Raw genomic sequence first — 144179 nt, forward strand, 5'->3', positions numbered from 1 at the left:
TAAGGAATGACTGAACTCCATGCTCACGTGACGGCACGTCCACGGCCTTGACCTGATAAAGTCTGTTGAGAATATCCCACCTACCTATATTCCGAAGCCTGATCAACCATCTTTTTACTATATACGTTTATAAGATTGAATAACATGGAAATTAACATCAAATTGTGCATATACCGCAATCACAAGTGTCTTTCTTGGTGGAAATGGGTAAAAGGTTGGCCAGAGGCTGACTGCTTTACAGCTATAGCCCAGCCAACGCTTCACATCTAGAATACCACAGAAGTGGTGATCGAGTTATCTGCCCGGGCTTATTTGTGATCCAGGCATGGTTATCTCCCTTGTTTCGCAATGTTCTTAATCATTATGGCCACAGACCCCCATTAATTTTCCATAAGAGACAATGTTAACGTTTAGCGCTGTAGCTCAGTCCCAAACATTCCGTGGCCAATAAGCTTTGGTGTATACCTGGCCCTGCCTATGCGAAAGAAGCCATAAAAATCTTGAGATAGGTTGACCGTCAAAATTTGGACCTTTCTGTGGCGGCATCTGGGAGGGGTGCCCAGCAACGCCAAGGGGGCGTCACTCTCAGCCTCATCAGCACCTGTCTCCTTGTGTCCTCACGCCCAGAATTTCAAACTTTCATCAGTAAAACTCATACCTGCCCAAAGCTTAAACAATTTCCATCATTTTGATACCAAGCATGCACCTGTACACCAAAAACTGTAGACTGGCCGCAAAAAAAGACTTTACACCCTAAAATATACAGAATTACATTCGTCCTCCCGAAAAACGGAAGTTGTAATGGGGGTCTATGTCCATATGTGAAGAAAGAAGACGATGACATTTGAAATCATCTAATGTCAGATTTTATATGTGTTAAAGCGATGTTCTGTAAACTATGTGTTTTTATTTGCTTTTTAGAGTGCTATTTATTGCATCATTATTGTTTGTAGATCGATTGTAGGTATCCCAGGAAGAAAAATGATGTGACATTAGAGTTCCTAGATACCGTTAGTATGGCTCATAAAGCCCATCATAGTATTCAAATATTTGAACGTCTTTCAACACTGTTAAAAAAATGTTAAAAAATAATGAAAGTATTTTTACGCATAGTTTTCAATTGTCTGTATGATGAACCTTACGTCATATTTTTAGCTTTCTTTTACTTTAAACAGTTGAATGCAGCTCTTATTTGACTCATTACAGTATGTCAGTGGGTTCATCGATAGTTTCCTCTTTGTTCTGCCCCATTATCTTGGCCATAAACCGTACTTGTATCATGCGACTGAAGTATTTGTAAGTGTGGCGTATTAAAGCATCAACCAATCAATCGATAAATCAATCAATCAGTTACAGGTAATAAATTTATAGTAAGTATATATATATATATATATATATATATATATATATATATATATATATATATATATATATATATTTCGCATAAAGCTGCATGTGTAATCCATATCTCACCATACTGACTACTTACTTAGTACTGTGGCACTATTGATCAATCAAACAATCAGACACAGCAATGCTTCACTGTAATACTTAACCTGTACACAATGACAACAGTTATCCTCTTCATGTCTTGCACAACAGTACAGATCTACGTGTACATCGTCAATGTACATTTACTATCACAAAATAAGCTGTTTTTGGTTTTCCTGATAAGTACTTAGGCCTATTCTGATAGGCTGGGCACGCCCACACTGTAACTTGACGATGTTGCACCTGCCAAATATTTAATACTCGCTTTTACGTGGGATATATGTATATATATATATCCCACGTAAAAGCGAGTGACAACCAAATTTCTAATATTTGGCAGGTGCAACATCGTCAAGTTATAGTGTGGGCGTGCCCAGCCTATCAGAATAGGCCTAAGTACTTATCAGGAAAACCAAAAATAATAATTTGCCAGGTCTTCATATAAATATGCACAACTCTGTTTATAGGCCATCGATTTTTAATGTCTGTTTTGTGACCTGATTTATGTTTGTCAATATTTATTTCTTTACAGTTGGTGTTCAAGTACTGTACATATCAGACCTACACATTATGAGTTAGTTTGTGCGCACGTGTCTCTGCGCCTTGTAAATATCAACTTGTACGTTTTCGTGTCATCTAAATGTAACTTGTGAATTGAAATAAAACGTCTCAGATGTGAAAGTGAAGCTCCGTTGATTAGTCCTCGCTTATTGTCATGTAAATAACTTTGTGAAAACTGCGACCACTACACGCCAACCGTCATAGTGACTGATATTCTTCAACATTGGTTGTAACATCAGTGGTAAATCTGTTATATTGGAGCTACTCTATAGAAACGACTGTATATGTTAACCGGCATCTGTTCCTGGGAAGATATAGAGAGCAACGAAATGAATTTGGTGCGAAAATCATCACGCAATATCATCACGTATCACGCGCCATGTTTAGTCATTGAACAATGTCATTGCGTCATATTACAATATCAGCTAACATGGGCCTATTCACTACGGTATAATCTATGATGTCACATGACTTACAGACAATACAATGTCTCTTCGCAGTAGTTCTTGCATGGTCATGCCTTTCCTATTTCAATAACAAGAAAAATTAACATATTAACTCGAACTTGAACATCTTAAAGTGAAATGTGACAGTGCTAAGGACACAGGATAACAGTAGAATCTGCCTACACATGTATTTAACACATCCTTCATTAAAACACTATAACACAAAATCAAATTAAAAAAACAACGAAGATTTGTACTCTCGACTAGCCCAGCCACTGTGTGCAAATTAGAACTGATACTTATGACTGTAACAATAGCCCCCAGTACTGAATGTGCACTATTCATGTTTCGCATAAAGCAGCATGTGTAACCCATATCTCACCATACTGACTACTTACTTAGTACTGTGGCACTATTGATCAATCAAACAATCAGACACAGCAATGCTTCACTGTAATACTTAACATGTACACAATGACAACAGTTATCCTCTTCATGTCTTGCACAACAGTACAGATCTACGTGTACATCGTCAATGTACATTTACTGTCACTATCACAACATAAGCTGTTTCAATTAGCCTGAGCACATCATGGGTCTAAAGGTCTAAAAATAGCATTCTTCCATTTCATCTGAATTACGTCTAAATTACAGCATCAATCCACTATAACACTCTCAATATCCAATGTGCTTTATCTTTACACAGCATTCCAATGTCTACCAACATACTCACTCAAACATGTGGGATTAAATCGCATGACAAACTTCAGACGATCACTCAAACATGTGGGATTAAATCGCATGACAAACTTCAGACGATCACTCAAGCATGTGGGATTAAATCGCATGACAAACTTCAGACGATCACTCAAACATGTGGGATTAAATCGCATGACAAACTTCAGACGATCACGAAAAAAAATAATATTAGGTCATCAATCAATCGAAAATTACTTCGACTCAGCAAGGCATATAAATTTGCAAAATAAGTAATTATACTACCATTTTACAATGATATCGCGTAACACGCGTTTTAAAAACATGCTTATGAATTGTGAAACACACAATTACATTACATCTTACTTCGGGAGGTATAGAAAACAACGAAATGAATTTGGTGTGAAGATCATCACGCAAACAGCGCCATGTTTAGTCGGTGAACAGGGTCATGGCGTCATACACCTGAGGAGAGTTGTCGCCCCTATCTCTGTCTACCGTCAAAGTGCAATAAATGACGTATATAGCGTTATAAATAGCTTATATAAAACTATCACAAATTTTATGGTACCCACTGTAAACATGCGATGTTATATTCCACATATACAAATCTGCACATCCACAATGATATGTGTATCAGTGGTACATCATTTGCGGCACAGTTCTAATATATGCCGTGTAATTCACCAAATGCCCCAGAAGTTACAAATAGATTTATATATAGCTCTCCGAAAATGGCGTTGATTCAAATTGTCAAGACATGGATCTTGTTGCACAGTAGGCCTACCTGGAGGTTGATCTACAGATCTGGATCCTCTGGTACCGAACGAGCACAGTGCACGTAGGTTGTTCTCCGGGTGAGCACGGTGCGCGTAGGTTGTTCTCACCTGATGCCGGGTGAGCACATTGCATGGGGTTTGTTCTCCTCTGGTACCGAGTGAGCATTTCACATGGGGATTGTTCTCCTTTAGTACCATGTGAGCACAGCGCATGGAGGTTGTTCTCCTCTGGTGTCGGGTGAGCACAGTGCACGGAGGTTGTTCTCCTTTGGTACCGGGTGAGCACAGTGCTCGGAGGTAGTTCTCCTTTGGTACCGGGTGAGCACTTTACATGGGAATTGTTCTACTCTGGTACCGGGTGAGCACAGTGCATAAGGCGTTGTTCTGTTCTGGTACCGGGTGAGCACTTTACATGGGAATTGTTCTCCTCTGGTACCGGGTGAGCACAGTGCATGAGGATTGTTCTATTCTGGTACCTTGTGAGCACAGTGCACAAAGGTTGTTTTCCTTTGGTACCTTGTGAGCACAGTGCATGAAGGTAGTTCTCCTCTAGTACCATGTAAGCACAGTGCATGGAGGTTGTTCTCCTTTTGTTCCGGGTGAGCACTTTACATGGGAATTGTTCTCCTTTGGTACCAGGTGAGCACAGTACACGAAGGTTTTTCTCCTCCGGTACCGGTTGCACAGAGTTAGTTCTCCTTGAAACCACGTGAGCACAGTGCATGGGGATTGTTCTCCTCTGGTACCGGGTGAACACAGTGCATGGAGATAGTTCTCCTCTGGTACCGGCTGAGCACTTTACATGGGAATTGTTCTCCTCTGGTACCGGGTGAGCACAGTACAAGGGGATTGTTCTGTTCTTGTACTGGGTGAGCAAGAGCACGTAGGTTGTTTTCCTTTGGTACCATGTGAGCACAGTGCACAACGGTAGTTCTCCTCTGTTGCCGGGTGAGCAAAGTGCATGAAGGTAGTTCTGCTCTGGTACCGGGTAAGCACAGGGTGGAGTTGTTGGTTTACACATGACGGTTTACACATGACAAGGTGAAGTTGTTGTTTTAATCGTGACGGTTTACACATGACAGGGTGAAAATGATGGTTTTCACAGGACAGGATGAAGTTGACAGTTTACACAAGACAGGGTGAAGTTGACAGTTTACATATGACAGGGTGAAATTGTTGTTTTAACCATGACGGTTTACACATGACAAGGTAAAGCTGATGGCTTTCACATGACAGGATGAAGTTGACAGTTTACACATCACAGGGTGAAGTTGGTGGTTTACACATGACAGAGGCAAGTTGATGGTGTATACATGACAAAGTGAAGATGATGGTTTACACATGACGGTTTACACACGTTGGTTTACCCATAACAGTTTACACTCGACAGCATGAAGTTGATAGTTTATACATAACACAAAAAAGTTGGTTGACACATGGCAGAGTGAAGCTGTTTGTTTACAGATCAAAGTATGAAGTTTTTGGTTTACACATGAGAGGGTAAAAGTTGATGGTTTACGCTTGGTAGGTTGAATGTGACGGTTTACACATGACAGGGAGAAGTTGTTGGCTACACATGGCTGAGTTAAGTTGTTGGTTTACACATGTCAGGTTAAAGTTTACTTTTTACATATGAGTGAAGCTGTTTGTTACTCATGTCAGTTTGAAGCCTACGGTTTACACATGACTGTCACGACCCAAACTGCCTGTATTATAAAGAGATGGCTTGTTCGAATTACACGACAGTTTAGCCGCACAAAAAAGTAACCAAAACCAGCAGATTTATTTTACAGCAATTTATTTGGTTTAACAAGAACAGATAACAGACTTTTATAAATACTAAAGTACTTAAGTTTAACAAGAAAAGAATAGCAGTATCCATACAAATACTAAAGTACTTACATGTACAACGGTGTCAAGTCCAAACGGACGCATATATTCCACAATGTTGAAAACCATACAGGCATAAATGCACAAATAAGAGGGAACATCCACAGTATAACTGAGTGTATGACGAAATATACACAAAATTCCACCGACAGGGTCCGTGTACTAATAAGCACTGTGTACACAAGAGCACAAATTAAATATGTTCAGACCTGAACAAGTGCTTGGTGGAGGTATGATATAACAAAGCCAGAGGCTATAAAGACACCAAATATCAGCACAAAAGGCCTACTAAAGTAATACACAGCGAAAGCATCCAAAACTCTCAATAATTCTCCGTTCTCCTACTTTGACCTGCTTTCATAGGTCTTATATAGACTGGTGGAATTTTCTAGAATAAGAAAATTCTTGAACATTTGTTATAAACAAACAGGCCCCGAACTGAGCGTATTCTGGAACATTCTAAGGCAGAGGCAGACAGCAGCCCTGAACTCAGCATATGTAAACAGTGGCAAGCTAAAATTAGAAGCTGACGGCAGTTTCACATAACAATGATGGTGTGAAGTTGTTGGTTTACCCATGATTGTTTACACATGACAATATGATTTCGTATTTATCTCATGAAAATAGACAGTTATACCAATCACAGCTGAGATTACACCAGTGACACTATGTGACACGAATGGGTTCTGCTTGGCTTTTAACATCTAGTGATATCTTGTTTGGGTTGAAAAATGAAATCTGAAATCTAAACATCTGAGTAGAGGAACAAACAAATCAAACATTTGAATACCGCCATATTTTAAAATGTGTTTCCAAATCCAGTTCTTAAGTGTTACTCCTGCAACGAAAGTGTATACTGGGACAAAAGATGAACAAACTATGAAAAATATACCCTGGATCATCGGATAATCTGAACAAAAAACGTATATATAGCTGATACCTATATATGAGATATGCTTACATCTCCTGTGTCATCCAGCATCGTCTGTTGACCCCTAAATGGCTCACCCAGTAACAGCATACATAACATCCACTTGTGTGTGTATAGTTATATGATCACGGATAGAGCAAAGGCCAGCAGACAGGCAATTTTCGCTCATCCAAGGAGCATGTCCAGTTTTATGAGTGGGATACACCAAAGTGCCCCATAGTAAACCCCAGACGTTTGGTGAGTTACCGGTAAATTACCCCATGTATGACATGTTGGGTGCCGTGCTCGTTGGAAAGCAAGTGGTATCCACGGGACTTACAAGGCCATAGGCCTACAAGAAGGCACCAACCACCAAGGCCCCGAGAACATTGAAACCAAAGGAATCTACATAAAAATCCCTGTCCCAGAATTGGATTAAGATCCACGTCCTGTGTGACTTCATGACACTTCACTATTATGTCACTGATGTGGCAGCATGTCACTGGAGTTATACGCCTAAAGCCGCATGTTATACAGCAGCGAAAGTTTGGTTTGAATGGAAGGGGAGTACGAAGTAGCAATAATCACCGTTACAACAGTGACACCGAGTAAATCTTCCTGGGTCCCATCGAGTAAAATATCAGCATGAGTTGTGAACACAGTGCTAAGGTCATCAATCAGCATGAGTTGTGAACAAAGTGCTAAGGTCATCACACATATCAAACATTGGTAGAGCGTCCGCTTCGGGAGCGGTAGATCCAGGTTCAATCCTGGGTCGAGTCACACCTAAGACTTTAAAAGAGGAAGTTGTAACTTCCTCGCTTGGCGTTCAGCAGGAAGGGGGTAGTGCAACGATTGATTGACCCGTATCAGTATAATGACTCGGACGGGGCGACTTACTTGCCTGCGGTAAGTCGTCTCAGTAAAGCAGCACTAAATAAAAAAGCGGTGGAAACCCGTCCTGCAACAAGGAGGCACATTACATACACTCAAAGGACTCCTTCATCGTCATATGACTGAAAAATTGTTAAGTGCGACGTTAAAGCCCAAGCACTCACTCACTCATATCAAACAAGGATAAACGCAAGGACTGTGGTGATTGTGAAGGGGAATAACTCCTGCGCTTGTTTCTAAGTAGTCATTTCTGTAAATGTAACATCAGCGACATAAATTCTTAAGACAGTTACATTATACACGGAGTTTCTAATATTAAATTCACAAGAAATGAGTTATATGACAAAAACAATGCACACTTGTGCTAAGTAATGATTGAAATATTTCTGGCACGTATTTACTTCATTTTGCATAATATATCATCATACAGACAGAAACAGGCCACAGCAGTGACATTTGGTATCTTTATTGTGAAACACACAAAAACTTTGTTGATTTTTAAAACTCAAAAGAGAGGACTTTATAGCCCATGTCAACGGCTAAAAATACACACTAGAGTAGCCTACATCCTGCAATATTCACGTGGAAAGGAAAGATATCTATTTTTAGAATGACTAATATACAGATCGCATTATTTATCCATGTCTACACTTCTACCTTAAGGCAGTGCGAGAGCTCTGTTGAAAGGGCTTGAAAGTTTACATTTCAGTTGTGTGTCTGAAGGTACATGTATACGTTATAGTACGTCATTTTACGGCAGCCTTGTAAAACATTGCAACAAATAAACAGAAACAGATATGTCTGAAGGTACATGTATACATAGTATGTCATTTTACGGCAGCCCAGTAAAATATTGCAACAAATAAACAGAAACAGATATTTCTCAAGGACAGCTTTAAATTCAATCCATTTAACTGAGCAAGGCAACTTGGTATTACAAATGCGTCACCAATCAGGCGTGACAATCTCTGCACTCCAGCCTTATAAAGCGCCGTCACTGTAAAGCTCGCTGACATATATTCTCAAATCGCACGTCACAAATAATATGAAATCCCCAGCGTACAGCTATCAATAGGTGATGTGCCAGCACAGAGACTAGAGCAGGTGTGGAACACTGGCTACCGTATAGCGGCATCTGGGCACCATTCCTAGCCTCCGGCAAGATTGTATCACAGAGACTGGCACTGGTTTATGCTGTTGTGGTCTATCGATTCCAGAATAGACCGGCAGTAGAGATAGCTGAACACGAAGGATGACAGTCACCATGTCCGGGTTGATCACACGAGCCGCTCTCTTCCTCTATATCTTCATCCTACACGGTGAGTACAGCGATCTTTCACTCAGCTAATTGCCACTGTTTTCTTGTACACAATTCGTGAATCTTTCGCTTTCATATTGGTCCAGTATGTATGTCCGCATGCCCCAATATCACAACCATACACTTCCTGGAACTGAGATAACGTCTTGCTGGATTAAAATAGTTCTAAAAATAGTTTCTCGACCCACATTATGCATTACATTACAAGTGGCGCTGGTTTTACTATTGCACATCGGAGTATAGAATATTATATTGTGTGTGCTGACGGTGACAGGTGTGTGTTGTGTGTGCAGCTGCAGAACGTACGTGTAGCCTCAGTCTTCGTCATTCTCCTGTGCAGGAGGCACATCACCAAAGAAACCAATGCTATCCCCAGGCATATACATGGATATATATGTACAACAGTATCTCTGCCTAGTTTAAATATGCAATACCCTCTGTGCACAGGTTGTCTGCGTTCTGTGGCCGTGTGCGCCTATTACTGTATACTATGCCCAATCTGATGAGATGATTTGGTCGGAGGTTTGGCTGTCTCTTACAGTATCGTCACATTTTATTATGGCCTGAAGCCGGACACTGACCAACACAGCGTCAGTTAAATAACATTGATTTTACCAATAGCCAGTGTAAGCCGTCAGTCACTGCTGGTGCTGACCTGGCCTAGTATGGTGAGCAGGGAGTTCAGCACATAGGGACAGACACAGTTCCTTCGCAATTTGGACAAACGTTAAAGAAAAAGACAACTAAATTTATTATTATGATAGGCCTATAGTTTGCTTTTGAAAAATCAGTTCTTTTATAATAAGGCCATGTATACAAGCGAGCTCTGTGTACACGGTTATGTCTCAGTTGATGTATTATTTTTGGCCAATCATATTATCTCAATTTTTAGTCTTCTGGACGACTGCTCGTGTCAGCTGCTTCCCCTTGTCAACATTTGAGCCCAGCCTCTTTGATTTACATTGATCATTAGGGAGCACTGTTCCATCGGCGATAACACACTGACATAGAGGCTGTTTAAACCACACGCATGTAATAAGACTACCTACACCACACGCATGTAATAAGACTACCTACACCACACGTATGTAATAAGTCTACTTACACCACACCCATGTAATAAGCCTACCTACACCACATGTATGTAATATGTCATGCACTACATGTAAGGGGTCTCCATGGCTAAGAGGGTTAGCGGCGCAATGACCCAGGAGCCTCTCACCAATGCGGTCGTTGTGAGTTGAAGTCCAGCTCATGCTGGATCCCTCTCCGGCTGTACATGGGAAGATGTGCCAGCATCCTGCTGATGGCCGTGGGTTTCCATCCACAATAATGCTGGCCGCCGTCGAATAAGTGAAATATTCTTGAGTATGGCGTAAAGCACCAGTCAAATAAATAAAATAAATAAATACACCACATGTATGTAATAGGCCTACCTGTACCACATGTATTTAATAGGCCTACCTACACCACATGTGTGTAATAGGCCTGTATACACCACGCGCCTGTAATAGGCCTATACTTACACCACATTATGTAATAGGCCTACATAGCAAGAAGGGAGTAATTAATAGTTATATTACTGACCATGTATCGTGCACCAGTATATACTGTGTGAGTTGCATGTCTAAGATAAGACAGGGAGGCTGGAGAAGAAGAGAACTACAGTGCTGTGTGTTTTACCTCTGATAAGACTTTCATAAAGCCTTGAGAGAGAAATGATAGTGAATATAACGTAAATATCAAATTACTTCAATTACTTTTAATGAAACCGTAGAATGGCGTAATGGATTCCTCTCTAGAATAATAATCTATGTGCGTTGTTCTAGTATGTGAAGAGTAATAACAAGCAGTTATTGCTCATATTTTCTGGAACTACATGAAGTCTGAACTCTAGTCAGAGGCTGGACAGCAGAAAACGATGAACCCAACGTTTACTCAGACCCACTGGTCAGATTTAAGGTGGTGGGAAGAGGGAGGGGAGGAGGCATTGCCAGTATAGAAGAGTGAGCTGTCACCATTCCAGTGAGAGGATATTTGAGAGTCTGGCCAAATGTTATCAATGTGGTGAATATGGTAATGCTGGCTTGAGGGATCGATACGAAGATCTGACACAGGGGCAGCTGGGTGATAATGAAACCGAAATCCTGTTAGCTGTCTGTGTGATCATTATGCCTCTCTGTTCCCTAGATTCTGTAGTAATGGGAGCCGTGATAGTGAGTGCCCCATCCCCCCTGGTAGGACGTGTCCACAAGGATAGCATCCCCCTGGAGTGTACATTCTGGAGCACGGACGGTACAGAAGTTGTGGCGACGATGACGTGGACAAAACAGACCGTCCATGGACGCAAGTTCCGACAACTTTTGGAGGTACGTCCATCTGCAACTCAAGCTTAAGCTGTTTGTGGAAAGTGTCATACGTTAGATATGTCATTCGCCGTTTTCATTGTCATACTACATTTTACAAAGATTTTAAGCCCGTTCGACGTTTTTCTGTAGTTGATCCGTAACGTGTCTGCACTGCTGTGAAATTAAGTTACATGTCCCTGCAGCAGTCTTTCTGACGCATTGCCTTCTTAATACGAGCTACCGTGTATTCTCACGACTAACACAGTTTTTATATCAGGTTGATGACTTCGTAGAGATGGCCGCCTCGAGGTATACTAAAACCCTGAAGTGTAGGCTTGTTTGCATATACATGTACATGACAAGATGAGGTGAAATAAAAATGCAACATTCTTATGAAGTAATGTCAGACTTGAACACGTCACCGTGTAATGACACCACTTTCAGATCAGTTTGAACTACAATTACCACAACGTGGTTTTCGCTGCAAGTGCGTGTTAATCTACAAAGCCAATTTCATGCATGCTTGCCCATAATTATATCGACCCTAGCCTCAATGTCACCAGTGTTTTCTGCCCACCGTGTGGTGACTATACTGCCTGTTGTTTTCGGAATTGTCTTACACAGGTACAAATTCCCATGTCAGATGATGCAGATGTCCGCTATAGAGACTCGTCTCTCATTCAGCGCTCCAATTTGTCTATGACGACCGGAATTGATGGAAAGACAACAGTTCGTCTGATGATAATCCCCACCTGTACGGATGAGGGATTATACAGATGTTCCGTTACAGTGCCAGGTGTGACCAACCCACCCACAGCACTGGTCAATGTCACGCTGCTAGGTAAGTTATAGACAGAACTGTACAGAAAATATACAGGTGGTCCGTTACAGTGCCAGGTGTGACCGACCCACCCACAGCACTGGTCAATGTCACGCTGCTAGGTAAGTTATAGACAGAACTGTACAGAAAATATACAGATGTTCCGTTACAGTGCCAGGTGTGACCGACCCACCCACAGCACTGGTCAATGTCACGCTGTTAGGTAAGTTATAGACAGAACTGTACAGAAAATATACAGGTGGTCCGTTACAGTGCGAGGTGTGACCCACCCACGACTTAGGTCAGTGTCACGCACCTAGATAAGTTATAGACAGAACTGTACAGGGTGCCAGGTGTGACGGAACCATCCAGGTCACATGTCATTGCCACGCTACTAGGAAACTATTACACATAGACTCACCACTCAATACGTCCATCGACATTGAAAATCACAAAGATCTGAATAAATAACAGAATTTGCATTTCATTTTCTGATTTTTGTTACAAAAGTTAGCCACACACAAAAAGAAGCAATCAACGGTTTCGAATATCTTGGATTTAAATTTCTAATTTGCCATAAATGATTTGAAAGCTGTAATAAACTGTAAATAAACAAATACATGATAATAATAATAACTATAACTGGTGTAAATAACAACATCTGGTTTAAACGCGAAAGATATACATGTACAAGCTAAACAGTATACACGCTTTGGTAAATCATCATTTGACTTGTTTTAATGTATTTATATTAAGATGAGAGCTCACTTCATTTGTGGATAGAAATGACGAATATGCCCACAGGGCAAATGTAGTTACGTTGTTTAAATTTTTAATTAAAATGCTCACATGGGTTATGTCGGTCGCACTGTTACTGGAGGGTTAAAAAAACAGATTAAAAGTATGAGCCATTTCATGTTTGTCAGCTCTGTAAGGTGTTCCATTTGATGTAATGCAGATACCTGGAGAGTACACTTAAAAAATCATCATTAATTTTAACATGAAATCTGTTGTCTGAGTGATGCTAGAATGTATTCTGTTATAATATTCAACATAATGTCCTGTTAGCGTAATAGAATATTTGTGTTGAATTAATAGAAAATGTGTATGATATTTAACAGAATAAACTGCTGCAATACCAGAATACATTGAAGCATCACTTAGAAAACTGTCTTTTTGAGTGTAGTCCATTGTAAATTGCCATCTGTAGGTGGATGATGTCAGCACACGTGACTAGTGCTTTGCCTGCATAGTATAGGTCATTAACCCATTGCTCGAAATAGACGATAGTCGTTTGTCTGCGACATTCAGTGTTGTAGCTATACATATACAAAATATCTAGCTTGCAGACACCTGGATGGCTTGTAAATACATGCATGTGTTAGCTCAATAATACGCATTTGCTTCAGTCACTCAAGGCTAGGACAATTCACGAAGCCTTTATTTGGTTAATGCGTAACTGGATTCGTAATTTCACGTAGTACGCGTGTTAGTTGAAAATTAAACATCAGCCGCTATTATTAAACGATAGAAAAATAATGTGTTTATCTGGTGGTTGTGTACGACTAGATTTGTGATTACCGTATGTGTATGGCACGATGGACATTGTGTGAGACCCGTAATTCACTGACATATGGATGCAGGGGTCGAGGACAGTACATATTTATAACTCTAAGCCTAGTGATCTATTCAGTCGAAATCAGAGCTACGTTAATATGTATATATTGGGCCTCAGCCAACAGTAATGTATTCTGTCCCCAATAACACCAGTAACAACGAGAACAAAACATTTAGGACTTCAGTAAGATTCCCAAAGAAGCCGTCAGAGCTATTTCCAAAATGGAATAGTGTAGACAAGTTATTTATATTATAATTTCCACGTTTGCTAATCATTCTTGTGACGTTTGCAGAAAACCCGGAAGTATTTTCCTTGACACAGCTTGGCGAGTTCCGCTGCATGGCAGCTCTGGGGAACCCTGCTGGACGTCTCCAATGGGTGATGGTCAGACGCAAAGGAAACAGACTAAGAAACATCACCATGGGGGGCATGACATCACAGCAGGAGAGTAGTAACTACTGCTACCCTGTCAGCAAGAGCATCCTTCATGTTGACGTCACAGGCAATGACGAAAAAATCATTTGCAAGGTTACCAGGGGAACGACAACATCGTCCCGCGAGTTGGCCATTTCGGTGCCATGTAGGTATAAACAGAGGCATATAACACTGATATCGACAAACCAAACATTAGGGATAGTAATAAAGTAATAAAAACATTGGCTAACAAACACAATCAGTTTTCCTAAGAATTTATATTTGGTTTTCCCATCGTAATGAATATATGTGGAGCATACACCGTAGTTCTTAATTATGTCATTCTGTACATCATATCATAGATATAAATGTACATATTAGATAGCGTATTGTTATACTAACTATCTACCAGAAATTTAATTTAATTTGCCACAAAACTGCTTATAAAGGCCATGTAATAATTTGGTTTATTACAGTCCCTGTCAGGAACGTCAAAATTTTCAGCAACATTGGAGGCAAAGAAATGGCATATTGGGTAAAAGACATGGCTGCGTACAGTGGAGATGCTGTAATTCTGAATTGCTCCGCCAAGGGGCGCCCCGCACCAGACTATACATGGCGCCTATGGCGGGAAAATGCGTGGGTCACGATGAACACATCCGGGCGGTCAGCGCTTGTCATTGATGGCATCTCGAAAAACACATCGGGAAAATACAGCTGTACCGCAGAAAACAGGGTGGGCGGAGCAGTCCACAGCCATTCAAAAGAAATATATTTATCTGTAAAAGGTAATATAAATATTGATTTCAAAACCAGGGTAAAAGTTGTGTCAAACTTACTTTTCTCTAAATAACTTCAATCCAGAAGGAAACTATAATTTAAAGCATGATATATAGTATATTCCACAGTTTTGATTATATTTCTCCTGTTTATTTGCCACTAATGTCTCTTCATATATGACATAGAGGGTAGTGAATTATCGTAGAATATCGGTAATAAAACCTGCTAATATAACACTTAAAAGTGTGTGTGCGTGTCTGCATGTGTGTGATGAGCTGGTGGAGTTGGAGGTAAGTTTATCTTACGATATCGCTCTCAGATCTTATGGGCATATCACAAGTATGGTACGTATCTCAAGGCCTCAGCAATGGGACTTGTTGCTGCTCCAAGCTCTAGTATGGTACGTATCTTAAGGCTTAAGCAATGGGACTTGTTGCTGCTCTATCTCAAGTATGGTACGTATCTCAAGGCGCCAGCAATGGGACTTTTTGATGCTTCACCTCTAGTATGGAACGTATCTCCAGGCGTCAGCAATCGGGCTTTTTGCCGCTCCAAGCTCTAGTCAGGAACGTGTCCCAAGGCATCCGTAATATCACTTTTGCTGCTCCAAGCTCTAGTATGGTGCCTATCTTAAGGCATCAGCAATGGGACTTTTTGCTGCTCCAAACTCTAGTATGGTAGGTATTTTAAATCCTAAGGTGTCCCTCGGGGCACATCTTTATATACCAGATACTGGTCTCGGATTATTGCCTATGTTATACACGTGAAGGCACAGAGTAAAGTTAATTAGGTCCTGTATATAACGTCATTACATTTTGGTTTTGATCTTCAGGAAGACTAGAAGATGTGACACATGCCACGCCTAAGACCAAGACATCTCCACGTAAGTATGGGGTATTCTACGGTGTGCAAATGTACATATTAAATAGAGGTGACCTTTCAAACAACATCGCGTGTGTCAAGCACGTTTACCTCCCCGAATAATATTATTTCATGCCATCATTTCTACAAATTGAAATTGGTGAACTATCGGAATTTCCTTCAGTGATAAATCTGTTCTTTCGCACTGTTTATAGATATCACTTTTTTTATTTACATTTTTGTTATTTTACACTCAGATACCATGACGTGGAAAAAGAAACATTTATTTCATGACATTCCAAGCTGAGCTTGGCAGTATGAGGTCATAATTCATGTACAGTATACTTTTACATTCCTACGTCAGGCAACGAGACAAGACGTCACACATACGTAGACTTGAAATGTCTAGGTCAACTGCAATGGCCTAGGCTTGTCCTTGATTACTGCAAAATGCATGACCTCTGCGGAGGGAGTGAAAGAGAATGGCAGCATGACATATGCCATTTTTACTTCTTTTTCTTACTTTCATAGGGGTAGAATAGATTTAACCATCTTCGTCTTGGTGTTAGTTGTGTAACCCGATACCGGTGATCTCTTCTGCTCATTCTCGAGATTTGACTCTACTAAACAAGAGTCACCGGTATCGGGTTACACAACAAATACCGCTACGGCGTTGTTAAACTCTAAACATGACTTAGATAGACACATCCTAGTTGTAGCCTTTATAGGCCTGTGTAATTGTCATGATGAAGAATTGTGCATTATGCAGTGCTATATATTTAGTATTTACTTTAAGTGATAATGTTTATGTTGGGTTTTACAAAGGCCAACAGTTGTATCAGCATCACGTGGAGTTTCTGTGATATGGCGATGGAATGATATCTGCTGTTCTTGGAAGAACGAACCTATAAGCAATTCATAAATCCTTCCTCGACCTTAGTTGTGAATACTACTATCTTACGTTTTGCGGAATATACATTAACTTTCTATCGACTGATTTTGTTTATTTATTTATTTATTTCATTGGTGTTTTACACCGTAATCAAGAATATTTCACGTATACGACGTGAATTACGACAACCAACATTATGGTGAGAGGAAACTGGGCGGAGCGTGGGGGAAACCCACGGCCATCCGGAGGTTGGTTGGAAACCCTCCCACATACGGCCATGGGCTGGACTTGAACTCACAGCGTTTGCATTAGTGAGAGGCTCCTGGGCCATTGTGCCGGGCGAGCACTCTAACCACTTCGGCCCCTCCAACGATGGAAGTAAGTACTATGTCATTGTGTCAATCAAGCACAGTGTCAACATCGTCCCTATTATGAATCAAAGAGCCCTGTTCAGATAAAATACTTAATACCCGCTTTTCATGTTCAGTACGTGTTTTTCAGCATTGTTGATACCATCCTATTATAATTATCTCTGTTGTTTTGCAGATACCATCCTTATGATAATTATCTTTGTTATCTTGCACATACCATCCTTATGGGCATTGTCTTTATTGTCTTGCAGATACCGTCATTTTGAGCATTATATTTATGTTTTGCAGATGCCATCAGTATTATCATTGTCTTGGTAGTCTTGCAGAAACCATCCTTATGATCATTATATTTCCTGTCTTGCAGATGCCATCCTTATGATCGTTATTTTTCCTGTCTTGCAGATGCCATGCTGGCTATCATTATCCCTCTTGTCTTGCAGATGCTAATATTATGATCGTTATCTTTGTTGCCTTGCAGATACCATCATCATGATCATTATCTTTATTGTCTTGCAGATACCATCATTATGATCATTATATTTGTTGGGGTTGTCGTTGTTGTCACCACTGTCGGCGTCTGTGTATTAATATACTGCACCATGATCAAGCGGAGGGGTAAGTTGACGTCCATCGGAACTCCCTACCAGCTGCTAAGTTTTACCAAACAAAACTTCTTATATATTAATTGTACTTATAATTTGCGGATGTTTTAAATGTAAGATTTTCATGCACTGACTTCCAAGGCATTTATTTTTTATATTCTCTGGATTAGTCATAAATCTATAAAACTCCCATACACGTCGTCGCTTGATTGTTAGCACTTGACGTTCGGTTTAAAATTCTGTGTTTCAGCGAAAAGAAGACGAAAACCAATCAGCAGTGTAGAACTAGAGTAAGTATCATTTAAACAAATCTGTGCTGGTACCTGTTTAGTTGTTGTTGTTGTTGGTGGTGGTGAAGACACATACTCGTGCAAGGCTAAAGTGTAAAACATAGAAGAAAGTGTCTTTGATTAAAGCTATGCCGTTTTCCCTACCACATCGCAGGCCAACTTTCATGAATTACTACAAATTGGTTTCTTCATGAAGATGTTATTGTTATGAACTGTAAGTGATACATTAGGAGTGATGTGATCTTAACCAGATCTTTACCAGATCACATCAACAGCTTCGGGCTTTCCCTGTCACATAGTGTTAGTTCCACAAGATAGTGTGTTCCGTTCTCTGACTCACTCATTCTATTAATCACCGTAAGGTTTTCCTGCCCATGACTCACTGGCTCATATTTTACTGATTGTAATGTGTTTCAAGCTCTGACTTAATACTGTGGTGTGTTTCTTGCTCTGACAATACAGCGGTGTGTTTCTTGCTCTGACAATACTGTAGTGTGTTTCTTGCTCTGACAATATTGTAGTGTGTTTCTTGCTCTAAGTTACTGTAGTATGTTCCTTTCTCTGAGTCACTGTAGTGTGTTTCTGTCTCTGACTTACTGTGGTTTGTTCCTTTCTCTGACTTACTGTGGTGTGTTTCTTTCTCTGACTTACTGTCGTGTGTTTCTTGCTCTGAATTACTGCAGTGTGTTTTTGCACTGACTTAACATAATGTATTCCTTGCTCTGATTCACTATAGTGTGTTTGTTGCTCTGATTCACTGTAGTGTGTTTGTTGCTCTGATTCATTGTAGTGTGTTTGTTGCTCTGATTTATTATAGTGTATTTGTTGCTCTGATTCACTATAGTGTGTTTGTTGCTCTGATTCACTATAGTGTGTTTGTTGCTCTGATTCACTATAGTGTGTTTATCTGATTCACTGTAGTGTGTTTGTTGCTCTGAATCACTGTAGTGTGTTTGTTGCTCTGATTCACTGTAGTGTGTTTGTTGCTCCGATTCACTGTAGTGGGTCTCCATTCTGGCCCACTGTAGTGTGTTTCCGTTCTGACTCATTTGCTTTTCTCAACTTTTTTTTTGTTCCATTATTTCTTAACATTCAAAATATTACTATAATACCGACTTTATCTATTCTGCATCTATGGTAAGTTTAGAACATAGATATGTACTGGTGGTAACATAAGGCCACACATTCGTTGTAGCAAACATGGTGGAGGGAGTACTGTTACAATAATGCCTTACTGTTGTCTTACTCACCAGCTTGCCGTCATTTCTTTTTCTCACAGATATCAGCCTGTCGTCAGAAGACCTTCTCGTCGCTTCTCCAGCGATCTCGTGCCCCCAAGGGCTCGAGATGATTTTAGAATATGATCTGTGGGACAGTTAGCAGTACAAGCTGCTTCGTGTTGTCAGTGGAACCGTCTTTGACCACCGGCTGTGCTGAAACTTTAAACATTCCCATGAGATGAGATCCCATTCAGATAACATTACGTGTGACACGTGGCGAACGTTAACGACATGGAACATGCATGTATTTTCGTTGGAAACTATGTGATAGAAGTTTGTTCGTTAGTTTGATGTTGTTTTTTTTTTATCATATTTGCATGGATAAGTGTGATATATTGTTATCCTCCTAAACTTGGCCTTTGTTATAGTGACGTATAATTACGAGACAATGTATACAGTTGGGACTGTGTTAAAGTGACGTATAATTACGAGACAATGTATACAGTTGGGACTGTGTTAAAGTGACGTATAATTACGAGACAATGTATACAGTTGGGACTGTGTTAAAGTGACGTATAATTACGAGACAGGTTATACAGTTGGGACTTTCTTAAAGTGACGTATAAATACGAGACAATGTATACAGCTTGGACTTTGTTAAAGTGACGTATAAATACGAGACAATGTATACAGCTTGGACTTTGTTAAAGTGACGTATAATTACGAGACATTGTATGCAGTTGGGACTTTGTTGAAGTGACATATGCTATCGCCGGCTAATGTGACGCATATATTACTGTCAGGGTATGCAATAGCAGACAATCATTGACGTTAGGCACATTTGCTATGTTAATTTAACCATGATTTATTGTACTAACGCTGTCAGATTTTGTAGAGTCTGAGGGACATTTTTAGAAATATGTTTTTTGTACTTTGTTCACGAACAGCTTAATGGAGCACGATGAAAATCTTCCTCTGTTGCTTGTCTTCCACTTCTGCATGCTGAAAGCAAATACTTTCAAATTACATACAGCATATTTGTACATTGATAACTCTTTAGGCAAGTTCCTAATATTGATTGCTAGCTGGCTAGATTCATGCCCATTATATAGAAGTTTGCATCACTCACCAAGCCTCACATTTTCATCAGTCCATACACATGCGTACTAGACGAGTTTTGTGATTGTGCGATCTATATGTGTAAAAGTTTTCCGTATTACTGGTGGGTTTCAAGTAAGAATGGCTCTGGAATCGAGATTGTATCCATTCAAGCCCATGAAGAATATTTATTACAAATTTATTATCAACACCCATGTTAATTTTGCCATATCACATGCACGTCCAGGAGAACATTTGTGCGCGCGGACGCTACATTCACGCATTCACATATATTCACACAGAACATTGCTTTCACTCACTCACGCGGAACGCTACATTCACACAGGACATTAACCTCACGCATTTACACATTCACATTACATTCATACCAGGACGCTACATTCACACAAGAACGAAACATTCACACATTCACACAACAATAATACATTCACACACTCACGCTGTTACTAATTCATGCCAGGTCACTACTCTCGGACTGAGGTGTTCTTCATACTGATTGTTTTCTTCTATTGTAGTTACGACATTAACCAACGAATTTCCTCTCAACTGTCTTTTTAATTTGTAGCCCGGGGAAATTAGTGCAAACATCATCAAACAATTACAGTTGCAATGAAGTCACCACCCTTCAGGTAACATGATTCCGTGCTTGAAAGTGACTGTGTGAGTTGTCATCTAAAATGAACTGGGTATTGGTTCGTGCTGCCTGCACAAAGCCCTCCATCAAAGGATGTCACATGTGTCTTACCATCTTTACTGTGTGAAATCCATTATCTGTGCGCTTCTGTAACTTGACGTGGAGCTCATGCTGGCTTCCTCTCCGGCCGTACGTGAGAATGTCTCAGCAACCTGCGGATGGTCCAGGGTTTCCCATGGGCTCTGCCCGGTTTCCACCCATCATAATGTTTGCCGCCGTCGTATAAGTGAAATATTGAGTACGGCGTAAAACACCAATCAAATAAATAAATAAATAAATAAATAACTTGACGTGGAAGTCTTCAAGGGAGCTAACTCTCAAAGACATCCATCCTCATGTTTGACATTTTATTGTACTTCGAGAGAAAGATGTGGTGGGCAGTGCAGTTCAACATTGTCTCTCAAAAGCAATCCATTGTAAAGTGAATACTTATAAACGTTTGGTATATTTCTTCATTGTTTATATTGTATTAACTACGAATAAAGAAGTCGTTAGGCTAAATGACTGCTAATTCTCTTAATTATTTCTAGTCACTTAGAAGACAACCCGCTTACGGCCATGGGGTGGAGGGTTCAAACCCGCTTGTTTGGATGTGGCTTAATGTGAAGAGGTTTATGAGTTGGCCAGCGATGTGAGGTGGTTTTATCCGCGCTTTCTCCGTTCTCATTCTCTCAAAAACCTGTCCACCGTTCCATACGATAAATATACTTGAATACTACATAAAGACAATCAAATAAATAAATGTTATTGCCCATTGACTTATTGCCATATCCAGTGCATCTTTCCAGTCAAATTGTCCGCGCTGGTTTTTCGCCCAGGCAATGATTTGCATAACCTACTGTTTTGGCGTGTTTTTTGAACTTGTTTCCCCCCGGGATCTGTCCGGTTTCCCCCACAATATAACTGGCCGTCGTCGTATAAGTGAAATATTCTTGAGTACTGCATAAAACATCAATCAAACAAATAAATAAATTCATGAACATGACCAGGATGACTTTCTTCTGGGAGGGGGTCGTCACATACCATGAGCCTTGTCTGACAGACTTTATCGTGGGAGGGAATCGGTCACAAGTCATGAGCATTGGCAGGATGGCCTCGTGGGAGGGAGTTCGTCACATGTCATGAACATTGCTATACTGTATCGTGGGAGGGAATCAGTCACACATGACGTGAACACTGGCAGACTGACTTTTTCGTGGGAGAGAATCCGTCACATGTCATGAACATTGCTATACTGTATCGTGAGAGGGAATCAGTCACACATGACGTGAACACTGGCAGACTGACTTTTTCGTGGGAGGGAATCCGTCACATACCATGAAGATTGCTATACTGACTTTATCGTGAGAGGGAGTCAGTCACACATGATGTGAACACAGCCAGACTGGCCTGTGAGGGAGTCAGCCACATGACGTGGACATAGCAAGACTGACCTTTTCGTGGGAGGAGGGAATCCGTCACATGTCATGAACATTAGCGGGCAAATGTTACCTTTGAGGGGAGGGGGGGGGGGTTTTAAAGTCGTACTCAACAATTTTTCAGTCATATGACGGCGAAGGAATCCTTAGGGTGCATGTGCCATGTAATGTGCCTCCTTGTAGCACGACGGATTTCCACCGCTCTTTTATCTAGTGCTGCTTCACTGAGACGACTTACCGAAGGCAAGTAAGCCGGCCCGCCCGGGCCATTATACTGATACGGGCCAACCAGTCGTTGCACTATCCCCTTCATGCTGAGCGCCAAAGTCTTAGGTGTGACCCGATCAAGGATTGATCCTGGATCTACCCGTCCAGAAGCGGACGCTCTACGAACTGTGCTATCCGAGCCGGTCCACCTTGGGTGAGATCCCCATTTGTATTGAGCATTATCAGATAGACCTTACCGTGGGAGCGTGTCCTATCGAGGAAGGAAATCCACCTTAAACGGATGCATATTAAACACTCACTCACTGGCTGACAGTGGAGATAAACCCTGGAGCCACGTTTGAAGAAAGTTGTCATTCGCCTGGACGCCTATCTCCCACACCAGCCAATCAGAAACTATTCTGTATTCTGTACTCATCATCGTGTTGTAACATGAGCGTTGCTCCACAGTCCTATCACAGGAGAGTGTCCAACCTGTAACTAATATGATGCAGGTACACAATAGCTCATCGCCAGACTAATTAAGTACATACCATTTCGAGGTCAAAATCATGTTTTCTTTTATAAGAAAACGGATTTGAGCACAATTATTTCTCGATGACGTACTTCGGCGCATTAATACATTCGCCATTATATTCATAATGAATGCACCCTAACTTGCATCACGGGCACCAAACCTCATATGGAAATGGAAAGACATGTGACCTGTCTGGCTATACCATCCAGCGTTTGAAAATAAAAAAATCCAGGAACAACAAGTATATATAGGTCCTATGTTACACACATACAACTACACCACCATAACAGGTGTATACATGTATATTCTACTCTAAAGCCTAAAGAAACGATTACCAGATTGGACACTTTTGGAAAAGTAGATGTTTCTGGGTCGGTTGTTTTCGATACACGTCCATGCCGAGCGTGCAGCATATATTTTGACATTTTCAAGTAACAGATAGATAATGTTTAAAATGTCACACTGGAATATTTTAGACAGTTGTGACATGAATACTCCCAGCAGAGCTGCGCAATAGGCACGTTAACGCTACGTTACATTTGTGTAAACATGAATAATTAATGCAACTTATCGTCATATTCACGCTAAATGCTGCTGCGAGTATTGGCTTGTTTTTCCAATTTGTTGTTCTCTCTCTTTATTAATTTTCTTCAAATTCACACACCGCCGATCTTGTCAAAACGATTATGTCAGTTTTACAATTTTGTAAATTACATTTTTTTTCTATTCAGGACAATTGCCGATAGATGTACGTTCAATCTCAGATGAGTTTACATGCTTATAATATACTCTCCCCTAGAATAACACAATCTGCGGAGCTCCTGGGTCTGTCCCCTACCCTCATGACGCACATTCAGCGCGCACCTGTCACTTAGGCCACTCACCCAGAAAAACGTCCCCACATATATCAACTTGGACTGTTCATTAGCTGAGGGCATCTCTATTTTGTCGTCCCCAGCATAGATAAAAATGACACTCCTTATTCACTCCTGATTTTAAGTAAGTTTTAATTACTTTTAAGAATTACTTCTCCGGGATATTGTGAAATCGGGTGAATATGTTGTCAGCGCCTGGCAGTGAATGGTTAATCATGTCCACAGATCTCGAATTGACCCGAATACCTCTGGAGGACGGCTATTCCCTTCAGCCATAGTATTAGCCGTGTGTATACACATAGCAGTATCATAAAAGAGTAAACCTGTTCCAAGCTTCACCATGTTCACACCAGCGTGAACATCATGCACAGATACGCCTACATTTCAGAATAAGATCCACTTTATAGCGACTGTTGTTTGCACATCGTTTCATGTTTGTGCAGATATCTTTCTGGGGGCAATATGTTGCTGCTATCCTTGGCTTATCTGTCGAGGCAAAGGAAATGAGTGACACGCGCATGATATAATTTATAATTTCTTTATATGATCGGTATTTTACGCCGTACTCTACATTACGTTGCATGGTCAGGGACATACCGTTTCATTTCAGACCTACCTGAAGTGACATGGTCTCTACGAATGCTTTTGGGGACGTCAGTGGCATTTTTCGATCTAAGCTGATGTCCTCGTTTGTTCATTTCCCCCTATCGATACTTTTCTGTATATAACTTTTACTTTTAAAGTATTGGTTGATATGGCCGTTTCCCTTTCAAATCTAACAAATTAATCAGACGATAATTCCAGAAGCGTGCTCGAGCTTGAAATATTTGCTAAGGAAAGCATGATTCTGGGCGAAACTGTTAATGCTCCTAACTGAAGGGTCCTCGGTAAATTATCTTTAATTAGGAGACAACTAAACAGTTAATACCATCAAAATATGTGACAATATGTGATGTGTTTTTTAGATTTTTTTACCGAGAAAACTGCATGTTAATCCATGAAAATGTAATATGGGCTTTATCGACATTATGATTAGTTGTATTCAATTTTGTTTTCGTTATATCATGTCCCCCCCCCCACCTCTCCCACAGTAATCTGTGTATAATGTCAGATAAACCGTTTCCAAGGTATAAAATTACAAGACTAGAATTCCAAACAATACAGCTTAGGGTGAAAGGCCATTCCACATCATTAAAAAAATGGCCAACACATACAACCATAGTATCTGAATCTGACAATGGTCTAACAGATAGTAAACATAGTATTCATAGTGCGAGATGCAGTTTTCATTGGTGCTTTTGAATACCTATTCTCTTTTTGTTTGTTTATTTATTTTTATGTTCGTTTTGTTTTGTTTTCAGCCTGCGTTATATTTTAATGACTCTTCATTAAACATGTATTGGTCAGTATTTGATAATGTCGAGTTTTCAAAGGGGCAAACAAGTTTTTTTTTCAACTTCATATTTGACGGATATTTTTGGTTATATTATCAGTTTATAGTATTGAACTACGTGACTTTAATAGTGCACACAAATCACGTACATAATTTTAACTAATTTTCCACCTTTAGCGCTACTACTAACTGGCATAAAATGTCATCTCCATCACGAAATGGATACACATATTGCGGTCGTCTTAAATCTATACATCTTTGCTCTACGTTTTAGAAATCGTTGCAATTTTATCTTTAGTTTCACAGTGAAAGCTTGAACATCAAGTCTGGCTTCCAAAATCTAATTAAAAGACAAAAAGTGAAAATCTAGCGATATGTTCTGTTACAAAATGACAACAAGCTGTGAAATAATCCATTTCACTGCCGACTGTCACTTCAGAAATGTGCAACGATCAACCTTATGTTTAATTTTCAAAAGCCTGCTGACATGTCTATCTTAAAAAGGTTAGATGTTGCCTTATTTACAGGACATGGTTATTATATCAAGGAAAACCTGTCGCCTGACACAGGTGACATGCTGTCATTGAGATGACAGTTAATAACAAAAGGCAAAGTCTCAGTAGCTATTTGAACTGACTTAATGCTCTGGAATGAAATTAAGCAGTGGCAACGACATTGGTGTGTATTTCACTTACAGATGTGCGTGGATTTTAAGTGTACATAGGCCTATCCGTGAAACCTCATCAAAACAGGCATTGGTAAAATATCGCTGTCATTAGACAATGCAATTAACATGTCAGATGAAAGGCCGAAGATGTGCTCTTTATAACCTCGTCAACCAATATGAGTTCATGAGAGGAGTCAGAAAGAATAAATCCGTTATATTTTTCTGTTTTGTTTGGGGCCTGGAAGCGAAACGATCCAATGAGGTAATGAGGTAATGAGGTCATTCTTGAGTTGGTGAAAATTGTCAACGATTTACCGATGTAGCTCCAGTTTTACAGTGTATTAATTGCGGCAGTGGGTTTTGGCACCCCGTCAGGTTTTCTTCTATTTGGGTGTGTAAACCCGCCTAGAATATCGCTATGGTGAAGCACAATACTTAGTTCATAAAATGTTGGTCGAATTATGTCTTTTTTAAGATAACATTTTAGTGTTGTCTGATCGCACTCTTTAGTTGTATGCATGATACAAAATAGTCACCTTTCCAATGATTCGACCAGGCCAAGATTAAAAAAAAAATGTTTTTTGCGGGTAAGGTGGCTTGAGTCGCTATATTCAGGCCGACTTTTCCTCCATTGCAAACATTGCTTAACACGAACCACTGCACTGCTCTGATTTATAGAAATTAGGTTCAGTATTATAGGTTTGCTCTCACTGGAGTCTGAAGGCAATTCATTTTATCCACTACGTTACAGCACATTCTTCTTCACACCATGAATGTAGGTCCCAAAAACCTAATGGCATCGTTTAAAACCTAATGTTTGGCAGCCGATGGACATAGATCCGTGGAACCTACCGTTTAATATCCCTAGTCAGTGTGGCTCAGAAGTGTTCGGTACTTCAGCGCATGGTTAGATCAGCTGACACACATTCGTGCGGCTGATACCTTATAACCGTGCAATTGCACTGTACAATAATCAGACCCCTTTCAAACCCACACGTTCTAGGTTTTTTAAGGTGTCTTTCGGAAACCAAACTTCAAATCAACACGCCTTATAAATGTAAGGCACTTAAATATCACCACTCTTGAACGGTAATATATGCAAAAAAGGTTGATATTTTAGATGCAAGGTAATTATTTGGGCTACCAGTATTCTGTTCGAAAGTTATAATTCAATAAGATTTTCGCTGATTGATTTTTCCGAAAAGTTTATGTGTAGTGTGAATTCAGTATACAGTGTTATATATAGGCCTACATATATCTTCGTACGCAGCAACATGTTTGTGTGCGTTTGTGTTGGCCTGTCTTAACAGAGGAGCTATAATGTAACAGTAGTTGTCATCTCCGTCACGCAAAAATGTGACGTAAATGACCGTGACGCATATGGCAGAAATATGTTACTGGTTTGTGTGAGTCTGATTGATGCCGTAGCAGACTACTGTTACGTGTTACTATAGAGCTCCACCTATAGGCCCCTATTGTCACTTAGCAGTCAAGATTTTGGAATCAGCATTTAATAATTACATGCCTTTGGACGTTCGTGGATGACAAAGAATGTGAAAAAAACCTACATACGTGCAGAGAAGTGGAAATTCTTGCAACAAATTACGGAGAACCTTTAACTTTCCACTTGGTTACAAAAATATAGAGCTACTGTCAAGTGATGAGAACCACGTGGTCAGTCACGTGCCTTTCCTGAACCGCCATCCGTGACGGAGATGACCGAAAATTTAGGGACATCAAATTTAAATAAAAAGTATACATATAACCGGTATTTTTCCGTGTAGAAATAAAGTTATTGTCATAGTTCAATCCTACAAGTACATGTTTTGTAATGAAATGAGCACAATCAGAATTATATCAGTGCCCAAGCTTTTCGGTGTATATGCTGAGGCATCCTATTTTGACATGCACGAGTGACTTTCGAGGCATAAAACAAAATTATTACAGTGATATTCCAACGTGTAAATATGTATTGAGTCTTATAAATGTATAAGCCGGCTAATCAAGGAAAAAAATTGTCCAGATCCGCCAAAGTCAAAATAAAGGTGATATTAAAACTGAAGGACATGAATGCGCAACATTATCAAATTGACCCGTGTACGGGATTAATGAACGTGCAGAACGTGCTGTAGCCGTCATATCGCTACCCTAACTGTCCGTTTGCCCCCTGCTGCATTCCTAACACAATGGTTGTATCACAAGCCGTTATTCATTTCTCTTATGATCAACTCGAAACAAAGGCATTATCAAGACTGACCTACTTTATCCTTTGCTCCACAATAATAAATGTAGGCCTATTATAGGAGATTTAGGGACCAAGCCTCTGTTTGTACAAATCTGCTTACATACATGTTCAGTATACTGACAGAATATACAGACTCTGACATAATTGGGTGTGTTATATCAATAGTGCCTGAGATCACTCCAACTGTGGACCACGAGTCGCCAACAAAAGGGGGTTTCCCCGTGGGCGGACATGCGTCCGTTTATCAGAGTGAGTCAGTGCGCAGGACTGAGGACCGAGCGTCGAACATCTGTACAGAACAGACGGGCTGTGTCTAACTGACCGGAGGTACCACAGCTCACAGGAAGCCCCGGGCTGGTGTTCACCCTCACACAAGGAGGATATGTGTTAGTGTGACTTCACACGGGAGCTACTGTACAGGACACATCCGAGGCTTCACGTGTTAAGGAGACCAGAACTCTGGTCACAATAAAGCGGACGACATCGTACACAGCCGTTCAGCTACAAGAACCGTTGTTCGCTTACGGGCACAGTGACGATCCGGTCTGCCTGTGTGATGGCTTCATGCGGCCAGCGCATGTAACAAAAGCCCGGCCGTATACCGTAGTGGAGTGCGCGCTTCTAAGAAGGGGAGATCGCGTGTGTTGTAGGGTTAAGTGTTGATCAATGCAGCTACAGGAGCTTGTAAAGACAAAGACGGTGCCCACGATCAGGGAACTGAGTGCTTAAGGCCTGGAGAACAGCCTGGGTAACAGGCGGAAGTACTCAGCCAGGCTGTCTTACTCCATAATCGGACATGTGGACATCCAAGGAGCCCTCAGTTGCCGGGTTGGTCCAGATCCTAGGCTTGACCATCCTCAGTGGTAAGTACGTGTGCAGTTTGACAGATGTGTGCTATGTGCTTGCATGTATAGTTTGCGCGTATATTTTCTGTTTGCGTATGCTAGAGTGTGTGGATAGGATCGGCGCAAGTGAAAAGTCACCGTGGCAGTCCTAATTGATGCGATATAATATAATATATATGTGCATATAAGCTTATTAGCTTATGAAATATTAAAATTGGTTTGATTTATGTTCGAGTTATTTTTTTAGGTATCATTAGGTTCACAGTATTCATATCTTAGCTTAGATACACTGAATAACCTGCACCCAGAAAGCTCCTACTCCCATTCTGTCGTGCGTAATAAACTCTGGCTGAAAATGACACACGCCACCTGTATATCGTATATAAGCCCTCATGTTCAGTCTCATAGATAAGAGTAATATGTACATGTTATATATTTACATGTTAAGCTATATGTATCTGTATGGAATACATCTTGACATCCATTAATTTTCACGAGCACCTGACGCTCTGGGGGCGCATGTCTGTGGATAGGTACGTGTAGGGCCTGTTGTGCATCCTCGGGAAAGGGAGGGGCACGTTTGGGCATTTGGTGTTACCAGACATGTAGAATGCCCCTGAGATGGAACCGAGCGTGTGAGCTGGCATTGGAGAACGTGGTGTTTGAGTCTGGTCAACTGTGTCGCTTTCTCCCCGGGGTTGGCATGTCCTGACCAATGCACATACCGTGTCGATACCAGCTGGTCATCCAGTGCTGACAATGTCGACTTTACCAACTGGACCTTGGATCAGCCTATAGGATCCCGCTACACCCGTTAACTGTCTGTATAACATAGGCTATAAGCTCTTCAGGTAGCCGATCCCTCACGGGGACACCTGCCGCGAATGTACTACATGTAAATCCAATAATACCTCTAATAAATATAAACAAGGTCAATCAGCCGTGGTGTAAAGTAAGCCACGGTCAGTATTTCTTGTAAGTTAGCTTTTGTTCTATTCATTTTTAATGAACAGGTGTGTAACTTGTATTCACGCACATGACTGTGCAACAACCACTGTTTGTATATTTGAATATTTAATTTCCCTTCGTAAATATAGCCAGACATGTAGCGCGCAATAAAAACTGTGCATGTACCACCGTCTGTTATCTTACCGCCTGTAACTCTATACACATCACGTGTCCAAATAGTATTTTGTTTATATCCAAGTGGTTCCTAATAGGCTGGAGCTTGGGATTGACATGGATTCCCCTTGTGTTACGTAATTAATCATGGATTCCCCTTGTGTTACGTAATTAATCATGGATTCCCCTTGTGTTACGTAATTAATCCGCACCCACCATTAAGTACATGTACATATGTAGGCATGGTATAACCACTCATGCACTTTGGACTGCCCTTTGAAAACCTGTTGACTGTAGGCCTTATACTTCCAAGAAAAGCTGCCCACGTTTACCTTGAATATACATCACTGAAATCTGAAATAAAAATGATATCATGTTAAATTGGGTTATGTGAACCCGCTCTCCCGTACCTGTCCCACAAACACGTGAAGTACTCTTCAATAAAAAGTTTGGCGACCAGCCAGCCATGCGCCTGTACAGACCGTGACATTTCCTGACACTCAGCCGCTCATTTTGTGACACTTACAGCGCACGCGTGTTGACATAGCGTAATGCAGGAGTGGGTAATAACGTAAAGTGATGAGACCTCCATACGTAATACATACGCTCCCACACCCAGGTGTGTTTAAACCTTAAACTGCTATAACAAAAACATAAACGAGGCCTTTATGTATACGTGAAGTTGCCACTGGAGACTCCATGACTTGTTTGTAGATATTTGTTGGACAGAAACAATACGAGACGTTATTAAAGCATTTCCAGAGTCGTTGCTTCTGTATTGAGTTCATTTTTGAATGTTTGTTTCTTCGGTAAAGCGTGTGGTAATCTCGAGATGAACAAAATTAGACTTGTGATGCTGTGCGTGGGTGTAGCGTGAGTGCCGAACTCGTGGACCCAGTGGGAATGCGTGTAAGGTGCGCAGTGTGTTTTGTTGACCTACGGGTCTCATTGTTTGGGGACCACCATTTTAAGTTAAAAATGGCTTCACACATACACCTGATTCAACAGGATGCAGGTTTTGTGTATAATTTAATCTGGGCGACTAAACATTGCACAATACTTCGACGATGTGTTTGTCAGTCTTTACTGTATAGTATTTAAGTCAAGGGTAAGTGGTGAAACCGTCTTGTAGACACGAAGAGCTCTTTCTCCAAAGAACAGCTACCAGACCGTTTATGGAAGTCCAGGTGTAACCAGAACAAACAAGATGGAAATGAAATTGTGTTTTCTGAGGCATCCATACAGAACGGAAGTTATCAAGTTCTCGGCGAGCCCAGACGTCTTGCGTCACACGGAATGGATCGTAACAGCAGAGATTACGGCTATAGCTGGGGACGACTTTGGCACGTCTTAACACATCTTACTGCGTGCAGAGGATCCGTGGTTATTTGGTGTAGAGTATCCGTCCGTGTGATCATGTTCTCATAGCCCAAACTCATACTGCCCTGCGGGCATGTTAATCGATGGCTATTGTCCAGTCTCCTTCTCAGACTCATCCACTTCGTCTGGCCGCTGTCGGGATTCAGAAGAATTGATACGACTAAAATCTCATTTAGTACCTCAACTCTGCCTTGTGATGCACCGTTATGCCTGATTTGGGATGGCGAGAGCAGGAGTGCGGAAGGGGTGGAGGGGGACTAGATTAAGGGGCTCAGCTGGTACAGAATTTCCATAATTAAACATCAAGATACAATTGTTGCTTGAAAACTTCGTGTTAGTCTGGCCCATTAATTGACATCTGCATGACGACAAAGGAAAGTCACTGGGTCGGCAGGTTCTTGCTAACGGTTCTCGCCAGATTGTACTGAATGGCTACAAAAGCCAAGTCCTTGGGATTTTGATGCATCGCCTGACCGGCATGTTGGGGAAATTGTCCTTCAGGGTACAGATAGGGTTAATGCACGTAAGCCTTATACGGGTATCTCCTAACATCGTTAGTGTTTATAATGTATGTAATGTATTGCGACAAACACACAAGCTGGCTGTTTCTCTGATGGATTGTTTACACTCTGACAGTTGCCAGCCTTTCATTTTCACACCAAAACAATCAATGTATGATAGCTTAGAGCCCCCCCCCCCCACACACACACACATACACGCCTCCTCCACCGTACCCGCACTTATCATCAGGACTGCGTTGAGTGATGATGACAACAAAGACTGTAATTTGTGCTAATATCAGGAAGATAAAGCGTCTGGGTCAGTGCTTGTGTTCTATAGTCCATTAATTCATCGTCATTTATGAAGATGGAATCCCTAATGCTGCCTAGACTGAAAACTAGTTAGAAGCCCTAAGACTGACTAGATTAAAATTTAGTTAGAATCCCTAATGTTGCCTAGACTGAAAAATAGATAGAATCCCTAATGTTGCCTAGACTGAAAACCAGTTAGAATCCCTAAGACTGACTACATTGAAATTATTTAGAATCCCTAAAGTTGCCTAGACTGAAAAATAAATAGAATCCCTAATGTTGCCTAGAGTGAAAACCAATTAGAATCCCTAATGTTGCCTAGACTGAAAACCAGTTAGAATCCCTAATGTTGCCTAGACTGAAAACCAGTTAGAATCCCTAATGCTGCACAGAGTGAAAATTTCACCTTGCACGTCCATTCGATGTCTTGGACGCCTAACAAGTGCGAAATGTATTTTTCACTGCTGTCACTTTTTTGTCATCGTTTCCAAACTGCTATCATTGCATGTCTGATATATCTTGTTTCTCAATTTATCTGAATCCTCGTCGTCATATGACTGAAAAATTGCTAAGCACGGCGTAAAAATCCAAGCATTCGCTCTCAATTTATCGGAGTTGTACCAAGATACGTATGTGTACTTTCAGTGGCTTGTCACAGTTATATTGTAAACATTTCCTGTTGATAAAATAAACCTCTCACATGGAGTAAGGCATTACTAATAATTTTGACTTAGCCTCCCTAAACGTGTATATCATCACGCGATACGCGGTTAACCCTTTACCGACGACTTGTTCTCCACATTCTACAGTTAACCATTCTGCTCTGCCAAATATTTGTTAAAATGATTCAGCTTGTCGAAGATAAGTTCTTCAGTAACTGATCCGATGCTCCTGCACGTCTAGCAGATGTGTTCCAGCTATGATTCTGTTTAGTGTGCCGCGTGGACTGCGGCCTGGTTTCAAAGTGGTGGCAAGGGTGTTGAGAAGAGGAGATGGGACCTTGAGGGTTGTGGATAGAACGGCGAGAATCTTGTGATGGGGCAGGAGCGGGAGCAAGTTACCCATAACAGCTGGAGTCACACGATTAACTTCTGGTCCCCGAGGGATTGACATAATCACCGGGGGTCAGCTCATCACAACTGTAGAAACAAATTGTCCGCATCCCCGGAATGCACTAAGCTGTAGGCCAGCTGTGAATAACTGGCCAACATTCTCATGTGTTCTCCAGATGACAACATCTCATTTAAATTAGCTTACCTAAGACCGCAAGATTGACATTTTTACGGAGATAACACAGCTGGTATTTATGGTCCACTATAGTAAGTTTATGCAGCTCCGTAGCATTAAGTCTCAAGGCTGTACAAGCCGTTAGTGAGTGTATGCAGAAAATTTTCATGTGTAACAGATGATTTTTACACGGCTTGTTAACCGGCATTTTGATTGTTTTAAGGTCAGTTTAATAGGGCTTGTCAACCACCATTGCGATTGTTCTAGGGTCAGTTTAATACGGCCTGTCGACCAGCATTGCGATTGTTCAAGGGTCAGTTTAATACGGCTTGCTAACCAGTGTTACTAGTGTTGTAAGGTCAGTTTAATAGGGCTTGTCAACCTACACATATAGTTTGCACTTTGTTAAATGGTATTTTGGCGTAACGGAATCAGAGGAGAAAGTCTTTGTAATATATATATATATATATATATATATATATATATATATATATATATATATATATATATATATATATATATATATATTCACATCATACGTGCCTACGTGGGGCATCCAGATGCCACTGCACTTTATTACAGTCCACACGATAGAGACATGTAGGTCAAGGTCAGCTGAGGACTTAGACATTCAATCCAAGCAAAGCCTTTTGCCAGACATGTCACAACTGAAACACAACGATCTTAATGGATGAGGTAATAGGATAATGGTTGCCTAGCCTGTTTAACTTTGAGTGAAAATGTGTCTTAAAACTGTAGAGTGATGGAGGATACATCTAACACATGGATGGCATCCGGCACCGATGCCAGTCTGAACAGACAACCATTCAGTCCCAAACAACCAGTCTCACAATACTGTACCATATCATACACATAAAATTGAAGATGAAGCGGTTATGTGTGAGAACTTATTCATGATGTCTGTTAACAAGTTACTTATTGTCTCTTGATGGCGATGTTGAAAATGTTGGTAGGCATATATTACAATATATCGCCACAAAGCACAATTATCTGTTATACAGACTAAATAATAGCTCTGACTGATGCTTCTCTTCCAGCAGATTAGTGCCTATATTCCGAACGCTGATTAGAGACAAGCATATTGTTGTTCTGACCACTGCGCCGTGTCAACAGAAAGAAAATTAGCTTTTACCGTTAGTACATCTTCAGCTTACATCGCCGTAGGCGCATTCTTGAGAAGCATGTAGATTATTTAGTAAAAGTAAGCGTATTGCTGCCCGCACACTTTAGACATACTTGTTTAGGTACCCGTGGGTCAACGCGTGTGCTTAGTGTTTGCACATCTTTGCTGGACTCATTGTTATCGAAGTAAAATGCTAATTCAAATGAATATTCAACACATGTAATCTACATGCATCTGGATAACTGTACCTGTGATCTTACCGAGAGCTTTCCTGATGTTATCAGCTAGCAGGGAGGATAATTGTCAAGGAGACCGTTATCCTCTTGCGGCTGTTCTGAGAGTTGCCCGACACTAACACAGATTCTGAGGACTTTTCTGTTACCAGACTCTATAACAGTTTCTGAAGACTTTCCTGTTACCAGACACTGTAATAGTTTCTGATAGCTTTCCTGTTACCAGACACTATAACTGTTTCTGAGGATTTTCCTGTTACCAGACACTATAACAGTTCCTGGTGACTTTCCTGTTACCAGACACAGCAGTTTCTGAGGACTGTCGTGTTACCAGACACTATAACAGTTTCTGAGGACTTTTCCTGTTACCAGACACAACAGTTTCTGAGGACTTTCGTGTTACCAGACACTATAACAGTTTCTGCGGACTTTCCTGTTACCAGACACTATAACAGTTTCTGAGGACTTTCCTGTTACCAGACACTATAACAGTTCCTGATGACTTTCCTGTTACCAGACACTATAACAGTTTCTGATGACTTTCCTGTTACCAGACACAGCAGTTTCTGAGGACTTTCATGTTACCAAACACTATAACAGTTTCTGATGACTTTCCTGTTACCAGACACAACAGTTTCTGGTGACTTTCCTGTTACCAGACACAACAGATTCTGAGGACTTTCGTGTTACCAGACACTATAACAGTTTCTGATGACTTTCCTGTTACCAGACACAACAGTTTCTGGTGACTTTCCTGTTACCAGACACAACAGATTCTGATGACTTTCCTGTTGCCAGACACTGCAACAATTTCTGATGACTTTCCTGTTACCAGACACAACCAATTCTGATGACTTTCCTGTTGCCAGACACTGCAACAATTTCTGATGACTTTCCTGTTACCAGACACAACAGATTCTGATGACTTTCCTGTTACCAGACACTATAACAGTTTCTGATGACTTTCGTGTTACCAGACACAACAGATTCTGATGACTTTCCTGTTACCAGATACAACAGTTTCTGATGACTTTCCTGTTACCAGACACAACAGATTCTGATGACTTTCCTGTTACCAGATACAACAGTTTCTGATGACTTTCCTGTTACCAGACACTATAACAGTTTCTGAGGACTTTCGTGTTACCAGACACTATAACAGTTCCTGATGACTTTCCTGTTACCAGACACAACAGTTTCTGATGACTTTCCTGTTATCAGACACTGTTGCAGTTTCTGAGATCAAAAGGTCTATTCCATCCTTGATTCTGTGTGTACATATTAAGTATAGTAAATAGCTGAATTCCTGACTTCGTGTATTATGTATTAGAATCAATGTTAAACAAAATGTTAGGGGTGGCGTCTCAAAAAGTACTGCATGTATTAAGCTCAGGGTCTGCTAACATGTAGAGCACAATGCCAGTAAGGGGATATTCCATCGTTGATTGGGTGTGTACATATCAAATACTGTAAATTACTGAATGAATGACCTAGTGTATTGTGTATAAGAATCATTGTTAAACACAATGTTTTGGTTGCTATCTTAAAAAAGTATTGTATGTGTTGACATGAAGATTTACATTTTAAAAGCACGATGATGGGGGGGGGGGGGGATGTTCCATTGCTGATGCTCTGTGAGCATATTAATTACAGTAAATTATTAAGTTCAAGATTTCATTTCTTTTTGCATTGAGCTGAAGTTTTGCATTCCTGTCTTGCATTCATAGCCTTGCTATCAGTTCTAAGTTTTAGTTGGATTGGATTTGATGTATCAGATTAGTTATTTATTTTATTTTTGGTTTCGACGGCTAAATATTGCTACGCAGATATACGGTCACGTTGGTGTGGTGACCAGCTATAGGAACATTAGACAGCTATAGCCTTGTATATAGGCTTGTATGGAACCTTATAGCATATGCCTTACAGACACAGTCGGCTCGTGGCTAGCAATTCCGCTACGAACGATGAAACATGGGCTCCAGAGTTTTTTGTTGAACGATAAACACTGCCCCGGATCGGTCTAGCCTACCCTCGTGTGTTCCTACTTAGCGGACCAAATCTTAGCAAACACGCGGCTTATCATCTAAGGCCATGGTCGGTGAGCACGACGCGCACTGATTTTAATCTGGAACCAACAGTGGGGTCTGACCAGACGCCTGTGGATAAATCCATAACCAGGCCTTCCATAAATCCATAACCAGGCCTTCCATAAATCCATAACCAGGCCTTCCATCATGCAGGCTTTTGACCACGCCTTCTTTCGCCCAATCTGGGCCTCTCGGGCCAGCTATGAACCAGTCAGCTGTCTGCAAGAGAGAAAGTTATTTTCTAAGCCATTAAGGGACCCCTGGGCATATTGTTTGACCCTGATGAAGTGAATGGCTAAGCTCGATGGGTTATCCAGATGTCCAGCTGTTGGTTAATTAATGTAATCATTATAGACCGGATGTTGGATGGAGTCATGCTATGGGCTAGTGGTATACGTCCTGCAAACATAAGTTATGTATGGCCGTGACCTTGCTGACCAGTTGCCGACTAGCTGTGAACAACACGACCTGGCGTTCAGTGCTGACTCCTTACTCAAACCCCCAACCATTCTCTGTAAGTCTGAGCCTAACTCTTCCAGCCACGATGCATATCGCCTGTCGTGACTTGCATGAGCGTAGAGCCAATATCCTTGCGATGCACATCCAATGCTGTTACCATCATAGCCTTTATTTTACTTAGGTGCGCACTTACATTTGCTGTAATCTTTTAGACACCCTCGTCTGATGTTTGAATTCAATGGCGAGACATTTTTAATGTCTTTCAGGTGATTGAGAGAGCCTCACACAGTTTGTTTCGATAATCCCCTGGCCATATTTTACCGTGTTCGCCATAATCTACTATGTATTGCATGTAGGAACTTTCAATATTGCAAGTGGCCTGTCCGGGAGCGTGTAGACGTCTGACGTTTACATCTACATGACTATGTTAGTATGTGCAGACTCCGTTGAGCTGTATGTGAATGATAGTGTTTACATGCAGTGTAGTCATGTTCTCTGTGAGCACGCCTAATTGGTTTTGCACAGACCTTGTTATCGATCATTCTGAGCTTAAGCTACCTCTGCCACCGACCTTGTCACCGTGTGCTGCCCAGATCGGGTGTTTCTATCCCGCAACCATCGAGTTGCCGCGCCTATTGGGCTAATACATCTTAATAGGTCTTATCAATCATCAAGACATTGAGACGCAGTCTCCTCTCAGTGCCCTACAAACTCGGCTGCGTTGACTGCCATAGCTCTACAGCAGTCTTGGACCATTGGCTGTGTGGAGTAGAGTTTAGTCCAGTGTTTGGCTGGGCTCTTGTTACCTCCCATGTTCCAACATCATGTGGAATCCAACACCGTTTACCTCAATTACCCACTGTTTCAGTTGCTTCATCAGACAATTTTCACTCTGATGCCATATATTGTCATTTTGTGATCTGCAAAACAGAACCCTTTCAGAAGCATTTCAATACTGATACTTGGATGGTGCTTGTCTTTCGCAGGGAGATAACCGCTCTGTTTGGTTAGACATTCCACGTTTTTTGCTTTACCGGTGGACGACTGACCATTCTTTAGTTTGAAATGCACAGTTTATGTCGAAGGACGGATGTATTTGATAGTATGATGCTTTTGCACGACAACCAAAGTACATTGCGGAATTCGCTACAGACTTCATCTTTTGAACAGCATATCTGTGTGCAAATAGGAGCCTCTGATGATTTAAAGATAGATGAATGACAGCCAATGAGAAAACCAGCTGAGCAGAATGTTAGTTATGAGGGAGTTAACCCAATATGGTAATTCGGGTCAAGCGCCTGGACTAATAAGGACTGCTTCCCTCGTTGTTGAGGCAGCTTTCACAATTTGTGGAGGAAAACTTTGCTACTTTGTTGTTTGATTAACATTGTTTATACAAGTACGCTGGTTTTGTGCTTGTCGTCGGTGTGTGGATGTTTGGATGGTTGAGAACAGAGTGGGGGTGGGTCCTTCTGTAGGTTTTTGGACTGTTGTCTCACCCAGAACTATCCTTACTAGGGAAGGTGTGTGACCTCAAATCAATGAATGGTCAATTCTTCAAGGATTGAGGAGTGAATGTTCCGTGTGTATACGTGCATATATCAAGCAATCTAAGAAGACCAGTGCTGTGATACCTATGTAAGACAGGACGGCGCTTTGTCCTATCTCAGACATGTGATAGCGCATAATACCACGAAACCTTGGCTGCTTGAAGTCACATCAAATTGATCGAAATATTGGCATTGTGCATTATATATACTGTACAGAAGACTATAACCACTCCGTGAACACATTTTATACAAACATCTGCTTCTATAAAATAAGGAATATATAACATAATATGCCATCCAGGTAGTGTACATCCCATTTGTAACCACGGAAGATGTGTTTCATGTTGTTTCACGTAGCACCATGACCTGGACTGTCTGCAATTCATGTGTGTGTATTGCGGCACCTGTGGAGTCTAAATTGTCTAAATACGCCTGACATTTAAAACTTTGTTTCCCGTTCTTCTGGGCTCTATAAAACAAAGCTAGGCGTGTCAAAATGCACACTGACGTCAGCAGTTGCACTTTGAGGCAAACCGGCGTGGATAGTGTCCTGGACCAGCATATATTATCTGTGACACATGCACTGCTGAAAGGCTGGGCGTGCGCATGTGGTAAGGACTAGCACTCTCTACCTGTGTTGTCACCATGCGCCCGTGCAGTATCCGGGTGAAGAGTTAGCTCATTGGTGAAAACTGATGTCGTCTGACCCAGTGCGACCACTCAGGTTAATGGCAGACGTCATGTGTGTTGGCGTGTGATACGACTTATTGGTCAGTACTACCGTCGAAGTAAAAGGAAAATAGAGTGGCAGGAATGTTAAGTAACGGAATAGTCCGTCTAACATAAACAAAACGAGTCAGGACATAAGAGGCGCGTTGTGCGGGACTGACCAGTTGTCTCTTTATATCATCACAGTTATTAGATCTGCGCCTTGCCGCCAAGCGCAAGTGAACACTTTGGGTCGATAATCGCGAACATTTATTGAAATAACGCTTAACACAACTTCACAAGGAAGTGAGAAAGTAAACAGGACTTTTTTCTTCGCAAGACAGAGTGTAATGTGAGGCTGTGAAATATCTCAATAAAGCGGTATAAAGTTGTTACGTGACAATCCTGGCGGGTCAAGTGTAGTCGAGTCGAGCATTCAGTCCAATGAGTCTCTGATGACACGGCGACACGACGTGATCTACAGATTGACGGACTGTATGCTAGGCTGCACTGACACGGCTTATGTCGGTCTGACACAATTAGTTTCACAGCAACTGGGAGCGACACCGCCTCGGGACAGAGGTCAGCGCGTGCGGTAGTAACGGTTTTTGTCAACTGGATAAAACCTCTTGCTGAATTTGTTAAAATAAAATAAATTTGATAAAAACCCTTCTGCGTGAAGAAAGAACCCTGCGTGTTCCATAATCCATATCTGAATCGTATGATATAAGCCCTTTGTATTTCTGGAATTAGTCATGTATTCTGTGTTAATGCATAGACCGTGGGAAATTAATTATCCTCAGTGTATGCCGAGAAGGTAATTCATGTAAATGTATAGCCGTATTAGTTAACATTGTTAGTTAATACCAATTAAAGGTTGTCTGAGTATGTCAAGCTTCATGCATGTCTGTGCCGTTAGCACCCGGAATTATTCTTCCAGCCGTGCCTCGATAGTAGGCGAATCAAAAGGGACATGACAGACTGTGTAAAATACAACGATATTATCACATCGCATATTTAGTTTAAACGTTAATCTTTCGTATTAACACGCTGTTCGTGGGTTTCCCCCGCCGTAGACTAGGGCTGGCCGCCGTGCTATAGGTGAAATATTCTTGAGTACTGCGCGCGAAAAAAAACCCAATCAAGTAAATAAATCAACAAATAAATAAATAGTGCAGCTCCCTAAGATACCTTCTTGTCGAATGTGCGCCTAAATGCACGCCAGGGATATTCTATGATATGAAGTTACATTTTCGCCATTAATGCTGCACACCGTTTCATTTCTTGGTCGACTGGTTACGTATTGGTGGAATTCCAAGTGCATTAAGTGGCGCACTGCAAGGTTGGCGCCCTGACCCTGTGTTATTTAAATAGTACACACCAGGATGATATTTACTGGTATTTACTGCTGAGCCAGATCTTGATTTTGTTTGCGTGGCAAAAGTCAGAAGTGACGTGTGTTTTAAGTCAAAAGTAATGTTATTTCAATGTTGAATGAGTGTGCAGCAGTGGGTGATTCTCCCAGTTAACTGAATTGACAACTGCAATATGTCATATCTGTTCGTTATCGGATTTATTGCCGTAAACATTGCTGATGCTTGCACCCAAGACATGCCAGAAATGGGCTTGTATATTATTGCCCCCCACTCCCCCCCGGATACAGTAGATTACATAACTGTAGCCGCCTAACCATCATGGCATTGTGCGATGTTATTTTGTCACTCGGTTTATCGATGGCCCGACGCCAGTGTACGAACCTGTTGCACTTCGACACAAAATCTCGCATCTGACTCATGATACAGGCTGTCCATTTCTCGTTGCATTGTCGACCCACTTACATCGACTGAACTGTAAACTCCCATTTCTGGATTGTTAACCTGTTGCGATACGATGTGCGGAATACTGCAGAAAACGATCTACTGCTTAAAGTATCCCGCACTACTTAGTTCGTATGTTATAGGCTAAACGTAGCTCATGCGTCAGCTCTTACAAATATCAACAGTGAGTAAACAGAACAGAACTCCAAACATATTTTTGCATAATTGAAAAACGGCATGCAATTGTCTAGCATGCAATAGGCTAGCATGCAATTGTCTAGCATGCAATTGTCTAGCATGCAATAGTCTAGCACGTAGCTGTCTAGCATGCAATTGTCTAGCTCCATTAGGTTCAATGATGACCAGAACTATAGGCAATATTGCATATGTTCCACCGATAGCTGTCTAGTGTATGACTTCGTGGAACGAAAGAGACCGTTACTTTGTGGAACGAAAGAAACAGTAAAGAGCAGATGTTCCCAAAAATGATCAGCATGTACATGCCGGTTGTAAATAAACGTGTATTAGTTGTGTATATATGCTTAGTTCACAAGGAAATATTCAGACAGAAAGCGGAACTGTTTGATAAGTGAGGCGCATTTTTAATGGCACATGCGATGTTCGGTAACGGAACTGAAGCTCTGGTTATAAAGAGATTAGAATCCGAAGCTTCTCAGCACTGTCTAGTACCCCTTCCGTTTTCACAACCTCGTCAGATCTGCTGAAGTGTCATATGAACGAACTGTCAGAACTATCGCCTATGCCGCGCATGTACGTGTGTGCACCTCTTGGGAGCTAATCATACTTTAATAATTGCTAATTGCACTCCCCAGCCGCGTGCCTGATGGTCGATATGACAAATATGGTTTTATAAACAGTACACTATACAGCAGATCTGGCCAACCAACCGCTCATGTGGTTATCATGTAGAAAAAAGAAGTGCATTCAGAGGGTTATAAAATTGCAAAACGAGTTGGCAGCCAGTTATGCACTATGTAGAGGAAAAATAGAGGAAATGTCATAAATAGTGGTGACTGAGTATACAAACTCTACATTAAAACTGCGGATACATGTATATACCGTCGATGTTTTCAGACGGGTAACAAATAGCCTACTTGTCTAACTGAATGTTGATTTATATGCTATCTGTACCAGGGATCGATGCACGCTTGTGCGATTAAGTTCTGAATTGCGTATATCTTTGCGAATATTATGCCGTGCATGTCATACGATTCTCCTTATTCCCAAAATTACAACGCGGTCACTGTGTTTACCAGTGAGGGTACTTGTCAGAAACAGGCAACTTCGTATCTCATGAATCTGACCTCCATGTTGCCTAGCGTCTGGTGCATTCCTACATCTACATGTGCATATTCGTGTTCAAGTGGTACTTAGACCTTTGTACTGTAACAGCTTGCAGTCGACCCATTGCTAGCTGGCTGAGTTACCATCGTTACCGTGTTCAGACACCAGACACCTGACAAGCAACAGCTGCCACCATTTTGTCTGACAAATTCTGGCGGAAAATGTGATGAGATAAATGAGGCGGATAAAGGCCATCACTGATTTGGTCAATATTATCAGTGTTGGATTAAGTATATGGCCTTGTGGTCGTGTGATGAAGCCTGTAGAGTTGTATACGGGAAATCGGACCGACTTAACACTGGGCCAGCTATGTGTATGAAAGCCTTCAAGCGTTTGTGCGTGAAGAGCAGTAGTAAAAAGGCATCTCTGAAAATGTTACCCTGGACAAGCGCAGAAATTATGTGTCGTTTTGGAAGACAGATTTTCGTGTTATATGTGTAACAACAGCATAGTTGTCATTGACCCTGGAATTATGGGGTCTGAATGATTAATGAAGTGTTGGCCACGCCGTAGCAATTCTAATTTACGTGTTGTAAATATCATACATCACTATTAATCACTGTCCACTTTTAGGTGTTTGTAGCGAGTGTGGACATGTTGATGGACAGTTTAGAAACAATTAACAGATTATGATCGTCTGAATGTTTCGGGGAACGCCCAGGGTATACATGTAGGTTGATGAATCCACGTCGCAAATCAGTCGGTGAGGGTTAGAATTTCCGTTGGTGACATTGTTGTAGATCAGTGACATGCACTTAGTGGTCCGTTATATGCATGGGCGTCCAAATGCGATCAATAAACAGTACTCTCTTTAATGAAGGCTCACCACAAAATGAGACTCGTAAAACAAGAATTACACAAGATCGGCCCAAGTATAGAACAGATGTTGAATTAAAACGCACAATAGAAACATGACCCTTCTCAATCATTGCTCAAGAACCGTAACGCGCATGAGTTTTTCACTAAGTATAAACAGAAGTGAATGGCAGTGTGATGGACTTGTACAGACACCAATCCGATTGGCTTCTGACCGGTGGGTCCTCAAGTTCGAATCTAGCTCTCACCGTTATATTATTACAGTAACTTTTGTACTATGGACGAAAACTTTATTTCTGCGTATCACATTTAAAAGTTGGAGAACATGCAGTGTCAGATCTGCATTTGATCTCTAGCTTTTTATATCCCCTGCCTTTTATATCATCTCCAGACATATATCTCGACTGTGGCTTTATGTCAGGAAATTCGAGCTCACGCCGATGTCCTTCGTCCATAAACATGACCATTATGACAGAAGTGAAATTTTCCTCTGAATGAAAGTCTGAATGACGAACATAGGCAGTTTACTATGTCATATGAAGACACCTACCGTGCCCTAGGTGAAACCCGCCCTTGATCAAATTTCTGGTGGAGGCGAAGTAACATGTATTTGGAAGACTTTAATGAATTGTCACAAATAATTGTATCCGCTTTACGAATCTACTTTTGGAGTTACCACTGACCAACGATAATGGATGGTTTGGTTTGGGAGGCTCTCCTCCCCTTTGGAACCTGACATCCTGTAGCGTTGTTTGTTTAATTTGCAGTGCTGGTGAAAATTTTGTCTCAAAAAGTGAACCAAGACTTTGATTCGGTCACACTGAGTTGCTTGAACTTTAACACTGCCTTATCGAGTCAGAATAGCAGTTTGAATGGGGTTTAATACCTGTGTCAAATGGTTCTATATTTTAGTGATTATTTTTACACGACCAGGTGTCTAATATGCCGCTGTCACCGCGGTTGATCGAGTTCTAAATGGTTGTATTCACTGTGGTAATATTCTATGTTACAGGTTTGTGTGTCTTAGCTAGAGTGACGCTCGACGTATCCCCGAATCTCTCTATCAACGTTAGGAAGGAACCCATTGTCCTCGACTGTGCATTCACGGTAGCTACGCCCACGGAAGAGGTCACTCAGCTGACATGGTTGCGGAAAAAGTCATATGATCGGAAGTTCAAAATTATTGTCCAGGTAATGTTATTGTAAAAATAAACGTGTGTTTTGTTTAAAATGTCACACCCAAGACAACTCCCAGTGTAACACTTTAACAGTCTTTATTTGATTGCTATCATCTGAGCCAGCGAGGTTTCAGATACGTAGGCAGTAAGGCGCGGATTTATTACCAGAATTTTCTCAAATAATGTTATTCATTAAATTTGCGTATACATCGTCTGTAAATCAATTCATCTGTTGAATATTATTGTTTTATATGAGTATATGTGGTTATATCCCAGGTACCCATCCCCCTCACGAAAGGGAAGAGGGTGGTGCATCGAGACTCACACCTGAAGAGAAGGGCTAACATTACGGTGGCCCAGGCCAACTATGGCCGCACTATGGTGAGGATGGAGGTAAAAGCCGAATGTCAGGACGAGGCTGTGTACCGATGTGAAGTCACTGTCAAAGGCGGTAAAGCTCCGCCTCCTTTAGACGTCAACGTGAACATCTTGGGTACGTCTGTTATGGATTGAATTGTATTTTTGTTTTCACCCCCTTTTAAAACTTGACAAGTATTACTGGCTCCAATGCTTTTGTCTCACTCATTTAAGGTTGAACATCCTTAATTCGACGATGTACGTATAAAGGTGTGTGAAGTCAGTTGAAAGGGAAGGAGCAATCTTTTTAGGTATTCATTTTTAAAACTTTGTACGTGTATGTGGTTCATAGAAAATAAAATCTCTTATCTTTTTGTGGCATCAGAGGACCCGACGCCACTCTCGCTAACACAAGGCGGAGCTGTATCGGAATATCACCAGGCTGAGTTTAAATGCTCAGCCTCAATCGGCAAGCCGAAAGGTGAGATCAGCTGGGTAATGACACGAAAGGTGGGGAACCAGTATGAGAACATCACGATGGGTGGAATGGTCTCCCAGAGAATGGACGCGAGGTTTTGCTCTCCCCTAGCGGAGAACACCCTGATCATCGAGGTGACGGGAAATGACATCACTATACGATGTGTGATCACGCGAGGGCAGCAGGTGGTGTACATGGAAAAACCGGTGGATGTGCTATGTGAGTATATGGCTTCTCTTGACTTCACGTGTCCTATAAGAGATGGATTGTAGAATCATTTATCCGTAGTATCATAATATAACAGCATTTTGATCCAAGTATCGTTCATGTTCATAGTTTTGCACTGAAGTCATAGCTGCTCCGAGCCAATCATCAGCACACTCTTTGGTCACGTGACTAAAGTACTGTAGGTGAAAACAAAACTAATTTAACCCAGGTGATCAAGGCATTGAGGAAGATTTTAGTATAAAAAATGAGAAAGCACCACATTGCTCTTGTGTGCTAGTGGGAAAACAACATTTACAAACGTCATTTTACCTCTTTCAGATCACACACGAAATACCGAAATACATAGTACAGTCAATGGGAACAAAATGGCCTACTGGGTTCATGACATATCGGCTTTCGAGGGAGACCAAATAGTGTTAAATTGTTCCAGTAGAGGCCGTCCGGCACCCAAGTACACCTGGCGGTACACATCTACAGAGGGAGACAACTCTGTAGTCGAACTGCCTTCATCCAGTGACTCAGCTGTGCTTCTAAGCAACGCCACTAGCAACCTAACCGGAACGTATCAGTGTGTTTCAGCAAACGTTGTCAGCGGAGTAAATGGTAATGATGATGCCGAAATTCGACTTATTATTAAAGGTAAGTCGCTGTATTTTGTGAAACAAACCTGGTTTTTAAAAATCAGTTTAGAAATTCTGTTCAGCACAGGCAAGGTTTGTATTTTGTACGTACGAATTCTTTTCACAAGGAATTTGAAGTTGGCCCACCTGTTGTATATGTGAAGTTAATGTCTCTGATCTCCGTCAACATTGTCAAACTCTATTGGTTACAGCAAAACCACGTGACCCAACTGATGGACCGGCGCCGGAAAAACCAACAAGTAAGTCAATAACGTTACAAACTTCTGCTTTGTCCTGTGGTGTAAGTTGATATTGGAGGCATGTGATTTTCGACTTGCATGGGAGATCGGGGATTAAACCGTTTGACATCAAATATTCTACAGTGTGTCTTCTTATAGTGAGTAGCTATGGTGGTTTTAAATATTGTACAGCCAAATTCTTTTTGAGGTGGATTATCTGTCAGTTTCTATGCAGTTTTGAAGTCCTTGATAAGAGTTTACGTAGGGCTGGACATTTGCTTGGCCTTCGTCGCTGATTCTAAGCCCTGATCTCAGATTCCGTTCCCCTGACGTACAAACTACCTTACCTGTTGTAGGTAAGATGGACGAAGTAATGGCGGCTATCGGCACAGCGGCCATCATGGTGGGGCTGGTGGTGACGACCATATGTGGGCGGTGTTGTGGAGGTTGAGATCCAGTCATTCTCATTGACCTGTTGGTGAGCACTTCTAGCCTCTTATACCTCTCTTACCTGTGTCTGGTTGACTTTATATCTAACTAATTATTCAGATTGATTAATTGTGTCTCAGCAGAGCACTGTCAGGATTTCATGTGTTTCATTGAAGGTGTTAATACTTAAACCATTATTCACACAGATTTATTTACAGACGGAGCGGTTTAAGGATTTGGAGCATGCCATGAAAGGTGTTAATCCTTATTCAGTATTAATGATTTTAAATTTTGAAGAATATTACATTTGTGGTAGTGGTTGGCAAATCGGTAAGGATCAAGTTTGCAATTTGTGATATTCACAAAAGTTAACAATTGATTTAATCTTAACACGTGGTTGTTTTCAGATTTGTATCGAGATCCGTCCAGAACAACCAACGTTATCAAAAAGGGATTTCCTGCAAAAATGAAATAGTCACCTTTCCGTATTCAAGACGGGATGAAAAGACTCCATATGGAATATATTAATGTGCAATGTCCACTTAACATTGACAACCTGGAATAACATACTATCGCTTTATTTCTGGTGTCAAAAATAGTCCTTACCTGTGATTGCGTAATTCTTTTAGTCGGTGGGACGAAATGGACAATAAACCAAAGTGAATTGAAGAGTCGACCAAAACCAGGATTCGGAAATCAGAAGTCCGAATGTGCAGAGTAACGTTTTTCCTGCAAACATTCCATGGAGTAGAAATTCAAACGTATGCTTTACTTATGTTGTGCTTCTTTGGTCCAAACTTGCAAAACTCTGCCAGTTTTACCCTATCTTGTGCTTCCTATATTTTATCATGTGATGTGCTAGTCTTCCTCGGGATTAACCAGTGTCGGGTTTTTTCCGTGTGATTTGTGTACCGTATATTTAATGGACTCCACCTATAGTTATACTGGACCTGACCACTGGCCTTGCATTTGTGGAGCTTTCGACATTTTAACCTCAGGACTTGTTATGTGTGTTCTTTGAGACTTGTTCACATTGTGCATGAAGTGTAGTTTTACGATTGATATTCGAGGTGATGAAAAACACCGAGGAAAATAAGTGATAATCGGCATAATTCACTCCCTATATGAGGGATATAGGATTTGTCAGTGTTACAGCAGCACAGTGACTAGTGACTTCATCCAACTTCAGTTTGTGTATCACAATTCTTGTCCTCAAATCACCAACAGGTTGTTACGGTACAAGAGAAAAGTGTCCTATATAGTTTATGCAATACTTGCTGGCCAAGTATTATGTAATTCAACACGGAGTGAATGAGTGAGTGCTTGGGATTTAATCAAAGTGGAGTGATTTACATTCCATTTGTCATATATTACGATCCGGCATCACACACTTTCGCTTGATGTCGCGTGAGTAGAACTCCTGAATCTTATGACTGTAGAATTAACACACATGGCGATTCGGCTGAAACGTTCACGTTGCAACCAAAACTTAACATAGTATGTGTGTGATGCTATCCGCGAGAGATGTGGTCTGTCCGGGAATGCATGAGCTACCTGTGATTGCCAGTGCTCATGTACTCAGTGCTCTCTGTTGCCACCTTGCCAGAGTACTGTGCTTTAATCAGTACTTTGGCTGTTTCGGTGCTATCGGATTTACATATAAGCATATACCGACAGTTAAAGTTTGCCTATTATCAATGTTTCATCATGATCGACCGTTTTACATGTACTTTAAATTCACGGCTGTGGATAGTGGTTGTGTTGTTGTTTCCAGAATGGTGTGTTTGTGTAGAATGGATATCTCATTCTCTTTGGGCCCGCTCATTGTGACCGTCTGCCAGGGCGTGGAGTAGATAACCTTGTATGGAAGCAACCCCGCTTTTTGGGTCCAGTGACCCGTGACTAGGGCGACTCTGTCAACACCCTAACCTGGACATCAGATCGAAATTGACCGACTTTCCAGGAATGGCACGGCGTCTCTGTTTTTAACGGAATGACACTTTTTGTGCTCTGCAAAATTGAGACATAGCCAAATGTTGGTGCACAGTGATTGAAATCTGATCTTAGAGCTCATCAGTATGGGTGTGTGGAAGATGTTGGGTCGGGGCGTCCGGTATGAGCATCCTCGGTTGACGTTCGAGACAAAATACATGAACACGTGCAGTCCGTCAGTGGAATGTCTGGATGAATGGTGGATTAACAACTCTTCTCTCTGGGAACAACAGATGATTTGTTGGTGATTCTATGGACGATATTATTGCCATGTGAGTGAAAGATACAAGTATTGTACAAGTAATGAATGCCCCTGCCTGTCAGCAGGATATTAACCACACATTTGAGAGGTCGTCTGTACCTAGGACTAATATATTAGTCCCTGTCTGTACTACCATCTCTCGCGGAGTGGCGGGAGTGTCATTCCCACGGAGGCGATGTATATCGGTCCCATGGTGGCTGGGTAGTGCACATAGCAATGTCATAATCAACGAGTGTTCACAAAGTAAATGTGAGCTTTTCAGATGAAATCACAACTCATGCTTTCACAAATCTCTGATTCGCTTCATACCAAATCAAAAAGATGTGATATTTTTGTACATAGTTTTATTGTGCCAAAAAATCTAGCCTTATGTGTGACTTTGTTTTGTGAAGAATTTTATACTCGCTCACAATGGCTCATGATATACGTTTGATTTTATTAGTGAATTATTTTTGCAAGTGACCTTCAGGAAACATTCATTTTAATCATATGATTTTAGTCGGTTGATTCCGTTTTTATGCTCTACAATTGTGTTTTTGGTAGTCGTTTGTGGATAATCGCATTTTACATTAACCTATATTTAAATCATACGTCATAAATTTGGTTTCTTTTTTTTAAACTTAAACGATATACAAATATACAGATATACTGAAATGGCTGTAAATGTAGTATAGCAGGCATATATATATATATAATGTCTAAATAAATTTCATCGATTTTTCTTTCCGGCTTTCCGTGCATATCCCATTCCAGGAAATTATACTGAAATAATATAAATCATATGCACGAAATCGATAAACGTGGACAGTATGTTAAATGGGAAAGACGGAATGTCGGATTCTTGTCGCGAGGATGTACCCATGCAAATTACAACGGAATACATGCATACTCCTTTAGGAGTTTGCCCCGGGCAATACAGGCCTACACCTCAAAGAGTTGCTAAGAATGCATAAGTAGGGGCCTACGGTGTGGACTCATGCATAATTCTCTGCCTGATTTACTTCATGTCGAATACAGAATTAACCGGACTTAGTGGCGGGGAATATATATATATATATATATATATATATATATATATATATATATATATATATATATATAAATGTAAGTCTACCATGGATATGTCTTAGTCCATCTTCGCCCCGGTAATAGGCAATCGCTTAATACGTAAGCAAAGGCGGAGGCGTGTAGAGCCATGAATATCTAGGCGTGTCGTCATTTTTCTGAAGTTCCGGGTAAAGGGAGATAACCCTGATATACTGCTTATCATCAGTGTAGGCCTAAAGGCTATAATTGAGGTTTAATTCAGTATAATTCAATATAAACACAATGGATAGGGTGTGGAACGTTTGTGCTCAGTGGATCTTATACGGTGAACATGGATGTGTGATGAGACTATATTTTCTGGGTGACCGACTATCGGATTGCTCAACGTCATGTTTCGTTCCCATCTGGGATTAAGAGTCTCTTACTCCCAGTTCCCATTAAAACATGCTACACAGTTCAAGATGTGTATGTGTGTTTGAGATTGTTGTACATTAAGTGATAGACATAACGTGAGTATATGATCTAGTAACAAAATAACAAGCATGCATAGGCCTAGATGTGTATACATGAACCGGGAGACTCTCACCAACGCGGTCGCTGTGAGTCGAAGTCCAGCTCGTGCTGGCTTCCTCTTCGGCCGTACGTTGGAAAGTCTACCAGCAACCTGCGGATAGTCGTGGGTTTCTGCCAGTTTGCTTCTTAACATAATGCTGGTCGCCGTCGTACAAGTGTAAAACAACAACCAATTAAATGAATACATATGCATATATACACACAGTGCGATGTTGAGCGCTGCGCAACTGAGATGTGATTACAGAATATCTCAGATAAATCTTATACTGCTTATGCTAAAGTGTATTCTCAGACACATACAGCTCGTGGCGTTTACACAGCTTGTAATACTTGGCAAAAGAAAGCCCATTAAATGTAAGCCTACCTGAAATTTATCATATGTCGCCATATTTATGTTTCTTAATAAGCTATTATAACTTTATATGAAGGTAAACTGGTCATAATGATTCTTACCGTTTGTAATATTCCGTGTGTACTACACATACCTCATGTATATACCGCTGTATGACATCGGATTAATAAACTGTTTATCCTTACGCCTGTGTTGCTGCTCAGTGATGGCTATTGTACTAAAACCAACCGTTTTTGCGTTAGAGTATATACTATACGTTTTAATGTGTTCAAATGTGTTCACGGGAAATTGCGTTAGAAAAGTGAAGCATTGTGGGGTTGCTTGCCACTGTTGTGCTTTACAATACCTTGGGGTTGATTGTTCACCATTCAGTATTACCTAAATTGTTAACTGTCAAGCTAGTCTTTACAATTGCCCTTATTAAACTGTGGTTCAGTCATTACAACGAATCCCGGACCTGAGATCAGACTTTCGCAAGCTGACCAAGGCTTACACACGGTATACACAGTATCTAACTCGAATCTGTGAACCAGCCTAAAATTAGACTTGTCCATTTTGCATAGAACTTGGAAGTGCAGCTCAGGATAATAAGATTAGCACAATGGTGATATTTAATTCCATTCCTGGCAGATACTCGTCAGTGAAATTGAATGAACGGGCAGACGAGAATCATCACGTGATCAAAATATTCACTTCAGACATCGCGAGCTGCTCACGTCAGATAAAAATGCTGACTGCGACCTTAAAGTGAGTATTGCGTGTAAAAGGCGGGTCATTCAGGGAAATATGATTACCCCTCACAGAACTCGGATTGACCCATGATTTATCAAGACACCTTTATTCTATTCTATTCTTTATCCTGTTCTACTACTGTAGATTGCATTTCATTCATTAAGACGTATAAATTGATTATAGGCAATGAGAGTATTCATCTATCGGCTTGGGGCCTCTATGCTTTGATTGGGTCTGGCGTCAGGTATGTTTAGAGAACAAACAATAACATAAGTCAGCATTGAAACCGAGACACTGGTGTATTTGTTTGCTTGTGTGCTGATATTTTTCGCATTGTCACATAGTAACATCTGTCAACATCAGGGAAAATTAACAACAGAATCAATTTTGGTGACAAACGTAAATACTGCTGAAACAGGTATGTGTTCTTCGGGTAAACAGACAAATAAGAGTTAGCTTGGAACTAATTCCACATTCAAAACCTAATACTTTAAACATTTGGTTGGTGATGTAAAATCAGTGTTAGTTTTACAAGATTTGTAGCTCACGAGAAAAAAGTAGTTGCCTGCCTAGGTGGGGTAAGATAAGCCATGGACCAACATACCCCATAGGCTATTGTTAACATGCATATGTTGATGTTGATATCTCAGTTATTTGTGGAACATGTTCAGACACCATTTATCTTCTCCTGTCACATTTCTCATGCTGTCAAGTCATATAGGCCTAAAAAATATCATAGTTAGGTATAGTGAACAAGTATGATTTTCAGAGGTAAAGTGATTGACAAAGCCAACGGTAAGGGAAAAATTTACCCCAACCATCACCAGGTAAAGTGATTCACAAAGCCAACGCTAAGGAACGATTTACCCCATCCATCACCAGGTAAAGTCTTTCACAAAGCCAACGCTGAGGACCGATTTACCCCGTCCATCACCAGGCAAAGTCATTCACAAAGCCAACGCTAAATACCGATTTACCCATTCATCACCAGGTAAAGTCATTCACAAAACCAACGCTAAAGGCCGATGTACCCCATCCATCGCCAGGTAAAGTCATCCACAAAGCCAACGCTAAGGACCGATTTACCCCATCTATCACCAGGTAAAGTCATTCATGAAGCCAACGCTACGGACCGATTTACCCCATCTGTCACCAGGTAAAGTCATTCACAAAGCCAACGCTAAGGACCGATTTACCCCATCCATCACCAGGTAAAGTCTTTCACAAAGCCAACGCTACGGACCGATTTACCCCATCCATCACCAGGTAAAGTCTTTCACAAAGCCAACGCTGAGGACCGATTTACCCCATCTATCACCAGGTAAAGTCATTCACAACGCCAATGCTAAATACCGATTTACCCATTCATCACCAGGTAAAGTCATTCACAACGCCAATGCTAAATACCGATTTACCCCGTCCATCACCAGGTAAAGTCTTTCACAAAGCCAACGCTACGGACCGATTTACCCCGTCCATCACCAGGTAAAATCATTCACAACGCCAATGCTAAATACCGATTTACCCCATCCATCACCAGGTAAAGTCATTCATGAAGCCAACGCTACGGAACCGATTTACCCCATCCATCACCAGGTAAAGTCTTTCACAAAGCCAACGCTGAGGACCGATTTACCCCATCCATCACCAGGTAAAGTCTTCACAAAGCCAACGCTGAGGACCGATTTACCCCATCCATCACCAGGTAAAGTGATTCATGAAGCCAACGCTAAATACCGATTTACCCCATCTATCACCAGGTAAAGTCATCCACAAAGCCAACGCTAAGGACCGATTTACCCCTTCCATCACCAGGTAAAGTCATTCACAAAGCCAACGCTAAGGACCGATTTACCCCTTCCATCACCAGGTAAAGTCATCCACAAAGCCAACGCTGAGGACCAATTTACCCCCATCCATCACCAGGTAAAGTCTTTCACAACGCCGACATTTTTTAATTTGCATCTATAATGCAAATATAATGTCCCTACACACGCATTGATAAATGCCATTGATAAATGCCATTGAAACCAGCATATGTATCTATTTGGTAAAATGGAATATTGTGTATTTCTGATTACATTTTGTAAAAATGGCTCATCTTACCCCTGTCTCCTCTACTTGGCCCTTCTGAAGTTCAGACATTGCCTTTTTTAAAGTGTATAGGTACATGTATTTAACCCAGCTCGGCATTGAAGCCCGGATCTTCCGCTTCCCATGCGGATGTAGGTCTATAACCATTCCACTGCCGATCTGATAAACATGTAGTGAGGGAATGTTGAAAACAATGCAAAAATCAATATCTGGTGGAAGACTTGGTTACACCTGGTATAATATTCAGTAGCCAGTGTTTTACAATACAGTGCAAGTCAAATGATCCATTTCATGTTTAGCGCCGTACTCAATAATTTATCAGTTACAGGTTTAAGATGACAGTCAAGTTTATGGGAAGAGGAAAACGTAAAAACCACCGACCTTCGGCCGGCATTTCCATACCGCATGATTCAAACGTCAGAGAACGAACCAGTGATATGTATAATCCACGATTATGCTGTGGGCCGAGGTTTGGTCCGTTGGCATTGTTTTCATGTTGTACCTGCCTAGCATGCTAAACACTCGGCCACTGATCCGGACCCACCAACCCTGTCTAAGAAGGATAAGGATCTATTTCATCAAGTGTTCAGCCTCGATCTGGCCGTCATGAGCATGTACCATGCAAATGTTAAACGGTATCTGAAGCGATATGGCTGTTATCCCGTCCACATGCATCCAGTATTTTTATTTATTTATATTTGATAAAGTATATTTCAAGAATATTTTGCTTGTACGCCCACGACCACCATTATGGTGAAATGAAACCCGATAGAGCCTAGGGGAAACTCACGATCATCCACAGATTGCTACAAGACTTCTCCACGCATCCTCTATATAGGTTATTGGATTGTATGTATCCATACAGGACCATACAATCCATAACCTATAATTATTATACACCCACTTGTCAAAAACGTAAGTAAATAAACTCGAACGATAAACAATTGGTTAAACCGTGCTATTGATTTCATATCGCGTAACAATAGCGGATAGCCGGTTGCGGATGAATATGGAATACTGAATGGCGCACTTTCTTTGGCTGACGGAAAACTGGGTCAGGCGCACGTGGCCGAAGCGGTACTTTACAAACAGAGTGTAAAAGAAAAGGAACGCAGACGTTTCAGTAAAAATTACAAGTGCAGATATTGAAAACTGCGCCACCGACAGACTAGTGTAACCTTTACAGGATGAGGACGCAAGTGAAGTAGAGTTTGCTGACAAAGTTATCTGATTATCCTTGGGATTCTGTGCGGAAATTAATCGCATCGAAGTCGTGAAAACTTCGTTTGTGTACCCTTGAACTGACCGGCCAGGAGTGGAAGCGCGGGAGATGGTTGACTGAAAGCGCGATTGCCCTGAAGTAAACTCGACGTTTGCTTCTGCTCTGTTCTGTGACGTAATTTAGAATCATACTCCTGGATGCTAGCAAGGGATTTGTGTCCGGTGACCTGCATAATTTTATGTGGAGCGACGCAGCCATGCTTGTTGTATGGTCTGCTTGTTGACAAACAAAAATAGTCCGTACGTGTGACGTCACAGTTACAACTGTCCAATATATTAAAAATATTAGACAGTTGTTTACTACATAATGTAGTAGGCGCTGGACACTTAGGTGTATAATAAACCTTAATACTTCAGCACACCACATATGGACTACGGCAAGAAGTCCATTTTTTACTGTTTTCCAGAGAATTTGATCAATTTGATATAACAATCAATTTAATATATATCTGTACAACTTTTATTTTGTACAAAATATAGGCGTAGAAAATTACATGGCATTTTATTGATATGTAAACTTGTATTTATTAAATCACTTACAAATTAATAATCATTACAAAGACGATGACAACAAAAAAAAAAAAAGTTGCTAAAGTTGACACAAGACTGAAGAGGGATGTTCAACACTGACAATAAACCAGTGTTTTAAATACAGAACGTAATATAAGAACTACCATTTAAGCTAATAAAAACTGAGAAAACAAGTTTATTTCATTGTTATTTAACATCGTACTCACGTTTTTTACATTAAAACGTTAATCAGGTGTGTGTGTGATGGAGTGCCCAAGGTAAAGGACAAGATCTTTGGCAATATTCTGACATTCTTCCTCGTGTGCAAATGTGCCAATGATAGCCTGCAATATTTGTCCCAACACCTAAACCATGGCAACAATTTTCACGATGTATCACATTTCACATCCTAAGGTTTCAAACTGTATAAAAATTGGGTGTAGATTACCTGCATGCTTTTCTGGAAAAGAATTATTGACGAATGATGATGCATCTAGGAATTATCAATAAAAAGCATTGAATGAATGAGTACAATGAATGATAAATACACAGCAAGACTCTCCTACCAGGAATATCCATAGTCATAATGCTCCTGTACAGAGACTATCCATAAAAACGACCGGACAAATATAACATACAGGGGCTACCTCTGATCTTGCTCAGACAGTAACAGTAAGGAAAATATGTGTGCTGTGTAATCTACCTATGAAAAAAAAATGTGAAAAACATGTACATCTATTAAGATATGTATCTATATGTAACTACATGTATATACACAGATCACCGCTCTAGTCAGTGGTTTAAAGTAAAACCCGATTAATCAGCAAAACTAACACCTAGTTTAAATAAAGGGATTGCCTTTTTTGTTGATAACAGCGGAAGTACTGAAATAGCCGCTCTATGGTAGGAGGAAGCATGTTATCCTCCTGCTAGTAAAGAGCGAAAGATGCTCTTCGCTCTTCTCAACTGGCACAAGCAACCTACCTGTCGTACTTCCATGCCACCATTACTAGAATGGTGTACTAAATACTTTTAATAAAACTTTGTACAATTGTGAAATTAAAACATTCTTTGTTATTCTCACATAAACATTGGATATAAACATGTATGACATAGACACTACCATTTTCCTCAACTTCCTTTATAATCAAGAGATACATACAAGCCCATTCTCAATAGCCATGAGGGATTCACCTCTACACTGTAAGGTGCTAACTTAGACACTGACCTAAACATTAGCTTTTATTACAGTAAACAGCCAATCTACATGCAGTAACGAACAAATACCTACAGTGTAAAGTGAATGTTGCTAAAATATCTCTGCAATAAAAAATATTTTCCATATTTAAAATTTTGTGAGTTTCCTCATTTGACGCAGAGTAGAACTTTGCTGTGAATGACATAATGTGTACAGATAACTGTACATGTAGGTGTACCATACATTGGCGGAAGGTCTATATACAGATGTAAGGAGCAGAATGGTGCACATGCCAGGTGAGGGTAATGTTACTGAGTGAGGACAGGGACGTAGCTGGTCAGGGCAATATTTGATTGCTAGGGTAAGGCTAATGGGTGAGGACACGATGTGGCTGGTCAGGGTCATATTTTACTGCCAGGGTAAGGCTAATGGGTGAGGAGAGGATGTGGCTGGTCAGGGCCATATTTGACTGCTAGGGTATGGCTAATGGGTGAGGACAGGATGTGGCTGGTCAGGGCCATATTTTACTGCTAGGGTAAGGCTAATGGGTGAGGACAGGATGTGGCTGTTCAGGGCCATATTTTACTGCTAGGGTAAGGCTAGTGGGTCAAGACAGGGCATGGCTGGTCAGGGCCATATTTGACTGCTAGGGTAAGGAGAGGAGGGCGAGGAGAGGGTGTGGCTGGTCAGGGCAATATTTGACTGCTAGGGTAAGGCTAATGAGTGAGGACAGGATGTGGCTGGTCAGGGCCATATTTTACTGCTACGGTAAGGCTAATGAGTGAGGACAGGATGTGGCTGGTCAGGGCCATATTTTACTGCTAGGGTAAGGCTAATGAGTGAGGACAGGATGTGGCTGGTCAGGGCCATATTTTACTGCTAGGGTAAGGCTAATGGGTGAAGACAGGATGTGGCTGGTCAGGGCCATATTTTACTGCCAGGGTAAGGCTAATGAGTGAGGACAGGGTGTGGCTGGTCAGGGCCATATTTTACTGCCAGGGTAAGGCTAATGGGTGAGGACAGGATGTGGCTGGTCAGGGCCATATTTGACTGCTAGGGTAAGGCTAATGAGTGAGGACAGGGTGTGGCTGGTCAGGGCCATATTTTACTGCTAGGGTAAGGCTAATGAGTGAGGACAGGGTATGGGTGAGGACAGGGTGTGGCTGGTCAGGGCCATATTTTACTGCTAGGGTAAGGCTAATGGGTGAGGACAGGATGTGGCTGGTCAGGGCCATATTTTACTGCTAGGGTAAGGCTAATGGGTGAGGACAGGATGTGGCTGGTCAGGGCCATATTTTACTGCTAGGGTAAGGCTAATGGGTGAGGACAGGGTGTGGCTGGTCAGGGCCATATTTTACTGCTAGGGTAAGGCTAATGAGTGAGGACAGGATGTCGCTGGTCAGGGCCATATTTGACTGCTAGGGTAAGGCTAATGAGTGAGGACAGGGTGTGGCTGGTCAGGGCCATATTTTACTGCTAGGGTAAGGCTAATGGGTGAGGACCGGATGTGGCTGGTCAGGGCCATATTTTACTGCTAGGGTAAGGCTAATGGGTGAGGACATGGTGTGGCTGGTCAGGGCCATATTTTACTGCTAGGGTAAGGCTAATGGGTGAGGACAGGGTGTGGCTGGTCAGGGCCATATTTTACTGCTAGGGTAAGGCTAATGAGTGAGGACAGGGTATGGGTGAGGACAGGGTGTGGCTGGTCAGGGTCATATTTTACTGCTAGGGTAAGGCTAATGGGTGAGGACAGGATGTGGCTGGTCAAGGCCATATTTTACTGCTAGGGTAAGGCTAATGGGTGAGGACAGGGTGTGGCTGGTCAGGGCCTGTGGAGAAGGAATACTGTGAAGATCATGACAAAGCTGAGCAGACTACAGGACACGGCACTTGAAACTCCAGAAATCTGTCCAGTCCTATCAGGCGTGGGATAGTTTGTGGCTGTAATGAAAACAAGAAAAGACATGTTAACTCCTAATGTCACGGCAGACAACATAACAAGGTTTCCTGTTGAAGACTCAAATACAGAGGATCTTTCTATTTCTACGTCTGTGATTACATGTAAATCACAAATTTTTGAAAAAAAAATCCACATTTGTTAATCAAGTTTTCTGTATTTACTAAGAACAGCTAAAGCTATTCACTGTCACTGATTTGTTCAGTTTGGTACCTATACTATTTGAAAGTCCCTTACCTTCCAGAGTGATGGTAAATTCACCATTACCCTTGCTGTTGGACCCCGAACAAATGTACTTGCCATAGTCTTCTCGTCGGACTCTACGAATGACAAGCTTTGTTGTCACACGATTATTTGCCCCTTTGGAGAAGGTCACCTCAAAACTGAAATCAAACAGAAGTACCAGCTTTGTGACCATGTATGCCATGTGTAAATACAGGGATACAACTGTGCACCTTTCTGGAGAATGATACTCTTCACATTCTGGTGATTATCTGGTTGAACGGTTAAACACAAACATTTTACTGGTAGGCCTACATGTTTCTCACTATCACTGGAACTGTTACATCAAAGCTGAGATATCTCCCTTCTGTGAAAATAACTTTTCCCCATTTCTTCCCAGCAGATATTTATTTAGACATCAGATTTTATCCGTATTTTTGGTTTATAACAGAGGCAATACAACAGTTCATATGGTGAAGTGGGCACCTACTTTGGGTCATCAGGCTTGTAAGCTGGACCAGTCCACCCAACACCTTCCTCTTTGGGTTCCGGGTAAGCCGTAACGTCACACAACAACTCCTTTCTGTATCCCACCATCTGACCCACGATCTTTTCATCTGCTGTCACACGAGGGTGAACTACAAAACATGGACCCAAAACAAGGTAATGTGAAATTGATTTCATACTCATGAGTCTATATTCAATATCTGAGATGTGACTTCATGGAGATCACAAACTCAAACACACCTGTGACTGTAGTAATCATTTAGTTTTACACCTTTAAGTCAATTTGTCTCTACATCTTTCCGAAATTAAACCTGATTTTGGCAAAGCCTTTCAACATTTGGCAAGCCTTTTAATATGCTACACTGATAACATTGACATCAACTTCAGTTCATTAGGTATGTTTGTCTATTCATAACTTTCAATTCTCTTTATCAAATGTACATAGCTTCATACTTGAAGCACTGTGCAAAATATAACTCAATAGGGTAAATGCATCTGGCATTAGTTAGCATAACAGAAATGGTGATTTGTTGATCAGCTGTCGCTATCAGATCTTCTGTGATAGACAATTTACTCACAACTGATCTTCACGTTGATAACTCGGACATCTTCTCCAGCCACGTTCTCTGCTCGACAGAGGTATTTGCCCCTGTGTTCTGCACGAGCTGTTGGGTAGTACAGATGTGTGCTCTACATTTAAAAAAAATAAGCACAACTTGTACCATGATCTGCCTGACACGCCTCACTACAGCAACTCTATTTACTGATTTGAAAGCTAATGCTGTAAGTCTTAGCTGGAAGAACTTCTGTTTTTTACACTTCATTATTTATCCATCCAGTAAGAAGAATGTTTCCTCATTGCTTTTATTCAGTACAATTCTGAAGTGCAACATAGACGTAGTCCTCATAATTGTGAGAAGCTATGGCATAGCTGGTTATTCACTGTGTCAGAGTGTTCCAGGTTGTTGTTTTAACCCATACACAGATTTGCTGACATGGAGGACAAAGCGGCAAAATAATTCCACAAATCTGAAATTATACTGCACTTCTACAATGTTTTAATTATTCCTCAACACATCATAAAGGCAAAGCAATAATACTCCGTGTACATGAAATTGTGAAATTCACTCACATATGTATGAAAACAGGGGAGTTTAGTGTATAAAACTGAGATACGTCAAGCTTTTATTTAGAATCAAATTTAATGTCAGGCTTTCAAGAAAATCCTTAGATACATCTCAACATTACAATTGCTAATTCATTGCAGATTTGACATCTGAATGTTAAGTGCTGTCCTAGATGTACACTTGAGCATTACAATTACACGACCTGACTTGTGAATCGTCTGGTAAACGGGTAAAAAAACAAAAGTCTATTGTTTGCTTACACGTAGTTCCTTCCCCCCACCAGGCAGGTCGGCATTGGCCAATCTGGTCCAGACAATGGCTGGTGCCGGTCGACCTGAGGCATTACAATCTAGGGAGAGTTCCGCCCCTTCTTCCACTGCCTTGTCACTGCTTGTCTGAAGACTGTCGATCTGTGGGATCTCTACAAAATGCAACTTAACATGAGAAGGAAATTCAACATCTACATTTGATTGATAATTAAGAATTTCACAATTCATGCTAGGGCAGCAGTATTTATACTGGTTTATGGTTGGACATTGTGAAGGAACCTGGAGGGACCAGAAGTAAACTGTCAACCATCTCCAGGTATCTGGCATTCCACCGGTACGCAGCCTTGAGTTGGTCCAATAACCTTCAGTCGGTGCAGACATCATTGATAATCAGACAACCCATCATTGATTCTTATACATTTTCCACTGTTTGACAGAATAAAAAGCACAGCTTAAATATTTCTGCACAACGCACATGTTTGTAAACAGTGCCACTGGCATACTGGAGCCTTCTACACTTCATAGACACAATCGGCAGTATGCCTGACTGACACTGCTGGCGTCACACACAAGCCAGTTCTTGAAATCTGGGAACTGAAGCCATTTATCGCTAAAACAACAGTTGCCTGGCATGCTTTTTTTTCACGCACCAAATCACTCTCAATGACTATAGCATAAGTTCTTGCCACCAAACCAAAAACTGGCGATCTTAGCGCCCTCCGAAAAGGAAGTCTGTAGTGGTGCAAAACTATGACCACGTACATACCACTGGCGGCCGCTCTAGGTGCATGCCCATTGTCAGTTGATTCACAGATTCTTACCACCGAAAAACTTTCTTCATGTGACACAAACAAAATCAAGTACTTTCAAGGACCTCCACATAAAAATGGACCAAATTACCAAAATAAAATTCAAGTACTTTCAAGGCTTTTAAGGACCCCTGTGAACCATGAGGAGGGCCCACCCAATTACCACTGTACAGAGCACTGAAGAAGAAATCTGAAATAACACACTTTAGAATTATCAAGCACCTGTACTTGAAAGAATGGAGGAAATTCCACTGACCACTGAAGGAGCATATACATACCTACAACTCTGACGTATCTGGACTTGGAAATGTACGTTTTGGGTTGGGTTTCCACACGGCATAGATACAGCCCTTCATCACCTTCTTCAATATTCTGTATCCTCAGACGCCATGATATTGAAGTAGGCTTGAACACTGAGTACTTCTGCGGCTCCTGAGATGTAGTGTCAGTTGTTAGGACTTTTACAGGTGTCTGCTCTCCAGACTTCTGCAGCCACATCACCTGTAAAACAACAAGATTGGTGTATAATCAGCTTACTGCTCTCTACCTATTAAAATGAACGAATGTATGATTACGACTTAACAAGCCTGGAAACATTTATTTACTTTCGTATTTAATTCATATTTTATTCCATACTCAAGAATGCATAAAATAATTTACACCCAATAGTATCAGTGGCCAACAGCATGAAGTACAGCATAAAGTTCTACATACATAACACTGTCAACTAAGTCTTTAACACTGCAGATAAAACATTGACAATCTTGTGTTGCACAAATTTAAAAATCACTTCCTTGCTTGAATTGCTAAATGCCATTTGGGCATTACTTACATATCATGGCAAGACACTTATACGCTCAGGGCTTTAATTCAGAAAACATAGATGATTAATTGATATTTTCATGCGAATAATATGCATGTAAATTGAATTTGAATAGAAAAACATGACTGAGCCTTCACTAGTAGCATAATTTATCAGCTGAGCTTCCTTTTGAAGCTTAAATTTAATAAATTACACCCCTGTAGGTTATAGTATGAAAAATGTGACACAGCGGTACTACATTTGTACCTAATCAACTGTAGCCATCTCATTAAGTATACATGAACTCTTAATTAACCAATAAATAGAATTTACTGCAGAAGTGTTATTTCAAACTGTAACATTTCAGGTTGAAAGTGATGTGAAATTAATAATGCTGATATCCAAGAGAGTACTGTAGATGCCGAAAAGCACAGCTTATCACAGATTTACTGCATTCTTGCAAAAACACTTTGTCTACATCAAACAAAGCATTTTAATTTAATTTTTTAATACAACCACATAACTCTCATGTTAATTAAGCAAGAGCAGCTTAAAATCTGTTTTGGTTTATCGATTGCAAGTTCACAGGGAGATTGTCACATTAGAAATATTTAGCACACGAGAGTCGAGTGAGATTATTAGGCGGTCTCTCCGTCAGTTGTGAACTCACATTGGTGTCTGCTGGTTTGTTCTGCACTACACAGACCAGGTCCACATCCCGGCCCTTCCATGCTTGGATCTCGGTCACCCCAGCAACAACAGCTGGCTCAGAGATGTCAATGATTGGATCTACAGCAGTACCTGGACATACACACAGAGACAACACATGTATGCCTAAACATCTGTCAAATACTTATTTAGAGAAACTGCAGCAAAATTGAGAATCCTAGAGAGCAAAATGAATTAATCATTTCACAACAAATAGGCCTATCTCACACCCTCACAAAGTCCACATAATCTTTCATGATTCAAAGGAGTTGAAGTCATATGAACCCAGAAAGACAAGAACGCTTCTTTTTTTATTATTTCATCTTTTCACTGGTGTTTAAAGGTATGCTAAAGAAATGAGTGCTGGAGTAAACCATCGTTCTTTATCAGATATGTATGTACTTGAACGCCTTCTTGATGTAATGGTGCAGCTAGGAGTCAGAGATGGACTTAAACATCAAGGCCAAGTCTTTACCACTCAATTATGATACCTACCTACTGCATGTATGCTTATTATTTTCAAAGATAGAAGCTGCAATAATAATATCTGATATCCTGTTTACTTTTTTTGTAGCCAGCTTGCATACCTGTGCACTGAAATGGAATATGGGAAAATCCAAATCCTTGTTTAATGTTGTCCTCCACAAGTGACAAGTATAATATACACATATTTGTGGCATGCTGTTTTATGATAATTTAGAAAAACAACACTTTATGGTGAAGTCACATAAACAGCAATTTGAATTAACGACGCTAAGTTTTCTCTGCATGAGTACTTGTATCAGCCAATAGGCCTATATCTCATCCATATTTTACAAAGAGTCTCCAGTTGAAATGGTCAAACACCAAATTGTGTACTCCAAATTACTGTCACGGATACAGAAAAAATTGGACAAAACCTGCCGAAATTTTGTTGAAAATGAAGACAAAACTGATCAATGGAAATTCAAATGTGATTTGTATGACATGGTCAAACAATTAATGCATCACATTTCAATTAAAAGCATTGAAGCACTATGAAAAAAAAATGTCTAGAAATATATGTGTATCCGTTATCAGAAGGGAACTAATGAATCGATGAAAAAGTCTATGTGTTAGAACTGTTTGTAAATATACTTAAAAAAAAACACTTTTCATTTGCTTGGCAGGGATGTTAAAATGTAACAGGTCAGAAATTGTTGTCTTTATAAGGCAAACGAACCATACATGGGTAGTCATTACTATTCAACAACTGGTAGCATGTTTTTGTTTATGATGTTATTTACTTTTAAACATGATACTCCCATGGAAATTGGCAAAGTGGTTTGACATCCATTCTGTTGTTCTGTATTTATTATTCGCCGCCTGAACAGGGGGCCTCTGTTGTGAGCAAGCGAAAGCAGATGGGCTAATCCCCTGTTAAAACACAGCCTGAGTCCTGCTGTGTCAGTTCCACAGGCCAACATTAAACACTTTGAAGAGCCCGAGTTGTTCCTCCTTCTGTGTATACCTCTATGCTTGTTTCGAGATTTTTAAATGGTTTTATTTGTTTACATATTTATTTATTTACTTAGTTATTTCAATGGTGCTTTAAGCCATCTAAGAATTTTTCAGAATTAAGGTCAGAGGAAGCTGGGCAGAGCCTGGGGGAAACTGTACAACATATATACGAATAAGCACACATAAATCACTGATCAACATGAAGGAATCTCAATGATGTATGGGAGACAGGGGAGACTTTACATTATGGTACTGTTCGCTTAAAACTACTTACACAATTAGTCTACAGCCTACAAATACGGTACTAAGAGATTCATTCCAAGGTGGCAGAAATATTACCACTGGACACTGTAACTTGTCCAGGACTTCCGTACTTGTTGTTACATGTATTATTTTATCTGTTTCAAAGGAAATGAGAAAATACAGTTTGAACAACTGTGCCCATGCATAGTGCACACATCAGACCGCTACAAACAAGGCCGACAAATGTTTAAAACTTTCATTTAGACATTGTTTCACTCGTTAAAGTACGTACCCTAGGCCTACTAATAATAACAGTACGATCGTGACGATACAAGCCTACCGTAGTCTTATACCTACATCAATGAATCATGCAGTTTAAAAAGTCCTATGTCATGAATCATACAAGCGCGTCTTCCGCCATTTTCTACCATGGCGTTGTTGTTTCACATGAAAATCAAGCAGGCAGAAGTTTCTCATAGACGACATTTATGTGACAATTACTTACCTGTTCCGAAAAATGCTATCAACACTGTCAAAAAATGAATAACTGGAGCCATTCTGGAGTAAATTGATCTCCTGTTCGGCTTTCTATCACACTCATTCGCACAGGACTAGGTCATCGTTTGTAGCTTTCAGTTCAACACCTTGACCTACTTTAGGTTAGCATACCTGTCCAACTGCGCAGGTGTATTGTCGCCGAACGAACGGGAATGTCGTGGGTGTTAAAACTGCGGACTGAAAATAAACAGCGGACACGGACTTGTGCAACTACTCAAATAAAAAAAAATCAAGATGTAACCTATATATGAAGTTACCAAGACTACCGGTGTAATTTAAATAATTTGTTTATTTGATTGGTGTTTTACGCCGTACTCATAGCAAACATGAGCTGGGCTGGAACTCACAGCGACCATAGGCCTACTAGTGAGAGCCTTCTGGGTTAATGCGCCAGCGCGGCGCGATAACCCAGAAGCCTATAACCACTACCTCGGCCACAGAAGCCCGAAATTTAAATGAATCTATGGCCACATAAATAGAGCCTACCATTTCAAAACATTCCAAGCAAAGAAAAGGTAGAATTAGATGTGACACGGTTCAGCAACTACAATGTATATATACATTACGATTGGATGAATTAATATATTTTACAATTATTTATTGGTTTAATTTGTCAACAACTCATTTTTATGTACATTCTGAGAAAGCTGCAGATATAACTAACAAGGAGGCGAAGATGCACGGGTGAAGTTTTATAACCGTATTGTTCCTGTGAAGTGGGATCTTCATCTCTCAAAATATCGTACATATACATTCGTGTATTCATGGATGCGGTATTAAAACGTCACAGTGAGCAACATCATTTATACATGTTTTTGTAAAATTCTACCTTGAAATTTATCTCCCATTATCTGTTAATTTATTATGTTTATAACTTCAATAACCCTGTTATTTTTACTTCATTTGCCAAAATTTATATATTTTTAAATTATTTGTTTTGATATATATTTAATTGTATGATGTTAAATTATTAGTAAATGTCAACCGACCAGGTGGATCACTCTGACGCATCTGTTATATGGAGTGTAAAAAGCCCACGCCTGAAGATGTACAAAGAATAACATGTAGAGATATAAAAATATCAAACCTATAATTTTACAAATTTCACACACGTTACTCTACAGTTCCAATATTGTTCTATTTAACCTAAAAAAATTATGTACTTATTAGTGTACGTTTGTCGTAAAGATGACTAAAAGTCTCACACATACAGCCGTGGAGATTGGCAGATAATAACATGCATGGCTGTGTTTCTATCTATCCTGTAGTAAATCCTTATGGCTGGTCTGCACTGTTCACAGCTTCCTGGAATTTGTGGATTACCTAAACTCTCATTGTCTTTCAGCCACTGGTAACTATACCAGTGTCTTGCGTGTATACCTGTAGACCTACGTCACAGGTGAGAAGATCGTTAGTAGCATGCCATGGGCCCTTGGTTTATCCTGATGTACCTCGGTTTCTCTGTACCAATGACACAGTGCGCCATCGGGCGTGTAAGAGGAACATTCTTGAACATGACGTTAAATAATCAATCAATGAGTCAATCAATCTGGCATAACGGCCTGTAAGTGTGTAGTTGTTTTGTCAGCCCGATATCAGGGACACAGCTCGGCTTATCTCACCTACCCTGTCACTCGCTGGTTCTAGTCACCACTTGAGGCCCACAATAAACCAATAAATCTATTACTCACTTGCAATAAAAAGCCGACAGTACAGGATAATAGCCTGCTGCTTTTGTCTAGTTTACACTCTCATTCATGCACACGGACTGGCGATGATGTCCGGGCTGCTTCCAGTCTTCATACTTGCCATACAATTTGTCAAAGGTAAGGCAAACAGTTGCCAAAGGGTAAGGCAAACCGTTACCAAAGGTACATTTTAGGCAAGTTGTTGCCAAGAAAGTACTTCATGGAGGAAAATATCCTCTCTACAATCGGTGACGGATTCCCTTCCTATTGTTATTGTATGCCACAAGAGCCGTAGTCCAGATGCCTTCTGTATAAATGTGCTTTTCAGAGTTAATGATGAAATATTCCTCTTGGTGATCAACATCCTTCAAAGAAATAGTGATCAAATATCCTTCATATGAATTATAATCAAACAACCTGCTTTGAGCTAAGAATCCAAGTGCATCAAACCCTTCTAATTACAGACAAGGGCTACCATACAGTCAATCATAGGCAATATGTACCTCATATAGTTAGTCACCGTACACCTTACTCTTCCTCTCTGGTCGTACTTGGGAAAATCTGACCATGCCTGCGGATGGTCGTGGGTTCCTACTTGGGCTCTACACCGTTTCCTCGCACCATGGCTGCCGTTGTATAAGTGAAATATTCTTGAGTACGGCGTAAAATACCAATCAAATAAACAAATGATTTTCCCTGACCTTTTTACCATATTCGGAATCTATTAATACAATTAAAAACCTACAGCATAGAGAGGAAAACTTTGCCAGCTTGATTGCTGCTAAATGGTCAGAAAAAACCGGTGAAATATCGCCTCTTCTCAATCGACCTCAGTTTAGGTTTTCTTCTGTCCATATAAATGGTTAAACAGTGTCAAATTACACGCCGCCTAGCATCATGGCTTACGGCCGCTAGCACCATGGCTTAAGCACTGGTAAATTAGACAACCCCTACCACTATGGCTTAGACAGTGGAAAACTACACAACCCCTAGCACCATAGCTTAGACAGTGGCAAATTACACAACCCCTAGCACCATGGCTTAAACGGTGGCAAATTACACGCCCCTAGCACCACGGCTTAAACACTGGTAAATTACACAACCCCTAACACAATGGCTTAAGCACTGGTAAATTACACAACCCCTAGCACCATGGCTTAGACAGTGGTAAATTACACAACCCCTAGCACCATGGCTTAAACAGTGGTAAATTACACGCCCCTAGCACCATGGCTTAAGTAGTGGTAAATTACACAACCCCTAGCACCATGGCTTAAGCAGTGGTAAATTACACAACCCCTAGCACCATGGCTTAAACAGTGGCAAATTACACAACCCCTAGCACCATGGCTTAAACAGTGGCAAATTACACGCCCCTAGCACCATGGCTTTAGCGGAATAAGGTAAAAATGCAAATGTCGATGTGATGGTTAAGTACCCTGACCACAGTCTGACAGTACTTCACTGAGACAGGCATGTGATTAAATCAACTTCGGAGTGCACTTTCACCAAAAAATCGTCTCCCGAGTTAGTACTGTTGAGTACAACATAAAACAACAAACAAAAATACACCCTCAGGGTTGGTGGCTAAATATCTTTTCTTCGGGTAGTGACAAAGCACACTCTTCCCCACAGGTAGTGACAAAGAACACCCCTCCCCATGGGTAGTGACAAAGCACACCCCTCCCCACAGGTAGTGACAAAGCACACCCCTCCAGATATCCCTTTCACATTTAGTGACGAAACGCTCTTACTATTTACAGTTTGTTAATAAAATCATTCATCGCCATGAAAACATTGCTGCTAAAACATTGCCGACGTGACGTTACGCCATAATCATTAATTCCTTTCCACAATTAGTAAGCAAATATTATTTTTGCAATTTGTAATCAAATACACTTTTCACAGTGGCTAATTAGAAAACGGGTAGCGACCAAAATATTATTTCTTTAGTTTATGACAATTTATCTATGTCCTAGTTAGTTACCAGATTCCATTTCAGGCGTTCATGCCTGTATGCTATTTCAGCAGATCATGCCTGTATGCCATTTCAGCAGATCATGCTTGTATGCTATTTCAGTAGTTCATACCTGTATGGCATTTCAGGCGTTCATGCCTGTATGCTATTTCAGCAGATCATGCTTATATGCTGTTTCAGCAGTTCATGCCTGTATGCCATTTTAGCAGTTCATGCCTGTATGCCATTTCAGCAGATCATGCCTGTATGTCATTTCAGGCGTTCATGCCTGTATGCCATTTCAGCAGATCATGCCTGTATGCCATTTCAGTAGTTCATACCTGTATGCCATTTCAGACGTTCATGCCTGTATGCCATTTCAGACGTTCATGCCTGTATGCCATTTCAGACGTTCATGCCTGTATGCCATTTCCGCAGATCATGCTTGTATGCCATTTCAGCAGATCATGCATGTATGCTGTTTCAGCAGTTCATGCCTGTATGCCATTTCAGCAGATCATGCTTGTATGCTGTTTCAGCAGTTCATGCCTGTATGCCATTTCAGACGTTCATGCCTGTATACCTTTTCAGCAGATCAGGCTTGTATGCCATTTCAGCTGTTCATGCCTGTATGCCATTTTAGCAGTTCATGCCTGTATGCCATTTCAGCAGATCATGCCTGTATGCCATTTCAGCAGATCATGCTTGTATGCCATTTCAGCAGATTAAGCTTATATGCTGTTTCAGCAGTTCATGCCTGTATGCCATTTCAGAAGATCATGCATGTATGCTGTTTCAGTTGTTCATGCCTGTATGTCATTTCAGGCGTTCATGCCTGTATGCCATTTCAGCAGATCATGCCTGTATGCTATTTCAGCAGATCATGCCTGTATGCCATTTCAGAAGATCATGCCTGCATGTCATTTCAACAGTTAGACTCCAGATGCCTTTTCTACAGATAAAAAGTAAATTCCACTGCTTTCTGTAGATAGTGGTCAAATATTCTATCTCCAGATACTGGTCAAACATTCTATCTGCAGATACTGGTCAAATATTCTATCTGTAGATACTGGTCAAACATTCTATCTGTAGATACTGGTCAAACATTCTATCTGCAGATACTGATCAAATATTCTATCTCCAGATACTGGTCAAATATTCTATCTCCAGATACTGGTCAAACATTCTATCTGTAGATACTGGTCAAATATTCTATCTGTAGATACTGGTCAAATATTCTATCTCCAGATACTGGTCAAACATTCTATCTGTAGATACTGGTCAAATATTCTATCTGTAGATACTGGTCAAATATTCTATCTCCAGATACTGGTCAAATATTCTATCTCCAGATACTGGTCAAATATTCTATCTCCAGATACTGGTCAAATATTCTATCTCCAGATACTGGTCAAATATTCTATCTCTAGATACTGGTCAAACATTCTATCTGCAGATACTGGTCAAATATTCTATCTGCAGATACTGGTCAAATATTCTATCTGCAGATACTGGTCAAATATCCTATCTGCAGATACTGGTCAAATATTCTATCTGCAGATACTGGTCAAATATTCTATCTGTAGATACTGGTCAAATATTCTATCTCCAGATACTGGTCAAATATTCTATCTCCAGATACTGGTCAAACATTCTATCTGTAGATACTGGTCAAATATTCTATCTCCAGATACTGGTCAAACATTCTATCTGCAGATACTGGTCAAATATTCTATCTGCAGATACTGGTCAAATATTCTATCTGCAGATACTGGTCAAATATTCTATCTGCAGATACTGGTCAAATATTCTATCTGTAGATACTGGTCAAATATGCTATCTCCAGATACTGGTCAAATGTTCTATCTGCAGATACTGGTCAAATATTCTATCTGCAGATACTGGTCAAATATTCTTTCTGCATGTACTGGTCAAATATCCTATCTGCAGGTTCTGGTCAAATATCTCTTCTGCAGAGATTGGTCAAATATCTTATCTGTAGATACTGATAAAAATATCCTATCCTCAGATACTGGTCAAATATCTTTTCTGCACATATTGTACAAATGCATTTGATACAGTAAATAACCTTGAAACTTACACACAGCTATTGAGTGTATACCCTTCCTTCAGCTAGTAACCAAATGCCTACGTTCTTGTCTTGTTTTCACAGTTGTTTGCCAGGAACCACAGATAGTGGAGGAAATCCTACCGGAAGTGAAGAGAAAAGGTCACAGTGGCTACCTCAATTGTACTGTCACTCGACAAGGAGACAACAAGGTACCACAATGTGCCGTCTACCAAAAACCAATATTAATCCCAAGCATCTTACTTTTTCTTTATTAATTAAAAGTTAAAATTAAAAAAAATAAAAAGTTTTTTAGTTGTTGATGAAATCTACAAAATATACGATAGTGCTTAACCTTACACATTATTTAGATATACGAATTTAGCACGAGTGCATTTTGTTGACTGGTCATTCAGCATATTGAGCTTGGTCGTATGATACATTAACAGCATTCGGATTTCCTATAAGTGTAATGACTAGTCATTCAGCATATTGAGCTTGGTCGTATAGTACATTAATAGCATTCGGATTTCCTATAAGTGTAATGACTGGTCATTCAGCATATTGAGCTTGGTCGTATGGTACATTAACAGCATTCGGATTTCCTATAAGTGTAATGACTGGTCATTCAGCATATTGAGCTTGGTCGTATGGTACATTAACAGCATTCGGATTTCCTATAAGTGTAATGACTGGTCATTCAGCATATTGAGCTTGGTCGTATGGTACATTAACAGCATTCGGATTTCCTATAAGTGTAATGACTGGTCATTCAGTATATCGATCTTGGTCGTATGGTACATTAACAGCATTCGGATTTCCTATAAGTGTAATGACTGGTCATTCAGCATATTGAGCTTGGTCGTATGGTACATTAACAGCATTCGGATTTCCTATAAGTGTAATGACTGGTCATTCAGCATATTGAGCTTGGTCGTATGGTACATTAACAGCATTCGGATTTCCTATAAGTGTAATGACTGGTCATTCAGCATATTGAGCTTGGTCGTATGGTACATTAACAGCATTCGGATTTCCTATAAGTGTAATGACTGGTCATTCAGCATATTGAGCTTGGTCGTATGGTACATTAACAGCATTCGGATTTCCTATAAGTGTAATGACTGGTCATTCAGCATATCGATCTTGGTCGTATGGTACATTAATAGCATTCGGATTTCCTATAAGTGTAATGACTGGTCATTCAGCATATCGATCTTGGCCGTGTGGCACATTAACAGCATTCGGATTTCCTATAAGTGTAATGACTGGTCATTCAGCATATCGATCTTGGTCGTATGGTACATTAACAGCATTCGAATTTCCTATAAGTGTAATGACTGGTCTTTCAGCATATTGAGCTTGGTCGTATGGTACATCAACAGCGTTCGGATTTCCTATAAGTGTAATGACTGGTCTTTCAGCATATTGATCTTGGTCGTATGGTACATTAACAGCATTCGGATTTCCTATAAGTGTAATGACTGGTCTTTCAGCATATTGATCTTGGTCGTATGGTAAGTTAACAGCATTCGGATTTCCTATAAGTGTAATGACTGGTCTTTCAGCATATTGAGCTTGGTACATTAACAGCGTTCGGATTTCCTATAAGTGTAATGACTGGTTTTTCAGCATGTTGATCTTGGTCGTATGGTACATTAACAGCATTCGGATTTCCAATAAGTGTAATGACTGGTCATTCAGTATATTGATCTTGGTCGTATGGTAAGTTAACAGCATTCGGATTTCCTATAAGTGTAATGACTGATCTTTCAGTTTTTGCTTGACAGATCATTTATTCGTCATATTTACAGTACATGTGCATATAACAAGTGATTATTTTCAACTCGCATGGTGGAAAAAAAGCCCAGGGGGACTTCTTGTTGCATACAATTTACATCTAGGATAGTCGGCCATGTCTAATGGTGATCGAGTTAAGTCAAAATATGGCACAATACACAACATAGATATGGGCAGGACAAACTATGGAACATATGGAAAGAAACAAGTGTCTATGTATGCCTAGAGATGTAACCCGTGCACGGCTCAGAGAAAAGTATGTATTGTACAGTACAATGGAATATGACGATTTTATGTTCGATTTCGTATTATTATGGATACCATGATGTAATCGTCCTGTAAAATAGTGACGAAAGCATGTTGAAAAAATTTGTGGGATATCAGAGCACAGGAAAACTGATTAAATTAGAAGAATTAAGGCAGAAGTTTTAAGTTGTCTGTTGAATCAGCATGAGAATATAATGCATCTTAAAACACAATTTAGAGCAGTGGCAAAAGTTGTACATGGGTTGGAAACTTGTTGCCCTATAAAGTAATGTGAAGCGTCCGTTCTAGTTTATCACTGAAGGCAATATCTATGAATTTAAATTCAATTACTACGGTGGCTTATTAGTGTCATGCAATTTCATTTGATTTTTTGGCAGTTTTCTATATATCCTTGCCAGTCAGACGGCTTATCAAGCTGTTTGTCAGTAAAATTAGTTGGTCCGTTTACACCAAAAATTACTTGTCGCAATAGTAGTCAATTTATCACATGGAAAATCATTTTTTACGAGGAAATTATATTTTTACATAGAAAACCATTTTTTACACAGGAAATCATTTTTGTACCAGGAAGTTATATTTCTTACAGAGGAAATTATGTTTTCACATGAAAAATATTTCCACCGGGGCGTAAATATTTCAACTACGATGTAAATGATTTCAATGTAAATGATAAATAGTTTGACTATGAAAAAATATTTTTCTCTGTAGAAAAAGAAATTTCCTCGTACAAAATGATTCCCTATGTAAAAACATGGCTCAGTTTGTATGGCGCCCGCTTTAGGGGCACCAGATCCAGGATCAATCCAGGATCGCACCTAAGACCTTAAAAGAGGAAGTTGTAGCTTCCTCGCTTGGCGTTCAGCATAAAGGGGATAGTTCAAGGACTGGTTGACCAGTATCAGTATAATGGCTTTGGTGGGGTGGTTTACTTGCCTTCGGTAAGGCGTCTCAGTGAAGCATCACTAGATAAAAGAGCGATGGAAATCCGTCCTGCAACGACGTTAAAAACTAAACACTCACTCACTCACTATTTTCTGTGATAAACCGATTAACTATCTTTACTGAATAAACATCTTGAAGAGCCTTATTACTAGCTAGTGTGTATAAAAAACAGTTCAAAAATTAAAATGAAATTGGATGGCACTAATAAACCACTGTGAATTAGAGAGATTGTTACAGTGATATGGATAAAATTAAGATTGGCGTCATTGTTTAATTATCATGTTGTGGCTGGGGGAGTTAGCCAACGCAGCACAATCACGGAGGAGCCTCCGAGGCCGAGGGGTTAGCCAGCGCGGCGCAATGATCCAGGAGCCTCCGTGGCCTAGGGTTAGCCAGCGCGGCGCAATGACCCAGGAACCTCCGTGGCCAAGGGCTTACCCACCGCGGCGCAATGACCCAGGAACCTCCGAGGCCGAGGGGTTAGCCAGCGCGGCGCAATGACCCAGTAACCTCCGTGGCCGAGGGGTTAGCCACCGCGGCGCAATGACCAACGAGCCTCCCACAAATGCGGTCGTTATGAGTTCAGCCCCTCTCCGGACGTACGTGATAAGGCCTGTCATCAACCTACGGATGATCGTGGCTTTCCTCGGGGCACTCTCCAGTTTCCGCCGTCGTATAAGTGAAAGATTCTTGAGTACGGCGAAAAACACCGAACAAAAATAAATAAATAAATAAATATTTGCGGACAGGCAAGTGAGAATTGATACAGGTTACTGCAAAACAATACCTAACAAATCATCGACATCAGTAGCTGAAAGGGTTTTTGCCATCAGGAAATAAAATAAAGTTTGTAAAGCAGTAAGCAATATCATTTATATAAGGAAGATATGTTGGGTCAAGCATGGAACCACACCGGATATTGGACGATTCAGAAAGTACATTTTTGAAGGTATGATCTGAGTTTCTATTCGATAGCTTTTAAATCGCTCAAGCGGTAAATCATTGAAAACAAGAACGCTAAAAAATGATTTAAATAATCGAGGAATGCAGCAATGCTGAATAACTTATTTTTTTGAGCTGATAAAAGTTTGTCGTGCACAGATGACGAGAGCGATCGAGTATTTTTCCCTGAAACCAAATGGTGTGTCATATGGTAAATTATATTTCTCACATTTGTTCGTGTCACCTTGTTTATATACAGGTGTAAAGTTAGCTAGTTTTAAATCCCCTGGAAATGAATGACAGACTGATACAGTGAGAGGAGACATATAAGGAGACTATCCTGGAGGTAAAATTGTCCGTTTCAGGATCTATTAGATAATATTAAAAAAAAGCTTGATCAACCTGTTGGTAAGGCATCAAAGAATTTCCACGAAGTGTTTCTGACTATTCACTTAGTTTGTTCAACGTGGGTGTATGGTTACACATTACCCAATGTGCCGATTTCCAGGGAGTGCGCAGATTTCTAGTTAGTGGATTAGTGGAGTTTTATGGAACAACCTGCAGATGTCCTGAAATTGTATTCATGGGTCATTCAGTTCTGGTTTGCTGAAGGGTATTCAAATCACCAGATGAGAGAGGTATAACGTGATTCTTAATGGTACTCATTGGACAATGTTGTTTTTTACAGGTGTACTGGATGCAAGGTGATTATCATATCTCTAGTGATGTTCAGATTTTGGCATACAATGGAATAGAGAACGGCAAGTACAAGTACGAGGTGGTTCGGCAGTACCGCGATAATGACAAGACCACTTACATGTTAGTCATCAACCGATTGCGGGAAGATGATGATGGCCGGTACCTCTGTAAGATTTATCTGCAGGGATACCCTGTGGACAAATGGCCGATGAAGTTTGGGTCGCTGACAGTCCAAGGTAGGAATACATGTATCGATTAATACATGGCGAAGGCTTTTCCCACCACTGATTGCCATAAAGGTTATCAAGGGTGCATTCTGAGTATTTAACTTTGTTTTCCTACATGATGCGCTTTCTGTGTCCACATAGTCCCTCTCCAGACTGACACTAACTAGTGCTCTGCGATCTATAGGTCTATATCCATACACCTAACTCAAGTCCATCAAGAATGAATCATTGACTTCAATGTCCGCACAATTTCTCACTCAACTCTTGATGTTTGGCGTGTAGTCTAATACCCACATAAATCAAAAATCAATCCTGATCTGCATGTCGTATGTGACCCACATAATTCCACTCACAATTCTCACATTTACTTCGAGATTGCAGAGCCACATATGAACAGACGAGCATTCTTCTATGATCTGTCCCCGTGCGATTAGTGCCTGGATTGCCTTCGCGTATAACAACCTACCATACTTACATTCCATACCTTATTTATCCTTTGTAATTTTATATCGGCACAGTTCCGCCCTCAATCCTTGTCTCTGCAACTTCTAACACGGAACAGAGACGGCAAGGTGAGAGCATTGTCCTTCGGTGCAATGCAACGGGCTCGCCAACTCCCAACATCACGTGGATCCGGGCGGACGGCAAGCCACTTTACGATGGTCGGCTGACGCATAGGGTGAGCTTATATTGGGACGATTGGCAAAACCATGTAAAATGACTTTTGGTTAGGATTCTTAATCATCTTTTTACAGTGTGAATCTGTTGTAAAACATGCAAACGAATGAAATAACCAGCAAAGAGATGTCAATATAATTCGCTGGGTGTCGCTGCTTCCCAATGACATTCCATGATGCAGTAGACACAATATATAAATGCACTGGGCTACAAGAACACGCAAAATAATCAAAATATATACAATAGTTACTGTACCAGCTAGACCGTCGCAAGCCACAAATAAAAAATCCCGAACCAAACAACTGTGTCAATTTTACCCGAAGGGTCATTATTTTGAGATCCCGTCAATTCGGAAAGACGACCGGGGCACGTATCGGTGCGTAGCAGACAACACGGTGGCTCCCCCGGCACACCATGACGCCAAGCTAGTGGTCTACTACAAGCCTGAAGCGTCTTCCATCCAAGACACCGTGGGCCAGGCCCAGAACCGTCGCTTTACAGCCCTAGTAGAGTGCCTCATAGCAGGTAAGACCGCGCAAATGGCAATAGATTATAAACTCTTCAAGTTTATTTCTACTGCACGATGTGTTATCAGGTTTTCAGACAAAGGGCATGCCTTAAATAATTTTAAAATAATTTAACCATGATTATTTGCAGGAGTGGATGGAAACAGACCTAAGCGGCCAGAGCTATTCTTTTCTGAACTTGATAAATCAACTTTTAATTGGGAAGTTTTACGAGGCCACAAGATGCGGCATGGTAGGGAACCTGTAAACACGATGTTGCGTCACTCGTACCCCACGTACATATGGCTAAAAGGCAAACTGTGTTTGGGTAACATCAGTGGAAAGCAACTGCCTATCGGGTTACAGGAATATGTCGCGATTGATAGGTTAAAACTGATAACATTGCGGCGCTTTCGCTTTTTTCAGTACGCGTGATTTTGTATACTTTGAACTGCAATGTATCTGTTATGCTAAACCAAAAAAGGTGTGTTTTTGTAACTTTCATAACTATACATTTAGCCTAGTGCTGTCTTTCCGTTTAAGCCTCATTTTAAAGGCACATGTATGACTGTAAAGCCAGTTTAACTAGCGGGGAGTGATTACGAGCATTAAGCATGATCAGTAATAGGTATCTTCGAGCATTGACTCACTTTGAACTTGGCACTTGTTTAACACTTTTAATCACTTGTACAGGCAGCATGCCATTATTTCAAAGTGAAGTTAAGCTATATTCTGGACTAAAGTTCCATATGGTATATTTTAGGCCTGACTAAATTTGACAATCGTGGCCAAATTCATCGGTACTCAGTAGTCAGCCTCATGTCTTGTCTGCTGACAGGGATGCCTGAGCCAAACCTGCGCTGGTACCGCGAGGCTGACACAGGTGAGGTGCTCATCGTGGACAATGAAAAGTATCAGATTAGTCAGCTCCTCAACCACGGCACTTCTCTGGACGTCGATCAGATCTGGTACACCCTCAAGATTCTCAACGTGCAGGCAAACGATTACACTAACTATTTCTGTGAAGGCTCCAATAACATGGGCACGACCAGGGCCACTATCAGGCTGTATGGTGAGTGGAAAACACTAGCATAACATGGACACGGCCAGGGCCACTGTCAGGCTGTATGGTGAGTGGAAAACACAAGCATAGCATGGACACGGCCAGGGCCACTGTCAGGCTGTATGGTGAGTGAAGAACACACACAATAGCATAGGCACGACCAGGGCCACTATCAGGCTGTATGGTGAGTGGAAAACACACACAATAACATGGGCACGACCAGGGCCACTGTGAGGCTGTATGGTGAGTGAAGAACACACACAAAAACATGGGCACGACCAGGGCCACTGTGAGGCTGTATGGTGAGTGAAGAACACACACAATAACATGGGCACGACCAGGGCCACTGTGAGGCTGTATGGTGAGTGAAGAACACACACAATAACATGGGCACGACCAGGGCCGCTATCAGGCTGTAAGGTGAGTGAAGAACACGCACAATAACACGCGCACGACCAGGGCCACTGTCAGGATGTATGGTGAATGGAGAACACACACAATGACACGGGCACGACTAGGGCCACTGTCAGGCTGTATGATGAGTGGAGAACACACACAATAACATGGGCACGACCACGGCCACTGTCAGGCTGTATGGTGAGTGGAAAATACACACAATAACAGGGACACGACCAGGGCCACTATCAGGCTGTATGTAGACACAATGCAATGAGAAAAACATGATTCCCACACCGGTGGGTTGACTGATTAATCGATTAACGCCTAACGGCGTGCTCAAGAATGTTTGCGGTTGGTGTTTTAAGAATGGAACCCGGTGTGCTGGTGGAGTAGCACTCGTTAAATGTTGTCAACATATCACCAGATCCCGTGTCTTCATCAAGATAAATGTCTTAACGGTTTCTAATTTCAGAAACAAATGAGTGCCAAGGCCCGGATTGTCCCTCTATTGGCACCAGCAGCACGGCGTCTTCTGTCATTTCGCGAGCTCTGGGTTCCGTTCTAGGAGTGACGGTCCTGGTTTGTGCGTATATCATGAGCGGTGTGGACAGAACGACGAAGTAGGAGCGGTTGTGCATTCCACCATGAGGAATCATAATATGCAATAAGCGTTGGCTACCAATGCGATTAATCGGTCCAAGCAAACAATATATTTGACTTTCTAGCTGATTGTTCGTGGCTGGAAACAGTTTTATCAGAATTATTCTAACCCTGCTAAGAAAGAGTATTCGTTGAAAGAAACAGCACGGAGATTAGAAGAGGACGTTCCTTCTGGCCCAAACAGTTTCATGTTTACAGAATATCGATGTGCGTAAATTATGTTCATCATACATTTGTAAGCTATTATAACATTTAATGCCCAAAATCCAGTCGTCTGATTTGTCTGAACCGTTTTGTACATACTGTACAGTTAGATTTTCACGTCTAAAACGACTGGTTATATATTCTAAGTTAAATTAAAAGAACTTGACACTTGTTTAAATAAATCTTACGATGAAAGTTCGTGTCCGGTTGTTATGAAACATTTGGATGGATGTTCCATAATCACTTTTCTTCGGTAGTTTTGCTGGCGGATAATAGCAGAATGATAATCAGATATTTCGGTAATCATGCAATACTCTCATCGTGGGTCAATTTTGTTGTGTATAAGCACGTCCGCATTTACATAAATTTATTTACCTGTATTTACTATTATTACAGGGGATATTAAGAAAAATTTACCTATAAATAGTACCAATGAACACTATCAGTGAAATGACTGAGGACAAGTGATTATTAAAGCGTTCAGTTTGCTTCATACAGTTAACATTAAATACATTTTAGAGTTTGTGTACACTTAAGATAGATTCCTCCAATAAACAACGACTCTAGAATATTTGGAATTACAGCCCGCGGCTTCACGTTTTTGTCAAATCCTTGTTTGAAGGCTTCGTAGATCGTCATAAGACGGTCGCAGTTGATTTAACACGTGGTTCCATTGCGCTTGGTGGAGTATTCCATTTCAATGACCGCTAGTTTAGTTAGACCGCCCCTTTAACACACATGGAGAAAAAATGGGAACAATAAGCTAAATAAACCAGTCCTTCCATTACGTTACATGTACGTCTATAACAAAGAACAACCAACAACTTTTGCATAACATAAAAAAATCATTTATTATAATTTCACATGTATATTTACACACTTTATTATAAACATTCTAAAGTAGTGAAATTGACCATTTGAGTAGGAATCACATCTGTTAGCTTTACCCTGAGCAAGGCTGCATCTGAGACTTAATATTAGCCTGGCTGCGACATCAGGGCGCTGAGCACGGGCTTGTACAGATCACGATAACATGTCTTATATTAGGTTGAACTTTCTCAAAACTTGTACCTGTTTAGATTAGTCACCGTGAAATCAGAGGTCACTCAAGTATAGGCCTACGCTTCGTGCTATACACAGCAAGTCTTTGTTAATCACTAATAATGAGTTTGGAAGATTGTCATTTGCCCAACAATTAGACTTCCTGTAATGGACGAACGTAATTTGTTTGTGTGTATAGGCTTACGCGAGGCATGGCGGAGTTTCTTCACCGGATAGGTGTCTGTGTTTGACAGTCAGGGTCTCCTGAAGCAAACGATTAATGCCGTGGGTTCGCCAGAATGATTTTTAACTTTGCAGTTATAATTATAGCTAAGGTATCTCACTCTCGATTCAAGGCTGTATGAGCGTTAAGAGAGAAAGACGTTCAAACCTCTGAGTGTAATTACATATGGAGTAGTTTTTAGAAAGAAAAAAATACATTTAGAAATCTATCCTTACACTTGTAGTCAACTGTAGAGAGAGAAAATCAGAGACCTGGCTCATCTGACTATTGTAGTCATTTTGGAGAAATAGAAACATTCGGCGAGTTAACATTCCTTACTGTTCGAAGAAAATGAAACTTTTAAATGAAAATTGTGTCTTGAATCTGGCATTCATTTTCATGCAGATTTTCATACAAGCCCTTCACCTGAACATTAGCTGTCCATTTCCAATCTATAACCATCTAAATGTATTACTTTTCATCCATTGGGATTATGTGTATACTCTTATATTGGAATATTAATCCACTGCAAAAATAGCAATGTACATTTAAGTCCTATATGTGATCAATTTGAATAAAATCAATGAAGTAATGTAAGGAACAAAGAACAATGTACATACTGAATTGTCATACAGAGCACACGTTAATATTTACAGTTGCAACACCTATTTGGATTTGTTGCCATACATAACTATAAACAATGAAATGGTAGGCTTATGAATTTTTTTTTTTTTTTTTTTTTTTGATTGGTGTTTTACGCCGTACTCAAGAATATTTCACTTATACGACGGCGGCCAGCATTATGGTGGGTGGAAACCGGGCACAGCCCGGGGGAAACCCACAACCATCCGCAGGTTGCTGGCAGACCTTCCCACTTACGGCCGGAGAGGAAGCCAGCATGAGCTGGACTTGAACTCACAGCGACCGCATTGGTGAGAGGCTCCTGGGTCATTACGCTGCGCTAGCGCGCTAACCGACTGAGCCACGGAGGCCTCGGCTTATGAATTCAAGGTACAGACAGCAATTAGAGCATCAAATATACATTGTAAGAGTATGTAACTGAAACATATGTAAGCTAATATAAGGCGTAATACAACTTAACAAAAAGTTTTATAGTTTAACGAATTGAGATGAACAACTGACTTCCTGTAGACTTCCACCATATATCACCATTATTCTAAGCGCTACAAGCAAGAATTCCAGGTCAGGGGAACAAGGTAACACTAGCAACTTAGAAATAAGCGTTTTAACATAGTGTTCAGAATGTAAGGCACCTGAATACCAACAAATTATATACAATACAAATGAATAAATATATTACAAGCGTTAAAAGATGGGTTTTTAGAAAGATGCCTGTAGTAAAATGTACACCTTAAAATGTGGAATATTTCTACAAATATTCTGTTCATAAAATTATGCTACATGATATAAAAATTTAAATCTAATACATATATATTGTTGCTAGTTCCCTCACTACCTGGATGAGCTAAGTAGAATGAAATGCATAACTGAGCCACAAAGTTTACTCTTTCACTACATAGGCCTACAATTATGACAGAGCTTGGAGTTACTGCGTCAACGCTACTGCAATTATTAATGTGGAAATCGGTTACTACCATAAGTTTGGTAAAAACTGGCATTCAGTAATGTAAGTTAGACCAAAACAAGTGGACATATATATGAGCTCATGTAACAGTCTAAGCACACGTAACAGTTAAAATGCTTATGAACATAACAAGCTATCTGTAAAGTTTGAGAAGGCCCACACTGGTCAAAAGTGATTTACGGCGGCTTTTCTGGTGACAACTGCTCACTGACTATGATGTGCCAAGATAGATGTTCTGCCCTACAGAACGTTGACGATGTTAACCCCGTATGTAATAAAGATATACCCCCAGATAAATGAAGACAGACAGAAACGAAGGACATGAGATTTGAAGTCTGAAAGCCGAAGAGAGCGCTCCGATGGTAGGACAGTCCGGTCCCTGGCACTGATTCGTCTCTGAAATAACACACAAGCAACAACAGTCAAATCTTCTGTAGCTTCAGTAATTGTGAGAAAAGACAAACATTGCAAAACTTTATGTCTCCAATATATTCCTTAATAATTATAATTGTTGGAAGGATTACAGTACCATATATACTAGGTCTTTTTAAGAAGTATTTATTTATTGTTAATTAACGCCATATTTGAGAATTATTCATTTATATAAGTGCCCTACGTCAATCACCAACACTTGCCAAGTTACTGACGAACTTTCCCGTCTCTGACGTACAGATATGGGCAACATAATGGTGAAAGACAAGTGATCTTCAATGAACGTTATGCTGTGCAAACTGGGTGATGATGTATAAACAAGTATTTAAAAATCAGTTTTCTATACCTGCATAGTAATAGTTTCAAACTGCATAATGCTCAGAAAACAATATACCAACAATGTTACGACTCACCATATAGCTTGATCTCTGCACGACTTGTCCCCAGAGCATTTGATCCCTCACAATAGTACATCGTGTAGTCATTGGCTTGAACGTTGAGGATTTTCAGTGTGTACCAAACATCATTGAGTTGCAATGATGTGCCGTGGGTGAGCAGCTGATTGATATCATACTTGGCATCGTCTATCAGGGAAACAGGACCTGTGTCTGTGATCATGTACCACCTTAGGTTCGGCTCTGGCATCCCTAAAAGATAACAATGCAATTTAACATCTCTGCATTCACTATCATCTTTCAAACCAAGGACCGGTCAGGTATCTGCCATCTTGAAAGAGAAGCCCTGTGATCATCTTTTGGTAGAAGAGCAGAAACAGTCCTAAACGGCACAACCATATATTTTTATTTATTTATTTGATTTGTGTTTTACTGAAGAATAATTATACGACGGCGACCACCATTATGTTGGGAGGAAACCGGGCAGAGCCCTGGGGAAACCCACGACTATCCGCAGGCTGCTGGAAGACCTTCCCAGGTACGGCCGGAGAGGAAGCCAGCATGAGCTGCGGCCATATCTGACGAGCTTGGTAACCCTACAAATCATCGTTGAATCTGGAATTCTTACGAGACCACGAGATAATTCACGTTTGAGAACCGGAAACATGAGGTCGTCAATCGTACTCCATGCATGCATAAATGAACAATTTTAAGCAAACGAGATTTGGCGTGAAGTGAGCGGAAACAGCTGAATTCTCGGGTTATGGAAATAACCAACGCCAGAGTGCTTGCCATCTCGGTTACGAGACATCACGAGAACAAAAAGGGTATGCTTTTGTATATATACAGTTGGCGAATCTTTTCTTCCACATTCGAAATTGGTATCTTCACTTAGCATGACCTTCAGATGACTTCTGAAACATGGAATTATGGTGACTTAATGTACCTTTTATTTTACATTCTAAAAGAGCATGGAATCGTCTATTCTGGGCCTGTCCCACTGTGTCCTGCACAGCTTCGGCCTCTGGCTTGAAGTTTACCACCAGCTTAGCGTCATGGTGGGCCGGTGGTATCACGTTGTTGTCTGCCAGGCATCTGTAAATCCCTCGATCATCCTTCCTGATATTTGTGATGTGTAGAAAATGACCCTAAAATTAAAGGAGGAATGTATACTTATATAATATCATGTGCACTCAGAATACTGTCATTAAATGGATTTGTTGGCGCAATGTCTTTTTCTACAGACTAACGAAAACAAATTTGTAAAAAGTCTTCCATTTTGGTTATTAAAGCTTCTCGTTGCAAAGTTACTTTAAACAAAATTAATGGATTTTCAACACTACAAATGTCTAATCAATCCCACAATACAGTCTCACTACATTTGTTTACTGTTTTATCGCTTTCAATTAATTTAATTTGCGACATTTACACACAGGTCGAAGAGAGATGTATTTCACTGAGTCATATAAAAGATGTTGAAATAACCAAACTGGACAATCAGTCATGGTTAGGGTTACATCCTTAGCTCAAAACCTAGCCTAGATATTCCAGTGGAAGAGGAATAACGTTAGGGCACGTGTCAGTGGGGCTGCCTTCATTATTGCTGAAACCTTCTAGTTACCTTAAGTCATTACTTACCCTGTGACTGAGCCTGCCATCTGGTAGAGCCTTGCCATCTGCTCTGATCCAGGTGATGTTGGGGTTTGGAGTACCTGTAGCGTTGCACCTGAGAGTAACATCAGATGCCTGATTTCGCTGGACAGTGTTTGAGGTCTGCGACACTTTAATTGTTGGTGGAACTAAAGTTGAAAAATGAAACGAAAGACAGGAGACAATTAACAAGGATGAAAAGGAGAAAATCAGTGGATGACAGGTACTTCATCACTTTACAGTAGTTTTATACATTGATTGTAGCCATCGTCTAATATGCTAATTACATACGTGCAATAGAAAAAAAGGAAATTTTGTCACTTGTCTACCTCGTTTTTGTTCAACTGCAGTTTCGAACTTTCTACCTTCTCTTTAATGACACCAAATGCTAACAGCGTGAAAACATAATCATATACAGTTACAGCGGCGACAATTCATTACAGTTTCTGCTCAGTCTTTCATTTGAAAGTCCGCCTTGATAGAAAATCATCAACACTGTTGAATGAGCATCTTCTAGTGTAGGCCAACAATGCTTTTAATTTCATATATCGAGGAAGCCATGCACAGTGCCGACCTTTGGCACTTCACTGGGTAAGTTTCCAACGTGCGAGGCTGGACCGGTCTCTGTGGACTTCATGTAAGGACCCAGTAACTCCTACACCCACGACTATCTACTGCCAAAAAATCGCGAGCATTCTTCGTTAATTTTGCATTGATTGACAGAGGCATTACTTATGGATAACAATTAATGGATTTATCCATAAGTAATGCCTCTGTCAATCTATACCATCCCAATTCCTAAATGCCTCTGAAAGAAATCTTGGATTGGTCGTATGATAACTGGGTGGGGTCTTGGCAACTTTGGAGAATCTGAAGATATCGCCAGCGAATGCAAGACAGTTCAGGTGATGACAGGTGTTTTCCGCAGGCGCAAAACCAGCTGCCTTGAAAGGTTATCAATGATTATCGAACATCAATTTAGATTATAGGCTATCAGCTTAGGTCTGGCCTTGTTGGTAGATTTTCATACGCGCATCGCAAACGATAAGGTATATTTAAACGAGTTGTGTATCAACATTTCAAACGATCTTCAATAATACAAAGCATATTTTGTCACAGAAAGCCTGTAATGTCTTGCGATCACGCTGATAAATAAGAGTGGAAGTCGAGGAATCACTTTGGGTGTGACTGCAGGCAATTCCTTGGGTTTTAATCAGGGTGAATGGCAGCAACTGACAACCATTAAAAGATTGTGGTGAATTGCAAATGTTGTAGGTACTGTGGTCGTAACTACAGTGCGTCTGGGGCCTCTTGCACAAAGCGACTGTAGACTAAGTTGACTGTAACTACCATGGCGACACATGTTAAAAGCATATGTTACCATGGCAGTTATAGTCAACATATCCTACGATCGCTTTGTGCAAGAGGCCCCTGTGCTATAGGATTACACGACACGATTTAGTGTCGTCGACTGCTACTTGCCACTAAGACCCTCCACTGCAATGACAGGAAGCAGAGGAATCTTGAAAACTTTCTGTCAGAGTACATGAGCTGGCCTCTAAAAGGTAGGCACCACTGGCTACGTCTTGGTTGAGCCAAGTCTCAGAATAAATATCTACTCATACATGAAAAGACAAGATATTTAATTTGGAATAAGGGCGTTCAATCATTACCTTGTACGGTCATATTCCCGTACTTGTACGGCCATTCTCTCTGGTCTTTTCCAACAAGAAATACCGTACATTTGTATCTACCGCTATCTTCTTCACGCAGTCGGTTTACCACCAGTGTGTAGGTGATTTTATCATTTCCACGTACACGGCGGATAACTTCATACTTCTGTTTTCCATTGACCACTTCATTTTTAGCCAAAATTTCTGTGTCACTGGAAATCCAGTTATCATTAACACCGCCCAATGGTTGGATCCAATTAACCTGTAATGACAATAACAATTAAGTATTAACACGACTAAACCCCTCTGTCCCGGGATGTGACAAATAGGAAAACAGGCCCTAAATCTACCGTAATATACCCAGAAAATCAAGTCAGGGTAATGGCGGCAAGATAAAAAGCCAAAAATTCCGCCCACAAAAAATGCAATTTGAAAGGTAAATAAATCCATGCATGAAGTACAGCACTGTCCGATCCTAATGACATGCTCTACACAGATCACTCACCCATCCAACCCCCATCTGGACCAGATATTGTTATAACAGACTATACACTATATTTAGCACTTCAGCTGACTTCCTCACAAAATTGTGCACTGAACAAAACCGTGTATTCTAGTTTATGGTTATACATGTACTGAAATATTGCAAAAACAGGCAGAACGTGATCTGCATATTTATCCTGATTATGTTCGAATTAGTAACCCAATCGGTAACAAACCGGCAATTCTTTTAAATCCCACGAATTCATGTGTAAATGCTATGGTATGTTGTAAACCCTACGCGGATGATGACCACATCCTACGTCTATCATACGCGAATGATACACCCATCTTGGCTGTATGATTGGCCTGTGATGTGGACATCTTCCTCTGTTGTTCCGCCCCATACCAGTGCCAGATATATCATTGGGATCGAGCAGTACTACATTAATTTTGATGATGAAAATTATTTTCCAGTAAGATATCTTACCTTTCAAAACTTAGAACGAACCTTCTAAGATCAATAAAACTCTCAGAATCAAACAAAATGAGTAGATCATTCATACATGCAGGTTTCTTGGATGAAATTTTGTATCAAATACAGTATGTAGAAATGACCAGGTATTGGGATGGACAATGACTAGCCAGCTACCGGAACACCTCCGGAAACAACCAGTGGAATCTTGATTTTAAATGTCAACGCCCACCCGTTCACATCACAAGCCACATCCAACACCTACAGACCATACTAGCCAGCTACCGGCTAGTCATACAGGGCAAGTTCATGATCTGTTGTCCTAATTTGTTTTGATGTTATAAGCCTAACTGGGAATCATTGATACAAGGCCAGAACACTAACGTTATACCACCAAAGGGCTTTTCATTCTTCCTAGAAGATAACCCTACACCATTTCGTCATTATCAAAAATAAATTATGACTACTGTGATAGTTTTCCAGAACTTTTTCAAAAAAGCAGTTAGACTGAATTGAAGATAACTTACCTTACTATTTTACTGTCTGCTGACTGTACAGTTCGGGTAGCTTACCATAATATTCTGCTGTCTGCTGACTGTGCAGTTCAGGTATGTTAACTTACCATAATATTCTGCTGTCTGTACAGTGCAGGTAGCTTACCTTATTATTCTGCTGTATGCTGACTGTACAGATCAGGTAGCTTACCTTATTATTCTGCTGTCTGCTGACTGTACAGTTCAGGTAGTTTACCTTATTATTCTGCTGTCTGCTGTACAGTTCAGGTAGCTTACCCCATTATTCTGCTGTCAGCTGACTGTACAGTTCAGGTAAATTACTGTATTATTCTGCTGTCTGCTGACTGTACAGTTCAGGTAGCTTACCCCATTATTCTGCTGTTTGCTGACTGTACAGTTCAGGTAACTTACCCCATTATTCTGCTGTCTGTTGACTGTACAGTGCAGGTAGCTTACCTTATTATTCTGCTGTCTGCTGACTGTACAGTTCAGGTAACCCGTGTCACTTTTTCTCTTCACTTCTGGAAATATGTCCTCCACAATCTGTGGGTTCTGGCAGATCACTGGAATCAAGACATGGAAATGCCAATTGAAAATTTCTTCAGCAGTAGTTGTGTTGTGAATCTAATGTTCCATATTCACGTACTCTAACTATTAGTAAACATGTAATAAAGACCTATCCATAATATTAGCTAAAGGATTACCATTAACCTGCCTTAAAATGTGCAAGATGTCTTATTAAAAATATTTGTTAACAGGTTTCCTGCTTGATTTCTATCTGCCCTCATCCACATTAACCCAGCAGTGAATCATAGCTCTAGTGAGTGGCACTGAAATGCTGATTTCACATAAACATGCACATATATGTAGGCCTATAGGTCAGTGTATGATCCACTGTCACTACTAGTACTTTACTCACTACACAATACACGGTTAGATATTCACTTTATCTCATCTATTACTCATGATAACCACGTGCAGGAAATGTCCAAACTGTAGAATGACACTGTAATGAGCAGTGTCAACTCTTGCAGGCCTATGTATAAGCTAGGTCTTTTCAATGATCAAGCTCACTCCTTAGTACAGAAGGGGTAATAAGCAACCAATGAACTGGCAAAAGAAATTTGTACACTTAAAAAGAAAGTCACTCAGACACTGTTTTGTATTTATAAATTTATTTTTACTGACTTGTAAATTTCAATGTATGTAGTATTTGTTTACTGTCAATCATAACTGGGGAATAGGCTGGGGGAATAGACTAAGGAATATGCTGGGGAATAGGCTAGGGAATAGGCTGGGGATGGGCTGAGGAATAGGCTGGGGATGGGCTGAGGAATAGGCTGGGGATGGGCTGAGGAATAGGCTGGGGATGGGCTGAGGAATAGGCTGGGGAATAGGCTGGGGATGGGCTGAGGAATAGGCTGGGGATGGGCTGAGGAATAGGATGGGGATGGGCTGAGGAATAGGATGGGGATGGGCTGAGGAATAGGCTGGGGATGGCCACATCTATTGCAGTAGCAATGGTACTGGTTAAGTGATGGTGTAAACAAGTTACAGAAGCTTCCAGACCTTATGATTGTGTATAGTTTTAGAAGATTCAATGTTATAGTACATACGTATAAAGACCCTGTCAGTGACAATCTGACACTTCAGATCTGTTAATTCTATCATGGGAGAGCCAGTTCATCAAGGGAAACTGATATATACAATTACACACCAAATACCAAGAGTTCTGCAATTGTCTGTGGTGTTTTGAGTCCTTATGCAACGTTGTCCATTGAAATACTTTAAGCATATGCATCAATGGAGTGTCTGGCTGGGAATTTCAAAGATCTTTTAGAATGCTAATGCAGATTGCAGCAATATATGCGGTGAGTGAACAGTGCCTGAGCGTACAGGTAACTGTGTTTTGCCAATGGAATGACCAGATATATAAATTCTGTAGTGTGATATCCAACAGTGGATATCTGAGCAACGATCAGCAGTGGACGGATTTGGTGTGTTAAGAAGGAATGAAAATAACCTTACCTTAATTGTAACAGGGCACTCTTTTCACAATTTTCTCGCATTTTATGTTCTAAGTTATTGTTTATTTATTTTTATTTATTCCTGTATTAAGAGTTTTGTTATAGAGGATGTGGCATCAGTTCACTGAAAAATAGGCCTATGCAGTTCTGCGATGAATATTGGTCTAAGAAGATGATCAATGACAAACAATACAACCTACCTAATTTTAGTTTAATTTAGTTTAATCCTAACTCCCCAAACTGGTGGCAATGTAATTTGGTTTGACCACAAAAACCATCAGTTTGATCAAATTTATCAGCTCAGCCCCACATCAGACAGATGTTAATACTCAGTGTTAATGAATCATACATATTAGATTTTCCATGATATGTCAAGCAATATAAACTTTTTGCAACAGAGAAGCTGCTCCAGGAAATTTTTTTTTCGAAATAATACCCATGTTATGAGCCTCCTGATAACACATATTTTCAAGTTCGTAATCAAGCTTATTTTGGATTAAACCAAACATAACACGGCAATTCACAGTTTTGAAGTGATGTCATAGCTGCTCTGAGCCAATCATCAGTATACTCTCTAGTCACCTTGCCTAGAGTGCTGGAGGTGAAAACAACCTGAAGTTAACCTCTGCGAAATAGGCCTTGAATACGATTTTAGCATGAATAATGAAACACATAGCTTTTAGGTAAGAATTTTTTTCTGGAATAGTAACCAGGGTGTGCATCTTTCAAGTATGGTACTTTCATTGTCCTGAACTACTTCAAACTACACATCGATAAGAAATCGCCAAAAATCAGCATTTCGTCCATTCAGCTCCATGTTATTTATCCTCTCCTGGTCCTTGTAAGGAGCCTGGATGCTCAAAGCTATGAGTAAAACACTAATAATAATGCTTATCACACAGCCAATGTAAACACAGCGATAAGATGGTCTTTAATCTCAACTGATCTAATTATTTGCTAACACAAAGAAATGGACTAATAATGCAGAACTTTATATGTTTCTCATATAGGTCTACCTTAATAAATTTACATGAAATAATTCTTACACACACATCTTGTGTGCCCACCTTGCTTTTTAATGTTGTCAAAGTTTATACCGTACCAATGAAAAGCTGACATGTAACTTACCTAAACAATGAACTTTGAATGATTGATTTGACAGTGCTAATTCAAATTCCAAAAACATATGGCTATGATTAATGGGATATAAAAGACTTAATTGTTTTGTATCTTATTTAGTTTGGGTGGTTGAGTGGAAAACTTTTAAATTTCTTCAACTTTTGGTCCATGCCACTGTCTTACAAGATAAGACATAGTACTGAGAAAGGATTTAATTAGTATAGTCTGGACATGATCTATATATTCTATGTATTCTGAGGGTTGTTTTCATGAATGGGTTGTTATACTGTATGAACTGGGACAAAGACAAAAGTCATGTACAGATCTGCACATCTGATTTTATTCCAGATGTTACAAATCCATAATAATTAACCTTTATATTTCCGGTGTGTTATGCCTGTAAATATCAGAGAAGACTCTACAAGAAATATAGCCTTTTAGCCACTTCATTTGTCTTCAATTTGGGTGACGCATACATTTTGTAGTTGTGACTCTGATCTGGTCGATTCAGAGACACTTATAATTATGAAACATTGTTGCCGAAGTCAGGACTTACGAAATACAGCTATTTACCGTACCGGTACGTGTGTATAAATAAGTCTACACAGTCCGATATCAACAACTACGTCGCGGTTCTCAACTTTATTTCGGACAGGCGGTTGATACTTTAACATGTGAAAACTGAACGCTGTAACAGGTCAACAACAACATGACGCCATTTCAAGCTGAGGTAACAAGATTGGAATGTCTTCACACTAACTTACCTGTAGACAGGTAGAACAAAACGATCAAGGTCGTCAAAGTCCGGCGACACGCCATTGTCGCGAATATGTGTTGAAAACTTCAATAAACTGCTTTTAGAAGTCAATTCACGTCCCGAAAAACAGAAAGGCATATGATCAAGGTCTTCGTTAGGCTCGACTGACCTACATTCAACCTGTCACGTGACACTGAATCACACAGGTAAAACTCTGCCGTCAGGCTCGGTGACAGACGCGGTGCAACGAGGGCCGAAATACACCAATTATACGACAATATGTACACAGCATGCAGAGACCAGCAGGGGACTTTCATTAGCTGCCGCTTATAGGACATCGTATATAGGCCTATATATAATATACATGTATGCTTGATGTGTGCGAGAGATCTCATACATCTAACAACGTGTCGGGCATGTCACCTCTATTAGAGCAAGCCGTAACAGATAAACTCATATATACCCGTGTATGCGATTCCCGCCAATACCTGGTTACAGCAAACACCCGAACCTAAATACTTTCCGATATGAGTCACCACTTTATTCAAATTGTTAGGTTAGCTTCTTGTTTCAGTTTTTTGTATACTAGCGTTTGTAACAGGGTATACTGCCAGTGCAGTAACGTTTACATTGATTTCATTTTGGTGAGGTGTCAAAGGTCCGGGTTTTTAAAAAGAATGTCACAAAGAATGTGAGAATGTCAGTGACCCGACATGTTGGAAGGTCAAGGCAAACGGGTATAGTGTAGAACAAGAGAAGTAGCAAATTTATTCTCGATATTGTCAACAATTTATGGATGGCTGAATATGCCATGAGGCCCTACATATGCCCCGTGTATAGGGCCTACATGTACGAACACAACTCCGAAAACACTGCTGCTAAAACAGTGAAGGCTGTACAATCAAGCCTTTCCATTCAGAATTTCTTTAACTTTTCCTAACATACCAGCTGTTAGTGACAATTTACAAACATAGCGTGAAAGATCTATGGCGGTATGCTATGTAAGTATGTATCTGTCGTCACTATAAACATGACTCCGTCTCCACTCTCTGTTCATATGAACAGGTGCTGAGTTTAATTCTACGGTGGCTCGTAAGGGCTATTTATTTATTTTTTTAATATGCATTATTTTTAAATTGAAATTCCACCCATGTGAATGTTGATTTCCACCCATTTGAGAATTGATTTCCATTCAGGTGATTATATTTCACCCATGCAGGTTGACACTTCGATACATAGTGTAGAATGATATTATCGTCATACCTAAAAAAAAAAAACATGAACTGGCTATATGTCTAGGGGCTAAGGCGGCCCTTAGGACCTTGCCAGGTGCCAGTTCAGCCATAAAACCTGTCATTCGATAGGCCGCGGACTGCACTGGACGGTTATAGCAAGTATGAGCCTTGTACATCAAAAATGAATAAATGACTCATATAGAACACCCTGTAACTGGAATGGTTTATATATTCATTCTTGTCCTATAGCCGGATGTTGTGTACAACACAGTAAGTTATGGATCTTTAATGTTTAAACTAAAGAGCCGAATTCATGAAGATGTCATATAAGGTGCGTGTAGATAAGAACACTAAAACACCTGAGTTTGGCCATTTTTATTTCACATTCTCCATTTCCTAATCATTCCTATCACGTAAAGATGAAAATCATATTCGACGTGCAAGTGCAAAAAGTTTGTGTTACGTTTTGAATCAAGACATTGAGTTTTCTTAATAGCCACTGATTAGGCGGATCATCTCGTTGACGGTTTACTTGCTGTTAATAGACACGCCTCTTGTAAATGTTTCGTGCCTCCTGCTACCAGCCCCGATAGCCTAGTTTGTATAGCGTCTGTTTCAGGACACGGTAGATCCACGGTCAGTCCTGGGTTGGGTCACACCTAAGCCCTTAAGAGAGTGAGTTGTAATTTTCTCGCTTGACGTTCAACAGAAAGGGAATAGTGCAACGACTGGTTGACCCGTATCGGTGTAATGGCTCGGGCGGGGCGCCTTACTTGCCTTCGTGGTCATATAATTGAAAAATTTGTTAAGTACGACGTTAAACCTCATTCACTCCTGCTATTATTTGTCTATAAATTGTGCGGACTTCTTCCCACGCAGGCAATGTAGGCCCTCCATACCTACACATGTAATAAAAGCAACAGCCCGGCCGGTTGCCATCAGAGGGAAGGGTTTGTGTACGCAAGTTTTGTTCCGATAAAAGCAGGACTCAACTCTTGATTAAAACACACGAGGCTCATCAAGACATTTAGCTCACTTTCACATCGGTGAAAGATCTCTTATTGGAAATCTGTGGGGTCACTTTTTTAATTTAAATAATAAACTATGCTCTTCAAAGATAAAGTTCTCAAAATGTTGTAAATTGGGGGGTAATAGCATTTTGACAAACAACGCGGATTTACCAAACACCCATCTAAGCCATATACACCCATTATCTTGTTCATGTTACGTAATTGTAGGACAATTTTCCTTCGTATTATGTAAACATACAATGAAGACAAACATGTAAATGCGGATTTGGCGACACAGGGTATTCATCATAAAATTACGCAACCATGCACCTTGTAATGTCGATACACCACTTCATGACCGAATGACACCGAATCACAGATTTACATGTGTATATGTAGTTCATTAAGCCTGTTGTCAGTAAGCACCAGATTTGTACTATCATTTGATTGCTGTTATTTTATGAGTGGGGGAAACCGGAGGATCTGCATAAACAACCAACCTTTGAAGAGTTACCAGCGAAACTGATGACATAGTCATATTGGGAGTGGGAGGTAAGCGAACTTCATGAAAAACCATACAACAGGGCACCACCGACCACTTATATTCACCAAGGCTCGAGAACAGTGAAAGCTAAAGTGAAGTGAAGAACCCCGTGATCTCATGTCTCATGTGATCTGCACGCGGAAAGGCGGCGTTATATTCGTAACGGGACCTGGGTTACAATTCAGGCGAATAAACTTACCATATATCAGTATCTACTAAAGGCTTCCTTCATGAAGCCCAGGGAAGTTTTCATATCAGATGCACTTGATTTGTTTATCAGCCACTTTCATTCAAATATAGGAATGGCATAATCTGTCCCAAACATTCCCTTGTTGCATGGATCTGAAATCGTTGGTGTTCTTGTGGCTAAGGAAGGGCTTTTATAAAATAGAAAATTATAGAGTTACGTAGGTATTATAGGCGTTGATTTCACATTGGAAGGCTTAGTATTGCTGTTAATCCAAATTTATAGTATATACGTTTATATAATGAAGTAAGGGAAAAAGGACAGGTCGCTTAGCAGAGCGTGGTTTCGATCCACGGACCTCTGGGTTATGGGCCCAGCACGCTTCCACTGCGCCACTCTGCTTACCTCCTTACAATGTATTATGACAAGGTGAAATAAACGTTAACGTCAGGTGACAATATACATGTACCCTAGTTTACTAAGAGGTAAAATACGAGTTTATGAAACATAAACAGGAGTCGATTTGCCAAAAGTAGAAACTCAGGAGAAAGTCCACATGGCAATACGATGAGACCCGACGTTACATGCAGGCTTACCTACGGGCCCGCGCCTATATTTAATAACATATGCTAGGCCTTTACACACACGTTAATGACATCTGCAAGGCATGGGTAAAGTTCTTTCTTATCTCAAAATTCAGATTGTGATCCCTTCGTTAAAGGTGCATTCATTTTGGAATACATGTTTCTGTGGGCTATTATAACTGTCTCTTGCAAACAAAATGATTGGGTTTGTGGAATCGGCTGCAGGTACACGATAAAACATGGTTGTGGAATATTGCATCAGATAACGGTGGTTTATAAGTTACCTCCCTTTGTCCACTTTTCTCAACTCTCTGGCCACAGACCCCCATTAGTTTTCCATAAGCGACAATGTTAACGTTTAGCGCTGTAGCTCAGTCCCAAATATTCCGAGGCCAATAAGCTTTGGTGCATACCTGGCCCAGCCTGTGAGAAAGAAGCTGTAAAAATCTTGACATAGGTTGACCGTCAAAATCTGGACCTTTCCATGCCGGCAGCTGGGAGGGGTGCCTAGCAACGCCAAGGGGACGTCACTCGCAGCCTCATCACCACCTGTCTCCTTGTGTCCTCTCGCCCAGAATTTCAAACTTTCACCATTAAAACTCATACCTGCCCAAAGCTTAGACAGTTTCCATCATTTTGATACCAAGCATGCACCTGTACACCAAAAACGGCAGGCTGGCAGCAAAAAAAGACTTTACACCCTAAAATACACAGAACTACAATCGTCCCTACTGAAAAACGGAAGTTGTAATGGGGGTCTGTGTCCTATCACACCAGCCAACTTTTTTCAAAATCAATAATTTTTGCACCACATAATGCTTACTACTTCTAAACCTCACACATAAAGTTACAGCTTGATACATGCAAAAACTTTTGAGTAGGAGGAATTTAACTTGGGGTACCCCTATCTTGGAAATGTGTCTGTTTGTCCGTCCTCAAGCACGAAGTTCAAAGCTCTGTAGTGCACATACCGTTCAAAATATCTCAACCAGGTCAAATGTTTTGGAAAGCTGGTATGTATATCTGCAAGAAAAATGAAAAAATTCCAATGACAAAGTATTTTACATTTTCCATTGACAAACATTTAGAAAATTATGGATTTTCAAGTAGATTTTCTTGTTTACAGCAGTGTTAAGAAAATACTTAAAAGCCAAAAGTGTCAAAAAATATATCAAAAGACAGGTAATTTATCTGACAATTCACTTAGAAAATATAGGACATACCTTTTAGCAACTTTGTGCAAAATTTGACTTAAAGTGATACAGGTGGGTAGCAAAGCGGAGTTTCAAAATTCCAGAAAAGTACATTTTGATCACCATCAAAGTAAACATATGCATCCAAATTGATATAGAAATGCTCATAGGCACAGTTTCCATGGATAGGGCTAAAGAAAAGACTAGTATCCCTTTTACATAGTGATTCACATGATAAAACCCTTTAAAAGATCACCCACTACCCCCCCCCCCCCCCCACTACCCCCCTTTCCCGTCTCCCCCATGGCTGCCATTGGTTGGCTGGCTTACCTCAACTCACAGTGCAAAAGAATCCCACCACCTGTGTTGTTGCCTCAGACTAAATTAGTACTTTCCACATAACAAACACCAAAGTGTGACACTGGCATCTACAAGAGATAAGTAGAGGGGAGAAATAGGAATTTGCCACTTACAAAAATAAAGCCACACAGTACATCCACATTGGTCATTCAGACAGTCAGCAAGGCAACCCTCCCAAGACATGTTGAAGGGACCCAAGAAGAGGGGAAAAGCTATACTTTTTAACCTGTAAGAACACAGAAATCCTCAAATAATCAGTGAGAAATTACATCCGTAATCAGGTTCCACACTGGGTGTTCCTGGGTAGGCATGAGGAATGGACATTCAAACTGTCCGTACATATATGAGAAAACCTGTGACGTTTCCCAGGTTGGGGGGGGGGGGGGGGGGGGGGGGGCTGGAGGGGTATGTGTCATGGTGTAGTACCGGACCAATGACGGGGATTCTAGGTCGGCCAAGGGAGTGGAAGACTGCATCCGAATGGTCAGGCCTTTGAGGAAGCTGAACGGCTAGCAGACCTCACTCACCTAGGTAGATCCCAGTTCAATATATGCATAAACCAGGCAAAGTTCACTGACGCCATGTTTGGGAGACAAGATCTAAAGAGGGAAACCAAGAGGAAAGCTCAATAGGTATTAAACTAGGATGTGAAAGCCATATGTAGCTGTCTAATTTCTAACTTGTGTGTGAGGACATTGGAAACATAAAAAAAATCCCAGTTGCCCAGGGAGGTGGATGCCACACTGGGCCAGATACTAAAACAAAAACTCCTTGAGATGTCGCAGGAACAGCGTACTATGTTCTGGTGGAGAAACAGACACCTGGTGGGGCAGAGACTCATTTTCACAAGGGCAATATTCCAACAGATCACACTTACATGTATGCTAGAAACTTGAAATTGATCATTTTTGTTCCAACGCCACACATACTGTGTGAGTGCACATGTAACTTGTCAGAGGAATGAATATACACATGCAATGAAAACTACATGCCTACAGTGGTTTATTTTTAAGTTTAAAGAGGAAAATTTACCTTGTCCACTTCAAGTCTATGCCCAAAACAGCAGACAGTGTTGCAGCAGAGATGCCTGTTTTTAATGTTTTGTGACCTGCAGGATGATTTGAAGCACATTTACCTAGTGTGTGGTGGCACACATGGGAGGAACCTGACTTGGTTTGTAAAGTAAATGCACACTGGCCCTCTCTACTACTCTAGCCAAGTAAATTAATCTGCTGATGTGTTTTTATCCACCTGTGTGAGGCTGGGCCCTTATATGTGATGCAAGGCCTTATTGACCATCCTTAAGCACACCACCCTATCTATCAGCCACATACTCCAATTTCACTCCCAGCACTCAAATTTTGCATTATTTATCAAATGTCAGCCCCAAAAGAGACATTTTAAAAACCAGGAACAATGAAACGTTGTCTGTGTTTGTTCCAGTCTGTTTATACTCCTGTACTACCTTGACCACAGAGCGTTTTAGCCGATTTTTAGACAAAATGGATATGTGGGGAAAATATAGAATTAAAAAGCTTTAAAACTGCTCAATCAAGTTCCATGTCAATGCAAACCACATCGCAGATGTACCCACCACATATTATCAGGCTGCTGCGAAATCTGAGCACACAGTGACATATTACATGTTTTGGCACAAGTGGACAGATCAGGCCACAGACCCCCATTAGTTTTCCATAAGCGACAATGTTAACGTTTAGCGCTGTAGCTCAGTCCCAAATATTCCGAGGCCAATAAGCTTTGGTGCATACCTGGCCCAGCCTGTGAGAAAGAAGCTGTAAAAATCTTGACATAGGTTGACCGTCAAAATCTGGACCTTTCCATGCCGGCAGCTGGGAGGGGTGCCTAGCAACGCCAAGGGGACGTCACTCGCAGCCTCATCACCACCTGTCTCCTTGTGTCCTCTCGCCCAGAATTTCAAACTTTCACCATTAAAACTCATACCTGCCCAAAGCTTAGACAGTTTCCATCATTTTGATACCAAGCATGCACCTGTACACCAAAAACGGCAGGCTGGCAGCAAAAAAAGACTTTACACCCTAAAATACACAGAACTACAATCGTCCCTACTGAAAAACGGAAGTTGTAATGGGGGTCTGTGTCCCTCTCAAGTGAATTTCTCGCATAAACGTGTGAGTGACAAAACTCGACTCTGCTGATCATTAAGTCCTGGAAACTTGTTAGAAAGTACATTAGCTCATATTTTTGTTTATCAGTTCTGTCTTACCAAATGATTCCCTCATGACCACAAATGACTATATTTTCTCGGAAAAACCTTGGCGGGAAAGAAAACGTAAAACTGATGTATGCATCCGAAAAAAGACCATCAAAACTGCCTTTGAAAATGCGTTCATCTATTTTGTAAATTTTCGATTTTCTAGGCCGGTGAACTAACTGCGGTCACATGTTTGGATAATGTATTCGTATTGGTGCTTAACGCCTACACCTTTTTTATGCTTTTTACATGTATTTATATCGCTCTTATTGTGTTGCAAACTGTTGTATCTGATTCATTTGTTTTTCACTTAATTCCCAACATTTTGAGAGCAACCTGGATGGTCGTGGATTTACCTTGGGCTTTGCCCATTTTTCTCCCACAGTAATGCTGGCGGCCGTTGCATATATGAAGTACTCTTAAATATGGCTTATAACCATAATCAAACAAATAAACAAATAAGTAAATAATTAAACAAATAAATGAATAAGTAGTTTCCGACAGCGCGGTCAGTCTAATGGGAGGAGGAACCGGGGAAGCTATTATCAGTTACCTGGCAACGGGTCCCAACTTCACACTGTTACCTGGCAACGGGTCCCATCTTCACACTGTTGTTCCTGTAAGGAACCTAAGAGACATCAGTTGTCGTTGAGAAATGAGAATCTCTCTTCAAGTTAGGCTACATCATATACTGTACGCGTGGCCTCCGTTGTCGAGGTCGTTAGCACGCCTTCGCGGCATAATGATCCATGCGCCTCTCACCAGTGCTGCCGCTGTGGGTTCAAATCCAGCTCATGCTGTCTTCTTCTCCGGCCGCACGTGGGAAGGGCTGAGGCAACCTTCGGCTTATCATAGGTTCCCGCCATAATACTGGCCTGCGTCGTGTAAGTGAAATATTCTTGAGTACAACGCGAAACGCCAAATAAAATAAAAAAAATAAATAAACATACCGTACGCAGTCAAATGTCAAAAATGTGGCTGATGATGTAGACGCAATACACGTATGTACGGTTTCTGTTACAAAACACATAGCAGAGCGTGGTTTCGATCCACGGACCTCTGGGTTATGGGCCCAGCACGCTTCCACTGCGCCACTCTGCTAGCACGAGAGTACAACATTATGACACGTAATGAACTTAAATATCAGGTGACACTATACATGTACCCTTGTTTACTGAGGGGTAGATACGAATTTATGAAATACAAACAGGAGGCCATATGTCAGAAGCAGAAAATCAGGAGAAAGTGCACATGGCAATACGATGAGACCCGAATGTTACATGCATCTGGGTCTACCTACAGGCCCACGCTTATATTTACATAACATATGCTAGGCCTGTACATACATGATAATGACATACGCAAGGCATGTCCGAAAATTCCCATAAATTTCTTTCTTTTCTTAAAATTCCGATTAAAGGCGGAACTGTATGACAACTGACAACTGTCTGCTAAAAGCAAGTGTTAAGTTTGTGGCAATGGCTGGAATATATGCCTAAACCTGTATGTGGAATATTGCATCAGATACCGGTAGTGTATATGTTACCTCCCTTTGCTCACGTTTCTCAGCTGTCTTTAGTGAAATTTTCGGGCTTTAGTGAAAATTCTGCGAGGGACAAAACCTGACCATTATCACATGAAGTCCTGGAAACTTGTTAGAAAGTACATTAACTCATATTGTTTATCAGTTCTGTTTTACCAAATGTTTACCTGATGACCATAAATGGCTATTTGTTCTTGAGAAAACCTTGGCAGGAAAGAAAACTATCTATCTATTTTGTAGATTTTCTAGACAACTGAACTAAATGCGATCACATGTTTGGATCATGTATTTGTATTGATGCTTAACGCCTGCACTATTTTTATTTGTTATCGAGAAAAACATTGGCGAGAAGGAAAACATAAAATGGATATAGGCTCTAAGCATCAGAAGAAATCGCATCCACCTATTTTGCAGACTATGTAGACCGCTGAATTAAAATGTGCAAATGAATTGTATTTCTGCTGGCACTTACAGCTTCTCTTATCTTGTTTTCCCAATTTCATTACGGCGGTTTCTCGATTGGCGATAGAGCAATGCCAGGTTTTATTCCCCGCAATACGAAGCCAGATACCGGAAGCAGAAAATCAGGAGAAAGTGCATATGACAATACGATGAGACCCGAATGTTACATGCATCTGGGTCCACCTACAGGCCCGCGCTTATTTACATAACATATGTTAGAGCTGTACATACATGATAATGACATACGCAAGGCATGTCCGAAAATTTCCCATAAATTTCTTTCTTCTCTTAAAATTCCGATTGTGATCTCTCCATTAAAGGCGTATTCATTTTAGAATGCATGTACCTGTGTGACCTGTCCGCTACACGCAATGATTTTGACAAGAGAAAATGGCTAGAATACAGCCAAATCCTGCATGTGGAACATTGCATCAGATACTGGTAGTTTATAGTTTAGGCTGTTGGTTATTCTGTTTTGCCAAATAATTCTTTTTTTTTTATCGAGCAAAAGATTGGCGGGAAAGAAAACATAAAATTGATGTAGGACCTAAGCATCAGAAGAAATCGCATTCACTTAGTTTGCAAACTTTGCAGACCGCTGAATTAAAATGTATTTGTATACTGTATTTCTGCTGGTCCTTACAGCCTCTCTTATCTTGTTTCCCCAATCTCATCATGGTGGTTTCTCCATTGGAGATAGAGCAATGCCAGGTTTTATTCCCCGCACAACACTTTCTGGTCGTTGTGACATTAAATAAATCGTATAGAAAACCAGCTCATCGCTCTAATATGATGTAAACTATTTTACCTTATGTATTGATTTACAGCAAACTTGTGCAAATCCTTTATCTAGTTGAGATTTCGATTCACAGATGTGTGGTTTATGGGCCCAGAACGCTTCAACTGCTCCATTGTGAATATATGAGTTATGTCTCTTTCTTTTCTTATTAGTGTTTTACGTCGCTGAATTTGTAGGATTCGTGCATCATGCGACATTGTAAAGTAAACATAGGTAACGTTTGACATTCTGGATATGAATTAATTTTGTTCAGAATGACACGAATGGCTGTGTGTTTCTGCGGTTAGTGGTCTTTTGTCTTAGAGTTTTAGTAAAATTAATTTTATTTACTTGTAACGTAACTAGCTCCTCAGTGACGTCACTTCATTAGTAGATGGATTATTCTTGATTACCATTCCACGTTATAAAAACAAACGCTTGATCAGTCATGATTAAATCATATTAAATGTTGCAGACAAAAGGCTTAATCTAGTTGCTCCAAATGTTACAGACAAAAGGCTTAATCCATTTGCTCCAAATGTTACAGACAAAGGGCTTAATCTGTTTGCTTCAAATGTTACAGACAAAAGGCTTAATCTATTTGCTCTAAATGTTAGATAAAGGGCCAAATCTATTTGCTTCTAATGTTACAGACAAAGGGCGTAATCTATTTGCTCTAAATGTTACAGACAAAGGGCTAAATCTATTTGCTCGAAGTGAAACATTCACAAACTCTTGCATAACTCTCCAGATACATATAGCTTGAGCTACATCGCAGAAAGACGTCCATAATTTCAAAAGCTAACGTCATTTTCCGCCTCAGTAGTAACGCAAAGACAACTGCCCTCCTCTGTATTGATTTATGTATTTATTTATTTGATTGGTGGTTTAGTGCCTCCGTGGCTCAGTTGGTTAGCGCGCTAGCGCAGCGTAATGACCCAGGAACCTCTCGCCGTCGTATAAGTGAAATATTCTTGAGTGCGGCGTAAAACACCAATCAAATAAATAAATAAATAAATAAATGATTGGTGGTTTACGCCGTACTCAAGAATATTTCACTTATACGACGGCCACCAACATTAAGGTGGGAGGAAACCGGGCAGAGCCCGAGGGAAACCCACGACCATCCACTGGTTGCTGATAGACCTTCCCACTTACGACCGGAGGCCAGCATGAGGTGCACATGAGGTGGATTTGAACTCACAGCGACCGCATTGGTGAGAGGCTTTCCTGGGTCATTACGCTGCGCTAGCGCGCTAACCAACTGAACCACGGAGGCCCCTCCCCTGTATTGTAATATACATGTAATTGTTATGATTACATGTATGTTGAGCATGCTCAGTCGACTTCATTTTATATGAGTAACTAACTCTATCTGGAACTCAAATTCTGCATAATTAATGATCGACAGTTTGCAGCTTAACCATGGTGACCATGCACGCATTCAACATAACAAGAAACATAGTCACCGAGAAGTTAATGGCTAAAATGAACGTGATATTCCACTGCAGGAATGTTGAAAGCACCATGTATCTGCTGTCGAGATTATTTCGGAGTCTCCTGATGGCATACATGTTCCTGTTTTGGTGGTACCTTCTCCTTAAATAAAGCCCTGCTGCTGTTGATGCACGCCCTCCAATTCACAATACACTCTGCAGTAAAATTCTGAATTATAGGGCATCTGTTTCTCTCATTTTTCTGAAACACTGAAAACATGAAAGAGGGTACTCACAGGACATTCTGGTAGCAGAACTCTGACACATCTATCACAGCTGCTATTTCCTCATCAGTTTTGCGGTATTTAACTACCTTCTTCTCTGGTCCTGGAGACTTCACAGCTTTGGGATTCTGAGAGTTACCCTGGATGACAGTGATATCTAAGTGTGGGGCAAAATTTACAGTCACTTTACTAGAAACTTCTCATATTTTGCCAGTCTATCGAGATGTTTTTGGAGGAGGCAGAGACCCCGCAGGAGCTGAACACCGCCCTCAGTACCCTCATCAGCCTGAGCCTGGAGGGAGAACACATGTGCTACATCATCGACACGAAACACCATGTTGATCCGCTTCTTTGTGTCTTAATGCTATCTTTCCATAACAGATCATAAGTACACGTTGTTATGTGGATGAATGAATGACTGCTTGGGGTTTAACGGCGTACTTGGCAATTTTTCAGTCCTATGTCTTCGAGAAGTCATTAGGTGTGTATACATATACTGTGTCTTTTTGTGGCAGGGCGAGTCCATGCTGCCAATGTGCTGCCGCCCCTGAAGATGACAGATATGACAACCCACTCAGTCACATTATACTCACACCGAGACGACCAGTCCTGTTTCCTTGTTCTAACCTCTCAGTGCTCAGCGCAAAGCGAGGCAGTAATAAGTAGCATTTTTAAAGTCTTTGGTATGGCTCGAGGAGGGTTTGATCCCGGGTCTCTGGATGTAGAGGCGGACCGCCTAACCCTTTTGAGAATGTCTCATTCTAACATCCTCATACAATACCAACATAGGTGACTGGTGAGGTCAATACCAACATAGGTGACTGGTGAGGTAGACCTGGAGCCCTTAGTCCTTATCACAGACGTGATTTTGTAGATCAGTTAATTTATTGTACAAGATAAAGTATGCTCCACGCTACCCCACATGTTTTAAGCCATGAATACTTACTATTGTTAATGGTATTTATACATGTAGATAAGAAGGCCATTTTATAAGTGTCTGTTATTGCTACCGCTGCCACTGCGTTCTGTTGCTTGCACGCAAGTTGGTTAAACTTGGTTAAAATTTAACGAAAGCAATACTGACACCTGTATGTATATTTTTACAGGAACCTTTCCTAAATAAAACAATGGCTAGTGCTTGCAAGATCAAAATATCTTTACATTATTTCGTCAATTTGTGGTAAAGCCGTTCGCATATTGGATTATGCATACAGGCGTCTTTATTCTTCCTTTAAAAGGCAGCAGAAACCATCAACATGAGGGTTATATATCCACCCCCTCAAACCATATTAAAAGAAAACACAATCCCGGCCTAAATGCATACGCGTGTATAACATATCCCACATGAAGTTTCAAAGGCATAACTCTTTGTCTTCCTGATGTTACGTACACGAGATGTCGCAGTTTAAAGTAAGCAATGTGAAATACACCGAGAAAATCAAAGCCCTGCCATGTTATCAATTTGTAATCAATCAGGCGCGAGTTATCTCTATAATCCCAGTATAACCCTGTTTCCGCTTACGTCACCTGAACCACATACGTGCGTGAGGTAAGAGTAAGGCGACATGGTGTTTCCCGTTGCTTAATATGGCGCATCCCATCGCCTCGTGTTTCCAGTCGCTCTAACATGGCGTATAGGTCCGTTTCCACCCTCTTCCTTAGGCCGTATAGGTCCGTTTCCACCCTCTTCCTTAGGCCGTATAGGTCCCTTTTCACCCTCTACCCTAGGCTGTATAGGTCCGTTTCCACCCTCTTCCTTAGGCCGTATAGGCCCGTTTCCACCCTCTTCCTTTGGCCGTACAGGTCCGTTCCCACCCTCTTCCTTAGGCCGTATAGGTTCGTTTCCACCCTCTTTCTTAGGCCGTATAGTTCCGTTTCCACCCCCTACCTTAGGCCGTATAGGTCCCTTTCCACCCTCTACCTTAGGGCGTATAGGTCTGTTTCCACCCTCTTCCTTACCCCGTAGCCTTTTCTCGTCTCAACCTGATGAGAGATTAAGCTTAATGTTGCGGTCTGCGATAGAGCTTAAATCGCCATAGACATCGATTTATTCCTTTTCACATCACGTCCTCATCATTAAAGTGAAGAGGCTGGCCACCGAGTTGATATTATCCCTGCTTGATGTACAGCACAGACCTTCCCTCATAAATAGTTTTCCATGATTGATTAGGCTTCCAGTATGAAAACTGGAACCCTATTGTGCTCGCTCGGACGATTAAGAAAATCTTTGGGGACAGTGCTTTTTGTCGTTTTGCTAGAGAACTGTACATGACAGCTATTTGAAATTTGTCAGCAAAATTCTTGCAAATGTTATGTTTTGCAGTTTTAAAATTTGTTGTTCTAGGCCACTTTGTTTGACGGTCAAACTGGATTTCAAGCAAAACCTTTAAAGATCTTCTTGAATGTACGGATCGACAGTTTATATTCTAGCATGGTACACAATTTGAATACTGATTTCACCCATTCGCCTAGAACATATACTTTGCATTTTTCCATCATGGTGTTTAGATTGTTGTGAAAAGAATTAAAGGCGTTTAAACATTTGGATTCTAAGGTGGGCTTTATGGCCTATACAATCAGAGTTTAGAAACCTGATGTCACAGGAAGTTTTTCTAACTCTAATCACGTCGCTGAATTTTGGAATAACTCTTTTCACCTATGAATATACGATTACTAAAATAATGCTCCCAAAAATCCCTTCCTACTGGTGAATATCAGGGAAAAAAAGGTGATGTGACGTCAGAGTTCCTAGATTCAGTATGGCTTATAAAGCCCACCAAAGTATTCATATGTCTGAATGCCTTTCAACGCTCTTATAAAAATCTGAAAAATAAATGAAAATATTTTTACTCATAGTTTTCAGTTGTCTATATGACGAACCTTACCTCACATTTTAACTTTCGTTTACTTTAAACGGGGCATTTTGCCGTGCGATTATTTACTCAGAACGTCCACATTGGTTGACAGCCGATACACGAATGTCTGTTTCGACGCATAAATCCACTGTGAAAAACTCATCCTTGTGTTGCTGATCGACTATTACAACATTGCCATGTCGCAAAGTGCGTTGTACTGAAACAGAAGTTGAAAACCATTATTGAAGGTTGCTTGGAAGCCGTAAAACTGCATGCAGTTCTAGATTTTCACAATTTGTTTTTTTTTATTTATTTTTTCTGCAAACTGTAGATCAAAGTTGTTATTTACTTACACCTTATTATTACCAAACCCTTTGGGCTTGTATAACTTTTGTGCACCGTTCACCTACTTAGCTGCCATACTGGAAATGTATGGGAATGATGTACTGTTGTACTATTATCACATTGTTTTGATGTAAGACCCGCATCTGTAAGCAAACGAGAACGTAATGTTTCTTAATTACTTGTTGCAATTGCCATGTAGTATGTCAACTAGTCACATGAGCGACCCCATGCTACTTTCATTTTGCAATATTTAAGAGTAGACCCAGGAGACTCTCACTAATGCGATCACAGTGAGTTCAAGTCCAGCTCATGCCAGCTTTCTCTCCGGCCATACGTGAAAAGGTCTGTCGGCAACCTGCGGATGGTCGTGGGTTTATCCAATCAAATAAATAAATATTCAAGAGTATATTGTTTAAAGTGTCTTTTCGTAATTTTTGCCAAGAAATAGAATTAGAATTTGTCTAACTCAAAGCATATATGTGAAACTGATCTATACTGAAACAGAAGCCAAAAAGCTGGTTGTGAAGACTGCGCGGGAGCCGTGAAACGGCATACAGTTCGGGGTTGATTTGTGTTTTGTGTTCAATTCAAAAATAACGTGCAATATTGCCCATGTTAATTCATGGTGAAAACCATCGTTCCTTCTCGATTAACCGTACCATTCCCACAGTGTGTATGGTCGCCCTACACGGAACACCTGTCTTACATAACATTGCCACAGTGAGTAGAGTCGCCCTACACGGAGCACCTGTCTTATATAACATTGCCACAGAGGGTATAGTCCCCCTACACGGAACAGTTGTTTTACATACCATTACCACAGTGTGTATAGTCGCCCTACACGGAACAGTTGTCTTACATACCATTGCCACAGTGTGTATAGTCGCCCTACACGGAACAGTTGTCTTACACACCATTGCCACAGTGTGTATAGTCGCCCTACACGGAACAGTTATCTTAAATGCCATTGCCACAGTGTGTATAGTCGCCCTACACGGAGCACGTGCCTTACATACCATTGCCACAGTATGTATAGTCGTCCTACAGGGAGCAGTTGTTTTACATGCAATTGCCACAGTGTCTATGGTCGCCCTACACGGAGCAGTTGTCTTACGTACCATTGCCACAGTGTTAATAGTCGTCCTACACGGAGCAGTTGTCTTACATATCATTGCCACAGTGTGTATAGTCATCATACACGGAGCAGTTGTCTTACATCTAATGAATAACACACCTTGTCATTATGTACATATGCTTACATGTTCAACATTTTAAAGACTTTCTTGTTTGATTTTTTTTAAAGGAAGAATCTCCACAATGAGGCTGTATGTATATTAGTAACTGATTGATGGGCCTGTTCAATGAAACCCTGTCAGTTGTACATGGATACACATTTGCTATTCAGGAGGACTCCTTTAACTTTGTGTATTAGCTGCTTCTGTAACCTTGTGTATTAGCTGTACATCACTACTGCATAAAGGCCAAGATATACAAAGGCATTGTGACGTGGACATTTTTTTAGTTTTGTTTGTGTGTTTATCGTCTTTTAATTAAGCAGGTCGTAGTATATCAGGCGTGTCGGCGTGTTAGAATATCAAGTATCCAGTGTCATGCTGCTGAACCATGACTTCTAATCAGACAGGTTTTGTTGTACATTTAGGATCTAAATATTTTGACGCCATTTTGTCAGGATTTCATTAAGTCGTGGGGAACAAGGGAGGAATATAGTGAAAACCCTGGTACTACTTTATACATACATGTGCAGACATCACCCCGATAGATGGAGGAAGCTAACCGTTACCATAGCTGTAAGTCTTTTAAAACTAAAACATCGACATTTCTGTGATGTGCGACCTCGAAAAGTAATATATTGGCGTACCCGTGGTGACATCCAAACACATATATGTAAGTCACAAGCATCGATTTAGGGCCTTGTGTCTGAATGAATGACCGATCAGAGCAGATTCTAAAAAAAATGTCTGACATAAGTTAAAATTTGAAATTTACTTTGATTTAATTGCCTACCTTTTGGCACAAAGAGACTAAAGTGTTATCCTAAGACAAATCTATCTTAGTTTGAACTGCTAATTGGGCCATAAAATATGAATAATTATAGTCATCATATATACTGACTCGCGTCAAACAACGCTTTGTAGAACTCTTCCACGCAGCCCTGACGTTGATTCCACAAAGCTATTTCTCACTTTCAAAATTTAAAATAAACAGATTTCTGGCCACCCCACTTTTCGACCCAACCACATAAAAAACACACCACAGTTAATGTTCATTGCTTTGTTCACTAAGGTAAGAATATAAATATCGAGTTTACCTAGGTTTATATTATAATGCTAGATATGAATTCCCTTTTGCGATTTTGTGGATGCTTATAGCTCCCCTTTTCAGACTCCATCCTAACGCACAAATTTTCAACATTTTCAAGCTAAAGGATCCGTACATCTGTTTATATTTGGTCGAAAAGGCATTTAAAACATGTCTCCGGATGTCTGGAATCTCAGAGCTTCTGGGCAGCCCCTGGATCCTCATCTATAATTGACTGGGATGGTCTATCTTGCGTGCCTATCTTCGACTCCATCACCTCGTCACCTCGCTGCCTACAGGTCTAATTACTCTGGTCAATGTATAATAAACACTGTTCAGTTTCCGCATGCGCTATTTGAGCAAATATTTCACAGCTCACAAAGCGCGTCGGTAATTCGGAGGAAAGTAAATATATGCATGTATGGGAGAGAACCAAAAACTAAATTTGTGGCAAAATGTGGAGTATGGCCCTTCTTCATCACAACGTTGAGGACGAATATTTTGGTCTCTTTAAACACGTTCAAATGCGCAAACAGCGTTGACGGGCCCGGGACTCTCGCTTCATTGGTTGGGATAATACACCCCCGCTCCCCTCCCACACACCCCCTCACCCCCCACTTTTTTCATTTGCTTCCTACGCCCCTGGTATAGGTTAGTAAACCTGTAACTACAGCCTTAACCAAACTCATATTTCTCTATATATTGTGTGAGGTGGACGTGCATGCATATTGCTCCAGTGAGGTGTCACTAGGTTTCCTATCAAAACACATACACCTGCGAGGCTACAAGCCACACCTGCATATGGGTCATCTGTGTTCATTTTGTGCACAGACTTTTAGGGATTGTTAAGAGCCAATGCGGCGCTCACCTCTGGCGCTGATTGCGTCAAAGCGGATGGCGCTTGTGGAAGAACGCAATCATTCACACCGCTCCCCATCCACCCATGGTTAAGATGACTCACAGCTAAGCCCGCTGATGACGAGTATTGACGACACTGCCCCTATTTGTGTGTGTTAGGCGCATGCGCGTTACGAAATATCCTGTACGCATTAAACAATATTACACCTGTTTATTACAGAGGCTTTGCTGCCAGGTATATCTGTCACATCTGTCATCCGAATTACCTGAGTTATCGACGAGAAGATGAGGACAAGTAGAGCTACCTTGCCAGCTACAGGGGTGATGTTAGCTGGACTACTGCTGACCTTAACACTGAGTGCGGGTAAGAAAAGGACAGTATGAGTCGGTGTTAACATTTGAATGGTAGCCATTGACCAGGTGTAAGGTTTACGATATAGGTAGTGTGATATGGGTGAGGACGAAAAACACAACACTTCATAGGAAATATGTTCGGGGGAGTGTTTTGAGTTTTGAGTGTGTACGAGAGAAGGGGACTACTAATCAAAATTGTTTAAACACGGCAGCCATTTTTACCTCACTGAGTAGAGAATTAGGTCAACCACGGTCAGGTATGTTAGACAGGTATTGTTTCTCAGTGAAACCCGGTACTGTCTCTGAACCCAGCAACCGGTCTCAGCTATATCCAACTTTAAGTAATCAGAGTGTGTTTCTACAGACATATAGATCTATACACAGGACCATGACCGTTATCGGCGATACTCTCACCTTACGGATATGCGTGTAGATGTACGGCAGAGGCTTTTGAGAACGCCCTACTTGAGCGCTGTATTTACATATCGACTACTCAGAGCTCATACAGTCTGACCCACTGAGCCTGATTGCTGAGCCATTTGTGTAGCATAGAAAACGACGAGAACTGAAGTATACACATCTAACTGGTACATCATAATAATCACCATTTCATTATACCGGTACTGTATTATAGTTGACTCCAAATAAGATGAAATGTAAAGTGAAATATTCTAGGTTAACAATGACACATGAATAAATAAGACCTACGCTTAATAACAATGTTAATATCTACATCTACATGGTGATAAATTTTGTAGTTGTTTTTCTGTAAGAAATGCTGGTAGTCCAAATCTATGCAAACAGCGATTAATACGCTTTTTTCCTCTAGTTTTAGTCCGGGGAATTGTTACAATGCAGTGCAAACAGTTGAGAAAATGAAATGCAAATGTCCCGCCTACCATGCACATGTACATATCTGTTGTATATGGAGATCCAGTGTAAACGTCATACTTTAATGGGAACGAGGCTATGTCAGTAAACTAGCATCCTCATACACCTTAATGACTTAAATAAGGGCAGGCGATTTTGAACACGGAAGGATTTAACTTGGACGTACGTGGGATCGCAAACTATGATGGGTTTCCTTTGAATTCGATTTCTTTCCACCGTAATGCTGGACGCCGTCGTACAGCTGAAACATTCCTGAGTACTAATCTAGTAAATAATGAGATAAATCATTTAAACTGTAACCGGTGGATACATGCCTGTAGTCCATTAATGTGGCTTGAGTTTTAACTACACGGTGTTGTCAACTTGTCTTTGTCGAAGTCGCAGAACACTAAGCATTGCTCTTTTGTGAACTGTTTCCAGGGCAAGAAATCGTCAACAATATTGCGTCGCCGACATTAAATTTAGGAGAAACAGCCAACTTAGACTGCACTGTCCGCCAGAAGGGTTCCTACAAGGTATTGCATGAGACACAAGATCGTAGCTGTACACTGCAATACAGATTCACCAGTATACCAACAGAGAGAAAACTGCCACTCACAATGACCAATACACAAACAGAGAGAAAACTGCCACTCACAATGACCAATACACAAACAGAGAGAAAACTGCCACTCACAATGACCAATACACAAACAGAGAGAAAACTGGCACTCATAATCACCAATACACAGACAGAGAAAAAACTAACACTCATAATGACCAAAACAAACACAGAGAGAAAGCTAAAACTTATAATGACCAATACACAAACAGAGAGAAAACTGACACTCATAATGACCAATACACAAATAGAGAGAAAACTAACACTCATAAAGACCAATACACAAACAGAGATAAAACTAACACTCATAAAGACCAATACACAAACAGAGAGAAAACTAACACTCATAATGACCAATACACAAACAGAGAGAAGACTGACACTCATAATGACCAATACACAAACAGAGAGAAGATTAACACTCATAATGACCAATACACAAACAGAGAGAAAACTAACGCTCATAATGACCAATACACAAACAGAGAGAAGATTAACACTCATAATGACCAATACACAAACAGAGAGAAAACTGACACTCATAATGACCAATACACAAACAGAGAGAAGACTAACACTCATAATGACCAATACACAAACAGAGAGAAAACTAACACTCATAATGACCAATACACAAACAGAGAGAAGACTAACACTCATAATGACCAATACACAAACAGAGAGAAAACTAACGCTCATAATGACCAATACACAAACAGAGAGAAAACTGACACGTACAATGACCAGTACACAAACAGAGAGAAAACTGACATACGTAATGACTACTACACAAACGAAGAGAAAACTAACAGTCATAATGACCAATACACAAACAGAGATAAAACTAACACTTATAATGACCAATACAAACACAGAGAGAAAGCTAAAACGTATAATGACCAATACACAAACAGAGAAAACTGACACTCATAATGACCAATACACAAACAAAGAGAAAACTGACACGTACAAGGACCAGTACACAAACAGAGAGAAAACTAACAGTCATAATAACCAATACCTACACAGTGTGAACATGTACAATCAGTATTCTTTGTTCTTTTGCCAGTGAACGTAAATCAGTTATCGTCCAACGTAAGTTTATTCTATGTAAAAAAAGACGATGTTTAAGCTTGTGAATGCGTCGTATATCCTTTGTTTTAGCTCCACTGGAGCCAGTTGTTGAACAACCAGTTCCTGCTGTTATCAATAGAAGAATCCATCGAGGCGACCAATCCTGTGGAAGGACTTTTCCCTAATAATAAGACTAAGTATGAAGTGGACAGAACACCGAACGACGACCTATCCCTGACTTACCGTCTCACCATCAACAGGCTGCAGGTGTCTGATGCTGGACTGTACCAGTGCTCTTTGGTAAAGTTAGAAGGCGGAGTTCAGCATACTGTTAAGAAAAATGGCACTATCTCATTACATGGTGAGTGGAAATAGGGAAAGGCAACATAACATCTCTGCTCTGTTTAGAAAATTGTTGAGTGTACAGAGTCGAGTTTAATGCGAAAATATTCCAGTTCCAAAACTTCTAAATACTGTAGTACTATAAAAGACGTGTATTTTCTATCTACACCACATCTCACTTATTCAACGTTGCCGGAAATCGTACTCTTCTTTTTGTGCTTCCCTGGGAATGACAATACATCACTTTTAGATCCTCGTGGGAAGGTCTACCAGCAACATAGAGATGGTCATGGATTTCACCCGGGCCCTGCTCGGTTTCCCTCTACCATACTTCTGGCGGTCGTCGTATTAGTAAAATATTCTTGAGTAGGCGTAAAGCACATAAACAGATAAAAATAGATCACAATCAAAGAGACAATGTGTCATCACTGCTGCTTATACCTAATCTATTTCAGGAGTTTCGGGTGGACCTCGAATTATCAACAACATAGGAACGGTCAAGGGTCGCGTGAGCCAAAGCGCTAACTTAACGTGTCTTGTGGCGAACAAAGGAAGCAAACAGGTAAGCACAACTGTTCACATTCTCTAGATAATCTCTCTGGATATGATACACAGAACTATGTATACTTTCTGCGGGTTATGTGGTATAACAGTTTGTTAAAATCCTCCAGGAAAGATGTGTGTCCGTATGTTTAACTATTATACTTTTTCCTACATTTATCCAGCCGCTGTAATAGACAGATTTACAATGTCCTAAAACCTAATGACTCCTCGTCGTCATATGACTGAAAAATGTTAAGTACGACGTTAAACCCAAAGCTGTTCATGCATTTATCCAGTTGCTATAAGAGACGGCTTTGTAATGCCGGAAATGTAAGTATCTATTTAATGTTAAAATGAACTTTGCAGTCAAACCAATAATTTGCGCTTTTTTGTTATGTAACAGACATGCTTATAATACACCTGTCTCCATGGGGCTTTATTCCCATCTGTATAAATGTTTGTACTGCCATATATGCTATAAAATGTATATTAAATGAGTAAACAAACTCAAATCAATCAACTAACGCCAAGAGTTTCTAAATATCCGACACAAAAGGGAATAGACTGTTTCAGTATATGGATATTTTTTTACTATGCTTTAGACTTTTGACTGTGCTTTATCAGACTACCATTTGATTACGTCTTTCAGGTAAAATGGAAAAGAAAAAAGACTAACACCGATTTAACATCCGACGGGAGAGTAATAACTTCGAATCCCATCGAAGGAGAACAACATAAATACAAAATATCGACACAAAACACGTTAACAGGTGTCCAGTTCGTGTTGACAGTCAACCATCTGACCATGCAAGATGACGGCGAATATCAGTGTTATGTACAAACAAGCCGAACACCCTACCCTTCTCAGACAGGACGGCTGCAAATAGGGGGTAAGGCATCAGTTATTATGTGTACCTACAAGTAAGGCATGTTACCCTTCTCAGAAAAGACGGTTTGAAATGGGGGGTAAGGCAGCAGTTATTATGTGTAGCCACAAGTCAGGCATGATACCCTTCTCAGAAAAGACGGTTTGAAATAGGTAAGGTAATACTCATTATATATACTCACAAGTCAGACACCCTACCCCTCTCGGATGGCTGGAAATAGGGAGTAAGTCATTATGTGTACCCACAAGTGAGGCTGGTACCTTCCTTAGACAACACGGCTTGAAATAGAGGGTATGGTAACAGTCGTTATGTGTACCGAGAAGTCAGACATGATATCCTTCTCAGACAGGACGTCTGGAAATAGATGGTAAGTCAGCAGTCACTATGTGTACTCACAAGTCAGGCTGATACGGATCTCAGACAGGACCTCTGGAAATATCCATCTCAGACACGATACCCAACTCAGATATCACGACTGGAAATAAGGGGTAAGGCAGCAGTCGTTATAAATATGTTTTTACACTACTGGGACACACGGCAAGTGGTTATGGCTTTGGTTTTTGGTGTTAATTTACACGTCACCAGCATTCTGCAGGTTTCAATGGCTGTGGCTTTGGGTGTTAATTTACACGTCACCAGCATTCTGCAGGTTTCAATGGCTGTGGCTTTGGGTATTAATTTACACGTCACCAGCATTCTGCAGGTGGTAATGGCTGTGGCTTTGAGTGTTAGTTTACACGACTCCAGCAATAGGCAGGTGGTGACGGCTGTGGCTTTGGGTGGTAGTTTACACGTCACCAACATTCTGCAGGTGGTAATGGCTGTGGCTTTTGGTGTTAGTTTACACGTCACCAGCATTCTGCAGGTGGTAATGGCTGTGGCTTTTGGTGTTAGTTTACACGTTACCAGCATTCTGCAGGTGGTATTGGTTGTGGCTTTGAGTGTTAGTTTACACGTCACCAGCGTTCTGCAGGTGGTAATGGTTGTGGCTTTGAGTGTTAGTTTACACGTCACCAGCATTCTGCACGAGGTAATGGCTGTTACGTTGTGTGTTAGTTTACACGTCACCAGCATTCTGCAGGTGGTACAGGTTGTGGCTTTGGGTGTTAGTTTACACAAGACCAGTGTTTTGCAGATGGTAAAGGCTGTGGCTTTCATCACTTTTCCCAAGTCTAATCCTTATCAAACATCTCCTAAGTGAGTGTCGCCTAGTTCTAGTGTTAGATTGTTGCCTTTCCTTTTTTAATATTCCTTCTCTCTGTTCACAGTACCCCCGACAATAACAACCAACACCCCACAGAACGTCACCCGTCAGTCGGGCCAGAGTGTCTCCCTAGAATGCTTGGCAGACGGAGTCCCCGACCCCCAGATCGTCTGGACCCGTCTGGACGGGGCCCAATTACCTTCTGGACATTTAAGCTATGAGGTAACACAACAAAGATGGGAACAGTTTGGTAAATGGTAGTGATTAGATTTTGTGAAACTTTAGGAAGGGGGGAAACTGTTAGAATTTACAAGGGTCAGATGCGGACAGTTGTTGTGGACAGTTGTGGATATAACATTTCTGCTTTTTAATAAATAATTGTGAGGAATATGGCAGAATATAGAAATATAGACACGTCACAACGACCGGCATTAGTTTTAGGAGTGTGTATATTTATCAAATTTATTGATTTATTAATTAATTAATTTATCACTTTACTTTTCTTTTTCTTGATTTATTTTTTTAATTGGTCCTTACCCCCCACTTTAGATTATTTCACTTATATGATATGAATAAATAAAATGCATTGCTCTGTACATTTCCTCCTAGGGTCAGAACTTGATTATTCCTAGAATTACCACGGAAGAACGTGGGCTGTACCAGTGTAAGGCATCCAATGATTTTTTCCCGCAAGCAAAGAAGATATTCAGGGTGTTGGTTCCCTTCCCACCCACTTCAAGGCCATCACAGATCGAGGTGAAGCAGGCCCTTGGTCACCTCGCCACAATGTCCTGCATCTTTCAAGGTCAGCGTAGCATATAAACATAATGCTGATAATCCTAAAATCTGGTTCCAGGATAGCCTTAACACGTATCTGGTGCCAGGATAGCCTTAAGGTTCCAGGATAACCTTAAGACATATCTGGTTAGAGGATAGCCTTAAGACGTATCTGTTTCCAGGATAGCCTTAAGGTTCCAGGATAGCCTTAAGACATATCTGGTTCCAGGATAGCCTTAAGGTTCCAGGATAGCCTTAAGACGTATCTGGTTCCAGGATAGCCTTAAGACGTATCTGGCGCCAGGATAGCCTTAAGACGTATCTGGTGCCAGTATAGCCTTAAGACGTAATTAGTTCAATCTCACAGATGTAACCTGCATCGTCAAACAGTTTCTGTCAATTTAAGAGACTGGCAGATTCTTTATTCCAGGTGAAAGTTGTTTTCCTCAGATCACCTCACTCAACACATTGACCACGGTATATGTTTAAAAAGTAAGTTCATTTTCAAATTTCAGTATCTGGCAAATTTATTCAGTATTTTTGGAAAAAAGGAAGCGTCAATTTGCACATTATAATTGTGCTATGTACTAGTCAAGCAGGAGAATGTGACTATGAAGATATGTTGCTCTGAGAATAATCTTCAGCATCATCGGGCTTGTTCAGAATGGTTGCCGCCCAATGCTTATTAATATATGTGACTTGATTTAGGTTACCCTGATGTTGTGCCGACGTGGTACAAAATGTCAGGTTCAAACAAGGTTCCTGTGCCCACGACTGACGACAACTACCATATAACGCATTCATTTGGGGACGGAGTTGTTTGGCCGCTCAATTATAACAGGTTTAGTTTGAGCATCCAGAAGGTGAAAAGTAGTGACCTGGGAGAGTATCGCTGTGAAGGAGTGTCCAGTGGACAGACCGTCTTCAGCGGTATCACATTAACAGGTACGACTACAGCCAAATCACAATAACAGGTACACATGCATCTAGCGATATCACATTAACAGGTATGTCCGCAGCCAGCAACAATCACAATAACAGGTACGCCTACAGCTAGTGACATAACAATAACAGGCACACCTGCATCAAACGATATCACATTAACACGTACGCCTGCAGTTAGCGATATCACATTAATAGGTATGTCCACAGCCAGCGACATCACAATAACAGGTAGCCTACAGGTAGTGACGTCACATTAACAGGTATGTCCGCATCTAGCAACATCACATTAACAGGTATGCCTACAGCTAGCGACATCACGATAACAGGTAGGCGTGCAGCTAGCGACATCACAATAAGAGGTACACCTGCATTTAGAGACATCACATTAACAGGTACACCTGCATCTAGCGACATCACAATAACAGGTACGCCTACAGCTAGAGACATCACATTAACAGGTATGCCTACAGCTAGCGACATCACATTAGCAGGGTCTTCCAGCAACCTGCGGATGGTCGTGGGTTTTCCTCGGGCTGTGCCCGGTTTCCTCCCGCCATAATGCTAGCCGCCGTCTTATAAGTGAAATATTCCTGCGTACGGCGTAAAACACCGAACAAATAAATAAATAAGTCACATTAACAGATAGGCCTTCAGCTGGCGACATCACAGTGACAGGCACACCTTTATCTAGCGACATCACAATAACAGGTATACCTACAGTGATATTTAAAAGATGCGCAATTAAGCCACCATGTCACATCTATCACAGATACCTCCTAAAGTTTACTCTTTACCTTAGCGGGCAGATGTCATTTAGAGATAATACTGTGGTTTTAACTGCACTAAAGAGATGATATTGGTTTTTTTGTGGTTCAGAATCAGCGACATGTGTTGGTGACGGGTGTTACAATATTGTAACACGACCCACAGCCACACCGCCTCAAGGTAATTATTCTTCATTGTTTCAGATTTTTCATATCATTTCGTATAGATTCGAATGTTTCTCTCGTTCTTTAATTCCCCAGTGTTTCTCATTGTCTCTGTCAGTTCGCATTATCTTCTCCATCCTGTATTCACCTTCTCGTGGCTTTCTGTCATGCCTCATTATTCCTCAACTGCGTTCATGTTCTCGTTGCTTCCCATCAGTCCTCATTATCCTCCCCAACCCTGTGATCACCCTGTCGTTGTTTCCCATCAGTTCTCATTGTCCTCCCCCGCCTTGTGTTCACCTTCTCCTTGTTTCCTATTAGTTCTCATCATCCGCCCCGCCCTGTTTTCACCTTCTCCTTGTTTCTCATAAGATCTCATTATCCTCCTCCACTCTGTGCATTCTTCCCTTTGTTTCCCATCAGTTCCCATTATCCCCCCTACTGCGTTCACCTTCTCCTTGTTTCCTATTAGTTCTCATCATCCTCCCCACCCTGTTGTCACCTTTTCGTCATTTCCCACCAGTTCTCATTATCTCATTATCATTATCCAAACCTTGTGCTGACCTTCTCGTTGTTTCCCATTAGTTTTCATTATTTTCCCTCACTGTGTTTACCTTCTCGGTATTTCCCATCAGTTCTCATTATTCTTCCCACCCTGTGTTCACCTTTTTGGTGTTTCCCGTAAGTTCCCATTACCCTCTCCACCTTGTGTTCACCTTCTCGTTGTTTTCCATCAAAATGTCTATTACTGACTCCTTGCCATTTGTTTTCCCTTCAGATCACACGAAATGTCAGGGCAGCAGTTGTGTCGACATCAGCGCTCGGCTTGTGGGTGAATCGCTTCTGCTGGTTATACCGCTGATCGTCACTCTGCTGTGATCATGCGAGGATGTCAATCTGCTGACAAGCCTCACTTTATCTAGTAAATGTTGCATGTTTACATGTAGGTCAAATTTTCATCTAATTATTGAATGATCTGATACACCATACAAACAATGTTAACAGCTCTGGTTACCGTGTATTACGATGATTTCTCTACCCCCCCCCCCCCCCTATCTGTTAAGGTTTTTAATGAAATAGACCCGCTACAGTATAAAACACCGCCCAAAGAGAAGGACAAGCTTCTAAAAACTTTTTAACTCTCGATTGTCATTGTGGTTTCTAAAGGTTGATAGACAGATATCGATGCAATAAAATTGGATTTTGCGGTTAGTACAAGTGAGAAACTGATGCATTTTGGACCACGCAATTAAGAGCAGGGCACCGAAAACGGCTGCCCGTGTCACAATGCCAGCGTGTTGGGCAGGAGACTGCAATAACTCGTCAGTATAAGCTGGCAAGAAAACCGCCTCGGGAGAGTCATTACTTGAAGAGAATATGGTGACTGTGCACTATTCTTCCTGAACAAAGTCAGATTTATAACGAAAATAAGAAGTTCCTGCTATGTTCGGTAAATTCCTGGTTCAGCCAGCCAGGTCAAATGCTTACACTCATGCAGGACGAAAACGTGCAGCGCCGCTAAAGCACGACGTTTGTATCCACGAACATCGCCCTTACCGAGCGCCAAACTAAAAGAAACATCGGCCCTTTCAACACGGAACATAGCTGATACTCTTTAATTGGGTATCAGGCGTTTTTGTTTGTATTTACACATTCTGGAATTGTTTATTACCGATGGTACGGGAGAGCTCCTAGGTTTTGTAACGTCACTCTAAGTAGCTATAACCTGGCAAAGTAGCGTCACCAAATGAGTGGCTAGGTACTGACGATTGTTTGCTATTTACTTTTTTTGATAAGCGGTGTAGAATTTTAAAAATATTTTTAGAACATTTCTGAAGTACTACTTTATTACTTAATTCAGCTTTAGTGGCTGACTTTATGTTCACTTTAAACTGCAAATCATTCTTTTCGTTAGCATATAACATATATCAATCAATGTCCCGTTGATTAGAGGTAGATTTCATCATTAAAAAACCATTTTAACTTTGTGTTAAAATATATTGATTATCTCTAAATGTCATCTGAAAGCAAATGTGTCAATAGCTCATCTTTACAGCACCAAAAGCCAAGCATTGTGAAGACGTGCTAAATTTGAACTTAGGCCTAAGCCAAAATGACTCAGTGATACCGGAATCCTCTGGATGTTTTTAGTGTATCCATTCAATATACATCGATTGTTAGTCAGGTTATATAGATGATGTGGAATGTATAATGTCTATCCAACTATGCTTGAAGCGTATTAAATGTTACCTCAGCAACGTTATTGGCTGTACGGTGTACGGATGATGACGAGGAGACACCTATAGTGTCAGTCTCAAATTTCCTCAACCCGTAAAAATGTCCATCATCGTATATAAATAAACTACCCGTTTATGTTTGTGATTTTGTCACTCTCACTGTTCCCTGTGTGTACACCAATATACTGACTCGTGTGTGCATCAGTATACTGACTCTTGTGTGTACATCAGTACACTGACTCTTGTGTGTACGCTGAAACACTTATATATAAAGACGTATACACAACTTGAAAGCATATAAAGAAGATAGAGGCTAATTCTGGCGTCGCGTCCGTGTGCCGAATGCATAAGGTGTAAATACGTGTGAAGAAGGTAATGATAATGCGTAAATGTATATTAGATGATGATGATAGTGTTATGACAACCTGTTTATAAGGTGGTATAGCTATCATTGCTTTACACATGTACCTTGCTTATTTGTTTTCAAGGAAATATTTATTAATACATTCCATTCATTGAGATTTTGTAAGCCCCTCGGCAGATTCGAGCATTATCATTGACAATAATTAAAATGACTTTGTAATTTTGATTAGTTATCGTCACTGTTTTTATTATCTGGTCTCCCAAATGCGCCTAGTTTGTCACGTGATCATTAACTATTGAAAGACAATCACTGCGACATATCTTACACCGTTTATATGATTATTATTGTTCCATTTAGTATAAATGCTATTTTTGTACATATTTTAATAAAATAAGGTAAACAAGAGTAATGGATATATTTGTTCACGTGTTTCTTTCTGAGAATTTATTCACAGACATATTATGTTAACAACATGCAAAGTGAATTGATCAACAAGTAAAAGTGAGAGTGTTCAAATCAGGAATACTGCATTAATTCCCTAGGTTAATGTTTAACATGTTATATTATCAGTAGAAATAGTTTTCGTTGATTGCTCCAGCTGGTGCAGGATTGTCTGTACGACAAACGCATGGTCCTTCAGCGGATGGGATACGGTGACATTCTCCGCTCCACTTTATGCACCGTAATAATGGTTACAAAGCAGGGCACAGCCTGGAATACAAAATAATAGCTATAAATGTTAACATCTCACTCCAAAAGAGATATTGGTTGCTGATAAGTATGTATGGATGTAACGTACATTTATTTTAACGTCTTGCGCTGAAGGGAAATTGAAATCAATAAAAGGGAAGCAGAAAGTTAACTTTAGATTGCAGGCAGAGGCATACTTTTTTGAAACGAAATTCATTAATGTAGCATTGTTCAAGTCTGATACATTCTTGAATAATGATCTCTTGCTATCGATATGTTGGTTATGTTCTAGTGTCCAGATAATTTTTATCTCGTTCTCATGAAACACAAAGTATCGTAAAACGCGTACTGAGAGATGAAAAATGATGTGTGGCGACACGCTTCAACCCATGTCCATTACAAAAATGCATCCCTCGATGAAGAAAAAATAATACCGCTCCAGAGAAGACGAACGAGAACAGCATCATACTATAGAGCTTCATGTCGCTGGTTTTGAAAACAAACACAAATACTTGTAACCGTGAAATTTCACAGGTCACCGTAGTTAAGGATATTATATCGTAGCTTCGTTTGCATGGCCACTTACTCAGTCGCTCGACAATGTTGTAGATATTTGCACATTCCTGTTGACATTCGTCCAATGTAAGGTGCTGAAACCAAGATTTACAAGAAACATTGTGTAAATTACATGTATCAATGTAGACACAAAAATGCCTGTAAATTTTTGTGGTAGTATGTTGTGGCCGTAAAAATTGTCAGTGGTATGTATGTTGGTAATATTATTCCGATAGTGTTAATGGCATTACAATTAACTACACTTAATTTGACTAAGTAAACAAGTCTTCGGGCGTAATGAATTGGTATCGTTGAGTTTCACCAATGATTTTGGATTCATGTGTTACGCTTGGCAAATTTCAGTTTGAGTGGTAAATATTAGAAATGGTAAGTTAGGCTCGAAAGATTGATTGAGAGAGAATAGAATTAGATGTGGTGAAATGACTTGAGGTTAGGATTAAGTTTGAACGAATAGATGATTGGTGAAGTAGATTGGCTCAAAGCTAGTAAGGTTGCTTCAGTTTAGTTTATGTCACTTCTCAGCTCATTGACGAGGTGCAGTTGTCATTACCAGGTGCCCTTTGCCCATAACCCTGATGGCAATGTGTCAAGGGGAATACGCAAGGTTCATCTCACAATTAACCTGATAACACTCAAGGCTCTCTTTGCCTATAAACATGATGGCTGTCAATGAAAATATGCCAGGTTCCCCTCACCCATCACCCTGATGACAGTATGTCAAGGGAATATGCCAGGTTCCCCTCACCTATAAACCTGATGGCAATCAGTCCACGGGAATATGCCAGGTTCCCCTCACCCATCACCCTGATGACAGTATGTCAAGGGAATATGCCAGGTTCCTCTCACCCATAAACTTGATGGCAATCAGTCCACGGGAATATGCCAGGTTCCCATCACCTATAAACCTGATGGCAATCAGTCCACGGGAATATGCCAGGTTCCCCTCACCCATCACCCTGATGACAATATGTCAAGGGAATATGCCAGGTTCCCCTCACCTATAAACCTGATGGCAATCAGTCCACGGGAATATGCCAGGTTCCCCTCACCCATCACCCTGATGACAGTATGTCAAAGGAATATGCCAGGTTCCCATCACCTATAAACCTGATAGCAATCAGTCCACGGGAATATGCCAGGTTCCCCTCACCTATAAACCTGATGGCAATCAGTCCACGGGAATATGCCAGGTTCCCCTCACCCATAAACCTGATGGCAATCAGTCCACGGGAATATGCCAGGTTACCCTCACCCATAAACCTGATGGCAATCAGTCCACGGGAATATGCCAGGTTCCCCTCGCCCATCACCCTGATGACAGTATGTCAAGGGAATATGCCAGGTTCCCTCACCCATAAAACTGATAGCAATCAGTCCACAAGAATATGCCAGGTTACCCTCACCCATCACCCTGATGACAGTATGTCAAGGGAATATGCCAGGTTCCCTCACCTATAAACCTGATGGCAATCAGTCCACGGGAATATGCCAGGTTCGCCTCACCCATAAACCTGATGGTAATCATTCCACGGGAATATGCCAGGTCACCCTGATGACAGTAAGTCAAGGGAATATGCCAGGTTCCCATCACCTATAAACCTGATGGCAATCAGTCCATGGGAATATGCCAGGTTCCCCTCACCCATCACCCTGATGACAGTATGTCAAGGGAATATGCAAGGTTCCCCTCACCCATAAACATGATGGCAATCAGTCCACGGGAATATGCCAGGTTCCCCTCACCCATCATATTGATGACAGTATGTCAAGGGAATATGCCAGGTTCCCTTCACCCATAAACCTGATGGCAATCAGTCCACGGGAATATGCCAGGTTCCCATCACCTATAAACCTGATGGCAATCAGTCCACGGGAATATGCCAGGTTACCCTCACCCATAAACCTGATGGCAATCAGTCCACGGGAATATGCCAAGTTCCCCTCACCTATAAACCTGATGGCAATCAGTCCATGGGAATATGCCAGGTTCCCCTCACCCATAAACCTGATGGCAATCAGTCCACGGGAATATGCCAGGTTCCCCTCACCCATAAACCTGATGGCAATCAGTCCACGGGAATATGCCAGGTTCCCCTCACCCATCACCCTGATGACAGTATGTCAAGGGAATATGCCAGGTTCCCTCACTCATAAACCTGATGGCAATCAGTCCACGGGAATATGCCAGGTTACCCTCACCCATCACCCTGATGACAGTATGTCAACGGGAGTGTGCCAGGTTCCCCTCAAATACAAACCTGATGGCAATCAGTCCATGGGAATATGCCAGGTTCCCATCACCTATAAACCTGATGGCAATCAGTCCACGGGAATATGCCAGGTTCCCCTCACCCATAAACCTGGTGGCAGTATCTCAAGGGAATATGCCAGGTTCCCCTCACCTATAAACCTGATGGCAATCAGTCCACGGGAATGTGCCACGTTCCCCTCACCTATAAACCTGATGACAATCAGTCCACGGGAATATGCCAGGTTCATCTCACCCATAAACCTGATAGTGATCAGTCAACGGGAGTGTGCCACGTTCCCCTCAAATATAAACCTGATGGCAATCAGTCCATGGGAATATGCCAGGTTCCCATCACCTATAAACCTGATGGCAATCAGTCCATGGGAATATGCCAGGTTCCCCTCACCCATAAACCTGGTGGCAGTCAACGGGAATGTGCCACGTTCCCCTCACCCATAAACTTGGTGGCAGTCCACGGGAATATGCCAGGTTCCCATCACCTATAAACCTGATGGCAATCAGTCCACGGGAATATGCCAGGTTCCCCTCACCCATCACCCTGATGACAATATGTCAAGGGAATATGCCAGGTTCCCCTCACCTATAAACCTGATGGCAATCAGTCCACGGGAATATGCCAGGTTCCCCTCACCCATCACCCTGATGACAGTATGTCAAAGGAATATGCCAGGTTCCCATCACCTATAAACCTGATAGCAATCAGTCCACGGGAATATGCCAGGTTCCCCTCACCTATAAACCTGATGGCAATCAGTCCACGGGAATATGCCAGGTTCCCCTCACCCATAAACCTGATGGCAATCAGTCCACGGGAATATGCCAGGTTACCCTCACCCATAAACCTGATGGCAATCAGTCCACGGGAATATGCCAGGTTCCCCTCGCCCATCACCCTGATGACAGTATGTCAAGGGAATATGCCAGGTTCCCTCACCCATAAAACTGATAGCAATCAGTCCACAAGAATATGCCAGGTTACCCTCACCCATCACCCTGATGACAGTATGTCAAGGGAATATGCCAGGTTCCCTCACCTATAAACCTGATGGCAATCAGTCCACGGGAATATGCCAGGTTCGCCTCACCCATAAACCTGATGGTAATCATTCCACGGGAATATGCCAGGTCACCCTGATGACAGTAAGTCAAGGGAATATGCCAGGTTCCCATCACCTATAAACCTGATGGCAATCAGTCCATGGGAATATGCCAGGTTCCCCTCACCCATCACCCTGATGACAGTATGTCAAGGGAATATGCAAGGTTCCCCTCACCCATAAACATGATGGCAATCAGTCCACGGGAATATGCCAGGTTCCCCTCACCCATCATATTGATGACAGTATGTCAAGGGAATATGCCAGGTTCCCTTCACCCATAAACCTGATGGCAATCAGTCCACGGGAATATGCCAGGTTCCCATCACCTATAAACCTGATGGCAATCAGTCCACGGGAATATGCCAGGTTACCCTCACCCATAAACCTGATGGCAATCAGTCCACGGGAATATGCCAAGTTCCCCTCACCTATAAACCTGATGGCAATCAGTCCATGGGAATATGCCAGGTTCCCCTCACCCATAAACCTGATGGCAATCAGTCCACGGGAATATGCCAGGTTCCCCTCACCCATAAACCTGATGGCAATCAGTCCACGGGAATATGCCAGGTTCCCCTCACCCATCACCCTGATGACAGTATGTCAAGGGAATATGCCAGGTTCCCTCACTCATAAACCTGATGGCAATCAGTCCACGGGAATATGCCAGGTTACCCTCACCCATCACCCTGATGACAGTATGTCAACGGGAGTGTGCCAGGTTCCCCTCAAATACAAACCTGATGGCAATCAGTCCATGGGAATATGCCAGGTTCCCATCACCTATAAACCTGATGGCAATCAGTCCACGGGAATATGCCAGGTTCCCCTCACCCATAAACCTGGTGGCAGTATCTCAAGGGAATATGCCAGGTTCCCCTCACCTATAAACCTGATGGCAATCAGTCCACGGGAATGTGCCACGTTCCCCTCACCTATAAACCTGATGACAATCAGTCCACGGGAATATGCCAGGTTCATCTCACCCATAAACCTGATAGTGATCAGTCAACGGGAGTGTGCCACGTTCCCCTCAAATATAAACCTGATGGCAATCAGTCCATGGGAATATGCCAGGTTCCCATCACCTATAAACCTGATGGCAATCAGTCCATGGGAATATGCCAGGTTCCCCTCACCCATAAACCTGGTGGCAGTCAACGGGAATGTGCCACGTTCCCCTCACCCATAAACTTGGTGGCAGTCCACGGGAATATGCCAGGTTCCCATCACCTATAAACCTGATGGCAATCAGTCCACGGGAATATGCCAGGTTCCCCTCACCCATCATCCTGATCACAAGGTTGCATTTTCTCAAAATGCCAACTGTAGCTTGTCATTTGCTCAAAACAAAAGGTGTTGCTCGTTCAAAACCCATGCTTTAAGTGGTAAACTCCTCAAACACCATGCACATGCAAGTTGTCATTTGCTCAAACAAAACAAAATTAATTTTATAACAAGTATTAATAATGAAAATGACAGTTCCAGCTTGTTATAACGCCAGTTGTCTTATACTAAAGTTCATATGGGTAATAAACAAGGGTATGTATATGTGTATCCAGTATATGCTAACAACACTCACAGTTGTCACAGGAAATCTGTATGATTCCGGTTTGTTAAGAACAGCTTCATACGCTGATATTAAAATATTCAGTGGTTAAAAACAACAAATAAAAGTAAACTACAGGGTGGAAACTCAACTTTGACACAAATCAGTTATTCATATAAACTGTATTTATTAGCTTATTTCATTTGCGCTTTGCGTGAACACACCATTTAAGTGGTATGAGCCAGTAACTTACCGCATCTGTGATCAGAATGGACGTCATGATTAGCAGAATCATAATAAGGGAAACCAACCAACCGGCAGACATCTTGAATGAGAAAAACGTCACATAACTATAGCGCAAATGTGTTAGTCCCAGAGATAATCTCAGTCGCCTTTTCAAAATGTGTAAGTGTCAATTACCCAATGTAACACATGAAGGTAAATATATGTTTTAATATGGAAACCAAGCCATAGAAAAGTAACCGTCCAATTACAAAGAGTCACTTGACACAACTATTTACTCAATACTTTTGGTGATATAACTGCAAGTAAAAAAGTCTTAAATACCTTTGTGCGGAGAACACTGAAGTTTTTCGGATTCGCCTTTTTCTCTCTTGCCCAACTACTGTGTGTCACACTGGCCTCAAACAAAAACTGGCATGATAACGTGTTAGGTACTTACCGTTCCTAAGCTGGTATAATCAATACACCCAATACTGTCTGTTTTATGTGGCCGTCGGCCCACCCATGGGCATTTAGAGCACGTCCATCGAGAAGTGGCCCATTGGGTAACATATGTCACATTTTGCGGAAGGTTTCCTATAAATCGTCAATACAATGACAGGTATTCTCTAACTCCACTGTCTGTTTCAGGCTTATTCACAGGTAAATGTTCATGAGCGTCAGCACAAGTTCAAATGACCCTGATGTGACCCCACCCACAGATGTAAAGTCCGTGTAATTTGGGGTGTAGGGTAGACAAAAAATGAGGAAGGTGTATGTTTTATACATGTTTAGACGTAGTAGGTGGCAAAACACATGTAGGTCCCCAAAACGAGTTGTCAAATGTGTGTTTCAATGAATCGCACAGATCAATAAATATCGCTGAGAAAACAAACTATATACAGGGAATGCATGCATGAATGAATCACAAGCGTTCAACACCACACTGGCAGCGTTTAAGCCATATCAGAGCGAGATCATGTAAGAGCCAGGTCGACAAGGAAATGTTGACATACAAATTCAGAATAAACAGGAAACAGAAGGTTTTTTAAGCCAATTAAAGGGAACAAAAAAGACCACCCAAAATCTTGAAATTACATTATGACCTTAAACAGCATGCATTTAATCTAGTCTGTATAATAAACCATAGAACTTCTTTAAACAATACCAACAATCAACTGAAGTACAAAGCGAAATTTCATACGGAACATATTTGAAGGCTGGAACAAAATATACCTCCTGTGCATTAACTAATTAATTAATTAATTAATTAACCGATGTGCACCTGTTTTGTTCACCGGGCCCTCGTCGGAGAACACTAGGTCGTCTTTTATGTCCAAACTTGTCTCAGACGGCTGAGATTCTATTCTTTTCAGCCTGGACACCATACGTTGGCCTTTACATTTGGACGTGGTCAATAAAATGACAGCATAGTCCATGTAATGTCTGACTTGCATAGAGGCCTGTAGGTTTGTTTTAGACCGAGGGGCCTACAACGTTTTTAGGACGCTGATTTCTGCTTCCACTTAACAAAGGTCGTGTATGTATTTCCTAAAAACGCTGTTCAGATTCTAGAATTAGAATTGCAATTTGCAGCTAGAGTTAGAATTGCATTTATTTATTTATTTGATTGCAGTTTTACGCCATACTCAAGCACATTTCACGTATACGGCCTGGGGTTATAACTACAAGATAAGTTACAAAGACATTTCTAATCAAACTCTCAATCGGATTACATTTCCAATCTTGCCCGTTCGTTGCATATGTTATACAAGTGTTTTTACGGTGTATGTTGCGTAATCAAAAGATGCGTGTCACGTTAAGCTCTGTCGCTGCCAATATGTGCACGCAATTGTCTACTTCTGCTGATTGCAGCCTGTCTGTACTGGGCTAATTCGATATAATTAGAGTATCAGATGTTATTTTAGATAGGGTATACACACGGCAAACACTTTGCGCTTACTTTGTTATTTTGATTGTCTCGATTTTACATTAACAGCAGAAATGAGAACGTTCTATATGTAACCTGAACAGACTAAACGTCTGGCGAGGTAAGGCATTAACAGCAATAATAAGAACGTTCTATATGTAATCTGAACAGACTAAACGTCTGGCGAGGTGAGGCATTAGCAGCAGTAATGAGAACGTTCTATATGTAATCTGAACAGACTGAACTTCTGGCGAGGTGAGGTATTAGCAGCAGTAATGAGAATGTTCTATATGTAATCTGAACAGACTGAACGTCTGGCGAGGTAAGGCATTAACAGCAGTAATGAGAATGTTCTATATGTAATCTGAACAGACTGAAAGATTGGCGAGGTGAGGCATTAGCAGCAGTAATGAGAACGTTCTATATGTAATCTGAACAGACTAAACGTCTGGCGAGGTAAGGCATTAGCAGCAGTAATGAGAACGTTCTATATGTAATCTGAACAGACTGAACTTCTGACGAGGTAAGGTATTAGCAGCAGTAATGAGAATGTTCTATATGTAATCTGAACAGACTGAACGATTGGCGAGGTAAGGTATTAACAGCACTAATGAGAACGTTCTATATGTAATCTGAACAGACTGAACTTCTGACGAGGTAAGGTATTAGCAGCAGTAATGAGAATGTTCTATATGTAATCTGAACAGACTGAACTTCTGGCGAGGTGAGGTATTAGCAGCAGTAATGAGAATGTTCTATATGTAATCTGAACAGACTGAACGATTGGCGAGGTAAGGTATTAGCAGCAGTAATGAGAATGTTCTATATGTAATCTGAACAGACTGAACTTCTGGCGAGGTGAGGTATTAGCAGCAGTAATGAGAACGTTCTACATGTAATCTGAACAGACTGAACTTCTGGCGAGGTAAGGCATTATCAGCAGTAATGAGAACGTTCTATATGTAATCTGAACAGACTGAACTTCTGGCGAGGTAAGGCATTAGCAGCAGTAATGAGAACGTTCTATATGTAATCTGAACAGACTGAACGATTGGCGAGGTAAGGCATTAGCAGCAGTAATGAGAACGTTCTACATGTAATCTGAACAGGCTGAACGATTGGCGAGGTAAGACATTAGCAGCAGTAATGAGAATGTTCTATATGTAATCTGAACAGACTGAACGATTGGCGAGGTAAGGTATTAGCAGCAGTAATGAGAATGTTCTATCTGTAATCTGAACAGACTGAACTTCTGGCGAGGTAAGGCATTAACAGCAGTAATGAGAATGTTCTATATGTAATCTGAACAGACTGAACTTCTGGCGAGGTAAGGTATTAGCAGCAGTAATGAGAATGTTTTATATGTAATCTGAACAGGCTGAACGATTGGCGAGGTAAGGTATTAGCAGCAGTAATGAGAATGTTCTATATGTAATCTGAACAGACTGAACGTCTGGCGAGGTAAGGTATTAGCAGCAGTAATGAGAATGTTCTATATGTAATCTGAACAGGCTGAACGATTGGCGAGGTAAGGTATACACATACATCTCATCTCATCAAGTTTCATTTCCATTTACCAGAAGAACAAAAAAAAATAGGGCTTAGAAACTCCCATGTACACACATCTGACTTTTGTCGTCTGTGTTTATGTGTCACGTGTTTTGTTTTTTTATTTGGCATGGCGAACTCAGGCAAAGTTTATTTCCATTTGTGAGAAAGTATTCTCTTCCAGGTATTACAAGCTGCCTTAATGCCCACAGAGTATTCTCCTTCCTGTGTAAGGAGGTTTCTATGCTACTTTTCAAGGAAATATCCTTCTCCAGTTGTCAACTGTCATGTCATGGAGTATATTCATCCCGGTGTCTCGGTGTGTCAGTGCCTATTTGTCACACAGAGAATTCGTCCTTTTGCATTGTCTTCATACCATTGTTTCTTAAATGGACCTATATTTTTTCAAGGATCACTTCTCACGTCGCCTTTTTGACAAGTGAGATCATTCTGGTTTTAGGGGCCTCCGTGGCTCAGTCGGTTAGCGCGCTAGCGCAGCGTAATGACCCAGAAGCCTCTCACCAATGCGGTCGCTGTGAGTTCAAGACCAGCTCATGCTGCCTTCCTCTCCGGGCGTACGTGGGAAGGTCTGCCAGCAACTTGCAGATGGTCGTGGGTTTCCCCCGGGCTCTGCCCGGTTTCCACCCACCATAATGCTGGCCGCCGTCGTATAAGTGAAATAATCTTGAGTACGGCGTAAAACACCAATCAAAAAAAAAAATTCTGATTTTAAACATGTGAACTATCCTGATTTGTATAGGACCATACCAAATGACCTCGTATATCGCGTATACACATCTCGCCCTATAGTATTTGCTGGATTCTGTGTGAAATGGGGTGATGCCACTCGTCACAAGTTTTTAATTAAAATAATTAGTGTGTCCAAGATCAAACGCCTTCTGTCTAACTTTCTTAAATTCTACAGTGGGTAAGAAGAGTGTTCAGACCTCTGGCGATTTGCTTCCTAGCTGTCAGATTTGTATCTAAGGAGCCAGGGGCTATAAAAAGCGTTCATCATGATTTTTATCCACAGTTGCAATCAACGCGCTGCTGAGATACCTATAGTTCTATTAGACAGGAAATTATTCACCGACTGAGAGTTTGAATTTTGAATTTTGTCGGACTTAACGCAATATAATCTGACTTCTTCCATGTAACACTTTGCAAATCCCAATTTGTCAAAGTTTGGGAGACATTTTTGTTTTTTTGTTTTTTTTTGTTTTGTTTTATTTATTTATTTAGTTGGTTGGTGTTTTACTGAATAATATTTTACTTATGCGACGACGGCTAGGATTATGGTAGGAGGAGACCGGGCAGAGTCCTTGTTGAACCCACGACCTACCTTCAGACGGCCGGAGAGGAAGCCAGCATGAGCTGGACTCACAGCAGCCGCATTGGTCAGAGGCCCCTGGTAATTGCGCCGCGTGACTGATCGTTTGAATGTCGAATGCAATGCTTGCATTTATCTACGTGACGTGAGAGAGTTAGACGTGGTATATTTACTGCAAGAGGTGACTGTCAGCTGCAAACAGATCTAACGGTATTAGTGAGGTATTTCTCCTGCTTGTCATATGTCTATTTTCACAGGATGGGCAAGCGTACAGTACCAGCAGCTACCGCACCGTACTGATCAGAAAGGCCCCCGTACAGTTCCACACAGTTTTATAGCTTGTTGTGTTACACTGAAGCTACACAGTATTGTGCGGTCTCCGCACAGTACCAGCAACTACCCAAAGACACTCATCAGAAAGGCCCTCTTGCCAGCAACTACCTCTCGGTACAGGTCAGAAACGTCCCCCTACAGTACCGGCAGCTACAGCTCGGTACAGGTCAGAAACGTCCCCGTACAGTACCAGCAGCTACCGATTGGTACAGATCAGAAACGTTCCCGTACATTACCAGCAGCTACCGCACGGTGCAGATCAGAAAGACTATAATCTTCCGTATGTATCTCACTGAAGGAAATTCTGATATTTCACATCTGTGTAAATCAAAGAAACAAATCTAACAGGTAAACAGGTTCAAGTCCTTTTATTTGCAGAAATAAACAGAAAGATGGTATATTATTCGGGGAGAAATCAGCTCGTGCGTTGTTTGACACATTCGATGTTGTTTGAAAGGCCATGCTGTTAAGTACGCTGGGTAGAATTTTAGCTATAGTCCCTATATAAGGCAGAAATCGATGAAAACTTTGAGCTAACAGTACAATGTCTGGATCAATCTTGACATATCTTCAAGCAGTCCACATAGTGTTTTCATTACTAGTCAAACAGCCAACGAGGTTAAAAGCACATTTTAATGCATTCCATATGCCCGCATCTCGATTCATGCTGGATATTTCTGTGCACTCAACTGACACACCCATAGGAGGGCGACTGAATCATACTGGCTTGAGAATATCCGGAGAAACTACCTGGAACCTGGTTTAAAGGTTACAAATCTTAGTCTTAGTACTTGTTGTGTAACTCGAGAAACTTATCACTAAAGTCCAAATGGTGACAAATACACGAAATATCAGGACTGAAAACTGAGAAGTTGTGGGTATAAAACTCCGCGACTGTGTTAAAAGAATAATTTTTGTGATATATATTGATAAATTGTCTTAAGCCGCAAGGCGTAAATAGATTTTAAAAACTCAGGTTCAAATGAGGCTCTCATCCTTTCGCAGTCCTATTCCCCCAGCATTTACCCCCCCCCCCCCCCCCCAACTTAGAATGACAGGATCTGGGACTAATATGCAGTAAGACAAGCCATTCTCGCCATCACATTAATATGAATCTAGTACTTAACGTACTCTGCAGACCCCAGTGATATCACAGTGTTGATTACTAATTTTAATCAAAATATATTTAACAGCTGGCAGTTCTATATCATTCTAAGGCATTCTAAGGTATAAATAAATAAAATTAGAAAAAATTAATAAATTACCAGAGCATGTTTCTTTATACTGCCTGAACTGAAGGAAAAAAACAATAGCTGCAATCATACCTGTAGTTCGTGTGCCAAATAATGGCCACTTTCACAATCCATAAAAACGCGTGTTCAAGCGATATCAACGCGATCAATTTACAGGCCTTGGCAAGTAAGAGTGGAATTCATTGTGTGAGTGAGTTATCTCTGATGAACCGTGCACCCCAATCAAATGAATCGTGCACACGTACTCGAACAGGAAAAAGGCGACTTGAGAGATGGACCGGAAGATGAAATGTACGAACGATATGATCCACCATAGATGGTCTTGCGTTTGGATACACTGATTTGGACATGAAGCAAGGTGTGTATTTTTTATTAATTTTTTTGTTTTTGATATTGTTTTTACATAGGTCTATCAATAAAAAGGCGAAATTTTTTATATACATATCTGTGTAAGGCTGCATTTTGGTAACCAACGAAAAAAGGGAGCCATAGGTGTATACCCACACAGATACAAATGCAGTGTTGAAGATGTCAGTTTCCTGTTCACCTGCAGTCTAGACCTGCAGTCTAAACACGCCACAACATGCTCTCCCGGTTTTGCCCCAAACAAGTAACAGCGACATTTGAACGACACTGCGAGATTTAGTCGAGATTCAGTCGAGATTATGGCATCAACACGACATTCGGACGAAATTGCAACAAAACTCCAACGAGAATGTCGAGAACTTCTGAATCTCATGTTGTCGATTGGATCTCGCATCTTCGTTCAATTCTCGCGTCCTCGATCAATTCTCGACCAAATCTCGACCTAATCTCGCGGTGTGCAGTGAGTCTCGACCTAATCTGGTCAGAATGTCGACTGTTTTCTTAATCTCGCCTGAATGTTGATGTTTCTGTAAAACAAGTAACACTGTGGTCCAACTTAATTAATCAAGAAGGGCGACATTTGGTCGACAACGCGATATTTGGACGAGATTTGGTCGACAATACGACAACGCGACATTCCGACATGGGATATGTCGCAACTTACAAAGCAATACTTAGAACCTGATCACCTAATATTGCACGGCATTGACCACTGGAATTAGTCATCTCACCAGCTGCTACACACAAGTTTAACACAGCATGTCTCTACAATGTAATAACAAATTATGCATTTTACAGTAAGCTTTGCTGGAAGATTGGACAATAACTGTACGTTTTTGACCGCTTTGGTGGCCTAATGGTCGAGGTCAGGTACCAAAGGATGGTCATGGTCTCCCCCGGAATCTGCCCGGCTTCCTCCCACCATAATGCCGGCTGTCGTCGTATATGTATAAATGAAACATTCTTGAATACGGCGTAAAACACGAATCAATTAAGTAAATAAATAAATAAATCGAAGTGGGATACCCGAGATCAGACCCGGGTGACATTGACGAATTGTACTTGCTCTTAGCCTCGCTTGGCGCTCAGCACTGAGGGGCTAGAGCGAGGAAACAGGAATATTTGTTACTCTGTCAGTATAATGTGTATGTATATGTATTTATGCTTTGTGATTAACGTCGTGCTTAACAATGCACATAGATTGTGTCTTTTTGTGGCAGGGGGAGTCCATCCCGCCAAAGTGTTGCCACCACTGAAGTATCATGTCAAAGATATACATGACACCCCACCTAGTCACATCACATTGACACAGGGCCAACCAGTCATGTTTCCTTGCTCTACCCAACTCGTGCTTAGCGCCAAGCGCGTGCTTAGCGCCAAGCGAGGCAGCAACGAATATCATTATGAAAGTCTTTAGTATGACCAACCCGCTTTTGATCCGGGGATGTCCCGACTTCGAGGCCTAATGTGAATGTTGGGTGTCATGTCTAGTGATTTCGCAAGATAGGCCTCTGTGGCGGCAGAACTTTGGCGGCATAGACTCGTCCTGCTACAAAAACGCTCAATATATGTATACATACTCCTCGTCCCCATATGACTGTGACGGTACACACTGTCAGCATGTCATACATGAGATCAGTGACGGTACACACTGTCAGCATGTCATACATGAGATCAGTGACGGTACACACTGTCAGCATGTCATACATGAGATCAGTGACGGTACACACTGTCAGCATCTCATACATGAGATCAGTGACGGTACACACTGTCAGCATGTCATACATGAGATCAGTGACAGCAGACTGTCAGCATATAACACATGAGTTCAGCGACGTTACACACTGTCAGCATGTTACACAAGGGATGAGTGACGGTAGACTGTCAGCATGCAACACATGAGATCTGTGACAGTAGACTGGCAGCATGTAACACATGGGATATGTGACTGTCAGCATGTAGCACATGGGATCAGTGACGGTACACACTGTCATCATGTAACACATGAGATCTGTGACATAAGTGTTACGACCCAAACTGCCTGTATTATAAAGAGATGGCTTGTTCGATATACACGACAGTTTAGCCACACAAAAAAGTAACCAAAACCAGCAGATTTTATTTTTCAACAATTTATTAGGTTTAACAAAAACAGATAACAAGACTTATACAAATAGTAAAGTACTAAGTTTAACAAGAAGGATGGCAATATCTATACAAATACTAAAGTACTTACATGTACAACCGTGTCAAGTCCAAACGGACGCATATGTTCCACAATGTTGAAAACCACAAAGGCACAAATGCACAGAGGCAATATTCACAAGAGGGAAAATCCACAGTATAACTGAGTGTATGACGAAATATACACAAAATTCCACAGACAGGGTCCGTGTACTAATAAGCACTGTGTACACAAGAGCACAAATTAAATATACAAGTTCAGACTGAATCAAGTGCTCGAGGAGATAGGATATAACAAAGCCAGAGGCTACAAAGGCACCAAAATTCAGCACAAAAGGCCTACTAAAGTAACACAAAGCGAAAACATCCAAAACTCTCAGTAATTCTCCTTTCTCCTCCTTTGACCTGCTTTCATAGGTCTTATATAGACTGGTGGAATTTTCTAGAATAAGAAAATTCTTGAACACTTGTTGTAAACAAACAGGCCCCGAACTGAGCGTATTCTGGAACATTCTAAGGCAGAGGCAGACAGCAGGCCCTGAACTCAGCATATGTAAACAGTGGCAAGCTAAATTTAAAAGCTAACGGCAGTTGTTCACATAACAGCAGACTGCCAGCATGTAACATATGAGATCAGTGACGGTACACACTGTCAGCAGGTAGGCCTAACACAGAAGATCTGTGACGGTACACACTGTCAGCATGTTACACATGAGATCTGTGACGGTGCACACTGTCAGCAGGTAGGCCTAACACAGAAGATCTGTGACGGTACACATTGTCAGCATGTAACACATGAGATCAGTGACGGTACACATTGTCAGCACACAACACATGAGATCAGTGACGGTAAACTGACCGCATGTAACACATGAGATCTGTGCCGCTACACACTGTCAGCATGTAACACATGAGATCTGTGACGGTGCACACTGTCGGCAGGAGGGCCTAACACAGAAGATCTGTGACGGTACACACTGTCAGCATGTTACACATGAGATCAGTGACGGTGCACACTATCAGCAGGTAGGCCTAACACAGAAGATCTGTGACGGTACACATTGTCAGCATTCAACACATGAGATCAGTGACGGTACACATTGTCAGCATTCAACACATGAGATCAGTGACGGTAAACTGTCAGCATGTTACACATGAGATCAGTGGCGGTGAACACTGTCAGCATGTAACACAGCAGATCTGTGACGGTGCACACTGTCGGCATGTAACACATGAGATCTGTGCCGCTACACACTGTGAGCATGTAACACAGGAGATCTGTGACGGTACACATTGTCAGCATGTTACAAATGAGATCAGTGACAGTAGATTGTCAGCATGTAACACATGAGATCTGTGGTAGTGCACACTGTTAGCATGTAACACATTAGATCAGTGACAGTAGACTGTCAGCATGTAACACATGAGATCTGTGCCGCTACACACTGTGAGCATGTAACACAGGAGATCTGTGACGGTACACACTGTCAGCATGCAACACATGAGATCAGTGACAGTAGACTGTCAGCATGTAACACATGAGATCAGTGACAGTAGACTGTCAGCATGTAACACATGAGATCTGTGACGGCACACACTATCAACATGTAATACACGAGATCCGTGACGACACATACAGTCAATATGTGACAAATCTGTATCAGACATTATTTTATGTCTGACAACAATATTTTGTTCAGTTTTTAAGAGGACGGTATGGGCAGCGTGCCGTATAGAACTTCTGTAAATTATTTCTAGAATTTTGTTTACAGACCAAGTGTCTGCACACGAGTACGAAATCATGTCACATGTAAATACTTATAATCTTGTCACATGTAAATACTTATAATCATGTCACATGTATATACTTATAATCATGCCGCATGTAAATACTTATAATCTTGTCACATGTAAATACTTATAATCTTGTCACATGTAAATACTTATAATCATGTCACATATATATACTTATAATCATGTCGCATGTAAATACTTATAATCTTGTCACATGTAAATACTTATAATCTTGTCGCATGTAAATACTTATAATCTTGTCATAATTTTTCGTTCTTGGACTCCTTTGATCATTAAACATACGACAATGCCTTTATACAGATGCAAACACATCAAGGTCTACTTTCAAGATGTCTAATATAGTTTTTAATAATTTAACTGTAAGGTTATTTTCGTGTTTGATGCAGTACAATAATTCTATCACGAGTCAAGTTTACAGGAGTAAAAAGTTGTAGTTTCGGGATTTCTGACTTTAAGCTACTAAAAATCTGCCCTAAAATGTTTAATCTGCGAAAATGCCGTCCAGTTCACGAAAAACCATAGTTCATAATTAAAAAAACAGCAAAATTTCCATAGTTTACCATAGTCTACCACAACCACCAAATACCGAGTCAGATGAATAAGAAATGATTGCATTTTATTGTTTAATTCTACTGACAAACTGGGAATGGAATATCATTTAGGAGAGTGTGCCCCTCAGTACTCAAAAACCTCAGTGACAAACTACAGAACCGTTCTTGATCAGAAGTATTTGATTTTGGGCAATGTTTCAAGAAGAACATATATGTGACACATGGGAATCATTTGTATCTCAAATTTTATGGCACGGTAATAACAATGGAAGTGGCTACCTATCGATGCTTCATAGACAGTGGTATTTAAAAAGTGTCCGATATGTATATGACCTCTTAGATGCCAACAAGGCAAAGCTAATGAGCTTTGATGAGTTTATGTTTAAATATGGAATTAAGACCAGTTTTATGCAATTTGCAAATCTGTCAAATGCTTTTAAAATTATCTGCAGAATTTCAAATGGCAGAAACCGAAATTGTTAATTTTGTAATTCCATAACCAGTCAAAAGAATAAAGAATGTAGGTTTTTCTATCTTAGGCTAGATAGTAAAGAGAAGTATAGACCAACTTCGGAGAAAGAATGGGAAGAAACTTTAAATAACCTTAAATGGGTAAATATATCATCAGCCCCCGCGATCAATGGCAAAGAAATACAGAGACGTTAGAACGTTTATGTTTTGACTGTGGCAAAAGTAAAGAATTCTGGTTCAAAATTGCATCGCATGGCTTAGTGGATTTAAGAAAACATATTTTTTTTTAGGAAAGGATGGCACAGATAAGTCCTTTGATACAAATACCAACACATTCAGCTTTTAAATATGTTCTTAGACAATATTGGGAAACTGAAATGATATCCTTTCTATTTAGAAGGAAAGAACTGGCCTTTGGCGGACGATGGAAACTTTGAACACATCTCAAGTGCCTTAAGCTGGAATATTGAAGGAATATTGTACTAGATTATCAACCTTTATTTTAGTTTGCTGGAAATAGCTTTCTTTTGTCAGGGCAAGGAAGTCATTCCCGAACAAAGGCGTCCATTTTTTTCTGGACATTATCCTATATGTACCTGCTAATTATTACTGTACAAACCTTCAAATCACCTCACCTGACGTCAGTTAATGTACTTTAATATTGGCATGTACCGTACTTGGGAGCTCAGACAACCCTCGGTCTTATATACGCCATCTCCCGTGTTCTGTACATATTAACTTATGGATCCAAATGCTGCTGAAGAGCAATAATCATTAATTACTTTCAGTTGAAATTACTACGAATCTGTCAATCACTCTGATAACGGGACTGCCTGTCACTGTCGCTGATTTACAACTGAAACTGGGCAAAGTGTTTGCAATAATAGCAATAATAATTGTAATAATTTTAACGGCAATTGTAATTACAGTTTACAACAACAGTACAGTTTCTCTAGCCCATGGAACTGTCATGGGTGTTTGACGGGCGGGGGGTAAGAGGGTTTTTTGCGGGGTCTTAGCATAGGTTTAATGAAGAGGTTGTGTCAGTGTGTTTGAGAGAGTTTATTACGACAACAATTAACATGGGAGAGATTGGAGAATTAGCAGTGAAAAAGTGAAAACGAGACACAGTGATTTGCAACTCTTGTTAAATGTATGATGGGTGTGCAGATTATTCCAAACATTTGTGGTCAGCAATACCAGATGATTAACATAAAAGGGGGTGTTGTGGGCGGTGGCTAATAATTGACCAGTGACCAGGTCTTTCTAGTTATCATACATCACACGCTAATATGTGACCAGTGACCAGGTCTTTCTAGTTATCACATGTCACACGCTAATATGTGACCAGTGACCAGGCCTTTCTAGTTATCACACATCACACACTAATATTTGACCACTGACCAGTGATCAGGCATTTGAAATGACCGGTGGGCAGACCCATCATTTGGTGACATTTCGCTGGCAACATGTGACCACTGAGAAAACCTTTGTTGTGACCACGCATCACCGGTAGCACGTGACCGATGAGCAGACCTACAAAGCGGTCACATTACGGGTAGGACGTGACCAGTGATCAGGCATTTCAAATGACCGGTGGGCAGACCCATCATTTGGTGACATTTCGCTGGCAACATGTGACCACTGAGAAAACCTTTGTAGTGACCACGCATCACCGGTAACACGTGACCGATGAGCAGACCTACAAAGCGGTCACACATTACGGGTAGGACGTGACCAGTGATCAGGCATTTCAAATGACCGGTGGGCAGACCCATCATTTGGTGACACATCGCTGGCAACATTTGACCACTGAGAAAACCTTTGTTGTGACCACGCATCACCGGTAACACGTGACCGATGAGCAGACCTACAAAGCGGTCACACATTACGGGTAGCATGTGACCAGTGATCAGGCATTTCAAATGACCGGTGAACAGACCCATCATTTTGTCACACATCGCTAGCAACATGTGACCACTGAGAAAACCTTTGTAGTGACCACGCATCACCGGTAACACGTGACCGATGAGCAGACCTACAAAGCGGTCACACATTACGGGTAGGACGTGACCAGTGATCAGGCATTTGAAATGACCGGTGAGCAGAACCATCAATTGGTCACACATCACTGGCAACATGTGACCACTGAGAAAACCTTTGTTGTGACCACACATCACCGGTAACACGTGACCGTTGAATAGACGTACCAAGCGGTCACACATTACGGGTAGGACGTGACCAGTGATCAGGCATTTGAAATGACCGGTGAGCAGAACCATCAATTGGTCACACATCGCTGGCAGCATGTGACCACTGAGAAAATCTTTGTTGTGACCACGCATCACCGGTAACACGTGACCGTTGAACAGACGTACCAAGCGGTCACACATTACGGGTATCATGTGACAAGTGAGCTAACCTATCACGTGATAGGTAATATGTAGACAGATCACCGACGACATCTGACCAGTGAGCAGGCCTATTCAGTGGCCACACATCACCAGTATCACGGGACCAGTAACCACATCTATCAAGTGGTTAGACATCACCAGTATATTGGGCCCAGTGAGCAGGCCTATCAAGTGGTCAGACATCACCAATATAACGTGACCAGTGACCACACCTATCATGTGGTCAGACATCACCAGTTTAACAGTGAGCAGGCCTATCAAGTGGTCAGACATCACCGGTATCACGGGCCCAGTGAGCAGGCCTATCAAGTGGTCAGACTGGGGTGTTGACCTGGACTGTCTTTTCCCAAAATTCCGTTTACAATATATGTTATGAGTTTAGTATTGTTTAGTCTTAAAACAATTATCACATAATTAAGGCACAATGTGTGTCACTGCAATGATGATGTTGAAATCTACACACTGTGCGAATTTATCTTTTTTCAGATAATCAACGTAGCCACCTTGAATCTAGCAAACTGAAGACTGAAAAATTTCACTTGGCGAAAAGCTTAGGCCTATATACCATCTTTCTGGGCAGCACATTAGACCGCTGGAATAGACAAGAGACAAATTACATACTGTGTTTCAAGATATATAATTAGTAGGCAATATGGGAACCTTTCCAGCTTAATGTCATTCGGTGCAAGCTGTGTGGCCCGTATTTCATTCCTGTCTGTGGGGATCTCTGGACACACCGGTATGGCAGCGTTTACACGATGCTTTTTACCTCATTGACTCATTGAATTCGACAAGTCAAATGGTCCCGACCATCTGATTTGTCGAATGCTACAAATCATATGAAACAGCATGTGTACTCATTCAACAAGTCAAATTGGACGAGTCTCTATGACAAATCGCATCGTCTGAACACGCCTTAGCAGATCCGAGGCTCCAGTGTGCGGTGAGTGCCACCCCAGTGCGTTCCCATCTACAGACTGAGTGAAAGCTGGTGAATTTTTAAATGTTTGTAACGCAGAATCGTTATCGTACTTTAGTGTCACTTTCGGTCATTCAACAGAAGCTTGGCGTGTTATCAACGGCTGAAAGTAATACAGGTCTGAAGCCTTAGGGCAGGTGGAAGAAAACCTTTATTGTTAGGGGGATTTATTCAAATAAGAAGGGCTTGCAGTTGAGGCCATCATCGCCACATTTGCACAGTTCCACTCCGATGATCAGGGAAACACCCATAGGTATGGTCTGCCCGTCCTTTTCGCAATCCGCTGTGTCATTAAAGAAATAATAAACATGTATGAACATATATGTGTGTGCCACATCAAATATAGGCTTGAAAACAAAATACAGGTTTGTCTCAGGTACATGAACTGAGCCCTACACTTTCAGCATGTATACCGCCCTTTCCCTTTATTTATTTACTTATGTGAATTTGTTATAAGTAATATGAATTTCATTTCACACGTATACGGTGGTGGTCCTTTTTATGGAGGAGGAAACCGGATTGACCGGAATAAACCACC

At 41.0% G+C, this 144179-nt stretch overlaps 7 protein-coding genes and 2 long non-coding RNA genes across 10 annotated transcripts in view; 5 read left to right on the forward strand and 4 right to left on the reverse strand.

Annotated features, from left to right (window-relative positions):
• Positions 1-8157: 8157 nt before the first annotated feature.
• Positions 8158-12093, forward strand: LOC135465512 (uncharacterized). The gene is made up of 4 exons (XM_064742754.1): positions 8158-9007; positions 11197-11375; positions 11979-12037; positions 12078-12093. The coding sequence occupies exons 1-4, from the start codon at positions 8941-8943 to the stop codon at positions 12091-12093; spliced, it is 321 nt and encodes a 106-aa protein (XP_064598824.1). The 5' UTR covers positions 8158-8940.
• On the forward strand, positions 12081-20784 carry LOC135461403 (cell adhesion molecule 4-like). The gene is made up of 7 exons (XM_064738476.1): positions 12081-12195; positions 14085-14372; positions 14683-14994; positions 15819-15869; positions 17627-17725; positions 17963-18002; positions 19282-20784. The coding sequence occupies exons 1-7, from the start codon at positions 12093-12095 to the stop codon at positions 19364-19366; spliced, it is 978 nt and encodes a 325-aa protein (XP_064594546.1). The 5' UTR covers positions 12081-12092; the 3' UTR covers positions 19367-20784.
• Positions 20785-28667: 7883 nt separating this feature from the next.
• On the forward strand, positions 28668-49639 carry LOC135480931 (uncharacterized). 2 transcript variants are annotated; one of them, XM_064760865.1, is made up of 8 exons: positions 28668-29238; positions 44953-45131; positions 45395-45611; positions 45861-46172; positions 46500-46820; positions 47014-47061; positions 47397-47518; positions 47877-49639. In XM_064760865.1, the coding sequence occupies exons 1-7, from the start codon at positions 29172-29174 to the stop codon at positions 47489-47491; spliced, it is 1239 nt and encodes a 412-aa protein (XP_064616935.1). In that variant the 5' UTR covers positions 28668-29171; the 3' UTR covers positions 47492-47518; positions 47877-49639. The 2 variants fall into 2 exon arrangements, with proteins under 2 accessions (XP_064616935.1, XP_064616942.1); XM_064760872.1 differs by lacking the exon at positions 47014-47061.
• A 6600-nt stretch (positions 49640-56239) lies between these two features.
• Positions 56240-66282, reverse strand: LOC135480970 (protein amalgam-like). Its single transcript, XM_064760904.1, has 8 exons — positions 66139-66282; positions 63874-64004; positions 62680-62902; positions 61584-61744; positions 60775-60886; positions 60180-60327; positions 59705-59850; positions 56240-59451 (listed from the first exon to the last, which is right to left on the reverse strand). Exons 1-8 carry the CDS (start codon positions 66188-66190, stop codon positions 59333-59335), a joined length of 1092 nt encoding a protein of 363 aa, XP_064616974.1. The 5' UTR covers positions 66191-66282; the 3' UTR covers positions 56240-59332.
• A 1686-nt stretch (positions 66283-67968) lies between these two features.
• On the forward strand, positions 67969-80554 carry LOC135465522 (lachesin-like). Its single transcript, XM_064742763.1, has 7 exons — positions 67969-68017; positions 72010-72116; positions 76544-76790; positions 77300-77460; positions 77783-77984; positions 78804-79037; positions 79900-80554. The coding sequence occupies exons 1-7, from the start codon at positions 67969-67971 to the stop codon at positions 80049-80051; spliced, it is 1152 nt and encodes a 383-aa protein (XP_064598833.1). The 3' UTR covers positions 80052-80554.
• A 562-nt stretch (positions 80555-81116) lies between these two features.
• LOC135480980 (lachesin-like) lies at positions 81117-92858 on the reverse strand. Its single transcript, XM_064760914.1, has 7 exons — positions 92692-92858; positions 89238-89344; positions 87312-87573; positions 85627-85787; positions 84935-85136; positions 84007-84240; positions 81117-83557 (listed from the first exon to the last, which is right to left on the reverse strand). The coding sequence occupies exons 1-7, from the start codon at positions 92744-92746 to the stop codon at positions 83421-83423; spliced, it is 1158 nt and encodes a 385-aa protein (XP_064616984.1). The 5' UTR covers positions 92747-92858; the 3' UTR covers positions 81117-83420.
• Positions 92859-96618: 3760 nt separating this feature from the next.
• On the reverse strand, positions 96619-99757 carry LOC135461842 (uncharacterized). Its single transcript, XR_010443405.1, has 3 exons — positions 99567-99757; positions 97768-97865; positions 96619-97267 (listed from the first exon to the last, which is right to left on the reverse strand). It is a non-coding gene; the product is annotated as an uncharacterized LOC135461842 (long non-coding RNA).
• Positions 99758-111090: 11333 nt separating this feature from the next.
• LOC135482064 (lachesin-like) lies at positions 111091-120488 on the forward strand. The gene is made up of 10 exons (XM_064761897.1): positions 111091-111274; positions 112576-112670; positions 113921-114191; positions 114628-114734; positions 115365-115605; positions 116871-117028; positions 117416-117611; positions 118292-118528; positions 119405-119473; positions 120236-120488. The coding sequence occupies exons 1-10, from the start codon at positions 111196-111198 to the stop codon at positions 120334-120336; spliced, it is 1554 nt and encodes a 517-aa protein (XP_064617967.1). The 5' UTR covers positions 111091-111195; the 3' UTR covers positions 120337-120488.
• A 23286-nt stretch (positions 120489-143774) lies between these two features.
• LOC135463569 (uncharacterized) overlaps positions 143775-144179 on the reverse strand; it is a 5663-nt gene continuing 5258 nt past the window's right edge. The window contains exon 3 of the long non-coding RNA XR_010443559.1: positions 143775-143924. This is a non-coding gene — a long non-coding RNA (uncharacterized LOC135463569). The remainder of the gene's footprint in view (positions 143925-144179) is intronic.

The sequence above is a fragment of the Liolophura sinensis genome, chromosome 1 (genome assembly GCF_032854445.1).
Source record: "Liolophura sinensis isolate JHLJ2023 chromosome 1, CUHK_Ljap_v2, whole genome shotgun sequence".
In the NCBI taxonomy this organism is placed as follows: Eukaryota; Metazoa; Mollusca; class Polyplacophora; order Chitonida; family Chitonidae; genus Liolophura; species Liolophura sinensis.

Coding starts and splice junctions, on each gene's coding strand:
- LOC135465512 (XM_064742754.1), top strand. CDS start 8,941: ATGACAGTCACCATGTCCGGGTTGATCACACGAGCCGCTCTCTTCCTC. Junction 9,008..11,196: donor CTATATCTTCATCCTACACG/GTGAGTACAGCG, acceptor TCTGTTCCCTAG/ATTCTGTAGTAATGGGAGCC. Junction 11,376..11,978: donor AGTTCCGACAACTTTTGGAG/GTACGTCCATCT, acceptor TGTCTTACACAG/GTACAAATTCCCATGTCAGA.
- LOC135461403 (XM_064738476.1), top strand. CDS start 12,093: ATGATAATCCCCACCTGTACGGATGAGGGATTATACAGATGTTCCGTT. Junction 14,995..15,818: donor AATATATTTATCTGTAAAAG/GTAATATAAATA, acceptor TTTGATCTTCAG/GAAGACTAGAAGATGTGACA. Junction 18,003..19,281: donor ATCAGCAGTGTAGAACTAGA/GTAAGTATCATT, acceptor TTTTTCTCACAG/ATATCAGCCTGTCGTCAGAA.
- LOC135480931 (XM_064760865.1), top strand. CDS start 29,172: ATGTGGACATCCAAGGAGCCCTCAGTTGCCGGGTTGGTCCAGATCCTA. Junction 29,239..44,952: donor AGGCTTGACCATCCTCAGTG/GTAAGTACGTGT, acceptor TCTATGTTACAG/GTTTGTGTGTCTTAGCTAGA. Junction 45,612..45,860: donor CGTCAACGTGAACATCTTGG/GTACGTCTGTTA, acceptor TTGTGGCATCAG/AGGACCCGACGCCACTCTCG.
- LOC135480970 (XM_064760904.1), bottom strand. CDS start 66,190: ATGGCTCCAGTTATTCATTTTTTGACAGTGTTGATAGCATTTTTCGGA. Junction 60,328..60,774: donor TATCAACGTGAAGATCAGTT/GTGAGTAAATTG, acceptor CATGTTTTGTAG/TTCACCCTCGTGTGACAGCA. Junction 59,851..60,179: donor TACAAGCCTGATGACCCAAA/GTAGGTGCCCAC, acceptor GTTTGATTTCAG/TTTTGAGGTGACCTTCTCCA.
- LOC135465522 (XM_064742763.1), top strand. CDS start 67,969: ATGTCCGGGCTGCTTCCAGTCTTCATACTTGCCATACAATTTGTCAAA. Junction 76,791..77,299: donor TGGGTCGCTGACAGTCCAAG/GTAGGAATACAT, acceptor ATATCGGCACAG/TTCCGCCCTCAATCCTTGTC. Junction 77,461..77,782: donor ATGGTCGGCTGACGCATAGG/GTGAGCTTATAT, acceptor TTTTACCCGAAG/GGTCATTATTTTGAGATCCC.
- LOC135480980 (XM_064760914.1), bottom strand. CDS start 92,746: ATGGCGTGTCGCCGGACTTTGACGACCTTGATCGTTTTGTTCTACCTG. Junction 89,345..92,691: donor TTTGTTCTACCTGTCTACAG/GTAAGTTAGTGT, acceptor TCTTGATTCCAG/TGATCTGCCAGAACCCACAG. Junction 85,137..85,626: donor ATGGCAGGCTCAGTCACAGG/GTAAGTAATGAC, acceptor CTTTAATTTTAG/GGTCATTTTCTACACATCAC.
- LOC135482064 (XM_064761897.1), top strand. CDS start 111,196: ATGAGGACAAGTAGAGCTACCTTGCCAGCTACAGGGGTGATGTTAGCT. Junction 112,671..113,920: donor GCCAGAAGGGTTCCTACAAG/GTATTGCATGAG, acceptor CCTTTGTTTTAG/CTCCACTGGAGCCAGTTGTT. Junction 115,606..116,870: donor AGGACGGCTGCAAATAGGGG/GTAAGGCATCAG, acceptor CTCTGTTCACAG/TACCCCCGACAATAACAACC.